The sequence below is a fragment of the Tursiops truncatus genome, chromosome 13 (assembly GCF_011762595.2).
Source record: "Tursiops truncatus isolate mTurTru1 chromosome 13, mTurTru1.mat.Y, whole genome shotgun sequence".
NCBI classification, from domain to species: domain Eukaryota; kingdom Metazoa; phylum Chordata; class Mammalia; order Artiodactyla; family Delphinidae; genus Tursiops; species Tursiops truncatus.
Window position 1 is genome coordinate 16,479,432 of NC_047046.1, and position 130,139 is coordinate 16,609,570.

Sequence of the window (130,139 nt, forward strand, 5' to 3'; positions counted from 1 at the left end):
CCGGTTTGATCCCTGTCAGGGAACTAGATCCTACATGCATGACTCAACTGAGTTCAAATGCCACAACTAAGGAGCCCATCTGCTGCAACTAAAGACCTAGTGCAACCAAATAAATAAATAAATAAATATTTTAAAAAAATCCAGCTTTGACTGAGAAACTGAGTTCTTAACCATTTTGTTATGACTGCTCTGTGCCAGGCTGTATGGGAATTCAGAGGAATCTTAGAAAAGGGTGAGGGAGCTCTCCTGGAGCTCAGAGTGGAAATGAGGAGAAGGAATAGTTTTCAAACACAATGTAGTGAACTTAAACCTTATTGGGGTCCCAGAGGCCAGGGGCACGGTGTAACCAAGAAAGGCTGCCTGTAGGAGGTGAGAACTGAGCGGGGTGCGTGCAGACAGAGATGCACAACAGGGTGGGAAGGGCATTTCCAGACAGGAGAGGCCAGCCTGTACAAAGTCTCAGGTGCAAAGCTGATCACCTCTCTCCTAGCTTAAAAGCAAGTCTTCTTAGTACCCTTTGGATAAAATCCTAACTCATCATAGCCTGTAGGACTGTAGGGCTCTAAGTTCTTTTTCTATTTTTATTTTTTAACATCTTTATTGGAGTATAATTGTTTTACAATGGTGTGTTAGTCTCTGCTGTGTAACAAAGTGAATCAGCTATACACATACATATATCCCCATATCTCTTCCCTCTTACGTCTTCCTCCCACCCTCCCTTTCCCACCCCTCTAGGTGGTCACAAAGCACTGAGCTGATCTCCCTGTGCTACGCGGCTGCTTCCCACTAGCTATCTATTTTACACCTGGTAGTATATATAAGTCCATGCCACTCTCTCACTTCGTCCCAGCTTACCCTTTCCCCTCCCCATGTCCTCAAGTCCATTCTCTATGTCTGCAGGACTCTAAGTTCTTGCTCCTTCTCTCCCTCCACACCTCCAACGTTAAGGCACCATTTGGAATTCTGGATACAGTACCCGTATCTTTTCTCTGTGGTGATGTCTGCCTGGAAAACTCTCCCATCTCCCTTCCAACCAAAACTTGTCCTTGACTCACTCATATTTATTTGGGGGGATGGTGGCATGACTTAGATGTCACGTCCTACAAGAAGCCTTCCCTGACTGCCCTTCCCTAGTCCAGGACAAATGCCCTTCTGCTCTGCTTCCATAGACCTTGTTCCCCCTCCCCTAATCATGGCAATAATAATAGTTAACAAAAAATTATTGAGCACTCACTTTGTGCCAGGCACCGTGCTAAAGTCACTTGAGTTTATTTTCTTTTTTGAATTTTATTCAATTTATCTTTTTATACAGCAGGTTCTTATTAGTTATCTATTTTATACACATCAGTGTATACATGTCAATCCCAATCTCCCAATTCATCCCCCCACTCCCACCACTTTCCCCCCTTGGTGTCCATATGTTTGTTCTCTACATCTGTGTCTCTATTTCTGCCCTGCAAACCGCTTCACCTGTACCATTTTTCTAGGTTCCATATATATGCATTAACATACGATATTTGTTTTTCTGACTTACTTCACTCTGTATGACAGTCTCTAGATCCAACCACGTCTCTACAAATGACCCAATTTCTTTCCTTTTTATGGCTGAGTAATATTCCATTGTATATATGTACCACATCTTCTTTATCCAGTCGTCTGTCGATGGGCATTTAGGTTGCTTCCATGACCTGGCTATTGTAAGGGGTGCTGCAATGAACATTGGGGTGCAAGTGTCTTTTTTTTTGAATTTTATTTTATTTTTTTATATAGCAGGTTCTTATTAGTTATCCATTTTATACATATTAGTGTATATATGTCAATCCCAATCTCCCGCACGTGTCTTTTTTTTTTTTTTTTTTTTTGCGGTACACAGGCCTCTCACTGTTGTGGCCTCTCCAGCATTTGTTGTTTGTAGATTTTCTGATGATGCCCATTCTAACTGGTGTGAGGTGATACCTCATTGTAGTTTTGATTTGCATTTCTCTAATAATTAGTGATGTTGAGCAGCTTTTCATGTGCCCCTTGGCCATCTGTATGTCCTCTTTGGAGAAATGTCTATTTAGGTCTTCTGCCCTTTTTTGATTGGGTTGTTTCTTTTTTAATATTGAGCTGCATGAGCTGTTTATATATTTTGGAGATTAATCCTTTGTCCGTTGATTCATTTGCAAATATTTCCTCCCATTCTGAGGGTTGTCTTTTCGTCTTGTTTGTAATTTCCTTTGCTTGGTCACTTGAGTTATTGAAGCAGTATCACAGAGTGATTAAACGTGCAAACTTTGAGGCCAGACTTCTTGGATTTGAATCCCAGCTCAATCACTTAGAGGGTGTGAAACTTAGGCAAATGACTTCACCTCTCTTCGTGCCTCAGTTTCCTCATCTGTGAAACGGGGATAAGAATAGTAGCTGTCCCATAGGAGTGCTGTAATGACTACACTAATGCATGTGAAGGGCCCAGTACATGGTAAATGCTTAATAAATATTAGCTAATAACTATTATCCTGTTAAGTCCTTGTAATAACTCCAATTCACAAGCGAGACTCTAAGAGGTCACTTGACTTGCCCATGATTATGTAGCTAAGTAGCTGACCTGAGACTTGAACCTGATACCAAGGTTCATGCTGTACTGCCCCTCATTGTAGAACTCATCACACTGGTTGTAGTAACTGTTTACTTGTCAGTCTCTCCCTCTAGACTGGGTGTTCCATGAGGTCGCTGCTGTTGCCCCAGTCCAAGGACACAGTTGAGACCCTAATTAAATGAATTGATGATGCTAAGCATCTCAGATGATGGAAGTGGTGGTCATAGCACCCCTCTAGCGTGCTTGGAAAACAGCTTCAGTGCCTTCTGCATAGTGCAGGCCACATACCCCTCTGCTCTGCTTCCATAGAACCTGTACCCCTCCCCTGATCATGGCAAAAATAATAACGAACGATAATTGAGTACTTAATTGAGACTTGGGATTAGTCTCTTGGCAGACAAATATTTATTGGTCCAGGAACTGGATGAACTCTTAGCTGGGAGAAACCACAGTAGAAGTAGCAGGCAGAATGCCCCAGATAAGCTTTCCCCTAAGCAAGCCCTGTCCTTGGCTAGGCAGCCTCCCCCAGTCTCCCTCCAATCCCCGCATCAGCAGCTGGCCCCAATATTGAGGTGCCTGCCTGCCAGCTCCCTGTTTCAAGGAAACAGAGCACCAGAGACCTTAGTGGCTTCAACATGAGTGTAAACATCACCAGCTGCCAGAGAAGATGACGTCAAATCCAGGCCTGGCTGGCCATGGCCTTGGGGAGACTCCCTGCACAGAGAAGCCAGATGCCCTGGGGTTCACTGTGAGAGGACGCACAAGCTGGGAACTGCCAGCTCAGCACCTTGAAAACACATTTGATGGTTCCATCCATTCTCAAGGGCCCCATGACTGGAAATATTTTTCTTTCCAAACCTACTGAAGTCAGAAATTATTAGCTCTTTTTTTTTTTCTTGCTAATCTTGCTAATGCGTATTCAGAGCATCAGATTAGCATGAGCTTGACAGGGTGACCTCTCGGAGTTGGTGTCATTCCACCTAAAGCAAAGTCTGTATGGCTTTGAGGTTAAAAGAACTGGCTTGAGTCCCACACTGCCTGAGTCCACAACTTGCCTAAAGCTTTGTGATCTTGGGCAATTTCCTTCACAACTTTGAGTCTCAGTTTCCTTATCTGAAAAATGGGGAGAATAGTATCTAGCTCACAGGATCATGGTTGGGATTAATGTATATTCAGTGAGGTCCTATCATGTGCCAAGTGGTCACACCAGTGAACAAAATATAGTCCCTGCCCCCATGGTATGTGGTGAGGAAAGGCAGACAATAAACCAATAAATATTTAATACAGCAGATGGTGGCAAGTGCCACAAAGATAGATAAGGCACAGTAAGGAGGATAGAGTGTCAGGGCGGGGAGGAGCTATTTCACTTCAGGGTGGTCTGGGAAGGCCTTTCTGATAAGAGATGGCTTCTAAGCAGAATCCTGAGTGAAATAAGGAAGCAATTCATGCGGCTACTGGGTGGGTGGGGGGGAACTCTTCTAGGCAGAGATATGAGCATGTGCAAAGGTCCTGAGGCAGGGGCATGCCTGGCATGTTCAAGGAAAGGCAAGAAGGCCAATGTAGCTGGAGTGAAGTGGGCAAGGGAGCAGGTAGACTACATGATGTCAGAGAGGTGGCTGGGGGCAAGGTGTGTAGGACCTGGCAGCCCACTGTCAGGACTTTGGCATTTACTCTGAGATGGGAACCACTGAGGATTTTGAGCAGAGGAAGAAGATGATCTGACAGGTTTTCCCCTGGCTGCCACGTAAGAATAGGCTGTAGAAGGGCCAGGTAGCAGGGAGACCAGTTAGGAAGCTGTTGCAATTGCCCAGGTGAGAGATAACACCTTTGATTAAATTGGTAGCAGTAGGTGGTAAGTAGCTGTCAGATTCTGGATAGAAAATGTGTGTGTGTGAGAGAGAGAGAAAGAGAGAGAGAGAGAGAGAGAGAGAGATATCAAAGGTGATTCCAAGGTGTTAAACTTGAGGAATGGAGTGCCCATTTACTGAGGTGGAGAAGACAATTTATGTAAAGTGTTTAGCATAGATGAGGGCATGAAATAAGTGCTTAGTAAATATCAACTATTTGTTGTATTGATGATTTTGGTTTCCTGGGCTGTCTAAACTCAGTCACCCAAAGCTTTGCAAATGCTGAGCATACCTGGCAATAACATCATAGGCATCATGCCTGAGAATGTACTGTGGGCCAAGCATACGACAGACAGAATCTTTACCTAGCACTACCACCCTGCAAGATGTATGAAAGTCCTATGAGAAAATAAACATTTGTTGAATTTTTAACATATCCCAGGCATTGGGCATTTTTCACTTAATCCTGTCTCTAACACTGAATTGTAAATTGTATGAGAGAGATCTTATAGCTCTTGCATACTATTGTGTACACCTGGCACATAGTAGTCACCGTAGTTAATATTTATTAAATGAACAATCATTATTATGGATAGAGGGTGAGTAACTTCCCCAGGTGGGGCTGTGTCTTAAATTATTGTTTGTCAGATAAAGGGATGAATAAGTGCACATTACATTCCCATTTTAGAGAAGAGGAACAGTTGGGGGAAGACCAGATTTGAACCCAGGATTTCCTGATCCTTGAGCTTGGACCCTTTCCATGGCTACACTGTGGGGCTTCACAGCCCCTCTGGCTGTGTTTGAGGATGCCTAGGGATTTGACAATCCTAATTTCACCATAACATGCAAAAACCCAGGCTACTCAGAGAAAGAAAGATCAGATTGTGAAGCTCTAGTAATATGATCCTAAATTTTTGTTTTCATGAAACTGCAGGACCTGAAAGCATTCGTTTTATCTAACTTGCTCAAGGTCATACAGGCTGTGAGGGATGGAAACAAAATGTGAATCCAGTCTTACCATGCCAGAGTCCCTGTTTATTCCTCTAAGTAGAGGTTCTTAACCTGGGGCACAGGACTCTTAGGGGGTGTCCGGATGTACTTTATAGTACCTTCTTCCCCCAACATTGTGGGCTAAACTGTGTGTGCTTAGGAGCAGCTGCATTTTTTGTGAGGGAAGGATTCATAGCTTTCATTATATCCTTAAAGGAACCTATAGTCAAAAAGTTTACTTTCATTTTATCTTATGTATCTATTTTTTAACTTTTATTTTTAAAACTGTTTTTAGATGAGTAGAAGGAAGAAAAATGACAGGAGGGGTGGGAAAGAATTGTAGAGATAAAATATAACAGATGTCAATTGTTTCCCGTTGCTATTCATTCATTCAACAAATTTGTGTAGAGCACCTGTTACTTGCCAGGTACGATTCCAGAGTCTGGGGATGCTGCAGTGGCAAAATCTTTTGACTCCCCTGATAGAACATAAACTCTGTGATGCCGACAAAATATTGTAATAATGATGATGAAAATTATTATTATGTCCTGGTGCCATGAAAGAAATAGCGCAGAGTCAAAGGATAGGGAGGAGGGGAAATGGCATTTTAGATAGAGTGGTTTGTGCTCGGAACCTCCTGTTGCTGTGTACGGACTTCAACGAAGGGAGCGACCCCGGATGCCAGGGTGTCCTCCACAAACCTTTCTTTTGCGCTTAACCTCACCAGGGTGCTGACCTTAGGGAGCAGGGAGTGCACGCAGGAGTGCGGAGCGCATGCTCCCTCTAGCTCTGCGGCTCCGAGCTTTCAGGCTAGGATTCTGCGGGCCGGGAGGACAGTGCGCAGGCTCCTCGGGTTAAAAGGCACCGCCCAATAGGAACTTCCTTTTGAGGTTCTGGCCCCGCCCCCACAGCCAACTTTTCTGTTTCCGCTTCCGGCGCTGCGGCCATTCTGGTCGAAGATGGCGGTGGCAGCTGTACCCAGGGTTTCTGGGCTGCTGGGTCGTTCCCGGCTGCTGAGCCGGCCTATGTCGAGTGGCGCTCACGGCGAGGAGGGCTCAGGTACTGGGACTGGGTGCGCAGGGCGGGCCTCGGCCCCACTGGAGAGAAGAGCGGCGGGACTGTGACCTTGGCTTGAGGCCTTGGGGGAGGGAGAGGAGACCCGGGCGTATTACCGCCAGGCCTGAGCGTCTTGCCCCCTCTGCAGCTCGCATGTGGAAGTCTCTCACCTACTTAGTGGCGCTCCCCGGGGTGGGAGTGAGCATGCTGAACGTGTTCCTGAAGTCGCGCCACGGAGAGGAGGAGAGACCCGAGTTCGTCGCCTACCCCCATCTCCGCATCAGGTCCAAGGTACCCCTTGTAGTCTGTTCGAGTGTCTCTTCGCTTTTCATTCCAAATGCCAAGTTCTTCATTCTCTAAAAGCGTGGGTGCCGTGCGTGTAGTTTCTCATTTAATTTTCTCATTTTATTTTCTCCGGTCATATCTCACTTTCTTCTTCAAGGTCGTACAATAAGTGCCCTTCAGTTTTCCTTTCTCCGAGTCATCCCACCTTTTGCCTTCTGATACTGTTCTGAAACAGTTGTCGGTGGTACAAAACCTGGAGATTTGGGAAACTCCCTTAGACTGGCAAAGTCGGAAGGCGGTTCACCTTTCTAAAACTTGGGCATCTGGAAGCTACTAGCTGCATAATGAAGAGATTGACAGCTTCTGTTCACCTCTGTGCTAGTTATCATCCCAACTATGTCATCCTTTGGCTATTGATGCAGATATATTATAAAGTTATTACCTCACTTAGCCCAGGTAGGACTGGAAAATTAAGCAGGATCCTTAGATCCAGAAAGAATTTTTGAGTCTGAGCGCCACTCCCACCCTTGTACAATAGAATTAGAAGCCGTGCAGTAAGGTTTCTTAACCTCAGTACTATTGACATTTGGGGCTGGATAATTCTCTTTGGGGTGAGGAGGGGCTGTCCTGTGAGTTATAGGATGTTTAGCAGCATCTTTGACCTCTAACCACTAGGTGCTAGTAGTATACGCTTCTTTCCCCAAGATGTCTCCATATACTGGCTTATGTCCCCACAGGGGCAGAATCATCCTGGGCTGGAAATCACTGCCCTAGAGCAATGCTTTTCAAAAGTAGCATGCAAAATAACTGAGGGTATGTTGCAGTTTCCAATCCAGAGATTTGTTCCAGGTCCAGAAATCTGCATTTAAGTAACATTCTCTGCCCCCATACCCACCTCTACCACTTTGATACAGGTGGTGGGAGGATTGCACTTTCAGAAACACAGCACTGATGTACAGTTACCAGCGAGAGGCTTTTGAGTAACGAACTTGAGCTTGCTTTTCATACTGTCTACTTTACGGGCTCCCCTGGAATTTATAAGAGCTCCCTTAAATTATGGGAGGGCTGAAATATGCCAGTAGTTAAAGGACTAATTTCCATTTTGTTTTTATGTATTAACTGTTACTCACCCTACTTTAGGCAGTTCGTGGTAGTGTTGTTTCTGAACTATTTTCTGGAATTGCTTAATTGACATCTTCACTCCACAGCCCTTTCCCTGGGGAGATGGTAACCATACCCTATTCCATAACTCTCACGTGAATCCGCTTCCAACTGGCTATGAAGACGAATAAAGAGAACCTGGGCCATTACCCAGTGGGGACCACAGCACTGGTTTGGACCATTACTCTGCACACATGGACCAGAAAAGTGTTCGAGACCTTAAGCTCACCTTCTTGTATCCAGTGATGACCATTATACTTGATGACCATTATACTGATCTTCCGTCCCTTTGCTTATGGCAGGAGATGGCTTAAATAAATAATTTAGTCATGAGCTGAGATTTGCATTCTTTGGTGGTGTTTTTCCCTCAGAAATTAACATTGATGTTATTTCTATTTCTGCAGTGAAGGTCTGCGGCTGCTGTTTACGGTGTTTCAGGTCCAATTCAGGCCTCCAAATAACAATGTTTGTAACAGGCCTGGCACTGGTTTCTTGTGCCTGGGGTGGGTAAAGCAGATACCACAAGTCAAGCTAATTAAGGGTCAAAACTGGGTCCTGGCAGACTTCAGATGGCAAAGACACCAGCATTTGCTGAAGAATTCTCCCTATAGTCAGATAATTTTCTCCAAAGATGTCAAGTTCTCATCTTGGGTCATCTCTCATCTCCCTTAAGGCTGGAAGGCTGGAAGGGTCAGAAACTTTTGGAGAAATAAAGGCAGTGTGACACATTTCTGCATATAGAACTGGCTTTATTTGTTTCTGGAATTAAAACCTTCCTGTAGCCATAGGAATTAGGAGAGATCACCATTAAAGAGCAATTAAGATTTCCTCTTCAAAATTTAAAACCTTTTAAGTAGTTGAGATAGTGGGAGCCATTTTATGGGCAGGATAAAGTCAAAATAGCATGAGGAACAATCAGAAAAAAATTATTCCCTCAGTAGCAATTATAATAACATTTGTTTTATTCTCAAGGCTCAACCAGACAGTTTTGTGGTAAGATTCAAGAGCCTATAAGGTTTTACTGGCTTGTGGGCAGGCTTATTTCAGGACAGTTATACTTAACTCTAGCTTGCTGCCTGGACTCCCTCAACTGGGTTCCAGATATCTTTTGTATAATGGACCTTAACCTGTCAAAATATAAATGCAGAATGTATTGCAATGACATGAAGGACTGGTCAAATTAAATATGAAGTTATTAATTGGTAAAGTGGAGAAGAGATAATAGGATCTAGGACTTCTGTAAATCAAGTTTCATACTATATGGGTACATAAAAAAAACTGAACCACATTACTCAAGATATGCAATTGTGGAGACTACATGATATTCTAAAGTGTGTAAGTGCTCACCTGATCCTGACATTTTTTGGGGTGCCATTATATAAACATTTTAAGATATCTGTGTAGCTTACTGTGGAAATTTTAGAAATCAGTGGTTTCCATTTGCTATACGATACTACCTAGCTTAGATAAATCTTCATTTTAAAATGATAAAAAAAAACTCCCCCCAGTGTATATATGGGATGTGTGGGGTTACAGGGTGGTAGTTCCATAAAGTGCACTGAATTTCAGGGGCAAATAATGATAGAAACTAAATGTTACAGTTTGTTCCATCTTCATGATTACAGGCATTACAGGGCAGGGTGGGTAAAGGAGGCAAATAAAGTGAACTCTTTTCTCTCCCCATTTAACCAGATGCAGCATTTTGGCACTTTTATGATACACAGATTGACTTAATTCATTTACTTAAGTTGAAAGCTGGCAACAGCAAATCTTTGCAATTTAGGATCCTCCTGCATAGCCACTCCAAGGATCTTAATTGCTGAACTACACCATGAACTCTGAGATGGTGTTCACAGTGTTCTTGAAGCTTTCACCTCTTAATATGAGATCTGACACCTCTTCTTAAGGTAGGCAACTGTTAAAAGCTGTCTTCCTCTTGGCTAACCCAGTCCATCAGCAATCTTAACAGTTAAGTTACTATATAAAAATAAAACTGCTCCCAAGCATTGATCGAAACTGTTGTGCTGGGAACCCTTTCCAAAGCATTATCTCCGTGAGAGAAAAGAGAGATCCTAACCAGTTGCTTCCATGAACAGTAACCCCAGTACAGTGTACAAGTAATGCCCTTCGAAGCATAACTCAGGCAACCTTGGTCATTATCAGCATTTACATACAAGATATATTTAAAACCGATCCCAGACCAAGTATTGCAACCATAATCCCATTATTTAGCAGATTGAGTTCCTGCTGATGCCAAAGCCAGAAATTTCAAAGCAAAGAGTGATTTTTTTCATCATCTTTTACAAATGAGAGAAAAATATCAAGGAGGACAGGAAACTCCTCTCCTAGATTCATCAAATCGATGCTATCTTCACAGCTTTAACTGACACGATCCAGAGTCCTCAATTTCCTGATTTGAGGAGTCCATTTTCAAGGTGACTGTCAAGGTCAAGAAGAGCTTTCAGGCTTTTCTTTGCCGTGGCCCATGAACTCCAGTCCTTCAATAGGAATCTCCTTCTCCTTTATTGCTTTCTGATGGAAGAAAACACATGATAAAGGTCCACATGGAGCCTGAGGACCAAACTTTATAAATATGATGGTACAAAAGTAAATCCGACTGGACCATAAGGACTACCAAACATGATTCAAACCCCATGCTTTTTAACATAAGTAAGATTACAAAGAAATTAACTGTAAAACCAGAGAGATTGGAAAGAGTTAACATCAAAATTCAGAAGTGGAATTTAAACAGTATCACCACTCTATTGTGACAGACACAAGTTCAAATCAGTCCCAGGACTAACTGGCTATGTAACTTTGATCAAGCCTAACTTTCCTATCTATATTGGGTAAAGACAGCAGCTCCACCTGGAATTACTGAGGATGTTTTGTAAGTTAACTAATTGGGAGTGCCTTGCCCAGGGCTGTTATTACGATTCAGATCAGTTTCACATTCACTGGGCTGGAATGAAGATGCTCTGGCTAGTCAAGAGAGAATAAAATAGGTCAATGAAGGGAATATAACAAAAGGAGATCCTCCATAATGTCTAATAGGCCAGAGAGGCTAACACCCCTCCTTATCCCTCAGCAATATTGGAAAAGTGCACCACCGCAAAATCCAAGGAAACTTGATTCTAGTGAACTTCGACTAATCACTTCCTTTTTCTGGGCGTGAGTGTTCCATGCATAAAATACGAATAACTATACCCACTTTGCAAGTTCAAGTTGAGCACCAAATGAACCAAAGAATGTTACTGGGCTCCGTAAAAAGTAAAGTGCTGCAAAAATATTTAACTTTGCCATTCAGAAAGATACCAGGCAGCCTTGGTGACGGTAGGGGAGAGAACTACCGTCACTGGTCTCATCGAGGCTTTTCTTTACCCTGCCAGTCCCAACGCCCTCAAGATACGATGCGTGAGGCCAGGGACACCGTAGAGAGAAGCCGGTGCCTGGGGTAGAGGCGAGAGGACCCGGGCCTCAGCTCACCTGAACACACTGCTGGTAGCGCTTGAAGAGGTCGGTGCACGGGTCCCCGGAGCAGTCCCCCTTGAGGAATTTCTCGGCAAACCAGCGATTGAAGCACTGGTCGTACTCACGCTTCATGTCGGTGCAAGCCTCCCCTACACTGTTCATGGCGTCGGCGGTGGCGGCGCTCTCGGATGTCATCACTTTTAAGCGCGTCGCTAGGCTTTACGAGAGGACGCACTACGGGGGCCGAGAAGGAGAGAAATGTGGACGCGGGCAGTGTGGCTGGGCCTTCGAGCGTCGGCGGGCGGGCGCCGGGGCTTCCCCTCCAAGGCCGATCCTCAGGTAGAGGCCGGGGCGTCTAGGCGGGTGCCGAAGCGGGGCGGGAGGCGGAGCAGGCCCCACCGGTGACCCAAGCCCTCCGCCTCATCCTCCCCCAGGGAAGCCGCCGGGTCACGGCCGAGCTGATCGAGCACCTGGAGCGGCTAGCGCTTGTGGACTTCGGCAGCCAAGAGGCCGTGGCACGGCTGGAGAAAGCCATCGCCTTCGCCGACCGGCTTCGCGCCGTGGACACGGACGGGGTGGAGCCCATGGAGTCAGTTCTGGAGGACAGGTAAGCTCGCGACTACGGCCCTCCAAGCCTTGCCTGCGGCGCCTTCGCTCCCAGTTAAGATGAAGATTAGTGTCTCATTTCACAGAAGCGAGATGCGAGAACTTGCCCACGGTCACCCCGCGGGTGCTTTCACTCTTTCCCTTGTTCATTATGGATCCTGTCCCTCCCTTGTAGAATCCTCGATGGCTCCCAGTGTAACTAGGAACAAAATCCGAACTGCTAAGCTTCACTTTCGAGGCCCAACTTCCTAGAGTCCCTCCCTACCGCACCGAAGTACTGCTTTTATCATTCCAACCACATTGGCTTCTTTACCGTTTCTCCAACACGCCAGATTCGTTGCTCCTCTAGGATCTTTGCATTAACTCCTTATCCTGTCTGGTTTTCTTTTTTTGGCCGTGCGACATGCGGGATCGTAGTTCCCGGACCAGGGATCGAACCCGCGATCCCTTCAGTGGAAGCGCGGAGTCTTAACCACTGGACTACCAGGGAAGTCCCAGGGTTTTCTTCTAATATTTTTCTTGATAATCTTATTTTTGTTGATTTGTAATGTTTCTTGTTAATAGAATGTGAGCTCATGTCTGATTTCCTTGCTGCTGAATTCCTGTCTCAAAAATTTTAAATGTACATATTTTCTGACCTCGTGGTTCCCTATGGAAATATCTGTGAAAGTGCATCAAGATGTGTTCACAAGCGCCCAGGGTATGCAAATCTGTTTATAATACAAAACAACAGAAAAGAAACAGACCCCAGAAACATTCTAAGTGTCCTTCATGACTAAATACATCATCATAGTACACTGGAATATTTGGCAGTTAAAAATAATGAAATAACTATATGCTGATATGGAAAGGTCTCCAAGATATACTTAATAAAAAAGGCAAAAAAAAAAAGGCAAAGTTCATGACATCGTGTATGGTATTATCGATCCTTTATGTGTAATCTATTTTATATACTCTGGTGTATGCATTAAGTTTTGTTTTGTTCCCTGAAAGGGCATGCAAGAAACTATTAACGATGGTTAGTGTTAAAGAAGATGGGAATGCAGAGGGAAGTTTTCTTGTTTGTTTGTTTTTTGGCTGTGTTGGGTCTTCGTTGCTGCGTGCCGGCTTTCTCTAGTTGTGGCAAGCAGGGGCTACTCTTTGTTGCTCTGCGTGGCTTATTGTCGTGGCTTCTCTTGTTGCGGAGCACGGGCTGTACGCGTGGGCTTCAGTAGTTGTGGCACGCGGGCTCAGTAGTTGTGGCACATGGGCTTAGTTGCTCCGTGGCATGTGAGACCTTCCTGGGCCAGGGCTCAAACCTGTGTCCCCTGCATTGGCAGGCGGATTCTTAACCACTGCGCCACCAGGGAAACCTAGAGGGAAGTTTTAACTTTTCATTTTACACCTAGGGCCCAAAACACAAATGCCTAAGGGGGCAGAGTAATAACCCAAGTAGTGAAGTAGTGTAATGAAACAGGGAGGGGTGGGTCTTTGACAAAGCAGCTTATGAATACTAAAAGGGTGCAGCCTCTACCCACCTCTACCAATTTTTGCCAAATCTTAATACATTTTAAAAGAAAATGATCTTTTTTGAAAAGCAAACTTGTTTGCTGTTTGGGACTGCAGCTTCTTAGAGAGGATGGGTATGTAGCCTATAAAGATATGGGCAGTCTACAACTCTGTCCTAGCCTTTTTCTGATGGAATTTTTAAAAATAAACTCCTGGTACAGGTGGGAGGAAGAAAGCTGCCATTAGTCAATGCTGGTAGGGAGAGCCACACTTATCTGTAACAATAACCTTCATGTAAAGTGCTTGCTAGCCTCGTGGTCTCACTCCAGTCTTTTTTTTTTTTTTTTTTTTGGGATACGCGGGCCTCTCACCGTTGTGGCCTCTCCCGTTGCGGAGCACAGGCTCCTGACACACAGGCTCAGCAGCCATGGCTCACGGGCCCAGCCGCACCGCAGCATGTGGGATCTTCCCAGACTGGGGCACGAACCCGTGTCCCCTGCATCGGCAGGCGGACTCTCAACCACTGCGCCACCAGGGAAGCCCTCACTCCAGTCTTTGATTCCTTCAAATCCTCTATTTTGTAATCTTGATGCTTAGGTCTAGGGAGGTTAACCAATTTGCCCAAAGTTACAGTGTTTCAAAACAGAAATCTGATGTCATTCTCCTACCCAAGCCCTTCAGGTGGGTTCCTAGTGCTCTTTAGGATAAAAAGGAAAGCTTCACCATAGCCTGTGGGGCATCATTTAACCAAGCTTCTGCCCACTTCTTCAAGACATCGCTTTCCCAGAGCTCTCCATTCTTTCCCCTTGTTAGAATTCTGGGCTCTTGCCTTTACCCCCATCTCAGCCCATGCATTCCTTTTTTTTTTTTTTTTTTTTTTTTGGCCTCACTGTGCGGCATGCAGGATCTTAGTTTCCTGACTAGGGATCAAACCCGTATTCCCTGCAGTGGAAGCATGGGATCTTAACCACTGGACTGCCAGGGAAGTCCCCACATTTTTTTTTTTTTTTTTTTTTTTTTGCCTACTTAATTTCCTTTCTTCAGATTTCAACTGCCACTTCCTCAAGGAAGTTTTCATTCTTCTGTATTGAGTCAGGTTCTCTTTCAGGACCTGTGGCTCTCATGGTATTCAAAAGAGCTGTAATTTTACATGTATTTATACATGTATTTAATTGATATTTGATTCTCTGCCCCTCTCCTACTGCTCGTCCACCTCACAGGAAGCATGTCTGTTATTGCTCATCTTCATCTAGCACTGAGCAGACACTCAGTAAATGTTTGTTGAATGTTCTTTATTATCTATGGGAAAGGTGGGAATAGAGTGCAAAGAGCAGTCAGAATTTCCCAAGGCATCTAGAGGGTAACTATAAAGAAATGCAACTATTATTCAGGGAAGAGTTTGTGGAAAAGATGAAGAGGGATTTGGTTCTGGTAACTGGAATAGTGACTTAGTATTCAGTGATTTGCAATCTTGCCATAAATTAGGAAACCAGTTTGGGGTAATGATTCTATTTTAGATGTGACATTTGTAGGATTTTCATGTTTTGAATGTACTGCCTTCACTGACATTTGAAATGGAACCCAGTTAAGTGAAGACAAGTGTTAAATGGTTTTAGGTGATAGCCACACTAGCTGTAAAGGTCCTGACTGGCTAACAGAAATCTCTTGGCCCATTAATAACCTATCATTTGTTTTGAGCTGAAAAGCATTAGCATGCTTATGTACCGGGCACTAAGATTTTATATGCGTTATATCTCAGTAATCACATATAATCCCGAAAGGCAAATACTAGTATCTCTTTCATAGATGAAGAAACCAAGCCTCAGAAAGGTTATGTAACCTGCGCCAAAGTTTCACAGGTATTATGAGGAGAATCCAGGACTTGGAACTCAGAGCTTCTCTCAAATACTGCTCTAGATATGCCCTCTAAAGTCAGCCCCAGGAATTCCCTGGCAGTCCAGTGGTTAGGACTCGGTGCTTTCACTGCTGGGGCCCGGGTTCAATCCCTGGTCGGGGAACTAAGATCCCACCAGCCTCGTGGCGCAGCCAAAAATATCAATCAATCAATCAATAATAAAGTCAGCCCCTAGAAACTTTATCCTTTTTCATCTCAGATCCAGAGACTGATTCAGGTGACATCTCTGACTGCAGCCAAATAACTTCAATGCTTAGGACGTCCCTCAGAGCCTTATTTGCCAAATCGATTAGCTCTCATTTCAGTCCGCATGAAACTAGAAATAAATTAAAAGGCTTGTAGATGGAAGTAGAGTGGTGCCCAGAGAAACAACTCCTGGCAGCCTGATAGCAGGGAAGAGGCAGAAAGAAACTAATACAACAGCAGAACTGTTCCATTGGTCAGCCCAAGGGCCAACAGAGGCACTTCTTCTGCCACGCTGCCATAGTGCTTTCCATGAAATTAAATGCATTTCCCTCAATTACTGGTTTAAGTGCCTTGTCTGTGAGCTTTAGAGGGCAGGGTTTCTAATTCACAGTCAAAAGTTTTCTCAACCGGGGTCTTTCATCTGATTGAGGACACAGAAAGATCAATGGACTCTTTTTTCAAGTCTCCCAAGGATGGTACATAGCTAACAAGTAGCCCAGATGCATAGAAGTTGTCCTACGTATCTGGACTAAATGCTCTTATAATAGAACCCTGACTGAGAAAGACGAGGTGAGGTAGACATTCAGTCAGTTATAATTGATAGGCAATTAAAGAGCTCATCTGGTCTTGTTTGGTGTTTTATGCATGATTCCAAGGTCAAGAAAAGTTAAGCGACTTGCCAAGTGAGGGGTCTGCTTGGTGTGCCACCCTCAGAGACCCTGTGTTCAGTAGCCTGTGTTTAAGAAAATAGGGAGGTGTGGATTTATTCTGCAAACAACTCCATCTTAAATAGTAATTAGGTGGAAATGTGTGATATTTAAAGAGGTGAATTTTGTCTTTCTGGAAATGTCACTTAATAGGAAACCCAATTACCAAATGAGTGAACAAATCAATTGCTACCTACTGTTGGGAAGCAGTAGCTTTTAACCACCTCTTGGCAGTAGTATAGTCTTTTTTGTCAAAATCTCCAAACGCCCAGGAACAATTAGCAGCCTCCAGTCCCTATGGACTGGGAGGGTTGTGAGTGATTATAGCAGGTTAAGTGCATAGGTATTCTCTGAATGAGTAGTGGCGACTGAGGTGTACCCGGGGTGTACAAACTCTTTTTGAAAAAAGAGCAGGTGCTATTCAGCGCCCACCTTCTGTTGCCCTAAGAATGTAAGCCCAGCATTACCAGACCTTCTTTTTAAACATCATTTCATTTAATTGTCCCAGCAATTCTCTGAAGCATTTTACAAACAAGGAAACTGATACATGGAAAGGATAAGTAACTTGCATACAGGCCATGTGCAGCTCTGGGGTTTGAATTCTGCAGTGATTCAGGAGCCCAGTCTCTTAGCCATTTTGTTATATTGCCCAACAGAAATATAAACCCCAGAAAGTCCAATGGTCACCTTTGCAGATTACTTTTATTTTTGTTCTCCAAGTTTCCTTGAATGAGTATGAGTGCATAATCCTTGTATGGTAAAAAAAAAAAAAAAAAATCTAGTGCGACCTTCACTTTTTTTGGCAAGTAGCTTAAGGTCTTAGAAAGATCATACTTGTTCAAGGTGACGCATTAAGACGGTGCCAGTCCTGGAATAGAGTCCAGCTTTCCACTCTTTGCACCATGAATAAGTGTTTATCGTGTCTTGCCCAGGGCTGGGTGCCCCAAAGAAATAGAAGAACCAATCCTTTCCTAAAAGAATCTTACCATTACAACTTGGCCTTCTATGCAGCCTTTACCCAGATGTTCATGTCACACCCTTGCGCCATTGTCCCATTAGGTTTAGCCTGCAGTCTATGTCTGGCTCAGAGCAGAAAGAGCTTGGCTGCTACCCTCTTAGTGATTGAGCAGACTGCTTATTTTTCAGCCCAGGTATCTGGAAGCCAACTCAAACCTCTTGTCATGCACTTTTAAACCTTAAAACAGTAGTGAAGCCCCACAGATGTGTTCAACTCCTGTTTGGTTTCACTAGTTTGCCATCTGGATAGTTTAATGAAACCACTAAGCCCCGAAAACAGTGTGAGATTCTTGAGCTATGTTCGTGGTACATCTTGCAAGGGCAGGTACTTTTACATCCACAAAGGTGGTTGCGATGAAAAAAGCACTCATCTTAGGGGTACCAGAACCGGGCTCGGATCCCAGTCCTGTCACTTAGCAGCTTAGGTTATTTATAACCAATCTTGAGCAAGTTTCTGCACCTTGCTTATTTCCCATCACTCCCCCCAATCCAGCTGTTTCTTTTTTTTTAAGTGTATACATATATTTTTAAAAATTATTATTTATTTTTGGCTGTGTTGGGTCTTCGTTTCTGTGCGAGGGCTTTCTCTATTGCGGCAAGCGGGGGCCACTCTTCATCACAGTGCACGGGCCTCTCACTATCGCGGCCTCTCTTGTTGCAGAGCACAGGCTCCAGACGCACAGGCTCAGTAGTTGTGGCTCACGGGCCTAGTTGCTCCGCGGCATGTGGGATCTTCCCAGACCGGGGCTCGAACCTGTGTCCCCTGCATTGGCAGGCAGATTCCCAACCACTGCGCCAGCAGGGAAGCCCTAAAGTGTATACATATTTTTAAAATATTTATTTATTTGGCTATGCCGGGTCTTACATGGGATCTTCATTGCTGTGTGCAGGATCTTTAGTTGTGGCATGGGGGCTCTTCTTTTTTTTTAATTAACTTATTTATTTTTTCTGTGTTGGTCTTTGTTGCTGCGCGTGGGCTTTCTCTAGTTGCACTGAGGAGCTACTCTTCATTGTGGTGCGTGAGCTTCTCATTGCAGTGGCTTGTCTTGTTGCGGAGCACAGGCTCAGTATTATGGCACACAGCTTAGTTGCTGTGCGGCATGTGGGATGTTCCCCGACCAGGGCTCGAACCCGTGTCCCCTGCATTGGGGGGCGGATTCTTAACCACTGTGCCACCAGGGAAGCCCGGCATGTAGGCTCTAAGTTGTGGCATGTGGGAGCTAGTTCCCTGACCAGGGATTGAACCTGGGCCCCCTGCATTGGCAGCGCAGAGCCTTAACCACTGGACCGGCGGGGAAGTCCTAACCCAGCTGTTCCTTGATCATGGTTAAGGAGTGACATCACCTGTTCTGAGGACCTGTCTCTCACCCGGGCTGGGTTAGGTCCCCCTATCTAGTCCCTTGGCGAGCATTGCTTACCTCTGTTAGATTTAATATATTATACTGTAATTGCCTTCTTACCTATCTCCGCCAAAAGCAACTTACCCATAGTAATCATAAAAAATATTAAACATATCAATCCTGAGGAATAATTACCACTTACCTCACAGGGTTCTTGGGAGAATCTATAAATGGTAGGCTGTTATTTGGTCTGCTGTTGAGTACAACTCCTCCATCTTTGAGCAGTGACTATAACTCAAGAATATGCTGCTCCCTTGTTCTCCCGTACTTGACCCTCTCCACCCATGCCCTAGAAGCCACGTTCTGAGAAGGTAACCTTAAACTTCTGGTTTTGTAGATGTCTGTACTTGAGATCCGACAATGTGGTAGAAGGCAACTGTGCTGAAGAACTACTACAAAACTCCCATCGCGTTGTGGAGGAGTATTTTGTGGCTCCCCCAGGTATGTGTTGCCCAAAAATGGCTTAACAGACTGTCCCACACTAAACTAAGAATGCAGTAAGAACTGTGAGGCCCAGATTTGCTATGTGAAAGCACTTTGACAAGTATAAAGTGGCAAAAGGGTGAAGGAAGTCAAAAGGTAAAAACTTCCAGTTATAAGTTAAATAAGTCCTAGGGATATAATGTACAGCATGGTGACTCTAGGATGTTAACTAATCATATCATGGTAATCATTTTGCAATATACACATGTATCAAATCATTGTGTTACACACCTTAAACTTATACAATGTATGTCAATTATCTCAATAAAACTGGAAATTAAAAAAACACATGGAGATTACTCCTTTCTGCTTGTGGACGCCGCCGAGTAAGCATCGTTGACGTCTCCCCCACCACCCTCCACTGCCGTCACGTCTAAGTCAGAGTCACCCAAAGAGCCCGAACAGCTGCAGAAGCTCTTCATCGGAGGTTTGAGCTTTGAAACAACCGATGAGAGTCTGAGGAGCCATTTTGAGCAGTGGGGAACGCTCACAGATTGTGTGGTAATGAGGGATCCAAACTCCACACGCTCCAGAGGCTTCAGGTTTGTCACATATGCCACTGTGGAGGAGGTGGATGTGGCCATGAATGCAAGGCCACACAAGGTGGATGGAACCAAAGAGGGCCGTCTCAAGAGAAGATTCTCAAAGACCTGGTGCCCACTTAACTGTGAAAAAGATTTTTGTTGGTGGCATTAAAGAAGACACTGAAGAACATCATCTAAGAGATTATTTTGAACAGTATGGGAAAATTGAAGTGATTGAAATCATGACTGATTGAGGCAGTGGCAAGAGAAGCTTTGCTTTCGTAACCTTTGATGATCATGACTCTGTAGACAAGATTGCCATTCAGAAATACCACACTGTGAATGGCCAAAACTGTGAAGTAAGGAAAGCCCTATCTAAGCAAGAGATGGCTAGTGCCTCATTCAGCCAAAGAGGTCGAAGTGGTTCTGGAAACTTTGGTGGTGGTCATGGAGGTGGTTTTGGTGGGAATGACAACTTTGGTCGTGGAGGAAACTTCAGTGGTCAAGGTGGCTTTGGTGGCAGCCGCGGTGGTGGTGGATATGGTGGCAGTGGGGATGGCTATGATGGATTTGGTAATGATGGAAGCAATTTTGGAGGTGGTGGAAGCTACAATGATTTTGGCAGTTACAACAATCAATCTTCAAATTTTGGACCCATGAAAGGAGGAAACTTTGGAGGCAGAAGTTCTGGCCCCTGTGGTGGTGGAGGCCAATACTTTGCCAAACCCCAAAACCAAGGTGGCTATGGCGGTTCCAGCAGCAGCAGTAGCTATGGCAGTGGCAGAAGGTTTTGATTACTGCCAGGAAACAAAGCTTAGCAGGAGAGGAGAGCCAGAGAAGTGACAGGGAAGCTACAGGTTACAACAGATTTGTGAGCTCAGCCAAGCACAGTGGTGGCAGGGCCTAGCTGCTACAAAGAAGACATGTTTTAGACAATACTCACATGTATGGGCAAAAAAAACTCGAGGACTGTATTTGTGACTAATTGTATGACAGGTTATTTTAGTTTCTGTTCTGTGGAAAGTGTAAAGCATTCCAACAAAGGGTTTTAATGTAGTTTTTTTTTTGTTTTGCACCCATGCTGTTGATTGCTAAATGTAATAGTCTGATCATGATGCTGAATAAATGTGTTTTTTTTAAATGTGCTGTATAAAGTTAGTCTACCCTGAAGCCATTTTGGTAAACTACCCCAACAGTGTGAAGTTAGTATTCCTTCAGGGTGATGCCAGGTTCCATTCAAAATTTATTTACAACCTGCTTTGGTGGAGAAGCTACTGTCTTCTGAAACCTTGGTGTAGTTGAACTGACAGTTACTGTGTTGTGACCTGCAGTTCACCATGAAAAGGGTCACCCAAGCCAAGTCATGGAGTTTTTTTATTATTAATATATGATTGTTGGCACATCCTATGCAATATATCTAAATTGGATTATGGTACCAGATATAGATGGGAGTGAAGCTTGTGTATCATCCATTATCATGTGTAATAAACAATTTAATACCCTCTTGAAAAAAAAATAATACATGTATTAATAACAACAAAAAACAAAGTATATACAGGTGGTGACACTAAGGTGGCAGTAGATTCCAGGGTCACATTCACCTCTAGGGGCCAGGTGTTAACAGGAATGAGCAAAACAAAAACAGGACCGAGGCAGGGAGAGATGTGTAGAGTGGCAAATCTGGAGCTCAAGCTATGCCTAAAGGGGCAGCTGGCATGCGCTGCTTCTCATTCAGTGCCAGGCAGGAATGGGAGCCCATTTTCCCAGAGAACCTGGACATCTGGCATTTTGTGTGCTATTTCCCAAATTTTAAGTGTTAATTCAAGATTTAAAAAAATACCATGAAAATAAAACATACCTGCTGCAAGCCAGGTGCATCCTGTGATCAATCTGCAACCCCTAGTGTGGAGATTTGCATCTTTAAACCTCACTGTAACTATTTTAAAACTCTGGGCCAATAATAAAACCCAGAACCTTGGGTAGCTGAACTGCAGATAGGTGAGCCCTCAGAGCTGCTGCACCCCTCTGGACATTGGGGAATGGGACTAGCCTAAGCACTCCAGGTAGATGGCTTTCCAAGTGCCAGCTTCAAGTTCAGAAGATGTCCCTCAGTGGAGAACCATCGTGAGCAGCCTCCAGAGACAAACATCAGTCCTCTGGCTCAGGGAATACCTCTTTGATCAAGACCAACCAATTAAAGAAAAGCTCTGGTTGAATCAAGGATGGGAAGGAAAGCTAAAAAAATTTTGAGCTCGGACTTCCCTGGTGGTGCAGTGGTTGAGAGTCCGCCCGCCGATGCAGAGGACACGGGTTCATGCCCCGGTCCGGGAAGATCCCACATGCCGCGGAGCGGCTGGGCCCGTGAGCCATGGTCGCTGAGCCTGCGCGTCCGGAGCCTGTGCTCCGCAGCGGGAGAGGCCGCAACAGTGAGAGGCCCGCGTACCGCAAAAAAAAATTTTGAGCTCATGCCTCTGATTAACTGAACCACCTCAGTTAACTGTGGAGAGAAATAAGATTTTATAATCTCTCAATCTCAGTGTCTGATAGTTGTTGCTGTTTCAGCAGACACATCCATTGATCACATGTGCTGTTTCTCAAATAGAACCTTGTGTCAGACTTTGCTTCTTGGGAAAAACTGAGTTCACAGTCATAGTCTCTCCGTTCTCTCCCATATGCATATAAATGTCCAATTAACCTGTCTCTGTTACTTACTGAAAAGTGTGCATTGATTACGCTTCACTTATAACTGGTTCTTTCAGATCATAATTAGAAAAACAGTGTAATAGCTACACTTATTTCCACTGCTTATTTTTCATAACAAACCAGTTAGCTCAGTGTAGAGCCAGTTGGAAAGCAGGCTCAACTGTAACATTCCTTTTTGTTATTGTTTTCAAACAGGTAATATCTCTTGGCCAAAGCTGGATGAAAAAGAGCCCTTCTCACACTGCTGAGTAGCTATTCTGGGAAGGGGTGCCCTCTAAAAACGTGGAAGTGCAATGACTATTTTGTTACGAACACTAATGTTCCCACTTCCTTCAGTCACCTGAAAAAAGTGATGGTTAAGTATCTCTTAGTAACTAACTCTTTTGAAGACAGAACTGGGAAAGATCTAGCCAAAATAAGGCAAATAGTCCCTGATGCCAACGGAAGTAGAAGGTATTGCCAGTTTCCAAGGAAATGGATCAAGTGTACTCACAGGCTGTTTTGTATGGAAGATTTTATCCCCTCCCCAAAAGACTGTCTACCAAACTGCATTTAAGTGAATTTTTCTATTATGTAACTGTTAGACATTGCATCTGATCACTATGTGACAACCTGAGTTGTCCTTTTCAGTTGCTGCTTCCATTGACTTGAGCAGCCTTTTATCTTTACTGAACACACTTAAATTTGTTCTTGGGTACCCACTTTGCTCCAAGCAGAGGGCTGACTTCCTGCTAAGGTTAGGAGGCAGCTTTGGGAGGTGATGGATATGTTTATGGCCTTCATGGTTGTGATTTCATGTGTGTATACTTAACCCCAAACTCACTGAGTTGTATACATTAAATGTACAGCTTTTTACAGGTCAACTGTATTTCAATAAAGTGGTCTAAAAAAAAAAAACTAGTCCTGGGCCTGTGACAAGGTAGGCCCCCTGCCCCATGATTACTGAACTGAACAGAATCCCAAGACAGTGGGGTTTTTTGTTTGGGGGTTTGTTTTGTTTTTTAAAGCTCAGATACCAGGGACAAATGAGACAAATTTAGGAGTGAAAGTGATAGAACCAAAACTTTTTTGGTTTTTTTTTTTCCCTAACCAACTGCCAAAGTTGGTTTTGGCTAAGAATTTCCCAATGATCTTTATGCTGGTGCCCACTTTTAAAAGTCTGTTTTTAGCCTTCCCATTCCCTTCCCCTATCTGCAATGCGCCCTCTTTTCTTTAAAGCAGCTTAATTTACACAGTTGGCCTTGAATTATAAGAGAACCCTGAACCTGCCCTTGGGATTGAAGTTCTCAGACCACCATCAGAGCAACATCTTTATCCCCAAATAAAGTAATCCACTCCTGCTCCTTACCAGCTGGGTACAAGCTGCCACTACAACTCAATGATTTTTTTTTTTTTTTTTTTTTTTTTTTTACTATATCAGTGTGCCTGTTTGGTGAAATCTATGAACGTAATTAAGGACAATCACACATGTCAATTACTAAACGTTTAAAATATATTTCTAAACAGAATGGGCCGACTTAAGTCACAGTAACAGCTGATCTCCGTAGAAGAGCAACCCACAAAGATACAGCACTGTTTTTTTTCCCATCATCAGGGGTGAAAAATATACAACTTGTTTCTGAACCAAAACCATAATTTCCGCAGTTAAAAATGTTTCACTGCTAATATGGCCCTGGTAGAAATTATGTAGTTTTATTTCCTTAAAAAAAAAAAAATTAAAAAAATGTCCTAAGACACTAAATCATCAATCTGGAATGTAGATTCTGAGCACAAAGCAGCTCAGTTCACCTAAAAAATAAAGAAAAAATTCCCATCACCTGTCTCAGTAGGGTCTGAAAGGAGAGAAGTAGTGTGGGGAACCCCTGCTTTGGTATGGAGAGTCACGGCCCCTTGACCCAGACCGAGACCGTGAGTAGCCATAGCTGGTGCTTCTCTCTGGATAAACGCGTATGTAGGAAGTTTCACCCTGAAATTCAAACAAAAGGTAAAGGAAAAAATAAGACCCAGAAGAATAAAGCACACCAACACCTAACATGGCTGCCTAACAATAATAGTTAAGTATTGAGCATTTACTGTTTGCTTGGCACAATGCTATCTCATTAAACCCTCGCAATAGTGCAGGAGGTAGGTATTCTTGTCCAAGGTGACACAAATAAATGGCAACTCGATTACGTGGTAAATAACTCAGCTACTAGCTACTACTGTTAACATATCTGAATTCCTGCCACTAACCCCCAGAATCTGACCTGGGCTAGATGCTTAGTTATCTTCATAATTTAGCTTCCTGGCAACTTTTTTTTTTTTTTTTTTTTTTTGCAGTACGCGGGCCTCTCACTGTTGTGGCCTCTCCCGTTGCGGAGCACAGGCTCCGGACGCGCAGGCTCGGCGGCCATGGCTCACGGGCCCAGCCGCTCCGCGACATGTGGGATCTTCCCAGACCGGGGCACGAACCCGGGTCCCCTGCATCGGCAGGCAGACTCTCAACCACTGCACCACGAGGGAAGCCCCTAGCAAGTCTTTTAAGATAATGCTATTATTGTGACTATTTTGTATATAGAGGAACCAGGGTTCGGAGTACGTCGGCTAAGATTTTAATAAGCAGCAGAGAAGTCATGTCCAGGCAGGCCTACCTCCAGGCCCTTTGCCCTCAGCCAGCATTCTCAGATCTAAAGACCCTAAGATGAAAGAAGCCAGATGCTTTTTCCCTCAGTGAAGTCAGTAATTTGATTACCCTTACTGAGACCCTGCTTTGTAGTGTAACTGACGACCAGGTGCTGTTTTGTTTCTGCTGCAAATTCAAGTCTTAGAGGACAGTCTGAGCAAAAGCACTGTCAACCCAGGCAGCCTCCAAGCCATAAAGTTAGGGAATTATATGAATCCTTAGAAAAAGAAATGGGCCGAGAAATTCATGTCCCCAGACATCCCTAAACCCCATAGCAAGTCAGGACAGGATAACCAGAAAAAATGTCCAATTGGTGGTCTGGTATCTGGTCTCAGTGGTATCAGAGGAATAGTCACCATTTGAATCAGACTGAGATCCAAAGCAGCAGCCACCTACTTGAAAGGAAGTACATGAAGAACTAAGTCCCCAGGGTGAGGTGATGAACAACAAGAAAATGCCAAGGGCTCAGGTTTCAAAGAGGCTCCTGCATCACTTTGGGAAAGACACAGTGAAGTGACAACTCAGCCCCAGTAGCAGTACCTAGAAGGGCTGAGATGATGAGGTTGGCTTGCAGAGCCCAGACTAGACCCAAAGGAGGGAGAGCCATAATAATTAGGTTCATGGAGGGACACTGCAGATTAAGCCAGTTGTGAAAGGGTGTTATCATGGAATAGCTCACCACATTATGACAGACTGCACCAGTATTCTTTCCAGGTTAAAAATACTATGACTGCAGACTTCTCTCTGTTATGACCCTGCAGGGCTTAGGCATGATGAATTCCTTGGCTTTGTCCACGTAAGATAGATCTTTAATGGTATTGTGAGGTCCTCAAATGGCAAACGCATGGCCTGTTGCTACTTCTGCTAGGTCAGCTTCAGGTGGAGTGGTCTAGGTACAAGCTCCTCAACAGAAGGTGGGGACCCACCTCATGAGAGCGGAATTTGGTGTCATCCAGTTTACGCAGGGCATATTCCATGTCTTCTTTTCTGAGATATTCAACCATCCCCATTCCATCTTTCTGCACATCTGCGTAACAGACATCCCCAGCTTCTCGCATATGATCTTTCAGGTCCTGCCAGCTGCCTGATGGAGGAAGTCCTAGGCACAGAGAACATAAGAAAAGAGGCCATATCCTTCATCTATGTTAAGAGCCATCAAGACCTAGGGTCCCTTCTCCATCAATCACTACTTTTAAATCCTGAGGGTCCCCAAATCACAAATTTTAATAAGGGACACAAAACCAGAGAAGAACACTAAAGTATGTGTGGTAAACCACCATAAGAAGCTGGTCCTAGGATAATCTTCCAGAGACCAAGCCTTTCCGACAGACCAAGAAGTTCATCCCGTTATAGGTTTAGTACCTCTAAGAATTCAGAGCCTCTCTTTCTTTGTCCTTCATAATTAATAACAAACTCCCAAGACTTTGAGTTCTAATTTTTTCCATTATGAAATTTATCGGTACCAATTATTTCTTGCCTGACTGGGTTCCCAGGACATGGGAATTTTGAAACCATCCAATAAAATAACCAAAGTGTAGCTGAAGTAACACAACAAAAATCTAAAGTTTGTTTTCTTGTAGGTGTGAATGACTGACAAACTATACAAAGTACCTCTTAAAAGATCACCAACACTCTTCAATACAGTAGGGGAAAAGGTAAGACTCAGACGCTAAAACTAGTCGGGAGTCATACAACCCTACCTGATGTCATGAAAGGGAAATGTGCTCCTGCTCTCAAAGGCTGTGTTTACCGCTCACAGCTCAGGACTGCAGCCATTTCCTAATAGTTTTCTAAGCAGGATTTCAGAGCAGCATGGAGAGAAAAAAAGATATGTATGACATCCTGAAGGAGGGAATAGAGTTCTGGGGTTAAAAAATTACAAAGGGACACAGATAGGCAGATACTGACAGTATCACTCTCAAGCACCATGGGAGTCTGATGTGACTGTGTGACATTCACATCTAAGACAGTGCCAGGCTCAATACACTTCACTCCACCAGGGCCCTAAAACACCCCTGCAGTGTGCAAAAGGCCCCAGGTTTTTACCAGTGTGTTAATATTTCAAAAAGATGCATAAACCTCTGAGCTTAGCATTTCATCACTTGTCAACACTAGACATTTCGTTCTATACTTTGCAATACAATCACTAAGACTCCCAAGTTGTAGTTTTGGTTTCTTTTTTACATAATTCCAAAACCACCACAAAATATGGCCTATTTTAGGATCCAAGGCTAGGTAATTTGTTCAAATCTGGCTTCTGCAATGTCTTTCTAGCAAGTCCGACACCAGGGTACATTCCAAAAGAAAATGTCTTTAGAATTCCAGCTCAAGGGGTTTTGCCATCTTCCCTTTCAACACTAGAAAACTCCATTATAAGAAGAAAGTTTATGTTCTATCAAGGCTGCACTATCAGTGCAATTTCATTGGCAAGGTACCTGCCTCACTGGCAGGGCTTCAGACTGTCACTGTGCATGGGCTGTTGAAAAGAAAACCCCACACATCCCACGCACTGAAGAATAACAGCTAACATTTCTTGGAGGCCAGACTCTGTGCTAAGTATTTTACATGCATCATCTTATTTAGTTTGAAAGGAACATACCTGAAACAAGAACTCGGAAATCAGATCTTCTTGTAGGAGGCCCATTCCTCCCACCACGGGGCCACCCACCCCGACCTCCGTAAGTCCTGGGGAACTCCACACGAAGCCGGCACTGGCCATAATCATAACCATTCCGTCCATAAATTGCATCCTCAGCATCTCTGCAAAGAAAAGTTTGGAGTTAGTGCTACTCAGGAGGGCCGACTGACTTCCCAGTGAGGAACATGAGTAACAAGAATAAAAAGAAAACCTCAAGTGAGAAAACAAACAAAAGAACAAAAACCCGGAACTTGATGCACTACTGCTTTGGTTTGAAGACCTTTCATGATATTGGAATTAAACTTTACAGCTGTCACACACAGGGTTCTCTAGGTATGAAATGATAATGAATAGATAAACAGATAAGAGAACTAATTCAGAAAAAAATAAACTGTCGACAGATGACTGATTTTGCCAATAAAAGTGTTTCTCTAACCTTGGTGAGCTGTTTCTCAAAACGCACACCACACACTAGTTCTTTAATATTCTTCCTCAAGGCCTAGTACATTCAGGTCTATAGAAAGAAAAACCCATTTAAAAAGAGGTAAGGCTCAAAAGACAAATGCAAATTAGTGTTTTGTGAGGAATATGGAATTCCTTCAAGTGTACCTTTTCAGCATGGTTTGGAGGACTAAGTTGTCAAAACCACTCTGGGTACAATTTCATCAAAAGAGGTAAATACCCAATAAAGTAATACTTTAAAGTCTTTCCTAGGGCTCTAGGAGAGTTAGGAACTCCAAGCTGGTTCTCCAATATTGATAGGAGAGAGAATGCCCTCAGAGGGTGAGAGGACAAACAGCTGAAGACATACTAATGAAGGCAGCATTCAGTTGTCACAGGCACATAAACACTAATCAAGATTCCAGTCCCAGGATTAAGAGCAAGGAGGACCACATCCAGTTCAACCCTAGCTATATTCATAATACAGTGAGAGAGAGGCAGAACTGCCAGGGTTTAAGACTGAATAAAAACTGTCCTCAGTTCAAATCATCCTCCTGCTACTTACTAGTAGTTGTCTCTGGGTAAGTATGTGATCAAGATTTTACATGTGAATGTAATATGCCTGTCTCACAGGGTTTTTGTAAGGATTAAATAAGATACTACGTGTGCAGTGCTTTGCTTGAAACTTGGCATCTAGTGATAGCAAAAGATAGCTTTTCATTATGAAAGGAATGAGGGAAAAGACGACATACCATACAGTAAGTTTGTATTCGGCAGGGCAGTAGATTCAAATCCTACCTTCCCTAGTACCCTTCCCTTTCATCAACTCTAAATCCTGTTACCTCATCTGAAAATGTGATTAGTAGCACCTAGTTTATAGACTGTTGAAAATGCTAAATAATACATAGTATGGCACATGACACATAGCAACTTAAGAAACACGGGAACTGTTACTAATTAATAGAACAACCTTTTCCAGTTTAGGTGTGTGAAAATGCCTAGTTCCATTTTTTAAGGCAAATGGCAAGACACTAGGAATGAGCTCCGTCAGAGTCTTCAGCCATCAAAGCCTCAGGGTACATCCAGCCTCCTCATCCTCAGACGCTGCCCCTTGCCTCGTATCACCCAAGATGGGCAGGACACCCCACGAGCAGTCCTCCTAGTGAAGCCCGCAGGGCGCAGACTAGGCAAAGCGCTCCCTCTGCCAGTGCTGGAAACCAGCGAGCGGGCTCCGATTTACCCCGAGTGTAGTAACCAACACAGTGCGAACCAACAAGCGCAGTGTTGAAAGTTACCAGGCCTTTTCTGGGGCAAGGGCCGACACTCTTTGCAAAGTCACAAAGACCCCCTTCGAGCCGGTTTCGGGATCTAGAGCTTCCACATCCTCGGGGCCCTTAGCATCTAGCGGTGCCTCCCTTATTAGAGAAGGAATAGTGAAATCAGAGACCCCCATCAGACTGTTTTACAAGTTTTCCCAAATCCCTGACGCTTTTATCAGAACGAGGCCCTGGCCGTGTGGGGCGGGGCGCGCGTGGATGGAGATCCGTTCCATCAAGGAGCCCCCCTATACGCCCTCCAAAGGCATCCACACCCCGGCACTGTGCGCCCCACAACGGCGAGTCCCAGCTGCGGGGAGGAGTGGGCAGGGAGGGCGACCCTTCCCTCCTCACCCAGTCCTCTCCGGGCCGGCTCAGGGGCCAAGCTTCCCAAGCCCTGGGCCGCTTTCTCCGAAGGGTGCCTGTCCTGACGCGAGGGAGAGAACGGGCATCTGTACCATCCCTGAGGTCGGTCTGGGTGGGCTTGGGCCCTCCCAAGACCCGGCTTTTGTGTTTCTAAGTAAAAAAAAATTATAGAGGAAGTGACGGAGCAAAGAGCAAAGGACTGCCCGGAGCCCCGCGGCGAGAGGAGGCCTCAGCCTCCACCCGGGGGCGCCGTGAGGGGTCTGCGGCGAGGGGGGAGGGGAAGCCCTGGAAAGGAGCGGGGAGAGGAGAGAAGGCGGGGGCCCGGGGCGTCGGGCCGGCCGGCGGGCTGGCGGGCGGCGCGGGGCCCTCACCGCGGGTCCTCGAAGCGCACGAAGGCGAAGGGCACGAGGCCGTGCCGGTTCTTTAGCTCGATGTCGCGGATGCGGCCGTACTTGTAGAAGAGGTCCTCCAAGTCTTTCTCGCGCACGTCGGTCGGAAGGTTCCCCACGTAGATGCGTCCGTCGCCCTCGCCGCCGCGCTCGTCCGCCCAGCCCGACATCCGCACCGCGCGACGCCGCGGGCCTGCCGCAGCCCACGTCCCCGCCGCAGCCTCAGCCGGGGTCCCCCCGCAGCGTCCCCGCGGGCTCGGAGGCGCTCAGCCGCACAGCATTGTGGGAACAGGAACGGAAGCGAAAGGGTCGGAGGAGGCAAAAGGAATCCTCTTAAAGGGGACGCGGCTGCGACGACTGCGCGTGCGCTTGCGCCCCCTGTAGGTGCAAAGGGGGTCGGGGGGCGACAACAGGGAGAGAGCTTGGAGTCAGGCGATTTGGAGTCAGTTCCCCAAGGCAAGTCACTCGCCAGCTGCGTCGACTTGGGCAAGTGAGTCAGGCTCCCTGGGCCTCAGTTTTCTCCCTCTGTAGCGCTGCCTACCTCACAGGTTTTTGTGAACATTTGCTGAGGTGAAACGGGTGTAGCGCTCAGGGTGGGCCCCGCGGGCCGTCACTCCGCGCGCAGGGCTCCGCAGGGAGTCGGCCAGGGCCTCAGGCTGACGCCGCAGCGGACTGAAGGAGTCCTCGACTGCCTCAGGTCTGTAGCCCTCTGGGCCACCCTGTCCCTGTTTTGCAGTTGCTTAGAACTGAGGGTGTTAGGTGGATTAAAATGGATGTAAGAGACCTGAGATGGGCTCCATAGCTGGACTTGAAATTTATCGGAGACAAGGAGGGAGTAAAAGAATCATTACTGGGAATTCCCTGGCGCGCGCTTCCACTGTAGGGGCACGGGTTCTATCCCTGGTCGGGGAACTAAGATCCTGCAAGCCGCGCGGCGTGGCCAAAAAAAAAAAAAAAAAAAGGATCATAACTGTAGCGACTGTCACTATAGAGTGCTTCCCGCGAACTGTGCTTTTAATCCTCACGCAGTATGGAGAGATTCCAATATTACAGGTGAGAAAACGGAGGTATCATAATTGGGTCAGAATTAGAACCCAGAGCCATGCTTCCAGCCTATGCACTGGGTCCTTCAGAAGCTCCGGAGCTCAGGTAGACTCCCACCTTGGAACGTTTCCACATTTACATTCCATTGAATGCATTTACATTCAGGGCAGAGCATTGAACCTGGGGACGTTACAAGAATGAGGTCTTGCATCTAGAGTCTTGATCTAAAAAGATTTTTCATGTTAAACATGAAACCCCTGGGGCTTCCCTGGTGGCGCAGTGGTTAAGAATCCGCCTGCCAGTGCAGGGGACATGGGTTCGAGCCCTGTTCCGGGAAGATCCCACATGCCATGGAGCAACTAAGCCCGTGCGCCTGCGCTCTAGAGCCCGCGAGCACATCTACTGAAGCCCGCGTGCACATCAACGAAGAGTAGCCCCCGCTCTCCGCAACTAGAGAAAGCCCACACGCGCAGCAATGAAGACCCAACGCAGCCAAAAATAAATAAATAAAATTAATAAATTTATTTAAAAAAAAAGAAACCTCTGTGGATTGATGGATGGGTAGATGCATGAGAAAGCAAATACAGTAGAACGTTAACTAGATGGTGGGTTAACTAGTAGAACTAGTAGAATCTAGATGGTGGGTGTATTCAGTGTGTTCACTGTACCATTCTTTCAACCTTTCTGTATATTTGAAAACTTTTATAATAAAATGTTGGGGGGAGTTATGAAACAAAAACAAACTCTGTTAGTGCTAGCAATAGCAAGAGAATAAAACCAAATATTTAATTTGTAAATTTATTTATTTATTTATTGGCTGCGTTAGGTCTTCGTTGCTGCTTGCCGGCTTTCTCTAGTGGCGAGCAGGGGCAACTCTTCATTGCAGTGCGCCGGCTTCACATCGTGGTGACTTCTCTTGTTTCAGAGCGCGGGCTTCACTAGTTGTGGCACACAAGGCTCAGTATTTGTGGCTCAGGTGCTCTGGAGCGCAGTCTCAGTAGTTTTGCACGGGCTTAGTTGCTCCGCGGCATGTGGGATCTTCCCAGACCAGGGATCCAACCTGTGTCCCCTGCATTGGCAGGCAGATTCCTAAACACTGCGCCACCAGGGAAGTTCCCTGATTTCTATATTTTTATTTGTGCTTTTCTGTGTTTATGAAATTCTCTGTAATTAGCATGTACTACTTTCATAATTGGAATAAAAAATAAATTATTTCTAAAATAAAACAATCAGAACCATCTGTTGTATTCTGGATTATGTAAAACTTCTAGTTGTTCTTTCCTGGCCTTCAGAAAGCAAGCAGGAAAGAGCCCTGGCCAGAGTATATAGGAGCTTATGTATCCTAAAGGCATCCTAAAGTCCAGATGCCTCCTCATTTGGGGGGGTGCTTAGGTGTACTAACACCACCCTCTGAGTCCTGCCACTCCTACCTGATTGTTGCCTGGAATATGCAGATGGAGGCAGTTGGGTAGTCTCCTAGGGAGAGAGAGGTGGAGTCAGCTAAGTGACCTAACAGAACTCTAGGTGTAAATAGTAATGATTCAACTCGTCTGGTGCAAAGTCTTGCAGCTTGTGATCACCAAAGAAGTTCATATGTAGCCTAGAAAATGTGCCCAGATCTGGGGATGTGACAAGTACAGCCTTTCTGGATTAGGAGGAAGGCAGCTAAATTGCTAGGAGGCATCATCCAGGGAACCCCAAAGGTGGATTTTGTTTCTGTGAGCCCAGGTACTAACCTTTGCAAGTTAGAACCCAGATGAAGCCCAAATTAGGACGTAATGCTAAAGAGGCCCATGCACTCCATTCTCTACTAAGGCCACAGATGCTAAGGAGGGTCACCCTTTTGAGCTTTTGCCCATCTGGTTATTCAACATCATCAAGTGCATGCTATAATTTAGGCCCTGGTTGCATGCAGTAATACCATTCTGTCCTCAAGGTGTTATATTCAAGTTGTTATTCAAACAGTCAATTTAGAGCACAGTTGTGATAAGGGTAAACTGCTGTGAGGCCACCTAATGCAGTTTTAGAGATTATAAGGGAGGCTTCCAGGAGGAGATATTTAGGTTGAGCCCTGAGGGACCAGTAGGAGTTAACCGTAGGGAAGGAGAAGGCTTTTCAGACAAAAAGGACAGCATGAGCAATTGCTCAGATCATGAGATTATGGTAGACCAGGGGCGAACCCCACCTCCCTACAATATGGCTGGGGCAAAGAGTTCAAGTAGGAAAATGGAGGGCAAAGGAGCTGGGGCCGGGGCCGCCAAGGCCTAGTAGACTGTATTATGGAGTTTGGACTCTACTGAGGGCAGTGAGTAGCCATTGAAGGGTTTTAAGGAGTTATGTTGGGATGAGACCTTCTCAGAAGGAAGTGGCAGCTGACTGGACGGGAGATAACGAGTAGGGGAGGAGACTGAGAGCTAATTTGAATGGAGGGTAGCTGCAGGATAGTAGGGAAAGGAAAGGGAGTCAGGGAAAGATGTGGCAGCAGCTGCCATTATAGGGAAACTTGGGGAAAGAGGAGAGATAATTAAAGGGTCAGTGTAGGACGTATTGCTGTGTAATCGCAGTGTAAGCCCCCTCCTGTGACTTCATTAAAAAATCTGCATTATCGGGCTTCCCTGGTGGCGCAGTAGTTGAGAGTCCGCCTGCCGATGCAGGGGACGCGGGTTCATGCCCCGGTCTGGGAAGATCCCGCATGCCGCGGAGCGGCTGGGCCCGTGAGCCGTGGCCGCTGAGCCTGCGTGTCCGGAGCCTGTGCTCCGCAACAGGAGAGGCCACAACAGTGAGAGGCCCGCGTACCGCAAAAAAAAAAAAAAAAAAAAAAAAATCTGCATTATACATTAATGATTTTAGAGTTGGATTCATATTGTTCCGGGAAGATATGACAGTGTGCTCAGATTAGCCCAGAGGTGAGTATAGGTAAGAACAGGGATAGCCTTGGGTGGCCTATTGACTAGCAGGTTACATGGGGATGTAACATGGGATTGGGTCCAGGGAGACACCAATGGGGAGACCACTGCCGTCATCCAAGCAAGAGATGCCAGTGGTCTGATGTAAGGTGATAGAGATAGATGCTAAGGAGATGAGATATTCCAAGGACAAAAATCATAGGACTTGGAGATAGATTGGTCGTGGGAGCTGAGGAAGGAGGAGGAGTCCAGGTTGACTGCCAGGTTTCTGGCTTGGGGTACTGGCTAGGCAGTGGTATCATTCTGAGACAGGGAATAAAGCAGAAGGAACTGATCTGCAAGAGGATGAACAACGATGAGTTCAGATACGTGTGAAGGAGGTAAGAAGGAAGGATAAGAAGTGTGATGACTCTAGGCTCTACGTGCCCTCTCCGAGAACAGAATTCCAGGTGCATGACCAGGTGATGGTGGATGGACATTGGAGTCCTCTGATACATGGGATAGGCCTGCCCTTCCCACAGGGCGGGGCTTTCACTTAAGCTGTATGGGAGCTCAATAAAGTTCATCATTCCTAATATGATGATAAGAATGGCACCAGTGGGATTGTCTTCACATTGAAAAGAAACCTTTGGCCTTGGCAGACTGTGAAGAGTTAATGCATTTCCCACAGCAAGCCGTTTACTCCCTACTAGGGAGTAGGGCAGTGCCCAGTAAAAAATAATAATAAAGCAACACTGGGGATAAAACATTCTACAAACCTGCCCATCTGGTTTCCTCCCTTTCTCTATGACATCAGTCCCCTCTGGCATCCAAGCAAAATGTTTTCTTCTCTGCCAGCCTCAGTCATGAGCTTCTCCCAGACCTTGGCCCTTGGGAGCAGTGGGCAGAAGAGGAAGTGATGGGGGAGTAAACCATCGGTGGGAAAATGAGTCATCTCAGAGAAACTGGTCCAGGCTGGCAGAGAAGGCTTGGGCTGGGTCGCTGTGGAATGTGTTTCTGGCCACTGTACCCTAGGAGCTTTCTGTCATTCTTTGCCACTTTATTTGTGCTATAGAGTAAAATGAAACATTCTGGAGAGCTACATAATTAAGAACTGAGCTGTGCAGGAGAGGAAGGGGACAAGCAGCAGCAGAACTAGGAGATCTGGAGAGAGTATGGAAGGGGGTGCAGAGAGCTTTAGGGAAGCAAGTGCCATGTGTAGGTGGATGAGAAGAGGAGAAAGATGGGAAAGATAATTCAAGAAGAGTTGCAGTACATTGTGACTATTTGGTGTTTTCTTAAGAGACTGCAGAAAATCGGTAACATTTTCAATTATTTTGGGGTAATGAACTGATGTTTCTTTGGGTTTTTTGGTTTTTTTTTTTGCAGTACGTGGGCCTCTCACTGTTGTGGCCTCTCCCGTTGCGGAGCACAGGCTCCAGACGTGCAGGCTCAGCGGCCATGACTCACGGGCCCAGCCGCTCTGCGGCATGTGGAATCTTCCCGGACCAGGGCACAAACCTGCGTCCCCTGCATCGGCAGGCGGACTCTCAACCACTGCGCCACCAGGGAAGCCCTGATGTTTCTTTGAATGTGGCCAGACAAGTAGGAACACGAGGGTCTGGTTTCATATGAGGTACATCTAAAGCAGTAAGCGTGCTGAATCTGTAGCAGCCTCATTGCTTCATTTTTGCCAACTTGCTGTATTCTGAGATGGAGGCCTCAAATAGCTTGTCAATGTCAGGGCTGCTTTTTCTCGGATCCATGGGCTGCAGGGGTCAGTGAAGCACTGCCTCCCCTTCCAACCCCCCCACGACCCCGCCCAGTTGTGAAAGTTGTAAAGTTGGATGCAAAATATTGCACGTGAGCAGGATAGTCTTGATTCTGGAAGAATATTCACGCAGTGCTATCCAATAGAATTTGCATGATGATAGAAACGTTCTCTATCTGAGTGCAATATGGTAACCCCATGTGGCTACATGTAGCTCTTAAGCACTTGAAACGTGGCTGCTACAGCTGAGAAACCGAACTTTTAATTGTATTTAACTTTAATTAATTTTGATTTTAATAGCCAAATGTGGCTAGTGGCTACCATACAGGACAGTGCAGTTCATCATTTTCAAAGGTCTGTAAAACTATACCCCCCCAAAAAAACTACCCCCCAGAAAAGTTAAGAACCAGTAGGGCCAATCCCTTTATAGCCCTGTTGTGTTGGCACATAGTAAGTGTTTAATAAACACCTGTTAATTTTTTAACTAGTACTTAAAGAAGAGTTGCCCTAGCTCCAGAAAAAGGGAGCTGAAGTACAAAATGACAAATGGTCTTCTCAGTTTCACCAAGTTTTATTTTCTAAGCCCTAAGTTCCTTACCCTCTACCCAAAACTTTTCCCTAAACATCTTCCACTCTGTCACATACCTTGGAAACTTATTTTATGGCACAGCGAACCAGAAGCACAAGCAAGGGTGGAAGGGTGTGAAAAGATTAACAACAGTGCTGATAACGTTTTTTGATGCAGCAAGATGAGGCACTGATTTAATAGAATCCTAAAGCTTTGTACTCAATCTTGTACTAAGCAGATTTTTAATGAACTGCATCGATATAATTAGGTAACAGCACCTCAAAAGTAAACATATTCATTAAAGGTAAAAACAAATGTGGAAAGTACCTGCAGATTTTATAAAAGTAAAAAACAAAACAAAAACAAAAAAAAACCCCAACCTTCCAAGCTGTACCTCCCCCTGTGCTAACATGTGCACAGTAGCTAAATTTCCTTCTGTCTGGCTGAGGCTGGCTCTCCCCCTCAGCCAGCACATGTGCAGGGCTTCTGTGAATGTCACATTGACAAACGTTCCCTGGAGCTAGGCAGCTGGGGACCAGTTTCTTTTGTTATTCCCTCCTTCTCGTGGGCTGCCAGTTTTTCTTGTCATGACACACTCCTTGACAGTGCCTGCAGGAGACTAGGGTTTTTTCCCTCATGGAACACTCTGACCCCAGCTCTAAAAGCCCAGGCTTGTGTATGTGGCATCTGGGACTTTGGTGGTTTTCCCCACTCCTTGCCCACTTGACATTTGTTCATTCATTCCACCGGGTATTTACTGAGCCGCAGAATAGCCTGGCTCTGTGCTGGGCGCCAGGGACACAAGAGTTATCAAGACCCCCACTGTTAAAAAAAAAAAAGACCACTGTTCACAGACAAAGGGACAATGGCAATGGGTGCTCCTGCAGCTCTTAACCCAGAGCTGAATGGGGTGTTCAGGGAAGACTTCCTGGAGGGAGTGGCTTCTGAGCTGAGTGAGACCTGATGTACCAGCTGGTGTTAACCAGGTACCTGAGGAGAGAAGAAAAGCATTCCAGGCAGAAGGAAAAGCATGTGCGAAGAAAGCTGGGCCGACTTCTGTCGCTTTGGGGAAGCTCAGCACAGTTAGGTGGGGCTGAGGAGTGTTCTTTCTTTCTCACTCTACAGCCGCCAGTGATTTAGGGTGAGAAGCCCTAATGTAAATCAGAGCCTGGCTGGGTTAGATTATACATGTAAATCCTAAGTATTTCAGCTGCTCATACAAATGTTTATTGTATATCCCTGACTAGGATGATTGTAAAGGGGATGAGATAGGCTGGAGGGAGGGGAGAGCCTGAGGGGAATATAGTCTCACAGTCTCCTAGGGGAGCTGTGCAAAGCGAAAGGGTACTTGTTTGGAAGCCAGAGGGAAAGCAGAAGAGAACCAAGCAGAAATCCAGCGATCCCTCCTGGGCCTGAGTAAGAAGGGCCGCAGGGGGTGCTGTATTCAAAATGCTAGGATGTTTATTAATAACTATAATTCCCTAAGGAATTGGAAGCACCCTCAAGGTCCACCCAGAGGGGACTTGCTACATGGGAAACTGCAGTTCTGAATACCATGCAGATGTGAAAAAGAGCAAGTCCCTATACGTAGTTATGAAAAGATGTGCAAGTTATTTATGGAATGCCTACTGTTGGCACTGTGCTAGATGCTAGGGTGCCAGAGGTGGAGGGGACAGTGTCTGCCTCCCAGAGAGAACCCCATCTGCACCCCTTTATCTTGGCCTTTGTGATTTGCCTCCACCAGTCTCTCCCTCATCTCCCATTACTCCCAGATTGCCAACTTCTCCAGGATCTGCTGTGTCTGAAAGCCTGTACCAAGTGTTGCAGGGGCTAGTTCTTCTCCTTGGAACATTGATTTCTCCACCTCTGCCTCCCCAGTCTTTAGCCTGACCAAACCCTCCTTGGCCTTCATGTCCGTGACTTAGTAAGTTGGTGTTCAGTGATGCCAAGACCTGTGTGACCCCAGCCTAGAGCTTTCCTCCCACTTTGTACCTTGGAAAGGCCTAGGTGTCCCCTACTGCTCCTTTCATTCCCTCAGTATTTTTGCCAGTTGAGTTGTCTAAGCACATTCTAGAATCTTTTTATCAAGTTCTATATGGCATCTTCTAGTTTTTTTCATTGGAATGGTGTTATATCTATAAATTTACATGGGGAAAATTTTTCCATTCTTGCTGTATTTGGCCCTCCCACCCAGAAGTTTGGTATCACTTTCTATTTATTCACATCTTTTTTCTTCTTTTCTCCTATTTGTGGCTTATAATTTTTATATTTCTTGAAATCTAAGTCTGTAGCACTGTGCTGATACCCGGGGAATACCTGCAGTGTCTTTTTTTGACACCACCTCTGACACCAAATGTGTCGTTTTTCCACACCAGTTCTCCAATTTTCCAACGCCAGCTCTGTGTCCAACAATTCACAACTACCCAGAGTTAGTGCAGACCCCCACAGGTTAAGGGCTTAGTCCCATAAGACTTAGCCTCAGTTCAGATGCCAGCTGAAAATGGGGTTACCAGTCTACCCACACTTCTTCCAGGCTGACTATAAATTTGGGGTTCCTATAGACTGTTTGTCCCCCAAAATTCATATGTTGGAACCTAACCACCAATGTGATCGTATTAAGAGGTGAGGCTTTGGGGAGATAATTAGGTCATGAATAGGATTAGGGTCCTTATAGAAGAGGCCTCAGAGAGCTCCCTCACCCCCTCTACCATGTGAGGACACAGAGAGAAGGTGGCCATCTATGAACCAGGAAGTGGGCCCTCACCTGAACCTGCCCATGCTGGCACTCTGATCTTGGACTTCCAGTCTCCAGAACTGTGAGAACTAAATGTCTATTGTTTATAAGCCACCCAGTCTATATAATATTCTGTAACAGCGTCCTGAACAGACTAAGACAGGAGTCATGAGCATGGAGGTGTTATTCAAAGCCTTGAAAATGGAAACTATGAGAAGTGGTCCAAAGACTGAGGCCCGGAACACTTCGTCCTGTAGAGGCCAGGGAGAAGAGGTGGAGCAAGTAGATGAAGCTGAGGAGGAGCAGCCAGTGAGCCGGGAGAAGAGGGAGAGTCCTGGGGATACTGGAAGCCAAGCGAAGAATGAGCTTCAGAGAGGAGGAGAGCAACTGTGACAAGTACATCAATGAAGGATGCTGAGAACTGGCCACTGGATTTAGCAGCGTGGTGGTCACTGGTAACCTTGATAAGCTGTTTTGGTGGAATGGACTGGAGAGTGAATGGGAAGTGTCTTAGTCTGTTCAGGCTCCTACAACAAAATACCATGTGCATCTCATTCAGTGTCCACTTCCTCTACACACAAAATGTAAACTCCATGAGGACAGGAGCCAGGTCTGAGTTTCTCCCTTTCATGTCCCTAGTGCCTAGATGGGGGCCTTGTACCAAGTAGGTGCTCAATAAGTATCTCTTGAAATAATGAACAAGTGACTAAGACACAGGGCAGGAACTCTCAGTGTTTATCCTCTAATTGGCCAAAGCACTTAGGCAAGAAAAAATTAAATAAGTAATGGAGCTTCTCTTGGCAGGTGCTGAGGGAGGTACATCTCTGTACCCAGCACCTAGCTCGGGGCCTGGCGCACAGTGAAAGCTCAGAGAATGCTGCTAGCTGAATAAGCATTACCTCTTATATCTGCACGTACTCCTCGCATTGGTGGTGATCTCATCAAGCCCCATGGCTTTAAGTGTCATCTGTAATCTGATGACTCCCCAAATTATAGGTCTAACCTGGACCTCTTCCCAGAACTCATATATCCAACTGCATATTTGACATTTCCACTTGGAATGTCTAATAGGCATCTCAAACTAACATAGCCAAAACAACTTTTTGTTTCTCTTTTGGCCAGCCTTCCCTATCTCAATCCATTCTTCTCATTGTTCAGGCCACAATTCTTGGAGTCATACTTAACTCCTCTCTTTCCCCCACACCCCGCATTCAATTAATCAGCAAATCTGTCAGCTCCACCTCCAGAATATATCCAGAATCCAACCGCCTCTCATCCTACCTTTGCTGTTACTGTCCTGGTCCAAGCCACCATCACCTCTCACCTGGACTGTTGCAGTAGCCTCTTCCTGGCCTCTCTGCTCCCACTGGCTTCCCCACACTCTATCCTCCACCCAATAGCCAGGTCATCAAGTCTTGGCTCAAATGGCACCTTCTCAGAGAGACCTGCCTGGAAACCTCTATTTAAGACAAGATCTCTCACTCTGTCCCCTTTGGTTCCCTTAGTCTATTTTTATCCATCGAACTTAGCAGGGTCAGACATATTTTTGCTTACTTATTATCTTTATTCTCTTGTTAGAGTGTAAGTCCCATGAAGAAGGGATTTTGCCAGTTTTGTTCTCTTGTGGATCCCTAATAGGGTTCTGATCACCAATCACAATGGAGTTTCCCTCACACCAACAAGCAATTCTCTGGACACCAGCTGGGTATCCTACAATTCAACTCAGTTCTGATACCATCTACCTGGAGATGACATCAGATTCCACTGTCAAGGGTTCAGTCCTACAAGACTGCCCCCTCCCCCAACTTCAGAAGCCAGTTCCAAGCCCAGGTTGTTACCTGTACTTTTGACCAACTGACTATAAGTCAGAGGTGCCCACGACCCCCTCCTTGAGTTCAATTAATTTGCTAGAGCAGCTCACAGAACTCAGAGAAACATTTTACTTACTAAATCACTGTTTGTTTGTTTGCTTGTTTGTTTTAAACATCTTTATTGGAGTATAATTGCTTTAAATCACTGGTTTATTATGAAAGGCTGTAACTCAGGAATAGCCAGATGGTAGAGACACAACGTATGGGGAAAGGGTGGGGGGCTTCCATGTCTTCTGCCGCGCACCACCCTTCCTGAACCTCCATGTGTTTACCAACCTGGAAGCTCTCTGAACACCGTCCTTTTGGGTTTTTATGGAGGCTTTATTACATAGGCATGGTTGATTAAATCATTGGTCATTGGTAATTGAACTCACTCTCCAGCCCCTCTTCCCACCTCAGGGGCCAGGGGTGGGACTGAAAGTTCTAAGCCTTTAATCTCATGGTTGGCTCCACTGACAACCAGCCCCACCTTAGGTGCTTTCCAAAAGTCAGCTCATCAGCAGAAACCCAGTTGTGGTGGGAAGGGGCTTGTTATGAATAACAAAACACTCATTTCACCTTTATAGCTCTGAAGTGATTTCAGGAACTGAGGACAAGAGACCGAATGTTATAACAAAAGATGATCCCATTGCTCGTGTTATATTTATATATAACAAGATATATATATATATATATATATATATATATATATGTTTATAATATATATTTCTTATCATAAATTGTAATGTCACAATCCCCAGCACGCAGAACAGTGACTGACATCTGGTTCTCTCTCAGCAATCATGAATGAAGGTCTGAATGAACTCTTGAGTTCTGGAGAGTCAGGTTTTCTTCCAGTCAGTGCGTAAGAGTGGAGATGCCGGGAATCAGATACCAACTGCTTGTTCCTTTGTCTGGGGCCCTAGAATAATTGAGATTTAACTTGGGGCCACTTTGCATATAATTAAAGAGTGACAGCAAGGTCACCTAGTGAGTCAGAGGGGGCTCCTAGAGCAGACTCCAGTCCTGCCTCCTAGTCTATGCAGGAGGGAACTTGTTCTGTAATTGTTGGACATCCCATCCCTTTGTCTGTAAGTAAGCCTGCCTGCCCTGTGGTCCTTACACAGGGCTGTGAGTCTGGGATCTGTGGCATTCAGACTCATCCTAGATTATTATTATTTTTTTTTTTGGCCACACCGCTTGGTTTGTAGGATCTTAATCCCTCGACTAGGGATTGAACCCGCGTCCTCAGCAGTGAGACCGCTGAGTCCTAACCAATGGACTGCCAGGGAAGTCCCATCCTAGATTTATTTAGGGCACTGGTTCTCAACTAGGGGGCAATTTCACCCTCCAGTGGACATTTGACACTGTCTGCAGACTCTTATTTATTTATTTATCTTTGGCTGTGGGCTCTAAGTTCCCTGACCAGTGATTGAGCCCGGGCCCTCTGCAGTGAAAGTACAGAGTCCTAACCACTGGACTGCTAGGGAATTCCCTGTCTGGAGACATTTTTGGTTAATAACTGGGTGTGCGGTGCAATTGGCATCCAGTGGGTAGAGGCTAGGGATGCTGTTAAACATCGTTCAATGCACAGAACAGTCCCCCAGCAGAAAACTTTCTGGTCCAAAATGTTGGTTCTGAGGTTGAAGAATCCTGGTTTAGGGTACCATTAATGATAATTGGTAGCCAGCATCATTGACCTTTGCCATGTGCCAAGTCCTATACCACCTACTTTATATGCACCATCTCAATCTCCAAATTGTCCTTGAGAAACAAGGACTATTACAATCCCCATTCTACAGGTGAGGAAACTGAGGCTCAGAGAGGTAGAGTCACTTACCTAAGTTCAGACACCTTAGTAGGGGCAGGGTAAGGCTGCACACCCAGGTCCGCCTGGCTTCAAAGTCTGTGCTTTTAGCCTCTTCTCTGGGTTTTCTGCTTACTGATTGGGAGCTGAGGGGGGCCCACTAGGCCTCTCTGGACGTGCCTGAATTTATCTGCTGCACCCCGGACAGGGGGCTGAACAATCAGGCTTTGGAGGTATCTGTCCATTCAGGCGAAGCTTGGCTATGGGCCAGAGGGAAGCTTTTTCTTCCCTGAGTTGTCCCAGTCTGTCTGGCCTCACTCTCCCTGCACTGCAGTACAGTTCTTGGCTCCACAACTCAGTTCCCCTGCCAGCCCCAGGCTAGTGCCAGCCCTTCTCCATGGGAAGAAAGCTTCTAGATTCAGACCTAGGCCTTGCACACTCTCCCACTGAGCCTCTCCTTTCTGTACAGGAGTTCTTGAATCAACCCTGGGGACTGCAAGGTCACATTCCTCACACTTCCTTTCAGGTAAGGGAGGGCTGGAGCTGCTAGGTTGGTGACAGAACTCATGGTCCAAGAAAGTGCTTGAGGTCCCAGAAAATCTTGGAAAGTGATTGCTGGACAGGGCTGGGAACAGTGCAGTCCTGGGCCAGTGGCAGGGTGCAGGCTGTGGCTTTTTCTGTCTTGTTTTGGGACCTCCAGTCCCTGCAAGAAATCCCTCAGTGTGCTTGTGAACAAATCCAAAGGGCTTTCTGAGGGCCCTGGGAAAGTATGATGGCTAAAGTGCAAAGAATTTGTTCAGGGAAGATCAAGACAGTCAAGGACAAATCTGGGGTCAAATTTGAGAGAAAACAACTCTGAATTAGTTTGAAAAATCCATTCTTTCTTCAGTCCATCTATCCATCCATTCATCTATCCATCCATCCAACATATATTTAGGGAGCTCCCACCAGGAGCCACGGATGCTGAGAGTCTCCGGGGACACACATCATCTCCCTTTGTCTGGGGAGGTGAGGCAGCTCAGAGGTTTCATCGACCACGTAAGTCTGTACAGTCAGACAGAGCAGGGTTCAAATTCCAGCCTTGTCATTCCTAGCATTGTGACTTTAGGCAAGGGACCTCACCTCTCCGCACCTAATTTTTCCTCATCTATGTAATGGAGAGATCAACAGCTCTTAACATCCACCTTATAGAGTTGTGAGAAGTCAAGGAGATAATGTGTCCCAAATGCTTAGCACATAGTAAGTTCTCAGTACATAACAGCAGTAGCTACCATCTTTTGGACCTTGGCTAGGTCTTTTTTTTTTTTTTTTTTGGGCTGCACCACGCGGCATGCAGGATCTTAGTTCCCCGACCAGGGATCGAACCTGTACCCCCTGCAGTGGAAGCATGGAGTCTTAACCACTGGACCACCAGGGAAGTCCCTGGCTAGGTCTTTAGATGCATTATTTAATATAAACCTTGCCACCACCCTACAATGAAGGTATTATCTCCATTTAAAAATCAGGAACCTATACCTCTGAGAGGCTAACTCGTAGGAGGGCACACAACTTAGGTTTTTCCCAAGTCTGTCTCATTCTAAAGCCTATGATTTCAGAAGCTTTGCCTCCCTCTCATGATGATTTCCAGTAATAAGAATAGAAAATGCATGTTTTCAGGCTCAGAAGGGTTCTCAAGAAAACTTAGCAGCTAGGAGTGGAATATAGTGAGTTGCCCAGACATGTGATGCTACAGAACCCAATTGATGGGCCAATTCAGTGGGACCTGGTGAGGGAATCTTGCATTCATTCCAAGAGTATAGGTTATTCTAGAGCAATTGTTCTTTATCCTCCTTGGGTTCTGAATCCCTCTGTGCCTCTGATGAAAGGTATAGATCCTCTCCCTGGAAAAATGCCTGTGAGCACAACACACATCTTGTGCATAATTCCTGGGGACTTGTAAAACCTTCGCAATCCATCCACCGGACCCCCTTTAAGAGCCCTCCGCTAGGGCAGCGTTTCCCAAGTGTGGGACACATATCTCTGGCAGGGTCCCAGATCAGTTTAGCAATATGAGGGCAAAACGTTTTATATTATAATATTTGTTTATATTTTATGGGTACCTTCTATTTATGATAAATGAGACTAGTTTTCTGTTTATGGTAATAATATAAATTTGCCTTTAAAAAATGCTTATTAAAAATAGGGAGTTTAATTGAAGAAAAATATTGAAGAAATAATAGTAGAGGTAGGGTGCAGGTATGGCAAAAACCATGAGGACGATTTGGGAAATGTCTCTGGGGTTTCTCCTTGGTGGAGTCATGGTGGGTTTACTTTAGCGTCATCTGAATTTCCAGAGGACCCTGGAAATGACCTATTTTGGGGCTCTCTACGTTGATGGCATGGTTCTGACCAACCAAAAATGCTGTTGAGTCTCCACTTTCTTACCTTCCCATGGAATTCCCCTAGTGCCTATGATGAGCTGAACCCTCCCTGCTGCCAATCAAAACTACACCAGATACTGTCCTCATGCAGATCTAAGTGCAAGCATTTTGGTGCCATACCCATTCATTTATTCAGCAAACACCATGTGCCAAGTAGCAAGCATAGGCCATGATCCATTCACGCCCAGAAAGTGTGAAATCCCCAGCACCCAAGGGTAAAGCCAACTTGTCTGAGGTGATGGAAACAGCACTAGATTTGGAGTCAAACAGACCAGGATCTTAGAAATCTGGTTCCATAGCCGCACGGCTTGCAGAATCTTAGTTCCCCAACTAGGGATTGAACCCATGCCCTCGGCAGTGAGAGCTCGGAATCCTAACCACTAGACCACCAGTGAATTCCATGACATCACTTCTGATACTGTGTTTGTTTGTTTGTTTTTCTAACACCAAATACTTATTTTTCCACATCCATTCTCCAACATCCACTGGGTGTCCAACAATTCAGTTCTGACGCTGACTCCCAGAGTCAGCACAGACCCACAGGCTAAAGGCACAGACCCACAAGACTGCAAATGGGGTGCCCACGTTACCCTCACCATGCCCAACTGACCATAAATTTGGGTTCCCACAACCACTTCCTCAGGCTTGATAATTCTCTAGAATGACTCACAGAACTTAGAAAAGTACTCTACTTACTATTACAGATTTATTATAAAGGATGCAACTCAGGAACAGCCAAATAGAGGAGATGCATAAGGCAAAAGGTATTGGGGGGTGGGGGGATGCAGAGTTTCAGTGTCCTCTCAGGGTGCACCACCTGCACAGCACTTTATAGTTTTGGAGTTGTTATGGAGAATTTGTTACATGGGCATGGCCACTGGGGATTGAACTCAATCCCTTCCCCTCCCCTCCCAGGAGGTCAGGAGATGGGGAAGGTAGGGGAAGGGGACATGGGTAGGAATAGGGGGCTGAAAGTTTCAACCCTCTAATCATATGGTTGTTTCCTCTGATGACCAGCTATCTAGATATCTGAAACTATCTGTATATCTGAAGGCATCTTGCCTCCCTCCCCGCAAAGAGTCACCTCGTTACCTAAACTCCAGTGTAGTTGATAGAGACTCATTATGATAACAAAAGATTCTCTTATAACTCAAATAATTTCAAGGGTTTAAGAGCTCTGTGCCTGGATCTTTGGACAAAGACCAAATACATACATATATATATATATATATATATATATATATATATATATATATATATTCTATTATACTTCTTTGAGTCTGTCTTCTGGTTACAAAAAGAGAGTATTCAGCTGAATAAAAGGTTGCCAACTGGAGGCCCATAGGCCATATCTAGACTGCACTGTGTTTTAAGAAATGAATTTGTGACCAACATTAAAATGATGATATTTCCCATAAAAATAATTCAGATTTCTGGTCTCTCTTGAAAATCAGATGATTTTAGCAACACTGGGTCAACAATCCCAAATGGCAACATCTGCCTGGGCACCTTTTAAAGGGCTTTTCTAGGGACTTCCCTGGTGGTGCAGTGGTTAAGAATCCACCTGCCAATGCACGGGACACGGGTTCAAGCCCTGGTCCAGGAAGATCCCACATGCCATGGAGCAACTAAGCCTGTGCGACACAACTACTGAGCCTGCACTCTAGAGCCCGTGAGCCACAACTACTGAGCCCACATTGCCACAACTACTGACGCCCGCGCCTATAGCCTGTGCTCTGCAACAGAGAAGCCACCGCAATGAGAAGCCCGCACACCGCAACGAAGAGTAGCCCCGGCTCGCCACAACTAGAGGAAGGCTGCGTGCAGCAACGAAGACCCAACGCAGCCCAAAATAAATAAATACTTCTTTTTAAAAAAGGGCTTTTCTATTTGCCACAGTCCCCTCCACTCCCTATTGTGCCACCTACCTCACCTCACTCATTAATGTTACCTGCTGGGCTCCTGTACTTCTAAAGCCCTTTCAAACCCCCAAACCCATGATATTGGAAAGATTAGGTTACTGTTGACTAGAAACTCCTTGAGGATGGGGCTGTAACTGACTCTGGGTATATATTTCAAGCATCCAAATCCTGAACAGACATTTCATTTACAACTAGCGGATATTTATTACCTGCCTCACTGTGCGATAAGCAGATAGGAAGTGAGAAATGATTCTGCAAAAATAAGTGGTAACAGAATGAAAAAGGCCGTTGGTTCCTAGAAATAATATCCCCAAAATGTCTCTTGGGGTTAAACACAGGCCAGAAAATCATGAGTTTCTTTTTTTTTTTTTAATATTTATTATTTATTTGGCTGCGTCAGGTCTTAGTTGCCGCGTGCAGGATCTTTGTTGGGGCATGCGTGATCTTTAGTTGCAGCACACGGGATCTTTTAGTTGCGGCATGTGGGCTCTCGTTCCCCGACCAGGGATCGAACCCAGGGCCCCTGCACTAGGAACACGAAGTCTTTATTATTTTAATTAATTAATTAATTAATTTATGGCTGTGTTAGGTCTTCGTTGCTGCACGCGGGCTTTCTTTAGTTGCGGCGAGCAAGGGCTGCTCTTTGTTGTGGTGCACGGGCTTCTCATTGCAGTGGCTTCTCTTGTCGCAGAGCATGGGCTCTAGGCATGTGGGCTTCAGTAGTTGTGGCACGTGGGCTCAGTACTTATGGTTCACAGGCTCTAGAGCGCAGGCTCAGTAGTTGTGTCGCACGGGCTTAGTTGCTCTGCGGCATGTGGGATCTTCCTGGACCAGGGCTCGAACCTGTGTTCCCTGCATTGGCAGGTGGATTCTTAACCACTGCGCCACCGGGGAAGCCTGGGAACACGAAGTCTTAACCACTGGACCACTAGGGAAGTCCCAGCATGAGTTTTTGATAGTGCTCTTACTTCACTTTTTAAATATTTATTTATTTATTTATGGCTGCGTTGTGTCTTCGTTGCTGCGCGCAGGCTTTCTCTAGTTGCGACTAGTGGGGGCTACCCTTCGCTGCGGTGTGTGGGCTTCTCATTGCAGTGGCTTCTCTTTGTTGCGGAGCATGGGCTCTAGGCTCGCGGGCTCAGTAGTTGTGGCGCAGGGGCTTAGTTGTTCCATGGCATGTGGGATCTTCCCAGACCAGGGCTCGAACCCATGTCCCCTGCATTGGTAGATGGATTCTTAACCACTGCGCCACCAGGGAAGTCCCACTTTTTAAAAAAAAAAATTATTTATTTATTTATTTATGCTGTGCCCGGTCTTAGTTTCTGTGTGTGGGATCTTCGTTGTGGCATGTGGACTTCTTAGTTGCCGCATGCATGCGGGACCTAGTTCCCCGATCAGGTATAAAACCTAGGCCCCCTGCATTGGGAGCGTGGAGTCTTACCCACTGGACCACCAGGGAAGTCCCTCTTCCTTCACTTTTAAAGAAAATAATTAGGGTCAAGAGCTGGTTGAGATGAGCAGCAAACACAGAAGATGCTCAGGAAGGCAGGTGCTACAAATGGAGAAAAACCTACAGGCATTTATCGAGCAAAATCCTCTTATTTGTTAGAAAACCTTAACATCATCCCGTCCCAAACTCCTTTTCTTCAAAGTTATTAATAAGAAGAAGGCACACTGTCTCCTCAGCTAAATGTATTAAAGTAATATTGAAGTTAAGAGAATGGACTTTAGGGTCATCCAGACCTGGAATTTTTTCCTTTATTAACAGCTTGACCTTGTGAAAGTCAATTTCCTAATCTGTAAGCTGGGGATATAAGACCTGGAATTCTTAATTCAATGCATATGTAAGTCAGTGCATGCTATGTGGCAGATGCTGAATTCGATGATGAAGATGCAGCAGTGATGAAGACAGGCAGGGACAAATAGACAATAACTGAGCAAATAAATACATGAGATAATTCATGTGAATTTATTCTGAAGGAATAAATGAGGCAAGTACAATGGAGGAAATAAAAAAGTTACTTCAGTAGAGAGTAACTGAAGTGTGGTGGTAGGGGGTAAGTAGAGATGATTCTTTAGGGAAGGAGGCATCTGAGCTCAAATCTAAATGAGCAGAAGTTATGCCAGGAGGGAGATGGGAGGAAAGGGGTCCCAGGCACAGCTGTTGTGAGGAGCAACTGAGTAAATGCCAAGCACTTGGTGATAGGCAACCACTCAATACACAGCTGCTGTTCTTATGACCTCATCCCCTTTAACGACTCTCAGCTCCTTCTGTTCAAACAAGGAGAAGCTGGCCAAGCCATAGATCAGAGGGTTTAAAACTATATACACTACCAAATGTAAGGTAGATAGCTAGTGGGAAGAAGCCGCATAGCACAGGGATATCAGCTCGGTGCTTTGTGACCGCCTGGAGGGGTGGGATAGGGAGGGTGGGAGAGAGGGAGATGCAAGAGGGAAGAGATATGGGAACATATGTATATGTATAACTGATTTACTTGGTTATAAAGCAGAAACTAACACACCATTGTAAAGCAATTATACCCCAATAAAGATGTTAAAAAAAAACAACAACTATATACATGAAAAGTAAAGGCCCCCAAGAGAGATTCAGGTTCTAGCATCATCGTTAGATTCCATAGTTCTGAATCATGCATCCAAGTCAGCAAGTCAGGTAGAAGCACTAACCCAGACTCACTCCTGTTGCCAATACAACTTCTTCCCCAACAGCGACTCTGTGTAGAACTACTTTAACTCCTCCAACCCATAATCCCACCACTGGAAACCTGAAACTGGGAAAAGTCTCTTAATTTGATTTAATTGATATGCATATGTTGTACCGGAGTTTCTCATTATTCCCAGCTGGTTTCTCTTTGGCATTGTGTGCCTCTGATCAAATTGTCTAAGGGGCTCTGGATTAATGAGAGTGGGTGGTCAAGTAGAAACAGGCAGAAATGTAAACAGAAAGCTTCTGGTTACATGATTAAACTGATAACTTGTTTATGCAAGTTCAAAAACACATTTTAGGTATTTAAGGGTTGGTTGTTCAAAACCTTGCCATGACTCTTGGGACAGTTCCATAAATTGACAGCCATCGGTAAGATTCTTCCAACCCTTACTATGTGCCACAAGTTGTGCTGAGAACTTCAAATGCACTAGTTTATTTAATACTCCCAGCATGCCTATGAAGTGGTTTCCTTTTATATTTAATCCCTTTACAGATTAGAAAACTGAGGTTCAAACAGCTAGTAAAATGACAGGGCTAGGATTTAAATATTTAAATCCAGATCTGATCCTGCTCCCCAACCCCACCCCAAGTCCTTGGTTTTTTATCCACTTAGTGGTTAGTCTCCCTAAACCAGAGGAAATACCTCTAAGGGATGCCATTCTATTCATTAGGGCACCTCCGCCCTAGAGGTAAATCCCCACCAAGAAACTCCTACACAGGAAAGACTGCCTCATCTGAGCAAGAAGCCCCACCCTGGACACACACCACCGGAATCGGCACTCCCAAATCCACCCGGAGGGCTCCCCACCCCCTTAAATGAGGTCTGCATTGCCCAGCAGGGAGACCCCACTCTTGGGGATAATCTCTTAATTCATAAGGAAACCCTCTCCCATTTCTGAGGACCTCTGACACCCGCACTCCCATATTTCAGAGGAGGTCCGGCTGCATAATTTGCATGGCCCAATGCAATATGAAAATGTGGCGTCCCTTGTATTAAAAAAAAATACGAATTTCAACAATGAGACAGCAGAGCATTAAACCAAATCCTGGGGCTCCTCTTCTGCGACTGCACGGATCACTTGCCCACGAAGCCAGCCCTGCTTAAGAGATACCCTTCTAGTGAAGCGATTGGCTACCTCAGTCAGAAAGGGTAAATCCTTCCGACCTGGGATGGAAGGGACGTGGGATACCCAACTTCCAAAGACAATACTTATTCTAGAACACACTCTGGGACAACCTCCGTAAATTTGGAATCACTTCTCTTGACCTGGGCGGAAGCTTCCTTCGCACCTCTCTAGCCGCTGGGCGGTCCTCGCGACCCCACCCCAGCACCGCCTTCGGGGTGTTTGGCCTCATCTCGTGCGGCCCATTGCCGGGGCAACCGACGCCGAGAGCGGTGCATTGTGGTCTGCAACAAAATGCAGGAGAAAGATCCTGAGGGAACCATTGAGTCCATGGGCCAATGGGAGAGTTCTGGGGCTGTGTCAAGCCAATAGGGACGTTCGGTGGGGGGCGGGGCCGGCGGGAGCAGGGCGGGGCTTAGGTACTAGGCGGCGGCGGGTGGCGTGGGGCTCCATAGATGCGCCACGGCTTTAGTAGGGACCGTTCGTCTCGACCGGTCTGAGCCTCGCCAGCCCCTCCCCCAGGAGACCGTTGCAGTCGGCCAGCCCCTGCTCTTTGGTGAGAGACTCGGGGGGGTTCCACTATCTGGCTTCGTCCCCTGCCGGACTTATCCCGCCGTTCGGTCCGCGCGGCCCGCGCTTCCTGAGAAGTGGGGTTGGGGGTCGTCCCGGGGTGGCGTGGGGCGGGCGGAGCGGGCCCGGGAAGCTGGCGCCTCGCAGGCGCAGCCCGTAACCCAACTCCTCACCCTTTGCCCGGGCCTCGCCCCCCCAGGTAACCATGTGTGACCGAAAGGCCGTGATCAAAAATGCCGATATGTCGGAGGAGATGCAACAGGACTCGGTGGAGTGTGCTACTCAGGCATTGGAGAAGTATAATATAGAGAAGGACATTGCGGCCCATATCAAGAAGGTGAGGACAGGGCGCGGGCGTGGGGTTTCGGGCAGTTTGCGCTCAGCTGGGGCGAGTCACAACTTAGTTCCTTCTCCTCGATCCTGCGTCCCCCGAGCAATGGCAGAGATACTTGGGGGGCACGCTAAGTAGCGCGGGTGTAGAGGTTTCCAGAAAAGGACGCAAATGAATTTTGCGCTTCTCTTGAAGATCGGCCCCTCAGCGTTCGAAGTTTTTTTTTTTTTTTTAATTACCCAGCTCCACGGGGAAAGCGCCACCTAGTAACGGTTTCTAGGATCAGGCAGCAGCGGTTCCCCCCCTTCTGCATGATTGCTGCGCCCAGGATCCATCTGGGTGCTCGAGAGGGGGGTAGCTGCGTGGGTGTTTCCAGCAGGGCCGAAGGGAGATCTTGCCAGCCTTCAGTGGGGAGTCAGTCGGCAGTTGAGGGAAAGTGGGTGGTAGTGAGGGCTGGGTACTAGGTTGGGGGATTGGTAAATGGCAGTCTGTAGAAAGCTGGCAGGCCTGCCAACTTCTCGAGCTATGTTTTCTAGAAGGGAAGGAAGCTGGCAGCCTAAGCCGTGGGAGGGTTCTAGTCGAGAATGAGAAGATGAAAGACTTCGGATGGAGCAGAAATAAATACCTTTTTGACAGAGGCAGCAGCAGTGCGTTGGTCTAGTTTGTAAGAATTTTATTCCCCTTAGTCTAAAAGACGTTCTTGCTGTGTACAATACAATAGTAGCCAAATTTTGCCTAACTCACCAGAGACTTGTAGTACTTTCATAGAGAAGGACTAGCTTTGGCCCCTGCCTAGAGCTACCCAGTGAAACCTAGAGCCTCTGGGGGTGGGGAAAATAGGGAAAAGTTGTTACTGCAGTTTGCTCTCCTTGAGGACCAGGTGGTAGATTAGCACTGTTAGGATAGATGTGGGAAGAAGGGCTATTGACAGAAAGATAAAATTTGCCCAGGTAGCTGTCAGGTTCTGCTTCCAGCATTCTTTTTATAGGGACAGTGGAGTGCCAAGTGTCTTGTCCGTTTAAATTTTGATCCACAGTGGTTTAGAAGCTCATTGAGGCTTTGTTCTTTTGGAAGTCTTTTGTTTCAATAATACTGAAATGAGTTATAGTGGGGGTATTTTGGGCTAAATATTTACTATTTTCTTGGCTTTTGTAGGTGCATGTCGTACAATAGGAGGATAGTTTAGTTCTGTTTAAAAACTAGAGGATAAACTAGAACTGATGTCACCTGCTGTTAATGAATAAGAATATTCTAGAAGTTATGAAGGTGTAATTGCCATGATAACAAAGCGCTCTGTCTCTGACGTTGCCCTTTCTGACTTTTACCTCCCCAGCCCCCATTCCCAGCTTAGCTCAGATTGCAAGTATGTTTGCATTAATGCACCATGTAGGCGATTTGGAGCTGAGGAACATTCTTTCATTCTAAGAATTTGCAGATGCTGACGTTCCTTCTTTCTGCTCTGCTTATCTAGGAGGCAAACTCTGACCTCTGGTTTAGCACTAAAATTCTGTGTTCTTTTTCTCCTCCCCTTCCCCCAGGAGTTTGACAAGAAATACAACCCCACCTGGCACTGCATCGTGGGGAGGAACTTCGGTAGTTATGTGACACATGAAACCAAACACTTCATCTACTTCTACCTGGGCCAAGTGGCCATTCTCCTGTTCAAATCTGGTTAAAAGCATGGACTGTGCCACACCCAGTGATCCATCCAAAAACAAGGACTGCAGCCTAAATTCCAAACACCAGAGACTGAAATCTTCAGCCTTGCCTAAGGGAACACCTCGATCTTTATTGTGTTGTTTTGTACAGGGCATTCTCTGTACTAGGTTGTTGTGGTTATAAAGCAATTAGCAAAACAGCTTACATTTGTATTTATTTTCTATTCCATACCTCTCTGTCCCATGTTTTTTCTCTTCAAAATCCATTCCTTAAAAGAAATAAATGTGTTGGAGAAGTGTGCGTTAATAACGATTTGTTCAAATAATCTAGGGTTGAAGATGGCCTATTGTTTGATCTTGGGTAGTTTGGTGGGGGTGATTCCTTGAAGTTTCTGTGGGATATAACAGACTAGCCTATTCAACGCTCTTGAGTTTCATTCTTGCCCATCCTGCTACTGTTATGCATGGAAGAATACTACTCAGAAGTGCATGTTAAGAAATGCATGGCAGAGAAACTACTGAATTAACTCTTATTCCTAATCTGATGCTTTCCTTAAGTGCTCATTTTGTTAAAAGATACTGCTATAGAGTGTTCTGGGCCTTAGGCCTCAAGTGGTGATGAATGTATAGTAGTTCCATGGTTGTAAAATGGAAATAAGCTAATAAGAAAGTTGGGCTCTAGACTAATTTCCCCTCCCCTGCCTTGGCCAAAGTATATTCTAAAGATTAAAGGTGGTCTTAAAAGGGAAATCTTTTGAGGCAGCCCTCCATGTGATTCTAATAAAGTCTGCAGGAATTTAAACTTATAAGCCTGCTGTGCTGTGCTTTAACTAGCTGTGTTCACATGTGAATTGAAGCTTTCACTAAAAGACCCAATTAAAACTGGATAAGTAAACTTCATTAAAGGTTTCCTGCTATCAATTTTAGGAAGACAAATCTTTTCTATGAATAAAAGCGAATATGGCAGACTTGGCTTTTGTAGATAGGAAATATTCCAGAGGCTGAGACAACCCACGCCCATCCTGGGAAGCTGCAAGGAAGGTCCTGGCTTTTAAATTCCCCTTTGTTTTCAGTGTTCACATGAGGTAAGCCTTTTTGTTTTAGACCTTGGATCTGTGAGATACAATTAGGGTGTCTGAGCAGCCAGGCTAATGCTACACAGAGCGGGTGATAGATCTGAATTGACTGATGATTCCATCTTGAGAGCAATATTAGGTCTGTAACATCTTTGGGAGGTTGTTTTTCTTTACCAGAACTTGGGGTCTTAAAAGTTCTAGTGAAGTTGATCAATGTTAGGACTGAGAAAGTTTCAGGGTAGAGGGGCAAACAATTGTTTTACTATTATGGCAATTCAAGTGGGAGAAGTTTTTCCCCTGCTTTCTGCAGGAGAGGAGCAGGAGGTACTGTGGAATGGGACTGAAATTGCAGTCGTTTAGGTTTGTATTTATATGAACAGACTGAGAATGTTCCTGTAATACATCTTTTTTCTACCTCCTTTTCCTCTTTTGTGACCTGGCTATATTTGAAGCCCAACAGGTGTTCGGCTTTCAAAGCTGCATCAATCTTGTCGATTTTAGCTCTACTTCCAGTCTCCAGCTGCCTTCAGGCCACAAACGGCTGGACAATGGGAGTTCTAATTTCATCAGGCCCATATCTATTGCCAGGAAGTGACAGCTTTTAACTTTTCTTTCTTGATTCAGATATGAGAATCACATTGCCACTGAGCGAGGACTGGGTTGATGACCTATGAAGGTTTTTTTACTGCCTGCTCCTTGTTAATTTCAGAGGCGCCAGCTGGCTGAAAACAAAACTTAAAAGTTTTTCTAAGGTTTAGCATTTTATCAATCGTTCTAAGGTGCTGTTCTTTGAGACAGGTGTATATAGAGTGCTGTATCTGGAAGCTTTTCAGTGACAAGGGCACAATCTTGTGAGTGAAGGTCGTGACTCACGTGAAGGGGTAAATGACCCCTTCTGTGCTGGGGCGAGAGGCAACATATCTGAAGACTTTTCAAATAGCCTTGAACTAAGGTCTCTGCAATTCAACTGCCAGCCAACTCACAGGTTGATTTCTGCAATTTCTTACCAACCCTCCCCCACCCCCCAAAAAAACCCTTAAGTTTCATCTGCACTGAAAATATTTATGGTCTCATTTTTTTTTTTATGGTCTCATTTTAACATCAAAGAGTGGACTGTATTAAGGAGACAAGAGCTCTGTCCAGCTCTTCTGAGTACTGGAGGGGGTTTGGCTAGACAAATAGTTATCAAACTTTTTTTTTTGGCTATAAGATCCTGACTTCAAACGTATCCTGACAAAGAAGCTCTCTTTGTAAGACGTGAAATCAGGTACATTTATTCCTTCAACAAGGATTTGTCAAGTTTCCTTCATGACAGGCACTGAGGACACAATAGTGGCTTTTGGTAGAAGAGGACTGAATGAATAATGATGAAAGTGTATTTCTTTCACCTCCCTCAAGAAAAAAATGACAAAACCCATGAAAATTGTAAACTCTTTTAGTGTTTCAGGGCACAATTCTAGTTGTGATCCTTAGCCCTCTAATTTGGGCCTTGGCTTTTGGCCCCAGACTTAGTCCTAGGCTGAAAGATGGACTTGGGTACAGCTAGGAAGTTTTCTGGTTCAAATCATCATTGGGTTCTAATGATTCATTATCCCTCTGGAAGGCAGCACTGGCAGAGAAGCCACAGATACACTTCAAAACTGAGTTTCAGTGCTGGTTTTCCTTAACCACATACTACAGAGCCAAGAAAAATTAGTAGGAGTTAAGCAAAAAGTACAGACTAAATACCTCTGGGAGAAGGCCTGAAGCAGCCCCAAAGGAAAGCTGCAATAAAGTGACAGAAGCTTGTTTCTTTCACTCTGAGACTGGTCATATCAGAACATGAGTCCAAGGCGCATAGCCTTAGGAGGAGATGTTGTGCTGGTCTCACTAACCACATTATCCTTCGGCTCCAGCCTTTTGACAGGATGTGACTGGTTCACACTCCAGGATCTTAAAGGAGTTACAGTTTGAAGCCAGAATGAATGGCTACAATGCCTGATGTTAGATTTTCATAAGTCACCTTCTGAAAACCTGCATCTTCTATCATCTCCTTGAACTCCTCCTAAAACACAAAGAAGGATACAGCAAAAATCGCCTGGATTTCAACTGTAGGGCCTTTGTTGTAAGCTATAGAAGTTTTTTACCTGAGATGGGAACTGTCGGATACTTTCTACAAGGTATTGATAGGACTTCCAATCTCCTGCAATGACCTCTCCCAGGACAGGAATGACCTGGAAGCTATATACATCATAGAGCCTAAACAAAAAGGCAAAAGATTAAGATTAGAACGTGACCATTAATAAGCAAGAAGGTCTAAGCCTGGGATTATAAACTCAAATGCCTATAAGGGTCAAGCAAGTACCTGAAATAAGTGAAGTGGGCCAGGTGCAGAAGCCTAGGGAGTAGTGAGGGTGTGGTGACAGGCACAGTTAGGAAGTACCAGAAAAGTGGAGAAAGGGCAGTTACTACTCAGCCCTGACTATTGCCATGTGGGAATATGGGCTTAACCAGGATTGCCATATACCTGATTTCTCAAGTGAAGCTGGAAATCTAGATTTTTATGTAAAATTTCCTGATTTTAAAATATGGACATCTAAGTCAATTTTTAAAATACCATGAGTCAAACAAAATACATACGTGGGCCCACTTGAGTCTCTGGTTACTGGTTTGAGACCCTTCTGGCCTAGGTGTTGTCATTCAGACCTCAGAGGTGGCACTGTCCCTCAGGGACTCTGGGACACTGAACTATGAGGTTGATGCTTGTAGCTTACTGGCTATTTTCTTTCCACTTTGGGATGGGAAACCCTTGGCTAGATGATGAAAATCAAGCCCTGTTAACAATACCAACCTGGATACGAGCGGATTGTTTACTTGGCTGAACTCCAGACAGAGAAACCGTCCTCCTGGCTTCAGGACCCGATGGGCTTCCTGGAGCGCCTGAGCAAGACAGGAACAACAGAACACACTCGTCAGCAGCCCTCATTCAGCTCTGGGAGGCTGAGGCGGCGTCAGCTTCTATGGGCATTATAAAAGTGATTTCCCACAGATCCCGTGTTCACTCTCAGCTGGGAAGCTGTAACAGCAGAAATAGGCATTCTGCTGCCCGTGACTAGAGAAGGTTACTTGGAGTAATCTAAACTGACTCAGATTGGTACAACGCCCCACAGGCGGCAATTTTTGAATTACTTCTCAAAATCACAATGGATATTCCTTTTTGATCCAGCAATTTTACTTCAAATAATCTATCTTACAGAAATGTTTCTATTGTGGAAACGACATGGGTTATTCATTATGGCACGATTTGAACAGCACCAAGATTAGAAGCATCTTAACCATTAATGAGAGACTGGCTAAATTACGGAATATATACACAAAGGGAATCTATGCAGCTATTAAAAAAAGGAAGAGCCAGTGTTCTTTATGTGCTGACATGCAAAAGTCTGCAGGTATATAGATATATAGATATATAGATTTTTTTTTTTGCGGTACGCGGATCTCTCACTGCTGTGGCCTCTCCCCCCGCGGAGCACAGGCTCCGGACGCGCAGGCTCAGTGGCCATGGCTCACGGGCCCAGCCACTCCGCGGCATGTGGGATCCTCCCGGACCGGAGCGCGAACCCGTGTCCCCTGCATCGGCAGGCGGACTCTCAACCACTGTGCCACCAGGGAAGCCCTGCAGGTATATTTTTAAGGGAAAAAAAAGCAATGGGCAAAATGTTTCATATGCTAATATTTGTATAAAAAAAGAAAGAAAATAAATACACTTAATATGCACAAGACATCTTTGCAAAGCTACATTAAGAAATTGGTGACTGCAGGGGGAAGAGGCACTGAATGGCTGGGACACAAGGTGAAGACTTTTACTGATATATCCGTTTGTGCCTTTTGAACTTTGAATCTACTAAAATTTATTATTTTTTTTAATTTAAAAGGAATAATAAACTGGCTACAGACATAGGACAGGTCATAAAAATGAAGCTAAAGTACACCATAAAGGATGTCCCACCCAAAGCAGGCAACTAGGCAACTGGAGTCCACATTACAGAAATGAAATGGGGTGCCTTGCTTACCATCTTCAAATGTTTGGACAGAATGTTCAAGCAGAAATAAAGAAGAGCTGCATCAGATTAAGAGCTGAACATTTCCCTTCTTCCTACAGAGGAACCATGAATCTAGCTACCTTCTGCCAAAATAGGGTTTGAGTGCCTTTTTCTCTGTCAGCCTTGGAAATCCCTCTGATCTGCAGTGTCAGAGTCAGGTGGCTTCACAAGCAAGAGGAAGCAGATGAAATGAGAGAGCAAGACTGACAGTCTCAAAAATGTAAATACTGGGATTTCTCTGGTGGTCCAGTGGTTAAGAATCCGCCTTCCAATGCAGGGGACGCGGGTTTGATCCCTGGTTGGGGAACTAAGATCCCACATGCCACAGGGCAACTAAGACCACGCACTCTAGAGCCCGCATGCCACAACTAGAGAGAAGCCCGCCGCCGCAACTAAGACCTGATGCGGCCAAATAAATAATTTTTTTTTTTAAGGATGTAAATACCAACCCAAGCAACAAAGGCTTCTGTGGGGATCTGCTCTGTGGTTTTTTTTTCAATTTTGTGGGCAGGAAAATGGGCAATTTAAAGGATTAAGACCTCTAAGCCTGAAACATTCAACTCAGGAGCTGAGCCCAGAGAAGACTCTCTCCCTTTCCTCATTCACCGTGGAGCCACTCCAGGAGAACTAATATCCTGAGTCACGCAAGCGGATGCAGCCATTCATTACCTGATCAATGTGTGTGACATTCCGGATCCCAAAGGCAATGGTGTAAACATCAAATTTGTCATCATCAAAGGGCAGTTCTTCAGCGTCTCCCACTACCCAAGCAAGTCCTGAAAGAGAAAAGCAGTTCTGGCCTCAGTCTGGACAACTGTCTCCTCTGCACCCAGTGAACTGTCAAACCTGAGGAGGGGGTCATGGGAAACCCTGAATTTTCAGTAGGCCAGACAGAACTGTGGGTACCGTGGACACCCTGTTTGCGGCTGGCTTGTGAAGTGGGGACAGTCCTGTGGCAATTAGCCCTTAAACCTGTGGAATCTGAGCTAACTCTGGGTAATTAGTGTCAGAACTGAACTAAATTGTTGGACAGCTGGTTGACATTGGAGAACTGGAGAGCTGCTTGGTGCTGGGCAAACATCACACATGTGGTATCTGAAGTGGTGTCAGAAAATACACACCTGCCTTCTCCAGTGGATTCCTGGCCACCGTCTTCACGGTGTCCTCCAGTCCTGAGAATGTGAAGCTGGCGCCCTTGAAGTTTAGCAGGAAGTCCCCCCAAGGTTCTCAGAGTAGACACTGGTTACTTAGTTATGCCTTACCCTTAAGCAATTTTTATCCAACTAGGTGTTTTGTGTAAAGCACTGTGGTTAAGAGCCCAGGTCCTGGGGTTGCCTGTGTTCTAATTCCAGCTTCCCCATTTATTAGCCATATAATCTTTAATAAACTACTTTGTTTCCTCATCTGTAAAATGGAGTCAATAATAGTACCTACTTCAGACAGTCATTGGAAGTATTCTAAGTATGTAATTTAGTATAATTATATTGGTTCTACTGGAGTCATAGAGAAGCAAAGTGTCTTGACTGCAAATCTGGTCATGAATTCAGAAAACACCCAAGGGAGCTCCCCATCAGGGTAGCTATGTCCTCTGAGGATCCTGATTTGGCTTTAATATTATTCAACTTGCAGTGAATCAGACATAAAGTATGATATAGGGACTTCCCTGGTGGTGTAGTGGTTAAGAATCCGCCTGCCAATGCAGGGGACAAGGTTCGAGCCCTGGTCTGGGAAGATCCCACATGCCACGGAGCCATTAAGCCTGTGAACCACAACTACTGAGCCTGTGCTCTAGAGCCCGTGAACCACAACTACTGAAGCCTGCGTGCCACAACTACTGAAGCCCGTGCGCCTAGAGCCCGTGTTCCACAACAAGAGAAACAACCGCAATGAGAAGCCCGTGCACTGCAATGAAGAGTAGCCGACGCTCACTGCAACTAGAGAAAGCCCGCGCGCAGCAACAAAGACCCAATGCAGCCATAAATAAATAAATACATTTAAAATAAAATAAAACACTTGGCTTCCTTAAATAAATTAAATAAAAGCACTGTCACGTTCGGTGTCTCAATGGAACTTAAAAAAAAAAAGTATGATATAGAAGGAAGGCACTATAGGGGTAGGTAAATGGAAATAACCCTCCTGGAAAGCATGCCAGCAGTATTTAACAAGAGCCTTAGTAATAAGTATATCCTTTGACCCAGCTATTTGAATTTTAGGAGGAGGACATTAATGACATCATCATCAAAGCTACTGCTTACTAAGCCCATGATGGCAGGGTCTGTGTTATCACTTTACATACATTATCTTCTCACATCCTCATACCGACTCTGAGACAGCCGTACTATCATCTTCATGTTTCAGGTGAACAAAATTGAGTATCAGAAAGATTGAAGTACCTTGCCTAAGGTCACACAGATGGATTAGAACTCAGTAAGTTTTATTCCAGAGCCTGTGTTTTTAACAGTTATGGGATAGTACCTCCTACTGTGAGAAGGGTTATTATTTTCTACATTTTATAGATAAGGTAATTGAGATCTAGAGAGCCTGAACACTTGTCCAAATATATTGTCAGTAAAAAGAAAATAATGATGCATGCAAAAATTTACAAATAAGGATGTCACAACATTGTGCTACGTGCAAAAACATCAGAAAAAAATGAAAGATCAACTAGTTACATAAATTGGTTATGCAAATCATAAAACATCCATATGAGAGAATATCATAAAAAATGATTTTAAGGAAATTTTTTTTTTTTTTGGCCGCACCATGCAGCTTGTGGGATATTAGTTCCTTGACCATGGATCGAACCTGAGCCCTCAGCAGTTAGAGTGTGGAGTCCTAATCACTGGACCGCCAGGGAATTCCCAGGAGTTTTTAATAACATGGGAAAATCTCATGATACAATGCTGAATTAAATAAAGCAGGATACTAAATTATATACATAAGATGTTCTCAATTTTATAAAAAGAACATGATTAGGAAAAAGCTAGGAAGGAAATATATTGAGGGTCATCTCTGGATGCTGAAACTCTGGTTAATATTTACTTCTTAATACCTTTTCAAAGTTTTGATTTCTAATATCCAAAATTTTCCCAAATATATCACTTTTATAAACCATCAAATAATCTTTTTAAGGTTCCTGCCCTCCAAGCTTCCATTTTGGGAGGAAGTGCTACATGTAAGGAAAACACATAATAGTACTACACACAAAAATGCCTTTACACATTAATTTTTTAAACTATTAAATCATTTCTAGGATCTTCCTACTTAGTTTCAAATTTTTTTGCATGATATTTTTTGCAAAGGCATTATTATTGGAGATTGATAAAGCAAGGAGGAAAGATAAAACCATACTATGCAGCATGTAATGATTCTATGCAGGTGGATTTCTTGGCTGTTAGGAGAGCCTGAAGGGCAAGCTGTGCTATGGAAGAGATGATTCAAGAGGTGGAACATTACCCATCATTTCCATCTTTGTTCTCCAGTCTTCGTGGCTAAGCACCAGAGAGAAGGGAAACACGTTTCTCAGTAGGAGTAAGAACACGGTGCCTTTGTCTAGAAACACTAGTGATTGTCAGCCTTCTGATCAGTGTTGATGGTTAACAAAAGAGCCCTTCATTTGGGGGGCCAAGTGGGCTGCAGTTCGTCTAGGCAGCTCATTCTGCGGGTGGGAGGAGGAGGAGGAAGCAGAATTGAGCTAAAATAACCATAGACTCTCATGGTGGGGGTGGGGGAGGGGAGAAGTGCTGACATGGACCCAAGGGACTTGGCTTCCTTTGCTGTGCACGGCTGCCTCTCACGGGGGCTGCCTGCAGTGCTCGGCCAGCGTGGAAGAGGGCAGTGCAGCAGCTCTGAAGAGCTGGGTAAACATGCTGCAGCTGCCAGATCAGTACTACTACTGGGGCATAAAACTGGGGGCAAAAGTATTTCAAAATACGAAAACAAACAGAAAGCCAAATGCAAAATGTATATCTTTAAGCTAGAGCAGAAACTGTCTATTTGGAGGCTGCAACAGGTTCCTGGAGATACCCAGGCATTCTCCCATTGGCTGTTGAGAGTACCGTGCTAGGGAAATTTGAGGAGTACCATTTACGGGTGATTCTTCAACTGCATCAGTTGGGCCCTCTGAGAAACCCACGATGAAATAGAGGTAGGAGGGCAAAAGGGTTTTTTTCTTTTTTGGGGGCAGGGGGTGAGAGGAGACACCTGGAAAAAATAAAAAGGAGAGGAAGCAAGGCTGTGTGGGAAAAGCCATTAGACCTACAATGGAATATTACTCAGCCATAAAAAGAAACGAAATTGAGTTATTTGCAGTGAGGTGGATGGACCTAGAGTCTGTCACACAGAGTGAAGTAAGTCAGAAAGAGAAAAACAAATGCCGTATGCTAACGCATGTATTTGGAATCAAAAAAAAAAAAAGGTACTGATGAACCTAGTGGCAGGACAGGAATAAAGACGCAGACGTAGAGAATGGACTTGAGGACACAGCGGGTGAGGGGCGAAGTGAGAGTAGCATTGACATACATATACACAACCAAATGTAAGAGAGATAGCTAGTGGGAAGCAGCAGCATAGCACAGGGAGGTCAGCTCGGTGCTTTGCGATGACCTAGAGGGGTGGGATAGGGAGGGTGGGAGGGAGCCTCAAGAGGGAATATGGGGATGTATGTGTGTATATGGCTGATTCACTTTGTTGTACAATAGAAATTAACACAGTATTGTGAAGCAATTATATTCCAATAAAGATGTATTAAAAAAAAAATAAATAAATCACAACCCCGCCCCCCCCCCCCCGCTCCCCCAAAAAACAAAGCCATTAGACCTGGATGAAGATCTGAGAAAGTCTCAGCCCACCCAGTGGCAGGGGTGGGGTGGAGGTGCTCTGGAGCAAAGACTGCCTGTGAAAAGAGCCCCACGTGGGAAATGTCCAGGCCCCAGGAGCCCCCTGGTTTGAAAGCTGAAGCAGAGCTTAGTTTTGGGAGGGGGATGAAATGGCTCAAGAACAGGGCATGGGGGTCACTGGGGAGCTGCTGGGAATTAAAAGCCAAACTTGTCTCAGTGTCCAAGAGCTGAGATCCAAAGAGTCAGCCCCCATTCCGGATCTGCCATTTAAGTTGTGTTAGCTGAAGCAGATACTTAACCTCTTTGGGTTTGGGTTATCTCCCCTGTCACATGTGGCTGATAATCTAACTCCCTGGGTTGCTGAAATAATGTACATAACAGCACACATGCTGGACGCAGCCACACAAATTATCTTCCACTCCTACCTACCTGTAAGTTTTTGAAACCTGGAAAGAAAGCATTTCAGCATTGTACATATTCCATCTTATTTTATAAACATATAAACATCTCCTCTGGGTCCATTTTCTGCAGGACTTACCAGCTTTGTATCCTCGAGCACGGGCTTTCTGTTTTCCAATCTTTAGCATCTCCTTGTTGATGTCACAGACCATGACATGAGAACCGTCCAAAGAATCCTCCTCATTCTGGTACTTTTTGGCAATTTCTTCCCAGGATAAATTTTGTTGGGCCCTTAATTGCCTCTTCTCCTTTCTCTGATGCTGTGCCTGAACATAATTAAGGAACCGGAATGCAATGTCACCTGTGGGAAGCCAACAGGAGGAAAGATCAAACACAAACAAAAACAAAAACCCAGCATTTCTTAAACCCCAAAGGAGCAACAGAGGTACAGGGGTTGAGGAGTGTATGAAAATTGAATTTTGTACTCATCTCAACAGTAACTATTTTTTTAATTTTAATTTTTATTTATTTATTTTATTTATTTTTGGCTGCGTTGGGTCTTCCTGGCTGTGCGCCGGCTTTCTCTAGTTGCGGTGAACGGGGGCTACTCTTCACTGTGGTGCACAGGCTTCTCATTGCGGTGGCTTCTCTTGTTGCGGAGCACGGGCTCTAGGTGTTCAGGCTTCAGTAGTTGTGGCTAGTGGGCTCTAGAGCGCAGGCTCAGTAGCTGTGGTGCATGGGCTTAGTTGTTCCACGGCACGTGGGACCTTCGGGGACCAGGGCTTGAACCCGTGTCCCCTGCATTGGCAGGCGGATTCTTAACCACTGTGCCACCAGGGAAGCCCAGTAACTTTTTATTTTAACAGTAAATTTCTAACGTCTAAGATTCTTTAAAAAACCTGGACTTCCCTGATGGCTCAGTGGTTAAGAATCCACCTGCCAATGCAGGGGACACGGGTTCAAGCCCTGCTCCAGGATGACTCCACATGCCGCGGAGCAACTAAGCCCGTGCGCCACAGCTACTGAGGCCACGTGGCAGAACTACTGAAGCCCATGCTCCACAACAAGAGAAGCCACCGCAGTGAGAAGCCCGTGCAACACAACGAAGAGTAGCCCCCACTTGCCACAACTAGAGAAAGCCTGTGCACAGCAATGAAGACCCAAAAATAAATAAATAAATTTATTTTATTAATTAATTTATATTAATTTAATTTAAAATAAATTAATTTATTTTATTTATTAATTTATTTATAAATTAATTAATTAATTATTTTTTAAAAACCTCAGGCTTCCCTGGTGGCGCAGTGGTTGGGGGTCCGCCTACTGATGCAGGGGACACGGGTTTGTGCCCCGGTCCAGGAAGATCCCACATGCTGTGGAGCGGCTGGGCCCGTGAGCCATGGCCACTGAGCCTGCGCATCCGGAGCCTGTGCTCCACAACAGGAGAGGCCACAGCAGTGAGAGGCCTGCATACCTCAAAAAAAAAAAAAAACCTTTAAAAAATTGCATATGTAATGCATGGACACATTCTTACTATAAGACTCAATACCTAAACATGTAGAATAAAACATGAAAGTTGCATTCTCTGTCCACACTCTCCAGACATAACAAGTGTTAAGAGCTCAGTGTGCATCCTTCTAGCCTTTTTCTAATAATTTTTATGACAGTAACATAAAGGTACAGTCACAAGCAACAGTTCCCTGCCACACCACTTCCTACTCCCAGTTCAGTTCCCCACAGACCATCCTTCCCAACTCCTTTAGCTGTTTATTCTGTTGGTTACAGCTACTTCTTTACTCACCCCCATCTCTGCTTGCTTTTATCCTCCCAATATATTTTATCACTTTTCATAATTCCTCACAGATACCTTTGTAACCTAAAGTAATAAACTAATCAATATATTTTTTCAATTTTAATTTATTGAAGTATAGTTGATTTACAATGTTTCAGGTGTACAGCAAAGTGGTTCAGTTTTACATATATATACATTTTTTTCTTTTTCATATTCTTTTCCATTATAGGTTATTACAAGATATTGAATACAGTTCCCTGTGCTATACAGTAGGTCCTTGTTGTTTATTTTATATATAGTAGTATACATCTGTTAATCCCAATTCCAAATTTATCCCTCCACCCCAGTATTTTATTTCTTATTCCACCAACTACAGACAGTATCTCTTTTGACTCCCTTCAGCGTTCCATCATATATATATTTTTATTCTGTCAAGCCTGATAACATTTTATTTGTTCTATAGCTATGTCTTCTGTGCTTTGTTGATGGTTTGAGTCTAAAAGCTGAAAATCAAGTGTGTACATTATTGTGACCAGGTAAATATTGTTTGGGCAAAGCCAGTGCTTTCCGGGATCACATTTCCCTTTTTACAATGCGGTTTCCTTGTCTTTGTTTTGTTTTTTTCTTACACTGTAAGAAATATATCCTTAAGTTTTTCCATTTTCTCCATCCAATTCGGTATTCTCTAGTCACTTTCCTATATATTTAAATATAATTATATGTACTCATATAAAACAACTTAAAAACATAAATGGGGATCATATTATATGCATTGTATACAACTTTTCTTTTTCTTCCCACTTAATATGTCCTTGAGGCCATTCCATTGGTATTTCTAGGCTTTCCTCATTCTTTTAAATAGCTACCTAATATTTTATAGTATTGATGTATCTTAATTTAAAGCCATTTCTTTTTTAAAAAAATATATTTATTTATTTTTTGACTGTGTTGGGTCTTCGTTGCTGTGTGTGGGCTTTTCTCTTTAGTTGTGGCGAACGGGGTCTACTCTTCATTGCGGTGCACAGGCTTCTCATTGCGGTGGCTTCTCTTGTTGCGGAGCATGGGCTCTAGGCTCGTGGGCTTCACTAGTTGTGGCACGTAGGCTCAGCAGTTGTGGCTTGCAGGTTCTAGAGCGCAGGCTTAGTAGTTGTGGCGCACAGGCTTAGTTGCTCTGCGGCACGTGGGATCTTCCCAGACCAGGGATCGAACCCGTGCCCCCTGCATTGGCAGGCAGATTCTTAACCACTGCACCACCAGGGAAGTCCCTAAAGCCATTTCTTTATTGAGGTAGAAATAGGTTATTTCCAATTTTTCACTATGACTAAAAATTATGCAGTGAGCATATTTGTAGCTCTACTTTTTCAATGTCTTTTTAAATATATGGGATTACTTTTCAATTGCATTTTCTAAATGGGCAGTTGCCAGCATGTGGTAATGTTACTGGCTGGGGTACATTGGAGATGGAAGCAGCTCTAACTGACCCCCTTCTGTAGCTATCTCTCTGTGCAAGTTTTTGTTTTTGTTTTTGTTTTCAGACTAGATGTCTGGAATTGGAACTGTGGGATCCTAGACTGTAAGCATTTTAGATTTTGATAGATTCTGCTAAACTGTCCTCCACCGTACTGCCCTCTGTGCTTCCTTTTGGGTAGAGGGCCACACCAACAAAGCCACACATAAACATGTTTCAAACATGGACATTATTCTACTGTAATTTATTATTATACATTATCCTATTAGTATAGATTATTACATTATTACATTATATTACACATTGTGACATTTTTCTCTCCAAATGCCTAGTGTGTACCAAATAACAAAGGACCATGCACAAATAAATGAGCTTTTGATATCTGGTATCATAGTAGATTAGGCAGAAAAGTCTGCCTAGAAAGCTTACATAACATGATAAAAGCTCTCCCCCTTTCCCACACCAAAGAAAGAGGGAAAGTGGGATAAAGGTTAAATAGAAGGTAAAACGGTTGTTTAGATGGGGAAATGCCACTAGAGTTAAAAATTGGTCGTTTTACTTTGTAATCCTCTGAATTTTAGAAAAGTGACAGGCACAAAGCTGATATTCTGTGCTTTTGACTGACATTCAGTTAAAAAAGGAAAGAATAAATCTTTCTGAGAAGTGTACTGATTTTCAATTACTATTTTCAGGCTAATGGTAGGTGAGCTAGCTCATTCCAACAAGAGACACTAATTTTTTTAAACTATTTTATTTTTATTTTTTACTTATTTATTTATTTTGGCCACACTGCGAGGCTGCGGGGTCTCAGTTCCCCGACCAGGGATCTAACCTGTGCCCCCTGCAGCGGAAGTGCAGAGTCTTAACCACTGGACCGCCAGGGAAGTCCCAAGAGACACTAATTTTTATAGAAGGAGCTTAGTGGTACCCCAGGATACAGAACTGTATGTTACCTGTGCCTCCAGCAACATCCAGCAGCTGGGTCCCCGGAAACGGGCGCATCTTCCAGAGCAGCAAATCCTTCCAAATACGGTGGATACCAAGACTCATCATATCATTCATCACATCATACTTCTTGGCCACACTTTCAAACACCTGATAGACTTGAGAGAAATACAACATGATTGGACTATTCATAAGATTAACCTGGAAAAGTCCTAAATGAAAGAGGAGAAAGCTTCCCCCCCATGAAATTAACTGTCTGCAAGGTGGAGCCAAGTCATAATGCTTGATGCCCAAATCTTCACCTTAACATTACCCCTTCTAAAAAAGGCTTAAATTACATCATGTAAGAAAGAAGTCAACCTCTTTTATGTTATCTTAGTTAGCTTTACCTAGGGCCATTACCTTGTAATAATGTCATGCACATATTTAAGTACTAAATAGGTTTCTGTTTTTCTTTTTCTTTTTTTTTTTTTGCCACACGTCTTGGCTTGCAGGATCTTAGTTCCCTGACCAGAGATAGAACCTGCGCCCTCAGCAGTGAAAGCGCTGTGTCCTAACCACTGGACCGTCAGGGAATTCCCCAGTTTCTGTTTCTTAGAGGAAGGGGCAGGGAGGGGGTTGGAATGTTTCTAATATTATTATAATAAAAGACAACAAAATCCTTTAGGAAGACACGACAAATGGATGGGAAGACCTCAGCTCATCTCTGCCAGCATCACTGAGAAAAACCTCATGTACAATTTGGTGGGCAGATGGATGGCAGGATGTGAATCAGGGCCAGGTCACACTGTAGAGGGTCCTCATGACCCAACATAGGATTAAGGCAGAATGTGGAATCTGGGCTAGCTGAAGAGTTAAGGAATTTATTATCCAATACACTTTAAAGTACAGGCTACATTTAACTTCTTTGCATCTCAATTTCTGCCCATGAGATGAGAATATCAGCGCCAGCCCCCTACCTGCCTGCCGTAAGGCTGAATTAGGTAATGAAGGGGAGACACGTTGAGTTCCTCAGATAAAATGTGCTGCTTAGACCCAAAATATTACTGTCCTCTGCTGAATCAGCAGACTATAGAGCCCCCTCCTTTAACTCAATCTTGAATGTCTATTCTCAACCTTGGGATCCTATAAGCTTGCTCTTTGCTTTTGAACATCTTTTGGGGTACTTAGAGGGACACTAAGGCTCAACCCACTAAGTATAAGCCCTTCTTGCTTTATATGGTTCTAATATACAAGAATTTCAGTTACTGTGGTTTAGTTCAATAATGCCAGTCCTCTAGCAACATCATTCAAATCCAGTGGTATATTAACTGTGACTAATTACATAAAGTACACATTTTGCTAGTAGTTCTTCAGTCCACAAATCATACATAAATAACAGATATGCATCATGATCAGAAGCCAACAATGTCACTTCTCTTACAGTTTGTAGCTGGTTGGTCACTATACATCAGTTATTCAGTTCACATGCAGACAGCAAAGCATGTAGTTGTGTTATCTTCTCATCTCAGCTGTAAATCTCTGGGGCATTTTACAAAACTAGATAACTGAAAGAGGAAACTGGCCAATGGAAATGAAAGTGCAACAAAATAATGAAAAGTGATAAACCCTGGAAGTGAAATTTGAATACATCAGTGGAGTTACAGGAGAAACATGACCATGGGAATGTTGATACTGCTGCCCCTCTAGAGGTTTTAGATATGCAGCCAGAGGAACTTTGGGAAAATGAACTTATGGATGTAAATGAGAATGTGGTTGTGATGAAAAGGTTGAAGATGTCCCAGAGGAAATGATGCCAGCAAAAAATTTCACATTAAAGGAATTCTTGGAGATATTTCATGACATTGAAAGTGAAAGGATAAAATGTTAGAAGCTGACTGAACCTTAGAAACACGTCTGACCGTTTGCTGAGGCATGGAGAAGGTGCTCACTCCCTACTGTAAATTATATGACAAAAAGGATGCAAACACTGTTTAAACTACTCGTGGTAAATTTTTTACAAAGGACTAAAACAACTTAATTCTCAATCTTTCTAATTTTTTGTTAGATTTTAATTTAATTTTAAACAATTAAAAATTCTAATTGTATTAATTAAATCTAATTTTAAATGACAGTGTGCTAAATAAATATCAACTTTACTATTTTTTCATTTCCTTATATATTTATAACTGACATTAAGAGAGTTTTTTATGTTTGATAATTTTTAAAGGTTCTGGAACAATCGCAATTTTCCCCATTGATCTTTAAGATCATTGTCATGATTTCAGCTTGCATGGACATTTTTACTGTCCTGCATCATTGTGCAAAGATTGCCTGTACTTCAATCTCGGGTCCCAATCTGGAAGTCATATTTAGCTTAGTGGGTAACTCTTCCCCCCGTCATTGTGTGAAATGTTGTTTATACATTGTAAAGCACAATACAGAGGTTAAGCATTATTATTATTTTGGAAGCAACCCATGTGTATTCAAATTCCAGCTATGCCACTTATCAGCAGTTTATTCATCTATACAAACAGGATAAGAGTTCCTACCTCATACGCTTGTATTTATAAGAATTAATGTAAAATATTTTTAAAAGGTTTCAGGGCCTCAATAAAAGTTTGCTATCGTTTTACTTGGCTCCATTTATTTCACTCCACAATCAGTTATCAAGCTCCCAATGTGCATCAGGTGCTGAGGATACAGACGTGAATGAGCCACCATCCTAGCTTTCTGGGGATTCACAGTGAAATAAATGTTAATTTAAATTCAGTATTCAAAGAGTTACAAGGGCTTCCCTGGTGGCGCAGTGGTTGAGAGTCTGCCTGCCAATGCAGGGGACACGGGTTCGTGCCCCGGTCCAGGAAGATCCCACATACCGCGGAGCGGCTGGGCCCGTGGGCCATGGCCGCTGAGCTTGCGCGTCCAGAGCCTGTGCTCCGCAACGGGAGAGGCCACAACAGTGAGAGGCCCGCGTAGCGCAAAAAACAAAATAAAACAATCAGAGTTACAGTAGAGCTATGTATAATATTTAGTTAAGATTCAGGTGAGAGGTAATACAACGTGCTAGTCTATAAGAGGATGGAAATTCAGTTGTAGGCTCTTTCTCTTATTTCCTGGGTGAACATAGGCCAAGTTAAGGAACCTCTCAGAGTCTCACCTTATCCATCTGTAATATGGGCATAATACCTTCCCCATTACAAATGGTACAGTTGGAGTTTTAAAAAAGTTCTTTTCCTTTCCCATGCTTATGGTGAACACAAAAAACTGCTCAAAAATATCTAACATTTACTGAGCAATTATGAAGTGCCTGGCATTATTCAAAATTCTTCAGTGTATGAAGTAATCTAATCTTCACAAGAACTCTATGAAAAAAGTTACTATTATTCCTATCGGGCAAATTTGGAAGCTGAGGCACACAGAAAATAGTTTCCTTCTTTCTTTGTATAAAAGATGGCCTATCCCTTTAGCAAGAGATTAAGAACTTGGGCTCTGTAGTTGGGCCAAACTGGGTTGGAATACTAGTTCCACCACTCACTAGCTGTATTAAACTGGGCAAGTTTTTGCTTAAGCTTTAAGCCTCAATTTCCTCTTACGTAACATGGAATAGCAATATTCATCATCGGGAAGTTGAAATGAGATTGTAAACAAGGTCTGCACACTGCCTGGCACATCATAAACGCTCAACTGATGGGGTTTTGTGATAATTACTTAAAAAGAGGTAGCGTCTCAGTTTGGCAGCGTTAGGCTGGGGCTACTTCTTGGAGGTCAGGACTGCAGAAGATAAAGAAGATAATGCATCAGAGCCGACAGGACGTTAAATCAACCCTTAATATGGGCGGAAGAAATTAGATCGCAGACGGTCAGATTTCCCCCCCTCCACCCTCTCACCCTTTTCACCTTTGCCCCCCTTCTCCTCTTCCGACACAGTCTCAAACCCGAAGTGCGTTTCGGTTGCCCGCTTCTCTTGGGACAAGGGCCGCGCACCCAGCGGGCCCCTGGGCCAGGAGCTACGAAGCCCGGGAAGCCTGCAGCCCAGCAACACCCGCGACGACCCACGGCAGCAGAAGCTCCATAAAACCCAGCTCCTGGGGGCCGCCATCTTGACAGTCGCGTGACCGCCGCCAGGCAGGATGTCGCGTTGCCTCACTAGATGGCTGACGGCGGCCGGCCAGAGACATTATTAGCTGAAGGCGTCCTGAAACCTGATATTAAGGAGTTCTGCAGGATCCCTGGGATTCTGAGGCTATTTAGTCTTTGAATACCCGAAATCCCTTTCTCTTTCTCTCTCCAAATTGAATATAGAATTCACCAGGAATGAGCGGACCCTAGGGAGAACCCCCAATCACTTCTCAGAGGGCACGTCTCTGCATCTTGCCAACCTGTACTACTAACTTCCAAGATATTGAGTAACTCTTGTTTTCTGGTGCAGAAGAGGGCAAACGGAGGTACAGTGTGGTAAAAGGCTAATATTACGGGTAAAATTCTCGCAATCCTTGGCGTGCATAAAGAATCACTTGGCATGATCTTAAAGTGCACATTTCCGGGCCCCAAATACCAGAGATTTTGGATCAGTAAATCTGATATGGATACTGAGAATCTATTTGACCAAACTTCTCTGGTGATTTCTATGAGAGGGATTGGCAGACCAGTCTTGAGAAACATATGCTAGACTACTCTGAATAATAAACATTGGAAAGATTGTTCGTTGGTCTTTCCATTTTATGGACCTAGGAAGTTCATAGATGGGAAGGAAAGCTCTGGCATCTATTTAGTAAGTCGCCAGAAAACACCACTCAGCCTCCCTCTCCTGCTATCACAAAGCTACATTTCTAGCTCCAACTGGTATAGAATGAGTGCTTTCCTTCAACCCCAGATTTTCCCATTCTTTTCTATGGTAAGTGTAACATAGAGCATCTTGCGCAAAAGAGGATGGAGGTGGTGAGTTTTATTTGGATTTCTGTATGTTTCTGCTTTAATTTTCTTTAAAGTATGTTTCCTGTAAATGTTTCACAAGGAGAAAGTGCCAAGGACCCTAAGAAACTACTTTGAAAAGGAAAAATCTCTTCTTGGCTTAATGTAGCCTGACAGATGGACACCTACTGCTTTATTTTGGAAGAACTACACTGGGATTTCTCTCTTTCCCTCTCTTTTAAGAGAGATAGAAGAAAGGAATGATTCACCCATGTAATCAGAGTTCTCACATCTTTGTTAAAGGAAATAAAAAATCATCCAGGAATCTTAGTGTATCTTCCACGTCTATTCATATTTAAGAATGGACTTAAGGATTTTCTAGACTTAATTTGATGCATGATGTAGCCATTCTCTCATTTCAATATGATTTGTGGTGGGAAAAAAGCTGGAAAAGGGAAAACAAGATAAGGACTGGTGGAGGGCATTTAAGGAAATTTAAAAAATGAGATTAGGGCTTCCCTGTGGCGCAGTGGTTGAGTCCGCCTGCCAATGCAGGGGACGTGGGTTCGAGCCCTGGTCCCGGAAGATCCCACGTGCCACGGAGCAACTCAGCCCGTGTGCCACAACTACTGAGCCTGCACTCTAGAGCCCGCAAGCCACAACTACTGAAGCCTGCATGCCTAGAGCCCAAGCTCTGCAACAAGAGAAGCCACCACAATGAGAAGCCTGCGCACTGCAATGAAGAGTAGCCCCCCACTCGCCGCAACTAGAGAAAGCCTGCGTGCAGCAACGAAGACCCAACACAGCCAATAAATAAATAAATAATAAATAAATAAATGAAAAAATGAGATTAGTATCTAATTTCCTTTATCCCAGTTAAAACTGTTAACTGCAAGATGGATTGACTTGTATATACTTATTAATGTTTTGTATAACGTGATGATTAATAAGGAACCCAAAAGGGCCTAATTAGGGGAAGTCTAGGATTTTGTCTATTTGTTTATTTGTTCATCTATGACTGCTGATATTCTGCTCATCCTTCTATGCTCAGCTCAAGTAACACCACCTCTGGGGAAGCCCTCCTCTACCCCTCCTAAATTTTTGTATGTCTCTCCTTGAGGCCTCTGCTCTGGTCTGCATTTTGTGTCAACTTTATTATAGTCCTTATCACATTCTTGCATTAATGTATTTTGGAATTCTTTGGGCTGAGCACAGTGCCTGGCATATAATAGGTTTCTAACTAGATAAGGTTAGCTTTATTTATTGTTATATTTATAATAATTATTTATCTTTTTCACAGTGTTTTTCTGTGATCCTTCAAATCTTGAACTGCTACGGTTGGAACGAATCATTTATAATTTTCCAAAGTACAGATGGGTGTCATATGATTTCTAAAATACATATGTGATTTTCTAAGTCTCAGTGTCCATATCTGTAAAATGGAGAGCTGCTTATCTTACAGGTAGTTGAGAATGTCACTTATTAGCTTTGTGATCATGGCAAATGATCTAAGCTTTTTGAGCCCGTTTCCTTGTCTTTAAATTTGAATTATTGTGAGGATAGATGTGATACTCCATAAAAACTGCACAGAGCAGTGTCTGCTAATGATAAGCACTCAATGATAACTATTATTATTAACACTGACATGAAATATTAACAATGATTTATATTAATAAATGACAATGAAATGAAGTAATTGCATGAGGAAGTGCTGTAGAGTGACACTAAATGTAAAGTATTGTCATTATTATCATTATTAGGAGATTGAGTAAGAGCCATAAATAAATTGATATTAATACTAGAATAAGAACTATAACTTACAATGAGTCAATAAAGGAATTCCACAGGTATTCCAACGTTTGGATGCATTATGAGTGGTATATATTATTATTAGTGTACTAAGACCAAAACCTGTACTGCAAGTCCCATCATCCTGTAAGATCTGTCACACATTGAGGAGGAAAACAAAGGAAAAAAAACAAAAAACAAACAAACAAAAACCCATTGGACCCGGATGTAGGCATAAAACTACATTTCCCAGCGTGCTTCACACTCACATCTCCACTATATATAGTTCATCCGGGTTCTTCGAGATGCTGTTTGGCGACTCGTCGCCATTCCCGGAGCAGCTCGGCCTCGGCCCAGAGGCGAGTGTCGGTCTCTGTGTCGGAGACACTTGTCCCCGACACCAAGACAGCAAGCCCTCTCCCTTGCCCCGCGGCGGGAGAGCGTGTCCGGCCGGCCGGCGGGGCTCGCGCACCCTCCCTCGCCTCCCCTTTCCCTGCAGCCTCCGCCCCGCCAGGCCCGGCCCGGACCTCCGAGCCCCGGCCTCCTCCTCCTTCTCGGTCACCGCCGCCGCCGCCGGGCTCAAGAGCCCCGCCCGCCGCTTCTCCTTCCAGTTTGAGAAGCCGAGGAAGGAAACAGGGAAAAATGTCGCCATGAAGGCCGAGAACCGCTGCCGCCGCCGACCCCCGCCGGCCCCGAACGCCATGAGCCTGGGTCTCCGCCGCGCCCGCTCCGCTCCGACTGCCGCCGCCGCCGCCAAGGCCCCCTTTGATGCCGCAGAGCTCCCCCAGCGCCGCCGCCACCGCCTCCGACATGGACAAGAACAGCGGCTCCAGCAGCTCCTCCGCCTCTTCGGGCAGCAGCAAAGGGCAACAGCCCACCCGCTCCGCCTCTGCAGGGCCGGCCGGCGAGTCTAAACCCAAGAGCGGTAAGGGCGGGCTCCTGTGGCGGGGGGCGACTGCTCCTAATGCTGGGGAGGATCCTCGCTCGTGTGCCAGCTGGGTCACCCAGGGACAAGCTTCGCTTTCTACTATTCATATCTTTCTCTTTCCCATGGCTCCCATTACTTCTAGTTAACACTTAATGAGAACTGTACTGCGTGGTTTTAGTACATCCTTGCATTAAAGCTCGAAATAGCTCGGTGAAGTAGATGCTATTCTTATCCCCATTTTGCGGATGAGGAAATTGAGGCTCAGAAAAGGTGAGGTCACCAGCTAGTATGTGTAGTAGGCCTGAAGACCTGGTTTGTCTGACGCACCAGCGTACGCTCCTAAAACCACTAAGTTCATTTACTCTTAATGTTGAATTAGAATTGGGTAGTGTTCAAGTTTAAACGGGAGGGTGGGGCCCAGAGATTTGTTAAACTCAAATCTCATGTTGAATGACCTGGTCCCAGATCTCCCCAGATGAAGAGGACTCATCTTTGAATGGCTTTGTTTAGTGTGGAGTAGTGGTTAAGAGACCAGCCTCTGGATTCAGTCTTTTTAGGTTTGCCAGACCTTGAGTGAGTGTCTCAGTTTCCTTACCTGTAAAGGTGGAGAAAATAAATTAACTGAGGAAACAAATGAACTAATGCTTAGGAGAGTACCTGACACCTGTTATGCACCAAATGCACAACATGTCTATTTCCTTGTTAGACTAGGATGGTGTCATCTTATGGGGAAGATTTTGTCATTTCTGTAGTCATGCCTCTCAACATTAAATATGACCATCATGATGATAATAGCTACTATTTATTGAGGGCTTACCATGTGCCAGGTACTGGGCTAGGCTTTTACCTCTTTTTTCAATACTCCAGTCACCTGTCCGGCAGGGTGGAATTGTTCACATCTAAAGAAGGAAAAAGGTGAGAAGCCAGGAGATCTGGAGTTGAATGTCTTCATCTTACTTCAGAGCTCTGCTCTTGTATTTTGATTAAATTAGCAGTAATAGGAAATGTTTTCAGTGGGAATAGTGGGGATGTGTGGCAGAGAGGGGAACATTTGGAGTCCCCAGATGTGGAGCTCCAGTTGTTTAAAACTTCCAAGATTAAGAAAACTGCAAGGCTGACTTAAAAACCAGAAAAACAACTGTAAGGCTGAGTTGAGTTCAGAGTTTTTCTGCTCTATATAGCAAACTTGTTTACCTGGTACGTCAAGGTCTTCTAGAGCTTGCTTTTGGAACTCAGGTGGAGACCAGTTGTCTTGATAAGAATGAATGCTTTAAACATCTAAGCAGGGATAAGTGTAGACTCTCAGGCCATGTCAGGCAGTATTATGTAGACTAATTTTGGGGTTTTGCACATGTGTAGGTTTATCGGAGATCTCCCCTAGAGATAGAGGTTTGCCAGTCCTCTTGGCCAGAGTTGGAACTAGTTTAGAACAGTCTTCATATTTTTCAGTACAGCTGGTAAATAACTTTTGCATTCTATTCCTAGATGTTAAAGATTCTGGTTCTCCAGCTATCTTAATTCTCAACTAATTTTTCTGGGGCTCCTGTTTAAGCCACTAACTTACAGTCATGAATCAGTTGCAGTAAATGCCTTAAGTTGATTTATTATTTAGTGAAGCAGTAGGTGAAAGTTTGCCCCAACTCAAACAAAATAATACAGCAACAAATCTGAGGTATGTAAGGCATTTAACTTGTATTGTCCTGACTTTGAATATGTTGATTAGTGGAACTAACTCTCATTACCCGACAGGATGATGCAGAATTCTATTGTGGTTTGACCAAAGTAAATATTTGTCAGTGTTAACATTTCAGTCAGACTTGTATAGAGTAAGTATTAATTGCTGGGTTCATTCTGACTTAAGTGAATTTTTTTTTTTTTAAACAGCTACATAAAGGGACTTCCCTGATGGTCCAGTGGTTAAGACTCCACGCTTCCACTGCAGGGGGCACGGGTTCCATCCCTGGTAGGGGAACTAAGATCCCGCATGCCATGCGGCATGGCAAAAAAAAAAAAAAAAAAAAAACCCATAAAATACTCTTTTTTTTTGGCCGCTGCTGCCATGGGGCATGTGGGTTCCTTAGTTCCCCAACCAGGGATGGAACCCGTGCCCTCTGCAGTGGAAGCATGGAGTCTTAACCACTGGGCTGCCACGGACGTTCCCCTTCCCCCCCAAACAAAAACCCCATGAAAGACTTCTAAAACACTATTCACCTTATCAATTGAAAGCTTCTGAGGAAGGAAGTAAAAATTCACGGAAAGGACTTTTTTGCTGGGCTTTATGAAATACACAGGTGTGCCCTCTGGTAGCATTAGTTTTTGTTTAATGTGTTTGTAGGAGAGCTTGAATATGTTTGCTATTGCTATTGCCTACTTTTCTGGCTGATGCTATGTATATTCCCTTAGCAAAAAGGAAGGATAGGCCTGTAGCTAAATAGAGTTCATCATCAACCATAATCACCTGTTTGCATTTAGGAACAAATTCAGAGACAGTAAATAGAGATTAAAAATGGCTTAGGAAACTAGATATTGGCTAAGGTTGAGCTGAAAGGTAGCATATACTGCCTTAAGAACATTACAACTAAGACTAATGCTACCATAGCAGATATTGTTCAGGATCTCTTACACAGTGACTTCTACTTCTAGATGGCTGCTCTAACAAAAGAGTAGGTTGAAATTTTGCATAATTCCATAAAAAGATTTCTGTAGGATTTCAGAAGCTGACTCAACACTTGATGTACTTGATTCAGCTGGAAATTGTTGAAGGGACCTCTTGAGTTTCATGGTACTGAGTTGAAGGAAGAACAGGAAAGGTGAGGTGAAAAGACATGACTTACAACTTGTCTGTCTTTTGTTAAAGTAACAAGAACAAGAGTTTTTCAGTTTTTAAATATTTAATTCCCTTTTCCACTCTTCTTTTCCTACCTCACATGAGAAAAAAATCTTTGGTTTCTAATTCTGTAAACCATGTGTGTAATAAATGGTCATTTGCTTCCTAGTTACATGATAAATATACTTAAGTCTTTGTTCCTGCGACTGGCTTAGGTTTGCCCTTCATGCACACAGGAAATAAGTACATTTGGCTAACAGGATTTACTTGATCTTTCTGGCCAGATTGGCATACCACAGTTTCTTTGCCTTGGCTAATTGCTTCAAACATTTGCATAATACTCCTTTTCTTGGATCTATTCCTACAGTTTTGTTCCAGTAGTGCTAAGATGTAGTTCTAAGAACGTTCAACAGTAAATATCCCAGGAATGTAGCCCAGAGGAGAGAGGTGGTTTAGAGTTCGGGGAAAGTTGTTTCGAAAGAGCAAAGAGGGACTTCCGTGGTGGCACAGTGGTTAAGAATCCGCCTGCCAGTGCAGGGGACACAGGTTCCATCCCTGGTCCGGGAAGATCCCACATGCCGCGGAGCAGCTAAGCCCGTGTGCCACAGCTCCTGAGCCTGCGTTCTAGAGCCTGTGAGCTACAACTGCTGAGCCCACATGCTGCAACTGCTGAAGCCTATGCGCCTAGAGCCCATGCTCCACAACAAGAGAAGCCACTGCAACTAGAGAAAGCCTGCGCACAGCAACAAAGACCCAACACAGCCAATAAATAAATACAAATAAATATTTAAAAAAACAAACAGTAAACTGATTTAAAAAAAAAAAGAGCAAGGAAAGTAAAAAGAGGCAAGAGAGAGACCTGGCTGTTTTGGGGCAAACAATGGACCCTGGCCCGGAACCAGTCTCTTGCCCCATCCTTCTGGGTGGGGGATGGTACTGCCATGGAGGTTAAAGGAAGGTCAGGTATTATGAAGCAGTTATTTTGAGGTTGGTGGTATGAAGCACTGTCCTGACACTCTTCCTCTTATATTCCGGTACCAGAAGCCAGGTTACTAGGGGTAATCTGCTCTGAAGAAAGCCTCTGAGCTGTAAATGGACCTGGAGGTTTTGATGGCTTTGAAAATTGAGGTGACTTAAAGCCTTCAATAAACACCATTTAGGGAAGTTAAAAGAATTTCCAGGCTGGTTGGCTTGAGTCCTTGGTTTCTATGGCTTTTTGAAAGTCTAATAGGTGCTCTTGATAGGAATTTTAGATTTATTAATAATAGGCTTTCAAATAACAGCAACTATGTGCCAGCCACCGGGGTAGGCATTTTACAGAAGTTTTCTCTTAGTCCTCATGACTCTATGAGGAGGGAGGGGAGAGGATTAGCCCTATTTTACTGACAAGAAAACCAGGAGTTAGAGTAATTGTCCAAGTAAATTCCTAAGAAGTCCCAGGCAATATTACTAAGTACACTTTATATAAATTCACTTAACAAGCAAGTAACTTATTGGCACATGTGTCATTCCTGATACCCCATCTCTCTTCCTTTCATTCAGAATTAATAATTTCAGCTGGACTCAGTTATCAGTTGATTCTGTAGTAAGGCCATATGTTGCCCCTCCAGAGGTGCTTGTCAACCGCTTTGGATGATGGGTAAGCAACTTGCTTGTGACATGGCATGAATCAGCAGCAGAAACTTTCTGGCTGGTATTCTGATCTGTAGACTGTCCCACCTGTTACAACTACAGCTAGAAATGTTGATGTTGCCAAATTTTTTAACTGAAAAATTTATGGCCTGTTATTTGGTAATTGGGGGAAGAGACTGAAATATGCTTACTGTTACTTGGTGGAGACCTTTCTCTTAGGGAAATGTGGGACAGCTGAGACACAGTGGATTAAGTTTTCAAGTCTCCTGTGTTCTGGATTTGAGCCATTTAACTAATGGTCCATTTTGGAATGTGTCTTGATAGTTTTTGGCAGTTCTCAGCTCTGGGTGTGCATTAGAATCTCTTAAGGACCTTTTTTTTTTTTTTTTTCTTAATAAGGATGTGTGGGGCTCTTCCCTAGCAATTCTTTCTGATTCTTTAGGTCTGGTTTGGGCCCTGACATCCATAGTTTTAAAAGTCTCTGCAAATGATTCTCTTGTGCAGCCAGGATTGTGAACAACCACTTTGAAATTTAAAACTTTCAACAGAGAATATGTGTGTCCTAGGAACTTAGTTTGACTTTTTTGTCTGTTTTCCAGAATCTAAAGCAGATCACCTCATTGCTATCTCCTATTAGAGAAAGGAGGACAGATTCATCCCCCAACTTATTCACATGTATATTCTGGCAAGTTGCCTCAGAAATAGCACTCCTGAGTTTTATCTCTGGGTCCCAGGCCTAACTACCTTCAATCTTTAGCTGCCTGGGTCTAGAGATAAGAGCCAGCCTCTCACTTTAGATGTCTGACTTCACGCCTGTAGGTAAGTGAAAGACAAGATGAGGGAGTGGATTTTAGCAACTAAAATCTTGAATCCTTATGTGGTCAGTTGTCGTAATGTTTTAGAAGTGAGCAGTTCACTGTCAGCAGTTCTGTAAGCATTATGAAACCATTTCCTTGCCAGTGTGGTAATAAGTGAAGAAATGAAAACAGCCCTCCTTCTGAGTGCCAGGTTACCTTTTTGAGCCCTTGAAGTGTAGAATCTGGCTTTACCTAAATCTGTGCAGTCTAAATCTATTAGGTCTTGAAAACAACAGGGTCAAATGCAGGATCATCTGAAATAGTCTTGGATAATAAGGTTTGGGGAACATATGTTTTCTGCATATGCCTATCCTCTTCATAAAACCTCATTTCTTTTCATGGTAAAGTTAGCTGGGGTTCTGTATCCCTCTGAATTTTCCGTTAATTTGAAATCTTACTGATTTCATGGGTTCAGAGCAAGGCAGAATTTGAGATCTGAAGTTTCATTTTCTAATTGTTACCACTGATGCCATGTTTGACTGTAACTGTTGCGAACTGAAGTAGTAGGTAAAAGTCTAGTTCTTAAATTCTAACTTTTAAGCTCTGGTCACTTTCCCTAACTGGGATTGAAAGGTGACTGGTAGGAGTGAACCCTAGCCTGGCAGTGTTTCTTTGACCATCTGTTCTGTTGACAGTGCTGCCATCTCACATGACTGGTCAGGTTTGGAGAGGATGACATACCTCTCATTTATCCCATGTTGCTGGCAAACTGAGTGTGAAGTGGTTGCTTCGAAAATCTGGACTCTGGTTTATCAGCTGATGTTTCCTTTTCCCTGAGGATATGCTTCACCTTGGATTTATTTTTGTCTGCTGTAAAAGAAGCTGGTCACCTTGTCTAGAAATAATTTCTTGTAGGTACTTACAGTTTTTTAATTATCCAAATTATTAGTATACAGAACAGTAATTCTGTTTACTTAGGTCAGAATTTTAGAGGGTGAGGTCTGAGCACAAGAATCCCTTAAAAGCTCATCTGGGTGATTCCTACAAACTGTAGGATTGAGAACCACTGTTTTAGGCCAACGTGAATAGCTTCATTTCCCAAAGGTAAATGTCATTAACAGCCTGCTCTGTTGCCTTTCCAGACACGTTTCTATTAATTATATATTTTTAACATAAATAGGATTAAGCTATATTTTGGCAGGTGGGGGGGGTTGTAGTTTCTGAGGCTCATGCTGGAGTCTTCTTTTTTTTCCTGCGGTACGCGGGCCTCTCATGATTGGGGCCTCTCCCATTGCAGAGCGCAGGCTCCGGACGCGCAGGCTCACAGGCCATGGCTCATGGGCCCAGCCGCTCTGCGGACTGGGGCACGAACCCGTGTCCCCTGCATCGGCAGGCGGACTCCCAACCACTGCGCCACCAGGGAAGCCCTGGAGTCTTCTCGACTTTATAAACTACCACCCCTTTAAAGTTTGAGAGTAAGCCTAATGGATTTCTTCATTAAAAGTCCCCCAACTTCTGTTTTCTCTGTTCTTGCTTTTAAAGCCATTAAAGTGTAGGGTACAGACTTGATTTGGTCAGATTTCTCTGTTGAAATAAGGCAAGATGAAGTGAGTGAAGGGACAAGAAAGATGAGTCTTTTTTTGTCTGAAGACTAACTTGGGGACCTTTCACCGTTATTTACTTGGTATGGGTCTCAGGTTCTCAGATAGGTTTTATTTTGCCTCCTCTCCCCTGCTTTTTTTTTAAAGCTGGTAAACTTTTGCACATGTTAAATGTGTCTGGGGGCTTCCCTGGTGGCACAGTGGTTGAGAGTCTGCCTGCTGATGCAGGGGACATGGGCTCGTGCCCCGGTCTGGGAAGATCCCACATGCCACGGAGTGGCTGGGCCCGTGAGCCATGGCCGCTGAGCCTGCGCGTCTGGAGCCTGTGCTCCGCAATGGGAGAGGCCACAGCAGTGAGAGGCCCACATACCGCAAAAAAAAAAAAAAAAAAGTGTCTGGTCAGGGTTCTTTGTTCAATTTGGACAAAATAATCTATGCAGTTCAGCTCTGCAGTAGAAAAAGTGGGGCAAAGAATACAAACGAGCTCTTTACACAAAATACAAATGGTTAACAGACTGAAAAAATGTTTGTTGCTAGTCATCAGAGAAATTCAAATTTGAAACAAATTATTTTGACCCTTCAGTTTAACAAAGTTTATTCAACTCAGTATTATAAAGAATGTAGTAAACTAGATGTTCTCTCTTATACTGTTGTTAGAATATAAATAAATTGGTATGGTTCTGGAAAGCAACTTGAGGATGTGTAAAAGGCTTTATGATCATACTTAATCTGCTAATTCTACTTTGAGAACTTGACATAATTATACACACAGGCCTCTGTATAAAGAGGCTCCCAATACTATTATATTAAATAAACAAAAAGTCAGAAACCACCTAAATGTACAACAAATTGGTTATGTTACGCCATAGCATATGGTAGACAACAGTGTGGCCATTAATCATGTTTTTGAAGCCTAGGGGTGCATGCAAATGCTCAAGGAGTAATAGGTGGAAGACAATATATCTTATATGCCTGTCATTCTGTGGAAGATGTGTGATGAGTGTATAAAATGGAGAATAAAAGGAAATTAAACACTTCATAGGTTGGTATTCCATGGGCACTGGCGAATTTATTCTTCTGGTTTCCAAAATTGAACTTATGTTCTTGTAATTGGAGAAAAAAAGCAAGAAACAATTTTTAAAAGGGTATAACTTCACGCTGATATACTCTTAGAGTCCAACTTCTTTTGTTTTGTCAATTTAATAGCTTCTCAGTTTGACCTCTAAAACGTATGTAAATATTGTTTTGCTTTTGTGCCTTCTGTATATCTGCTAAGACCTAGGCCACACCATTGCGGTATAGGGTCTAGCTGTGTTGTAGTAATTTAAGAAGAATGCCTTCTGTCCTGCCTCCAGATAAAGTACTTTTCCTTAATATAGATAGGCTGTTCTTTTTCTGTCACTCTGAATGGATTTGTATCAATACAAGAGCAGTGATTAAGCTCCGTTATAAAGAAAGACATTGTGAACTGAGAGTCTGTGTGGTTTGATCTATATTGTGTCCCTCCTGAGGGAGGGACCCTTTAGGCTTCATTCCAAAAAAAAATTTTTTTTTTTCACCTTACTGTGTAATGTCTTGCCGAAAGCACTGATGCTCTGGCCCAACCCAGATAGCTTGGAGGTCATGGAAGGGCCCACTTACCTTTGTTTAAACACAATTTTGTTGGGAGGTGGAGAGCAATTCGTCAAGTATATGTATCATTTCTTAACTAATTTTTTCACATTTCTTGCTTTCAGATGGAAAGAACTCAAGTGGATCCAAGCGTTATAATCGCAAACGTGAACCTTCCTACCCCAAAAATGAAAATTTTATCAACCAGTCCCGTCGCTCCAATTCACAGAAAAGCAAAACTTTTAATAAGATGCCTCCTCAAAGGGGCGGCGGCAGCAGCAACAAACTCTTTAGCTCTTCTTTCAATGGTGGAAGACGAGATGAGGTACGGAATTTTAGAATGTCCTTTCTAGAACATAAGAAGCATGAGGTCTGATCCCCCCATCCCCAGTTTATTAGTGGTTGGGAAGGGGTGGGAGCAAGAGTTCCCCCCCTTTCTGAATTACTTGAGTAGTTGAGGATTAACTAGGTTTGGAACTTCTCCTCCTTTCTTCCCTTGAAGGTTATGAACATTTTCTTGGAAGACATTGTAATTATGGATTGTGAGAAATTATAGCAAATTTCGGGTACTGTAATTTGTATCATGCTTTAAAAAAATTTTGTGTCATCCTTTTATTATCACTCTTGATTTATAGGTACACTTTGGAATATTTAGGTAATAAAATGGCATTAATTAATGACATTAATTTGCCCAGTAGTATCTAGAAAAATGTAAAATGCTATATATTCTTAGTCCCAGGTACTCTGATTTTAGGAGTTTCTTAGATATCTTTCTGTAAGTGCATAAAGACTCATGTACAAGGGAGGTCATTGCAACATTGTTTGTAGTTGCACAATTTAGGAAACAAACTAAATGCTATCAGAGTTAAATACATTGTTGGTTAAATATATTATCCTGCTGTTTGAATGTTGCCTACTATGTAACCAGTATACAACAAGATTTAATGGATGCACTAATGGAAGAATTCATTCACTCACCAGAAATTTATTCCTCATCTACTATGCACTAAATATCATTTAGAGTTTGGAATACAGCATTGGGTAGAGCTTATAATCTAGTTTGGGGAGACAATAAACAAATCGTTATGTAATAAATACAATTATTAAATTAAAAAAAAAGTAGACTGAGAGCGGTAAAGGGATAGAGAGTAACAAAGAGTAGTTTTAGGAGGTGGCTAAGGAAAGCTTCTCTGAGGACTCTCTGAGTCCTGAATGAAGCAAGGGAGCACACAGTAGAATTTGAGGAAGGGTGTGTTAGCAAGAGCGAATTTACAAGTACAAGGGACCAGAGATGGTAATGTTTTTCGTGTGTTTGAGGTAAAGCAAATAGGCTACCATGGGTGGAGAAGCAGGAAATGAAGCCAAAGAGTAAGACAGAGGAATCAGATCACATAGGCCCTTGAAGGACTTTGGCTTTTGTTCAGAGAGATGGGAAGCTATTGGGGGGCTTAAGAAGAGAAGTAAGGTAATCTGACTTGGAATTGTAAAGGGGAGAGTGGAAGCAGGGAGACTAGTTAGGAGCTTATTAAGGTATTCCTGGTGAGAGTGATTGAAACAGAGTGATAGTGATGAGAGGGGATCATATTTGGGGAGATAGTTGCAGGTAGAGCCAGCAGGATTTTTAAATAGATTAGATATGGGGTTTGAGCAGAGAAATAAATGACTAGTGTTTTTGGTAGGGGCCCAATTCAGGTACCGTTTGCTGAAATGGGGGCAAGTTCAAGAGGAGTACAGGGTTTTGGGATGGGGAGGGAAGGGGGATGTTTAGATTAGATAAAGAATGTCATTTGGAAGTGTTATATTTGCATTGAGATGCCTGTTGGATCTCTGAGTATAGATAGGCTGTTAACTGAGTCGAGTTCAAGGAGGAGACCCTGGCTAGAGAGCTGTCCATGTACACTTGGTGTTTGCAACTATGGAACTAAGTGGGATCATTAAGGAGTGAGTGTTGCGAAAAGGGAATAGATTCAAGGACTGAGCCTGGAGTCAGGATGATAAGGAACCAGCAAAAAGGGAGGAAGAGAACTGAAAGCCATTTGGAGAAATGGCTTGTTTTGTCCTGTGCTGCTGTTAGGCTGGGTAAGAAGATTCGGATGGAAAGTTGACCTTTAGATTTGGAAATGGTAAGGTAGTTTAGGTTTTTGGCCTTGCGCTGCTTTGGTGGAGTGGTGAGGACAAAAACCTGATTGGCATAGCTTTAGAGAGGATATGAAGAAGAAACAGCAAGTTTAGATAGTTACTTTCTAGTGGTTTTGCTCTTACAGGGGACCAGAGAGGTGAGGCAGTAGCTTGAGGGGAATGTGAGGTCAAGAGAGATTTTAAGGTTAGAGAAATGCAGCATACTTCTGCTAATGGGATTGTTCTGGTAAGAGGGAAAACGTGATGCAGAGGAGAGAGAGAATTACTAGAAGTGTCCTTGAGTTCCTGAGGAGTTGGGGTCTAGCGCACAGGTGGAGGAGTTGGCTTAGGAGCTTCGCCAGTTCATCCACAGTAACAAGAGGAAGGCAGACTAGGAGCACGTTGGAGTTCTTTTCTGATTGTTCTTACTGTCTCAGTGAAGTGTAAAAGGTGAGCCAAGAGAGGAGGTTTGGAAACCAGAGGACTGGAGGATTTGTCTGGGTGTCTGGGGGAATCCGTGGAGCACAGAAGCGTAATAGGATTGCAGTATGACCGCTGGGCCGCAGAAAGGTCTACTTTAGTGAGGCTGGTTGGTATGGTGTGGTTGTGTTCTTTAGCCATGTTTACTTGCTCTGATGCTGTGGGTTAATTGGGAAAGTTTTGCCCGGTGAGTACAGCTGACAAAGAGAAGAGGGCAATGGAATAGGATCAGAGCCAAATAAGGAAAGAAGATTTGGGGGGAGGGTGTTGGATCACTGGTTTGGAGATCCCAATGGAGGTGAAAAGTTGTTAGAATCAGAACTAACGGAAACAAGCTGAGAAAGGAGTGAGTTGCTGGTAGGGTGCTCAAAATTAAGATGGTGGAAGAGGTGCAGTTATTACCACTGTGGTCTAGACTCTAGAGCAGTGCCATCCAGTAGAAATGCTAAGATAGAAATGGCAAGCCAAATATGTAACTTAAAGTTTTCTAGTTGTCACAGTAAACAAGTAAAAACGATGAAATTAATGTTAATATATTTAATCCAATATAGCTAAAATGCTATTTCATGATGTGGTACTGGCCACATTTCAAGTGCTCAGTAGCCATCATATCTGGATAGTAGTGGCTGCTTTGTTATGACAGCACAGCTCTAGATGGTATGCCCATGGCAGTGGGTGGCAGAGGTAGAGTGGAGGGCAAGCTGATTGGAGGAGAGGAAGTCAAGGAACTGAGAGGTGAACATGTTGGAAGTGTAATCAGGAATTATGATGGGCAGTATTAGAGACAGTGGGCCGTTAGTGGTAAAAAGATGAAGGTAGAAGGTTGAGAATGTGGTAGATTTTGTTGAGTGAACATGAGCTCTTATCTGAGTTTGGGGCATTAGAGTGGAAGACTGATTAGGGGAGGCAGAGCCTATGGAGATGAGAGTCTAGGGGTGAGAGATAAGGGATGACCTGGAAGTCTTGGGCTTCCTCTGGTGAGTTACATAAACAGTGAGGGGGAGGTGTTGTCTCCCAAGATCTGTTAAGATAAAAGGAGATTGCCTAACTGTGTGATATGCCACTGTATTTAATCATAAAGATCATATACTCTGATTCCGTATTCATAGAATATCTCAGAGGATATATTGGTTGCCTCTGGAATAGAAGGTATCTTTGGCTTTATCCCTTTTTGTACTCTTTTTGCCCTCACCGCGAGGCATGCGGGATCCCAGTTCCCCGATTGACCAGGGATTGAACCCGCGCCCCCTGCAGTGGAAGCGCTGAGCCTCAACCACATGACCGCCAGGGAAGTCCGCTTTTTTGTACTCTTTAGATTTCTTTATCGTGTATATACAAGTGTTGCTCATTAAACTCTAAATTTGACTTTACTAACAAGCAGCAAAAGCCTTAAATTTGCATTTCCTTTGACTCAGTAATTCCTACTCTACATTCAAAAGAAATAATTGTAGGTGCTCAAATGTTTGTGCACAAAGGTCTGTCAACTGTGTTTATCATAGCATTATTTTGTTAATGCTGGAAAAGCCATGAACAATCTGTCCTACACTAAGGCATTATAGTATACCTATCGTAATATAATGGTATATAGCTATTTAAAGTGACTCTTCAGGGACTTCCCTGGTGGTCCAGTGGTTAAAGACTTCGCCTTCCAATGCAGGAGGCGCGGTTCGATCCCTGGTTGGGGAGCTAAGATCCCACATGCCTCACAGCCAAAGAACCGAAACATAAAAAAGAAGGAGTATTGTAATAAATTCAATAAAGACTTAAAAAAAAAAAGGTCCACATCAAAAAAAATCTTAAAAAAAAATAAACGTAAAACAGGCTTACCAAAAAAAAAGTGACTCTTTACTAGTATTTAGTGACAGGGCCAAGTGCCTATGACGTTAATTGGGAAAGTGGGATTAGAAAATGGACTAGCTGACTTATAGCAGGTACCTGTACCATTTCAATTTGGGAATGTTAGGAGGACCACAAAAGCTCCAACACAATAAATCTTCCATCTCTGTGCAATGGTATTTCTCACACGTGGTTTCTTGTCACTTTCTAAGCTGTTTCTGAATGTGCTGATTGGATTTATTTCTGGACACAGAGCTAGTCTGCCTACATGTTCTAATTCTGTCAGTTTTAATTAACAATGAATAGCAGTGTGTGTCTTAGACAGGAGGTCTCTGGCAGGATCCTGAAGCCTATGGCAGTTAGTAGCTGCCTGCAGGCCGCCTCCAGAGTATAGTTCCACAGATTCATTTTGACCAGAAACAAACCAGAGAGCAAGTAGCTAACAAGAGTGAAGGTGTAGGAGTCTTACGGGACTGTGGAAAGATTAATCCGGTAAGTAAATCTTTGTGCTTCAAGATAGCTAGAGAAGTTCATGCTGGGTTTTGTCATTTAATGGTTAATTGCCACTTAGGGCAGACTAAATAGTTTATAAGTAATTGTATGTTAGAGGCTCTTTTTCTCTTTTTCCACTCCCATCTAGATCTTAGGTAGACTTTTGCATTACCCCGTCCTAGGAAAATTGTTTACTAAATATAAGCCTGTGTTTTATTTAGTTAATATTTTAAGCCGTGTAGAAGGAGGGGTTGTGCAGGTTTCTGCTGTCATTTAGCAAGTGTCATCCTAGTCTAAAATCCTCTGATTTATTCTCATTCTCTCTAGGTAGCAGAGGCTCAGCGGGCAGAGTTTAGCCCTGCCCAGTTCTCTGGTCCGAAGAAGATCAACCTGAATCACTTGTTGAATTTCACTTTTGAACCCCGTGGCCAGGCAGGTCATTTTGAAGGCAGTGGACATGGCAGCTGGGGAAAAAGGAACAAGTGGGGACATAAGCCTTTTAACAAGGAATTGTTTTTACAAGCCAAGTGAGTATGGCTACTCTTAAGAGGGAAGTGAAGTTGAGCCTTTGGGCATTTGTGGTGCAAAGAGGCTTCTTTTAAACTACTGTGGGAGAGAGGCAGAAACAGAGTTGATTCTCTCTCTGTGTCTCTCTCTCTGTCTCTCTCTCTGTCTCTCTCTCTCTGTCTCTCTCTCTGTCTCTCTCTCTCTCTCTCTCTGTCTCTCTGTCTCTCTCTGTCTCTCACTCACCTCACTTTGAAAACACAGATGTGTTTCAAGTGGATGTTCTTGGTGCTCAAAAGAAGATAATAAATTTATTTATTTAGCTTAAATAAATAAATGCTAAAATTAAATAATGCTTTAGTATCATGATGAGGTAGTAAAAGTGTTTGCTTTGGAATTGAATCCAGATTTGAATCTTGTTTTGGCCTTCGACCTTGGGTAACTTACCTAACCACTTTGAGATTCAGCTTTTCCTCTGTAAAGGAGGAGAAATTACTTAAGGGAGAATTGAGTGCCAAGTTGGAGTGCTTGGCATACATTTGCTCAAATACTGATTCTCTTTTGTTTCCTTTTGTGTGGCATTAGTTATAATGTAAGGTTTGACCTTAGATCTAGACTGAAGTAACCATTTAGTACTTTATATAAACTGGTGGGAGTTCCCTGGTGGCCTAGTGGTTAGGATTCCAGGCTTTCACTGCTGTGGCCTGGGTTCGATCCCTGGTCAGGGAACTGAGAATCCCCTAAGCCGTGTGGTGTGGCCAAAATAACCAAAAAGCTAGTACTCAAAAGATTGAGTGGGGACAGTTTTTTCTACTGCCTTGAAGACTAGTGGTTTCTGGGGGTGAGGGAGGAGATCTGGCTTCCCTTCTGGTTGATGGAGCCACAGTCTGGCTTAATTTTAGTTCAGAGGAGGGCCTGCAGGCAGCTTGGCTGGGCCTGGAAGCAGAAGAAACAGAGTTCATGGTAGACTCCTACCCGCTGAGTCTTTGGATTCCTTCCAGAGCCAGGACTTGGAACTGAGGCTGAAGTCCTAGTTTAGTGCTTCACAAAGCATGGCTGCTAATGGCCTGCATTTGATTTCTAAGTAAAGAGATGATGAATTTCTGCTGAAGGCTTGTTGGTAGATTCTGACAGTGCCTTTTACTTGTCTCTCCCTATTTTTTAGCTGCCAGTTTGTGGTGTCTGAAGACCAAGACTACACAGTTCATTTTGCTGATCCTGATACCTTAGTCAACTGGGACTTTGTGGAGCAAGTGGTGAGTAGCTCAGCTAAGCTTATAACCTGTTAGTGGGAGAGAGAACTAAAGAAAGGGACCGTGGTGACAGCAGCTTTTGGCTGGGTTTACTGCTGATCCCACTTTCTGCCTGGCCTTAGTGTAGATGTTTTCCAGAGATCAGTCCTGGTTTCTTCTGGAGTTCATTTTGTGCTAATTGGCTCTGGCCTGCAGGACTGGGTGTTGGAGGGCTCTGATCTGTAGGACAAAAGCAGTCCTGTCTACTACCTCTTCTCTTCTGGGAAGAAGTAATCAGAGGAATATGAGAACTCTGGTTACCCTCCTGACCCAGGATGGACTCATTACATGGACACTGCTTCATTGGTAGCCATTTGTAGTAATCAGTATCAGATTAGGCCTTGGCCTTGTGACAGGTGAAATGAGCTACACAGCTGTACTTCTGTCCAAGCTACTGCTGTGTTTGTTTTCTCTTCTCTGTTATGGGCTCTGGGTATCCCCTTGTCACTCCTAGGTTATATGATGTAGTTTCAAAATGATGGACCCAAAGCCTGGACTCCCATTACTGTGAAAATTCATAGAATCATCTGAAAATGACATAGAAGGTCTATGAAACTTAGGTTTTATATGCATTGGTTTAAAAAAAAAAGTAGAGACGTACAGTATAAAGTGGAAGTCTCATTGACTCCTCTTTTGGAAATTACCGGTACATTACTTCTAGAACCTTTTTGTGCCTTTATGTATGCGTACATATAAATCTTTTTTTGTAAATGGGATCATATATTGATTTCTGTCATTTTTTCCCTTTGATGTAGAACCCCCAAAATACCTGTTGTACAGTTGTTTTAGTATATTGAACTATTATTACTGTTTCCTTTATGATTTGCTTGAAGCGCTATTGTACATATACCTGCACTGTTGAACAGTTTTGTGAAGATGTGTTGTTAGAGCTGTATAGGGATGGGGATGGAAGAGGAGAGGCTTTAACTTTGGTAATCCGTAGTCATTTCTGAAAGTAGTTTAACTTGTGGCATTTTGTTTCAGCGCATTTGTAGCCATGAAGTGCCATCTTGCCCAATATGCCTATATCCACCTACTGCAGCCAAGATAACCCGTTGTGGACACATCTTCTGCTGGGCATGCATCCTGCACTATCTTTCATTGAGCGAGAAGACCTGGAGTAAATGTCCCATCTGTTACAGTTCTGTGCATAAGAAGGATCTCAAGAGGTAAGACGGAGATATTTACTAGATTAGATCCCAGTCTGCTAACTCCTTGCCCTGCTACATATAAATGTCCATGTTACAGTGTTGTTGCCACAGAATCACATCAGTATGTTGTTGGTGATACCATTACAATGCAGCTGATGAAGAGGCAGAAAGGGGTGTTGGTGGCCTTGCCCAAATCCAAATGGATGAATGTAGAACATCCTATTCATCTTGGAGGTAAGTTCGGTTAATTTGGGGGCAGATAATGTTGGGTGTATACCCTTTAAGGTTCCTTGAATATATCTTTTTACTGTCAGAGATTTAGCCTTTCAGCAAGCCATTTCTGGCATTTCCAAATTAGTCATAGTGTTCCAGTAGGTTGGGGTGGAGTTTGCAGAAAGTGGTTTCATTCTTGGTTTCAATTTGGTTCAGTTGTAAAATGAAAAATTAAAGTACATATAAAGCTTTGTTGAATAGTGTCTGGCTCTGTGCCCAGGTTTTGGGGATTCCCCAGTCAGCCAGTCTTGGCACCTGTCATCAAGGAACTCGGTGTCTAATAGAAGAGACAGACTGGTGGCCAGGCAGTTCGGATCTAGAGTGTGGGCAGTGCTTACAGTGGGGGAAGTGCAAGAGGTTGTATTCTCTGTATTCCACATGGAAATGAGCATTGAATTAAAGTGGCATTTCAGTTTCTGGGCAAAAGAGATTTTTCAATAAACAGTATTGAAACAGTTGACTCTTATGGAAAAAATAAAATGAAATTAGATCTCTATCTCATACCATTCATAAATATCAATTTCTGATGGATTGAAGAATTAAATGTAACGAAATCCAAAACTTTTAAAAGAAAATACAGGAAAATATCTTTATAAATCCTCAGGTTTTTTACCTGGATGGAATTTTGAACCAGGCTGAAACCATAGATGCTATAAAAGAAAAAGATTGATGAATTTGATTTTATAAGAATAAAATCCAGCAAGACTCCTCGGAGTCAACAGGTGATAAATAAACTTAGGGGAAGGTTTACACATTTAAAATACAGATTAATGTCCAGAACATACAGGTGTTCTATAAATTAGATGAACAGTCTAGTAGAATAGGCTAAGCATCTGGCAAAGCATTTCCAGGAAAAAGATATCTGAATAACTCCAAGTATCCACAGAGGTTTAACTTTGCCTAGAGTTATGCAAATCAAAATGCCTGTCATAGTCACTCTCACGCACGCACACGATGAGGCAAATACAGGCATACCTCGTTTTGTGCTCCACAGATACTGAGTTGTTTTTTTTAACAGATTGGAGGTTTGTGGCAACCCTGCTGTTGTCAGATGATGGTTAGCATTTTTTAGCAATGAAGTATTTTTTAAATTAAGATATCTACATCGTTTAGACATAGTGCTATTGCACACTTAATAGACTACAGAATAGTGTAAACAAAACTTTTATATGCACTGGAAAACCAAAAAATTTGTGATCCACTTGATTGTGATGCTCACTTTATTGCAGTGGAACCAAACAGGCATATCTCTGAGGCATGCCCGTACTGGGTTTTGGCAGGGGTGGGGAATTAGGTACTCTTGTTCTTCATAGGAGTTTAAATCGATACAGCCTTTTGTGTGTGGGCGGGGTGGATTTGGTAGTATTTAAAATATGCACAACCTTTGATTCAGCATTTATACTTAAATATCATAAAGAAGTCATTTGTACCAAGGAGCATGTATAAGGATATTTTTGTTACAGTGTAATAGAAATTGGCAATAACCTAAATGTTCCACAAGAAACTTTCATTAGAGTATATCATGCTGTCGAACATGATACAGAAGGTAAAAATGAGATAGATCTGTGTATTACATTTTAAAGTCCACAAAATCTGGGGGAGGGAAATAAAGGAAATAAATCATCCATGATCCTTTTATCCAGAGGTACCCCCCAAATGTTAATTGTACAGTTTTCTTCTATGCGTGTATGTTTTTGTGAGATTGGGATTGTTTTCTTCTTTGGCATCTTTTCTTTCCCCATGTAATGTGGCTATTTCTCTGTGTCACTAAATTCCTCCTTCTTAGAAAAGCATTTTTAATGTCTGCAGAATTCTCTTTAATGAATATACCATCATATCATTAACTTCCTTTATTGGACTTACTAGTTGGTTGCAGCTTTTCTAATACTAAAGATAATGCTATAATTAATGAACATTGTTTTTTCAGTTTTTTGGTTTCTTTTTGGCTGCAACTCACTGCTTGTGGGATCTTAGTTCCCCAGTCAGGGATTGAACTCAGACCCTCAGCAGTGAAAGTGTGGAGTCCTAACCACTGGACCGCCAGGGAGTTCTGAGCATTAATTTTTTGACTACATCTTTGGTTTTCTTAGGATAGCTTTCTTGTGTTATGGGGTCAGAGTTACAAACCTTATATTAAGGTCATTGCTAAAATTTTTTAAGGAAAACATGCTAAATCAGTCCGTTTTCACTTTAGGAAAAAAGCTGTGTATGAAAGTTCCTATTTAGTCACACAGCCGTGAGCTTTTTTTTGGCTGCGTTGGGTCTTTGTTGCTGCGTGCGGGCTTTCTCTAGTTGCAGCGAGTGGGGGCTACTCTTCGTTGCGGTGCGCGGGCTTCTCATTGCGGTGGCTTCTCATTGCAGAGCACGGGCTCTAGGCTCGCGGGCTTCAGTAGTTGCAGCACTCGAGCTCAGTAGTTGTGTCACAGGGGCCCTAGAGTGTACAGGCTTCAATAGTTGTGGTGCAAGGGCTTAGTTGCTCCGTGGCATGTGGGATCTTCCTGGAGCAGGGATAGAACCCGTGTCCCCTGCATTGGCAGGTGGATTCTTAACCACTGCGCCACCAGGGAAGTCCCGCATTTCTGTCATCTTGTTGGCTTTCTTGTAGATGAACAGCACAGCCAGTACTCCAAATTGCTGCTGGCCTCGAAGGAGCAGGTGCTGCACCGGGTGGTTCAGGAAGAGAAAGCAGCACTAGAGCAGCAGCTGGCAGAGGAGAAGCACACTCCCGAGTCCTGCTTTATTGAGGCAGCTATCCAGGAGCTCAAGGTGAGATGATGCACTGGAAATGGGATGGGGTGGTGGGGATTAGTTACTTCAGCCCCACATTTAAGATTACAAGCGGGGAATGGCTAAAAAAGTAGGTTTGCTTTGGGCTTTGGTGATAGGAGGGGAAGGGGTTGACCTAGGGATTTTTAAACTGCTCTCTGGAGCTGAAAGGAACAAGTCAAGGTGATCTTATAACTGAGACCCTTGAGTTTCTAGATTAGCTGTGTTCTTAATTAAGCAAGGTAGGTTTTTTTGTTCTTTAGGAAAACATTTGGATTTATTTTTGGAGATGTTTTATTTGAGGGACATTGTGGAGAAATTACTATGGCCTCTCCAGCGGGCTCTAGCAATGCCTGCTGAGGATTTTGGAGCAGCAAGAATTATCCAAATATAGAATCCCTTATGTCCTGTATCGTCTACAATAGAGATTCTTAAACTTGAACAAGCATCAGAATCACTGGTTGTTGTGTTCCACCCTGAGAGACTGATTCAGTAGGTCTAGGCTCAGTAAGCTTAATAATTTGCATTATCACAAATTCCAGGGTGGTTCTGATGCTGCTCATCCCCAGATCACATTTTGAGAATCATTGATCTATATTAGAACAATGAAAGCCCCCATGAAAGGGGCTGTGTTATTTTTTTCTCACTTAACCTCCATAACCTGGTGTGATAGAACAAGTATCCCCTTTCATGGATGAGGAGATGGAATCATGGGTTAGATAATTTACGTGAGGACATATAACTAATAAGAGGTGAAGCTGGTATTTGAATTTCTCTCTCTCTAACTCATAAGTCCTCTTTGGGCAGCGTTCTGTGTATTCATTGGGTTGGCCAAAAAGTTCATTTGGGTTTTTGTAATGGCTTACGAAAAACCCGAACGAACTTTTTGGCCAACCCAATACTTCTAAATTTCTTTCTGTAGTGCGGAGCATTTGTTCAAATGCATTTCAGGGAGAAGAAAAGCTGCCTAGAAGTAGAGCTATCCGGGTTGAGGTGGGGGTTGCCCAGACTCTTTGTCTCCTGCACTGGGGCTCTCTCAAAGCTTCGCTCGTAAAAACTAGAAGACTAGTCCTGTGTCCTGGGATTTCTGTTCAGGAAGCTTTTTTGTAGTGTTGTCGTTATCTTTGTCAGAGATGCTAAGCAGAGTACCATCCCATTTGAGTACTAGGTGTTTTTGCTTCCTGCTTCCCTTAAAGATTGAGAATTCTAAGTACTTAGACTCTTCCTTTTTGCCTGTTAACTTTTGCTCCTGTTGAGAAAGGCCATTGTAAGATTTGGCCCTTCACACTAAGTATGTTTCTGGTTTTCTCTCTGGTGCTCTAGACTCGGGAAGAGGCTCTGTCAGGATTGGCTGAAAGCAGCGGGGAGGTCGCTGGTGTCGTGGCTGCTCTGGAACAACTGGTGCTGATGGCTCCCTTGGCGAAGGAGTCCGTTTTTCAACCCAGGAAGGTTAGTGTCCCAGTTACAGACTAAATGGCTGCCATTCCTCAGGTGCTGCTCTTCAGCTGTTAGGCCCTGTTGTGAGGTTTGAACTTTTTTGGGGTAAGAGGGAACTATGAGTATTTCCTATGTGCTTTTAAATTAATTAATTAATTAATTTATTTATTTTAAAATTTTTCCAATGTGCTTTTTCTATGTGTGTTCTTTCCCCAGTGATGTTAAATCAGTGAATGTGACAGCTAAGGTAAACCTCAAGAGAGCTTGGTTCCTGTGCCTGCCTTTGCCACATGTTCTTTCTGTGACCTGCAGTTTGTCCCAACAGGGCATGCTGGAGTATCTGTCTGCTTTTGATGAAGAGACCACAGAAGTTTGTTCTCTTGGCTCTCCTCCTCGTCCTCTTGCTCTCCCTCTGGTAGAGGAAGAGGAAGCAGTTTCTGAACCAGAGCCTGAGGGGTTGTCAGAGGCCTGTGAGGACTTGGAGTTAGCAGAAGACAATCTTGGAGAGGGGACCATTTGTACCGAGTCCAGCCAGCAGGAACCCGTCACCAAGCCAAGCATCACACACCTGAGCAGCTCTCCTTGTTACTACTTTTACCAAGGTGAGTGTCCCTGAGGAGGAGGGCTGGGTTGCTGCTTAATGATTCAGAGACGTGATCTGGCTCTCTGAGCAGAGGGAGGTATTGCCGCTAGCTCCTGGGCAGATGGGGTCTGTTGTGCCTTTCAGCTTGGGGAGGGAGAGTTGGGCCTGGGATAAGGAGGGCCTGACTTGAGGACTGGCCAAGAGTATTGTGTGATAGAGCCACTTGTCTTCAGCGGAGGATGGGCAGCACATGTTCCTGCACCCCGTGAATGTGCGCTGCCTCGTGCGGGAGTATGGCAGCCTGGAACAGAGCCCTGAGAAGATCTCAGCCACGGTGGTGGAGATCGCTGGGTATTCCATGTCTGAGGTAAGGGCCTGCCTTGCGAGGTGGAGGGGCAGGAAGCGGCATTAACCTAGTCTCTTTGTGGTGGGCCTAGCTGAACCAAGTTCACAAACTTTCAAGGCCTTTAGTCTTGAAAGGTTTTAAGTCTTTTTGTTAGTGATGGTGCCTGTGAATTTTTAAAAAGTTAAATGACCCTCCCCCACTGTGCCGGGGTTCTGTTAGGTCACTCACCACTGCTCCCTGTATCACAGGTTCATTTATTGTGGTTTGGGAATAGAGATGTCTCCTACTTTCAGAGATGAGTTTGTTTTTGTTTCTCCTTATTGCTTGGGAGAAAATGGCAAGAAAACAAAGTCCTTGGAGGCTTTAAGGTAGCTTACACAAGCTCGTTATGAATTTTTGGTTTAGCAGCTACCTGTGAATTAGTGTCTGATAATTTACATATGTGAATATTTGCTCTTTGAGAGTTACAGTTGTATTGATCACAAATTTGTTAAAAGCCTTAAATTTAGAGATTTTTTAAGTACTGTGAACTTTCCATCAAACATGCAGAAAAAGAATTAAAAGAAAATTAAATTAATGACCTTCATTTTTTATTATTTTAGGCCAAGCTTTGCTCAGTAGGGAAACCTGCTTTATCTGCCTTCTCAGTTATCATTAATTCAGTCAGTGGTTCCCAGATTTTTTTCCCAGTAAATAACTCTTACCTTCCTTATTCTCCCGTTTGTTGTGGACCCCCAGAAAAGCTGAAACAGCTGATCAGCTTTAGATCATTCATTACCAGCCTCAATTCATTCATTTGCAGCACAAACCAAAAAACTGCTTTTGGTTGCTTATTCTACCTTACGGTAGGTTAATTGACAATTTCTGTTCAGCTTTTCAAAAGCTGATAACTTGAGCACTAACTCTTTGAGCCCCATTGCCATCTGAGAGGGTGTGGTGTACTGCCTGATACCTGGGGTGGGAACCTCTGCTCTTAGAGTTAGGCCTGGTCTTAGTTGAGCATCGGTCCCTTTTCCCTTGTAGGATGTGCGACAGCGTCATAGATACCTCTCTCACTTGCCGCTCACCTGCGAGTTCAGCATCTGTGAACTGGCTCTGCAGCCTCCTCTGGTCTCTAAGGAAACCCTAGAGATATTCTCAGGTGAGAATGCCCCCTACTTTGCTTCCCTTTTTAGTGGAGTTTAGGGATTCTTGTGACTAGAAACCCACAAGAGGAAGTAAGGAGCTTTTGTCATGAGTCTCAGAACCTCCTGATACGCTCCATCCGTTCATCCAATCCAGCTGGGCCCACTCGTGTGCCCTTAGCTACTAGCCAAGTGGGAGGAGTTAATGGCCAGGTTGTCCTGCATTTGTCTCCTCACAACCTCACCAACCCGCAGATGATATTGAGAAGAGGAAGCGGCAGCGCCAGAAGAAGGCCCGGGAGGAACGTCGCCGAGAGCGCCGGATTGAGATGGAGGAGAACAAGAAGCAGGGCAAGTGTAAGTTCAAGAACTCTCATCTCAGTGATGAGCACAACTGTGCATCACTGTACAGAGATCCCGTGCCTGGGCCCAGGGGCCAGACTGTTTAGGTCGTATGTCAGGTCTGCCACTTGCTTTCTTCAGCTCTTAAATGTGAGTTGTGAGAGTACCTCCTTACTTGTAGGCTTACATGAGAATTAACGAGTTGATGTTGGTCAAAGTGCATAGCACATAGTAAGTTCATCCTTGGCATAGTGGGTGAAAAAACCCTGGGTGGGTGGGGGAAGGGAATTGGAGATCTGCTGCATGTTGGGGATAACTGGCCCTGTGCTCTCTGGATACATTGTTGGCCTCACCTTTGACTCTGGAGACATCTATACATAGCAAGTCTACCAGGAGAGTTTGAAATAGTAGAGACCTATTGACAAACTAGGAAATACATGCAGGAAGTTAGATTTGAGCTCCTTAATACCAGTAAGTAGAATCTTTTGATCTGGTTCTTAAACATAAGCTTCACTGAACCAAGGACTGTGTGACATGAGGGTCTAGTTAACCTCCTGAAAACAAGGAATTGAGTCCTTGGCTAGGGAAAGGACTTAACTATTTTGACTCCATGTGGTATGGTAAACATAAATTTTACTTCTTCAACTGGGATAAGTGTATAGCTGGCATACCAGTGTTGTGTAGCTGTTTAAAGCACAAGTCCTGAATAGTTGAGAAAAGTGATGTTTCAGGAACAAAGGCTTTTTTGTTTTAATTTTTTATTATGGAAATATTCAAACACAAGTATACAGAATATTATAATTAACCCCCAGGTTTATCACCTAGCTTCAACCAAGAAGAGTTAGAGCAAGGCTTTTATACTAAAACAAAGGCATATTATAAAGTGACAGTTACTATAAATTTGGGTTTTAAAGCTCTGTCTCCATCATTCAGATCCCTGGGGGATTCATATTGACTGTCCACAACTGTTGGAAAAGATTTGAGGGATTCTGTACATGGGCCTACCATTCTCGTCTTTGCTTTGCAGACCCAGAAGTCCACATTCCCTTAGAGAATCTACAGCAGTTTCCTGCCTTCAATTCCTATACCTGCTCCTCTGATTCTGCTTTGGGTCCTACCAGCACCGAGGGCCATGGGGCTCTCTCCCTTTCTTCTCTTAGCAGAAGTCCAGGTTCCCAAGCAGGTAAATAGAGTTGGGATTTAAAGAATCAAGTTGACCACCAGCCACAGACCTTAAGCAAAGCCCTAGTGTCTGAATTTACAACTGTGATCTCGGCATGGTGGGGGTCTTTACGGGACTAACCTTACTTGGGTAGTTAATAGATTCCTGAGATCCATCAAATTGCTACTATTTGATTCACTTTTCCATTGGCTGTACCGACTTAGCTTCTAAAAACCTCAGGCAGCTCATATAGCAGGATGGTTAAACCTAGATTCTTCTCCACAACCCAGCTGTTTTATTTCTAGTTTCTACCTTAAAGATACTCCCCCTGTTTCTGTGAACATCTTTATTTATGTTGTCTTATTTATGATAGGGAGAGAAAACAGCCTAAAGTATACTGGTAGGGAAATGGCTAAATTACAGCATTTTTACTATGAAATTCTTTACACCTACTGAAAAAGGAAATAGCTCTCTTCCTGAACTAATGGATAGACCTTTAAGATAAAAGGAAGTTGTAGAACAAGACAAAACATGACACCATTTTTGGGTTAAAAAAGCCACACAAAACAAAGCATTTCAGTATGGGTTTATATGTCTAATGTATAGAAAAATACTGGGATGATTGTGTTCCAGACCGGTAACAGTGTTCCACTCTAAGGAGTGAGGGCAGGATTGAGAGGCCTTCAGCCTTTTTTTTTAGCATCTTTATTTGCGTATAATTGCTTTACAATGTTGTGTTAGTCTCTGCTATATAACAAAGTGAATCAGCTATATGCATACATATATCCCCATATCCCCTCCCTCTTGCATCTCCCTCCTACCCTCCCTATCTCACCCCTCTAGTTGGTCACAAAGCACCGAGCTGATCTCCTGTGCTATGCAGCTGCTTCCCACTAGCTGTTTTTTTTTGTTTGTTTTTTTAAATTAATTAATTAATTATTTTTGGCTGTGTTGGGTCTTCGTTTCTGTGCAAGGGCTTTCTCTAGTTGCGGCGAGCGGGGGCCACTCTTCATTGCGGTGCAGGGGCCTCTCACTATCGCGGCCTCTCTTGTTGTGGAGCACAGGCTCCAGACGCGCAGGCTCAGTAGTTGTGGCTCACGGGCCTAGTTGCTCTGCGGCATGTGGGATCTTCCCAGACCAGGGTTCGAACCCGTGTCCCCTGCATTGGCAGGCAGATTCTCAACCACTGCGCCACCAGGGAAGCCCCCCCACTAGCTGTTTTACATTTGGTAGTGTATATGTGTCCATGCCACTCTCTCACTTTGTCCCAGCTTACCCTTCCCCCTCCCCGTGTCCTCAAGTCCATTCTCTACATCTGCGTCTTTATTTCTCTCCTGCCCCTAGGTTCATCAGAACCATTTTATTATTTAGATTCCATATGTATGTGTTAGCATACGGTATTTGTTTTTCTGACTGACTTCACTCTGTATGACAGACTCTAGGTCCATCCACCTCACTACAAATAACTCAATTTCGTTTCTTTTTATGGCTGAGTAATATTGCATTGTATATATGTGCCACATCTTTATCATTCATCTGTCGATGGACACTTAGGTTGCTTCCATGTCCTGGCTACTGTAAATAGTGCTGCAGTGAACATTGTAGTACATGACTCTCTTTGAATTATGGTTTTCTCAGGGTATAGGCCTTCAGCCTTTTAAAAATGTTTTTCCTTATATATAGAATGTGTTAATGTGTCATGAAATTAAACAGTTAAAAGGAGTTACTATAATTTCAGAGAGCTGTCTTTTCTGATCTTCATCCTCCTGGCAGATAGTTTCTGATACTTAAAATTTATTTTTGTCAGGCATTTTCAATGAAAAGTCCAAGATCAGAATATTTAAAACTCTTGGTGACCCTTGTGATCATATGCCCATCACTTGGCAGATTTAGGAACCTGAGACCAAGGCAGGGACTTGGTTAGTGGCAGGGACTGGGACTAGAATCTGGGTCTTGAGGGCTGCACAACACTTATGCTTTTCATAATGAGAAGAGAGCTACTAAAGGAACTACTAAAGCTACTAAAGGAACATGGCAAAACACTGACTACATCATCTGTGATAAAAAGATTGCGTTTTCACATACTAGCTTTTCTGAAGTTATTTGGGCTTTAATGTATTCAGGCAAGAGCAGTTGGATGGTCCTAGGAATAAAAGTACCACAGAGCCCTGGCTGACTGTGGCAGGGCCTGCTGCTGGGAGAGTGAATAGGCCTCTCCCTCCCAGCAGTGATCAGGGCAGTGGGTAGACTGATCTGTGGGAAATGTTCAACCCTAGGTCAGAAAGGATGGAAAAGACTAATTTCCCTAGGGAGTATCAGGGAAAAGCTTGCATCTTGCTGGATTTTGCTGCTGTATGTGTTTTGGATTCTAACTGAATATTCCCAGGTCATAGACTTCTTTTGGCGGGAACATAAAGGCTGACATGATTACATTTTATATCTTTTCTTGGAGCTTTTTCATCCATATAAAACCATTCTCTGACAGTCCGATACCTAGGCCTTGAGAACCGGCTGATGTGGAGAGGATTTTTCTTACCGTGGGAATAGATTTTGCTATGCCTTCTAGTGTTATTGTAACCATTAAACTTTTCTCTCTCTATGGTGATCACTCCTGTGAACAATAGGCCATGTTCTTGGTTTTATAAGCATATGGCAGAGTTGAAAGTGGATCACAGTTAGCTTTCTGAGGCAGGGTTGGTAATTATCCAGACCCGATTCTGGGTTTGTTTCTTCTTTCTTATTAACAGGACACTAACTTTTTGGAACTTGACTTGTATAATCAGGTCTCTGGTTCCGTTTCAGACTTCCTGCTGACCCCTCTGTCACCCACGGCCAGTCAGGGCAGTTCTTCATTCTGCGTTGGGAGTCTGGAAGAAGACTCTCCCTTCCCTTCCTTTGCCCAGGTAAACCTGTTGCTTGTGAAGCAGCCCAAGGGTATTTAACATGAACTCTGATGCTTGTTCTTTCTGGAAATCCCTCTGTTGGAGATGGGGAGACTTACAGGCTAATGTTGCACTGACTCTAATAACCATGGAAGGCTTTTTAAAGATGGAAGGTCATGGAGTTAGTCTCAGATATTACCATAGACTTACCAAGGAAAGTGGCTAAGAGTAGTTGAGGAAGAATCAGGGGTTTTAATTATTTAACACATCAATAGATACTTTTATACTGAGCACTGTTCTAGGGGCTGGGGATATGTTAGTCAATTTTAACTGGTCCCTGGTTCTAGGACCTCTGATTCAGTGGTATCTGTTACATACAATAAACCATTCTTCTTCACTTTGGGAAAGGGAAAGTTGTCTTGATTATCCTGTAAGTAGCCAAATCAGCTTTCTTGAGGAGTTGGGTTGGAGGCAACACTAGGCTAGTGAGATTTGATGTCAGATCAGTATTAATCTTTAAAACAAGCAAAACACTCAGCATTCCTGTATTCAGATAACTGAGGAAGATGGACAGACAGCTTGACAAGCAGCCTTGTAGGAGGTTAGTGTTCACTTCTTTGGGGCTAGTTTGGAATCGTTAGCTTAACAGTTCTTTAGAGCAGTTAGTTGATCTGGGTATTTCTCACGTACAAACGGCAGTTTGTGCTGAGGAATAAGCAGGAATTGAACTTTGGTGAGGAGAGTCTTTGAAGTCAAGGAGGATGAAATAATTGAGAGCAATCCTGAGAATGAACTACTAGGTTTCAGAGGTTATAAGCAAGTGGCTCCTAGGAGTTAGGTCAATGCCTAAGTTGTTTTTTTAGCTAGGTTTTACTGCCATTGCTTTTTTCAACTTTATAGTTTGAAAAACTTCAAACTTAAAGAGTTGAAAGAATAGTATAATGAACATTCATACCTTTCACCCAGATTTACCAGTTGTTACTATTTTGCTATATTTGCTTGCTTTTCTCTCTCTTTTTTTTTGCTATGTTGAAAGTAAGTTACAGACCTCATGAATGACACTTGACAACTAAATACTTGGGAGATACATGCCCCCAAAATGACATTCTCCTGTATAACTACAATTACCATTATCACATCAAAGACAGCTGATTTAATACTATCTAAGATGCCACATATTTTTATTTTCCCATTTGTTTCAGTGTCCTATATTGTTTTCAGTCAGATTTAATCAAAGACTATTCATTGCATTTAGGTTTTCAAGTCTCTTTAGTGTCCTTTGATCCATAACGGTTCCTCTGGCTTCTGTTTTTTTGTTTTTTACCTGTGACATGGATATTTTTGAAGCATCCAGACCAGTTGTTCTATAGATTATCCTATAGTTGAGATTTTTCTGATTGTTTCTTTATGAGTGGACTCAGGTTAAACATTTAAACATTTTTGTCAAGATTAAAATGTAGGTGATATATTTTAATGACCTTGGAAGAGTAAGATGATTCAGATGTCGTACTATTGGACCTCAGACTCCCAGGGACCAAGGGAGCAGATCATCAAAGTGTGGCCTTGTATCAGTGAAATCAGCATCTGCCAGTTGAACTCATCTTGCACAACATGCAAGCCCCACTTTGGTAAACATTTAGGACAGGCATTCCTACTTGTATCTTCTTGGGGTTGTCTTTTGGTAAAATTCACCCTGCTTTGAGTGGCATGGTATGTGTGGCAGCTGGGATGCATAGTGGCCCTCAGCACTTACAAAGCTGGTCTTGGCCAAGTGGGATGAAAAATTTCCTCACTCAGGGGCAAGAGGAATTGTTGTTCTGATTTTACTGTACTTGCAGGAATATGGTTTATGGCTGGATCTAAAAGTTAATAGTTAAGGAACTATTGGAAAAGCAAAGACCACAAGGTAACGAGGGCTGTGGGAGCAGTTTCGAGATAAAGTTAAATTGATTTTTGTGGCCTTAAGTAACTGAGGTTTGATAGCCAGGTGGTTTGTTTTAAAATTGGAAGGTCCTGTACACTCCTTATTCTAAGAGGTTGATGTTTTTAGGAGTCTCCAGAAGAGTAGGAAAATTTGTCAGAAGCAGGCAATGACACAGTCAGGATTCCCAGCTTCAGAATCTGAGTATGAATCTCTTGTGCCTTCTTTGCAATATGCTTTACCTGTTTGCTAAGGAACAACTGGTTTCCCACCTTGTGAGTTTCATTGCCAGTTCCATTGGTCAGGATATAGAGGACATGACCAAAACAGTGTTAAGGAGAGAAGTATCTAGAAAATCTTTTTCCCAGAGGGGTAGTTGGTTCTTTGTCTCCCGTACCAGTCGGTGTCAAGGTAGGAGTCTGGAGAAGAAATGGCGTCAGTTACTTAAATTCTTTCCTCCCCTTTCCCACTTTGGCAGATGCTGAGAATTGGAAAAGCAAAAGCAGATGTGTGGCCCAAAACTGCTCCAAAGAAAGGTGAGAACAGCCCTCTGGTAAAGGGGAAATTTGGCCCCTTTCAGAAGGTAAAAGGCTCTAGTGTTGTTTCTACAATTTTAACACTGGTGTTTTTTAGGTGAAAACAGCTTAGGTCCTCCTGCCCCTGTGGACAGCGATGGGGAGAGTGATAACTCAGACCGTGTTCCTGTGCCCAGTTTCCAGAATTCCTTCAGCCAAGCTATTGAAGCAGCCTTCATGAAACTGGACACGCCAGCTACTTCAGATCCCCTCTCTGGTAAAGGCACAGAAGTGGGGTGCTCAGCTCAGGGCTGTCATTCTCTCCTGGATCCAGTGGCAGACATCACTAATCAGTTGCATTTTTCTCTCTGAGCCTCAGGGCTCACGTTCTAGTGTCAACTAACATTCCATTTGGTACGTTAGCACCTTTTTGCACCCCAGATTAGTTCTTTTGAGGCCTTGGTGTGAAATTCTGAGGACCTTTTTTTTTTTTTTAACCTTCTAAGACACAGTGGTGGAGGGTGGCTAATAGATGAAGAAGGTCAGGCTTGAAGCACACCCCCGCTCTGTGGTGTTCATGAACTAGATAAGAACAACACTGGCATTTATGCGTGCTTCCTGTGTGCCTGGCGTTGTGCTAATTTTATTCTCCCAATACCATATTAAATGGGTATAATTCACATTACAGACGAGGAGCTGGGCTGGGGACGTAAGTGATGTACCTGAAGACAAACACCAGAGTGTGCAAGGACTGGTATTTGAATCCAGGTCTAATTCCAGACCCTGCACTCCTAGCTGCCTGCGACTATCATTAATGAAAACTGGCCAGGGGCAAGGCGATGGCATTCTAAGCTAAGCTGTTTCTGTTTTCTGTTTAGAAGAGAAAGGAGGAAAGAAAAGAAAAAAACAGAAACAGAAGCTCCTGTTCAGCACCTCAGTCGTCCACACCAAGTGACACTACTGGCCTGGCTACCTTCTCCATCTGGTTTTCTTTTTTCTGCGCTTTTGTTTTGCTGCTGTAATTTTTAAGTATTTGAGTTTGAACAGATTAGCTCTGGGGGGAGGGGGTTTCCACAATGTGAGGGGGAACCAAGAAAATTTTAAATACAGTGTATTTTCCAGCTTCCTGTCTTCACACCAAAATAAAGTATTGACACTCACAAGAGATCTCTTCCTGCCACGGTTTTTAGTTTGTTGCCAGGTTAGTCTTTTTGACCCGTGTGTAGTTAGTTTTTCTCAACCTGAACTAAGTTTGAGTCCCTTGGAGCAGCCCACATCAGTGTTAGTGTTACAGCATTGCTCTGCTGTGACATCTTGTGTCAGGGCACCATGCTTTCAGCACACCTAATAGTTGAATCTTTTCTATCTGTTCAGTTCTCCTCTTGTTATCTTTAAGAAACAGAGGGATGGGAATAATATGGATTTAGGACACCCAGCTTAAATTGCAGTTTTTCTTCTGACAAATAACCACGCTGTGGTGTCAGACCCAGGTTGCACTGGCATGTGTGATGGAGGGTTTTGCCTCTTGAACGTGGCTTCTGTTTGGCAAGGAAAGCTGTAACTGTCATTGACGAAGGAAGCTTGGGGACTTGGCAACCTTTGGATCAAGCTTGTTTCAAGTGACAGTGGCCTGAGTTACAGGAACAGAGGAGCCTGGCACACCCGGAGGAAGAGCAGGACAGGTTTAAAAGCGGTGGGCTTGCCCACTGCCTCCCTGTTGCCTAGAGCAGTCTTATGCCTTGGTTTCAGCTGAAGTTGGCTGATGTGAACTATTTTGCTGCTTAATAAAGTAACCTCTAGGTGTAATAGACGATGAAGGCCAATAGTTGGAATAAATCACCTCCACAAGCATTGTGAGCATTCTGGTTTCTTTAAGATGATTTCAGGGCAGCTTTTTTTATTTTTTTTTTTAGTATTTATCTGTTTGGTTGCACTGGGTCTTAGTTGTGGCTGGCGGGCTCCTTAGTTGTGGCATGTGAACTCCTAGTTGCAACATGCATGTGGGATCTAGTTCCCTGACCAGGGATCAAACCTGGGCCCCCTGTATTGGGAGCACTGAGGCTTACCCCTTGCACCACCAGGGAAGTCGCTAGACATATACTTTTTTTTTTTTTTTGTGGTACGTGGGCCTCTCACTGTTGTGGCCTCTCCAGTTGTGGAGCACAGGCTCCGGACGCGCAGGCTCAGCGGCCATGGCCCACGGGCCCAGCCGCTCCACGGCATGTGGGATCTTCCTGGACCGGGGCACGAACCCGTGTCCCCTGCATCGGCAGGCGGACTCTCAACCACTGTGCCACCAGGGAAGACCTATACTTCTTAATAGATTAATAGCTACTATGAGCTTGAGCAATTCGAGTAATGCCTTTAGGTCAGGCCTAAAGGGTTCTTGAGCTGGGTTTATCTCTAACCTCCCATTCTTAAAAGGAAGAGATCCTGGGTCAGGAACTCTTCTGGGTGGATGAAGGGGCATGTGAAGCAAAAAATCACAAATCTTTGTTAAATATTTAAGGGACTTTGAGTGATGTCCATTTCATTAAGGAGAAGATAGGTCCTAGAAATGTCTTTCATAGGTAGCAGATCAAAACTGATCATAGTCTCTTCTCCCTCCTAATTCCTGTGAGTGCACTGTCTCACCTGCCTTCAGGTACCAGGCAGGTAAAAGGCAATGGGGAAGGGTGGAACTGCGGAAAACTACCAGAAGTTGGCAGCTGCTGCTTGACTTCGTAATAATGAGGTCAGGTGAGACCAGGTTTTTTCCCCACTCAAAACTGCAAGAACTGTATTTTTTGTCAGGTTACCTGGTTAAGTATTGGCAAGGAATCTGGAATTCTTAAGGTCCTGTGGGTCAGTACTGAGACCAGCTATAGATCTGTGCCAGTTTAGTTGCTGTGTCTCACTAAAACTGCTACTCTGAATGACCTGGATTACTTAGGGCCCATCCTAGGGGCAGGGGTACAAGGTTTCAAGTGGGAGGCTGTGCATCTAGTACCACATGGGGAGCCAGTTTTCCAGCCGAGGGTGGAGGGGTGAAAGAGACTAGGCCAAGCATGAACTTCACATGCGCACTAAATACTACAGAAGCCAAATACATTTATTAAACCTGCTCTCAGCCAGGCAGTTAGATACAAAGATGTCTATAACTCCAGGGGCTTCACAACCTCCAGAACCACTTAACCAGGCAATGCTGGGTAAAGGTGACTTCGATTAGTTTTAAGCAAATAAGTCCATTTTGAGCTGGTCACTTGGCCTCTGGTCAGCAGTCATCCTGTTTGAGAAGTACAGAAGATGCTGCTGCCTCCCAGAATGTCCTGTCCCAACAAGTGGGCCCTGAGGCTGGGGCACAGGGCAGTCTGTAGAGGTTCACTCCATTGCCTCAGCAGCCTCCTCACCACCACTGTCTGAAAGCTCCTCCCCAGCCGACGACTCCTCTAGTAAACAGCTTCTTGTGACAGACTTCTGGATAGCCTCTCGTTCTCCTGAAGAAAGTACAGTACGGGTGATTAAAGATGTCTTTGGGAGTGGCCTTTCATTCAGCTGGAGGAGGAGGCCAGTCACTTGCTTAGTGGGCACAGGGCTAGCGTGCCTTACCTTCATCAGTGCAGTTCTGCAACAGGATCAACAGCTGTCTCCTGTTGTACTGAATCAGGAACTTCTGACATGTTCTGATTGTACCTGGCACATGAAAGAGCTTTGTGGTCAACAGCTTGTGAAAAGTGTTTGCCTCAAGAGTCTTGCAGAGCTAGGAAAAAGTATCTTGCTCTTGGCAGGAGAGCAGGAAGACCCACCCACCACTGAAGACTGAACACTGAACTTGTTACCTATTGGAAATGAGACATATCACATGCACCCATACCTCCCACGTGTAAGGTGTTGAGAAAACACGGGTAATGGTGTCCTTTGTTCTCCAAGTATGTGATAAAGGGAAGAGCTGACCACACAAGCCGGTAGAATTCCTTCCTGCATCGAAGTAGCACTATTCCAGTATAGGCATTGAGGTATCGCACTACAGCAGGAAAAAAAAAATCATTTGGGGAAACTGGATTCTCGGGAATGGGTTAAACATCTTGGGGTAATTCAGAGCCTATGCGCTAGAGATCCTTCAAGGCAGTGGCAGCTGGGATGCATCAGTAAGCAAGAACTGATTTCTGAAGAAAAAAAAATTAGGACAGACCTTCATTTACAGAAGGGAGAGAAACAACATCCAGTGCCTCGCACACCACTCAGAATTGGTGAATTCAGAATTTAAAACGGTCTTCTAATCGACTGACTAGTTAATGAATGGGTGGGGAGCGTATAGATCCATCTTCCTCAGAAAACCCTTGGCTGAAAAGCAAGTTGCTCTGCAACTGGTCTATGCAGGTTCTTGTAGCAGCCAACTGGGTCTCACCTGATGTAGGAGAGTTGTGCCTACGTGCGCATTCCTTATACTGGATTCAATTTTGAGTAGATGGTAAGAGAATGAGTTTACATAGAGTGCCTGTTGAAAGGGCCTTCTACATTTACCTACACACATTCTGTACTTCACAGGCCCTTTCCAGGGTTAATTTTGACAATGTTTTTTCCATGTGATGTCAACGTAACCAGTCAAGTAACTTAGAACCATACACCGCTTCCCTCATTTAATTTTCACCATCCTGTTAAACAATACATATGTCAAATAGGTTCAGGGGGTTCTTGCCCAAAGTCGCACTGCTTACTGCTCTTAGCTCTCCGCCTAACTCTGGACTCACGCAGACTTTGGGCTCGAATCCGAGAGTCCTAAAAAGGACGATATCTTTTTAAAATTTATTTTGCCCCACCCCCACCCCCCTCATGTGGGATCTTAGTTCCCCCTCCTGGGATCGAACTCGTGCCCCCTGCATTGGAAGCGAGGAGGCTTAACCATCAGGCCTCCAGCAAAGTCCTAAAGGATTATATCTTACATAGGACTGTGCACAGGGCTTGGCAGTTGCTGGGGTCGCTTGTGCCCCTTCTTTCTCCCTCCTCTGGCCACTGCCCCCTCCACGTCCCGCCAGCCCCCGGTTCCCCAGCACCCTCGCACCCGCGAAGCCGATGGAGCAGGCGGCTGCGCCGAAAGTCCCGTGCACGCGGGCAATCGTGTCCCGTACCAGGCCGCCCAGCACTCGGTCCTCCAGACTCAGGCGGCAGCGGGGGTCGTCAGACACCACTTCACAGAGCAGGTACCTAAGGCGGGCGAGAGGGCGGTGAGCGCGGGGCCAGGCCGCCGGGGACCGGGCAAGGGTCTGCTTACCTGTGCTTGAACCGCACCATTGCGGCCTCCGCCTCCAGCAGGCGGATCCGCAAACCGGATGTCTGCTTTCTGGTCGGCGGCCAATGGGAAGTTGTCCTGGCAGCCACTCAGAGGGAGAGGCGGAGCTAGAATGTAGGCGGAGCCCCGTGTCGGTCTCCTTCGAGCTCCTCCTCCCTCTGAGGAGCGCAGGCGGCCTGCTCAGATATTCGCTGATTTGAGTTGTTTGGGAGCTGGATTCCAAGATAAAACACCTTGTGCTGTGATGGGTGGTTACGCCCCACGCTGGAGTTTCCACCGCTGTGTAGGACGCAGCCGCGGCATTCGGAACCTCCAGGACGTTTACCTTCTATTAGCTTGCAACACAGTCGTGTGTGCACTTATATTTTCTCCCCAAGATGGACGGTGGAACTTTTGAAGGCAACACTTTGCACTCACAGGCCAGGGATTGACAAAGGGGAAATCAGACCCTTATTTTCAGATTAGAGCTCGGTTTAATTTCCCCATACAGCCAAATATGTTATTACTGCTTAGGCCTTTCAACAACCTTATGGAGTCGGGTGTATTGTCTTGTTTTTTGTTTGCAAAAACCATCCGTGGTCTTTATATTTTCTGTGTGGAACAGAAATGCACAAAGAAGCAAATAAAAATAAATTATAATCTCAGCACCGAGAGAGAATAATTTATAATGTAGTGGGTTTTCTTCCTTCATTTTCCCCCTGTGCCAGCAGTTCTCCAGTGAGGTCCAGGAAGCACTGGGTTTTCTGAGACTCTTTCAGGAAGTTCCCAAGATCAAATTACTTTCATAATAATACTAAGATGTTATTTGTTTCACTGTCTCAGAGTGGACAGTGAAGTTTTCCAGAGGCCACATAACAGTGCTGACATTATTGCTCTGATGGCTAAGAGAATTGTGTATTGTGTTTTAAACACTTCTCAGTTTTAACAGACATGGTAAATATCAATATATCCCACAAAACAAAAGCTCTTTGGGATCCTCAATAATTTAATGAGTGAAAAGGGGTCCTGAGATAAAAAAAAAGTATGAGATGAGAACTTCTGCCGTATGTTAAATTATATTTTTCCTTTTATTTTCTTTTTAAGAATAGGATCATACTGGACTTCCCTGGTGGCGTAGTGGTTAAGAATCCGCCTGCCAATGCAGGGTACACGGGTTCGAGCCCTGGTCCGGGAAGATCCCACATGCCGTGGAGCAACTAAGCCCGTGTGCCACAACTACTGAGACTGTGTGCCACAAGTACTGAGTCTGCGTGCCAAAACTACTGAAGCCGGCGTGCCTAGAGTCCGTGCTCCACAACAAGAGAAGCCACCACAATGAGAAGCCTGTGCACCGCAAGGAAGAGTAGACCCCCGCTCGCCGCAACTAGAGAAAGCCCACGCGCAGCAACAAGACCCAAAGCAGACAAAAAAAAAATATATATAGGATCATACTGTTTAGTACTCTTCTTTTTTTCCCCTTGAATATCTTTTTTAAAAATTGTCTTAGTGTGGCATAACATACATAAAGCGCATATTAAGTGTACAACTCATTGAATTTTTACATACGTATAGACTTTTGCAACCATTGCCCACATTAAGAGAGCATTTCCAGCACCCAGGAAGGTTCCTGTGCCCTATCCCAGCCATAAACCTTCCCAGAAATGGCTTCTATTCTGACCTCTATCACGATAGATTAGCTTTGCCTGTCCTTGAACTTTATATAAATATAAATCTCCAACAGCATGTTTGTGTGTGCGCGTCTGGCTCCTTTCTCTCAACATATTGTCTGTACGATTCATTCTTGTCATTTGACTATATTTTTTTTTTTTTTTTTTTTTCAACGTACTTCCCACTTTTACTGGGCAGACCAGATACATATTTTCAAAATGGGCTTTACAATGTATAGTTTTATCACCTGGCTTACAACTAAATATATTGTGAACATTTTCTCTTTTACCACTGTTAAAATAATTGCATAGTATGGAGAAATCATAATGTATTAAGCACTCTTAATAATACATTGAGGGAATTTAGATATAATTTTTTTTCAAGGACTTTATTCTCTTTCCAAATCCTTGAGAAAACAGGTGTCCTCGTCTTATACAGCTTCCTACTGATGATAGAAACTTGCCCTTCAATTTAAGCTTTTTAATCTGCTTCTCTGTACCATCTGATCAATCAAGTAATGCATTTTATTTTCTCAAATTTCTCATTTGCTCCCACTTTTCTACCTAGTCTCCCAGGGATACACACACATTTCCATTACTCCAGCATCCTGTCTCTCACCTCTGATGTCTGCCCCCTCCCTTCTCCTTTGCTCCCCTTACAAATGCTTCCTTTCCTTTCATTTTCAAGATACTTTTTAAAAAATTAATTTATTTTATTTTATTTTTGGCTGCATTGGGTCTTTGTTGCGGTGCGCAGGCCTCTCGTTGCGGTGGCTTCTCTTGTTGCGGAGCCCGGGTACTAGGCGTGCGGGCTTCAGTACTTGTGGCACCTGGGCTCAGTAGTTGTGGCGCACAGGCTTAGTTGCTCTGCGGCACGTGGGATCTTCCAGGACCAGGGCTTGAACCCGTGTCGCCTGCATTGGCAGGTGGATTCTTAACCACTGCGCCACCAGGGAAACCCTTAAGATACTATCTTAATTGATTCTGATCACAACTCTATTCAATGCTTTATGCTCAGTTCCACATTGGGAGTAACCTTTAATAATCTGTAGATAGAATTCAATTGTTTAAAAGAAACTATTAATAAGCCCTTGGTAGAGTTACATGTATCAAGAAACACAGGACTTGGGAACAAGATATGGCATTTTTTTTTTTTAAGTAGTTTTTTGGAGAGGGCAGGGAAAAGGAAAGTAGTTGGTACTTTAAGGAAATGTTAGGGACCATAGGGAAATCTATTCACCATTTCAAGACTACTAACAAATGATCATCTCTCAGTTGGGACATTGGAGAGACAGCCTTTAAAGGTCATGAAAGCTGCATGGCAAATGCTGCACACAAATGTGGGTTAATAATAACTTTGTATAGCAAGGCAGATGCCAGGTAGCATAAAAGCACATGCAGACAGCGCTAATTCTGGAGTCCCGGAAGCTGTGAGGTGCTCATCCATCACATGGCCATCACAACCAGGTAGGAAAGGCTGAGGAAAGCAGCGGAACTGGCCGTGCCAGCATTTACACATGGAACACTTTCTGGGCAGCCAGGTGTCATGGGGCACAGATCCACAGTTCTCTTTGCGCATGTCATGCTCACAGTTCCGTCCATAGAAAGAGGGGGGGCAGGCACAAAAGGACCCCAGCATGCAGGTTCCCCCATTCAGACAGCAGGTTCTGTTTAGCTCCTTACTGTTCTGGATTCCCATGGATGGTACAAACTGGGAAGGCCGATGACGAATTGCAGGCTCCTCCCGGGACTGAAGGCCATCGTCTCTGAAGGCCAGGTCTCCCTGTGATGGGCGGGCAAGTTCACAGTGGCCCAATCCAGTGACTAATCCCAGTTCAAATGCTCTGGAAAAGGCCAGGATCAAAATCATACTGGAAGAAAAGCGCTCCATCTTTCTTTGGTCCATGGCTCCTAACAATTTAGAAAGAAAAAGATATTAGGCTGGCTTTAATTCACAGTCATTGCCAAAACACCCAAAGGAAAACGTTGATTTCTTGAAGTGAAAAATGGGCATTTAAGGAGAAAAATATCCCAGATGAGAAATATGGTCTCCGCAGAAGGTCTCAGAAGCAGGAGCCAGGATGCCGGAAGAAACTGGGGGGTTCCTCAGACAGGTCGGTCCTAATAAACGCTTTGAATAAAACCTTCCATTTGACTATATTTTAATGTCAACTGTTCTTCAAGGTTATTTTTCAGCTGCTAAACTGGTCAATATTCCCACGATGGACGTTTAAATTAGTTCCAGATTTTCTTGTTATACGCAGCACTTTGATGCCCAGCCTTGTAACAAGCTCTTTATATCCATCCCTGATTATTTGTAGACCTGTCATGGACTTGGTGGGCTCTGTGAGGTCCCTGAAGGGAGTCGGGTTTCACAACCGATTGTTTGCAAGATCTGGAATGAGTTCTCAATTTTTCCATCTCTCACTCTAAATCACCTTAAAAGAGGGATGCTAAGGAAGTAAGGGGAAGAGGGAGAGCTGTGGTCCTGCTGAGGGACCAGGGCTCTTTGCCCCTCACCCAAGAACCACCTCTTTATCCAAAAACTGTTCCCGCCAGCGTCCTCCTTTGGTCAGCAGGGGGCGTCAGAGGCTCGTAGTGCGTGGATAAAGTCTCAGCCTCTGAGCTTCCCCCCTCCCCTCCCGTCCCTAAAGTAACTCCCCTAACACTTCCCAGCCTTCAACTCACTTAATCCAAACACCGCGCCAATTTCATAGATGCCGTTGGGGCTTTCAGCAAAGTCACACATCCAATAAGGAGCAGGATCAGAATTCGAACTCCAGGCCATCCGACTCCGTGGTCCTTGCTCCGGTCCACACCGCTGATGTCCTCCGGTGCACGGTTTCGCTGTCCACTTCGTATACACTGGAGAGACTACAGACGTAAATTAGAATCTCCTCTCCGTCGTTTACCAGCCACGTGCTGTGAGGCGGTTGATTCGCGTCTCCAAGATCTCAGTTTCCTCATCTGTGCAACAGGATAATAATGGTTCCTCCCTCATGGGTGCATATGAAATTTAAACCAGATATCGTGGGCAAACGCCTGGCACAGTGAGTGCACAGTAAACGCAGATTTGAGCGAATGATTTACCGCTACCCGCAGGCATAGCCCCAGGGGAAGCACAGCGGAGCGGTCCTGGGCCTCCGCTCCTCCGACCAGGCCGGGCGGCCTGCCTGGAGGCCACACGAGGGTCCCGGGCTGCCGGGAGGGGCGGCGCCGGCGGCTCAGCCCGCTCCCCGCGGTAATTAGCCTGTGTCTGCTCCGGCTGCGCCAGCCGCTAATTACACGTCTCCTAATGAGGCCGGTGGCTGTTTGCAATCACCCGGGTCCCCGGCGCGCGGCGCGGGAGGCCGCGGGGGAATCTGCCCGCTGGGGTGTGGACAGCGGCTGCCTCCCCGGCCAGAAGATCCGCTTGGCGGCGGCGGGTGTGCGCCCCGGCAGTGCCTGACCCCAGAATGCGCGTCCGTCAGTCTTTGGAACCATTATCATCCCGCTTTTACAGGTGAGGAAGGGGCCTGTGGCTCGGAGAAGTGAACTCACAGGCGCGAAAACTCACGCTGGAATGGTCTAATCCTTACCTCCCTGACCCCAAGCCTGTGCTCTTAACCGGCTACTGCCTAGATCAATGGGGTACTTGCTGTTGTGACTCGTGGGACTACTCAGAAGAGTGGGTCTCAGATCAGATAAAAGGAGGAATGGGTGTGTGGGGGGGAACTTCCTTTGAGCTCTTCCCCTCCTTCCCATCTGAAGGTTCTCACTGTCAATTTGCCCTTTTGGATCAGATACAAAGCCGAGTATCAGCTCCAGTAAGTCCCTTAAACCTTACTTGGAAACGTAAATCACACAACCCATTTCTCGGACTGGGAAACCTGGCGCATTCCCTAGGAGGTAGTTGAGGCAACTGCTAAAATGCTCCCATACCATGAAGGTGGGAAGCTGTAACTATGTACCTTGTTCTCAGGGCCTTCTGCGGTGGGATCCAGAGTAGCCGGCTTTATTCTTCATCCTTACGTTCTGGGCTACCAATTTTTTTAAAACAAATTTTATTGGAATATAGTTGATTTAAAATGTGGTGTTTAGTTTCTGCTGTACAGCAAAGTGAAGCAGTTATACATACACATATATCCACTCTTTTAAAAATTCTTTCCCCATATAGGTTATCACAGAGTATTGAGAATTGTCCCTTGTGCTATATTAGTTATCTATTTTATATGTAGTAGTGTGTATATGTCAATCCCAATCTCCCAATTTATCCCTCCCCCTCACCCCATCGCCAGCTACCATTTATTAGGCTCTCTGTTCCAGACACTGTACTGAGCACCTCATGCGCTTGACTTCCTTTAGTCCTCATGACAACCCCATGAATGTAGGCCCCATTATTCTCTGAGGCTCAGGGAGGGGAGTGACTTGTCCAAGGTCTCACAGTAATTTCAGCAGACAGAGACCTTTTGTCTTACCCCCAAACCTGTGCTCTTGACCCCTTGCTCTCTACCTCTTCTGGGATGTCTGGGACCTAGAGGAATGTTCAAGGAAGGCATATACATTCTGAAGTGTCTTTGGCAGCCAGGGGGTCCCGATCAGAGCCTGGATGCTGCCGTGGTGGATGGTGGCAAAGGAACATTGTTCAGCTTCAGCATTTTGTTAATCAGCCGCTGCTCATTAGGGGCTCCTGCTCCTCTAATCCAATCAGCCAATTCCCTATAAAACCTTTATGGGGACAATCTGGATAAAAGTAAACCCTCCATCTGCCTGGCCAGGGGCCTGGGGAGCTGCTGTATCCACTGGGTTGCAGGGGCAGGCACGGCCCTCCCTGGACCTCAGAGACAGAACCATCCTGCTTCTTCCCTCATCCTCCCTGCTTTGTGGACCTCTTTTCCTCTGCCCTGCCTGCTGTGAGGATTCACTCATCCCCAACTTAGTTGAAATTACAAGGACACTACTGTTTGACCCAGCAATTTCTCCACCAGGAATTTATCCCACAGAGATTCTTGCACTTGTGCCCAATGACAGGTAGACTAGGACATGTCTTACAGCATTGTTTGTGATAGCAAAAGGCTACTTCAATGTCTGCCAGAAAGGATCCACTGTATGTGTATATTTATTAGATGACCATGTGCCAGAGAATTTGTTAAATGCTTTACATAGATTGACTCATTTAATCCTCACAACTACCCTATAAAACAGGGACTTAGTTTTATTAACCCCATATGACATGTAACTTGCTGAAGCTTCACACAGCTGGTAAGCAGCAGGGCCAGGGTTTGGACCAGGCAGTTCTTGTCCTTAACCACTATCCTATTCAGCTTCTCTTTCTTTATGTGCATGGAAACTTTCCAGAAGGTGACACAAAAGCTTTGATGGTGGTTAACTGTGGGGAGAAGAATTACAGGTGTGACGTAGGAGGGGGACCTCACTTTTTACTGTGTCCCCTTTTATACCATATTATTTTACCATGTGCATATGTTAGTTTCATAATTTAGAGGAGTTACTGAGCCCCAGTCACTACAGTATGTTATTACTAATCCTTACCTCAACCCTGGCCGTGGGTTCTATCATGACCCCCATTTTGCAGGTAAGGAAGCTGAGCTCACCGAGGTGGTCTTGCTGGGTGACATGCCTGGGAATGGCAAAGGGGTACTGACCCTCAACCCAGTGCTCACTCCCCTAATTTATATTAGCCTCCTGGGCTTGGAAGGCCCAGAGGGGAGAAAAGCAGTTAAAAGCATGGACTCCAGAGCCAGCTTACCTGGGTTCAAGTCCTGACTCAGCCACTCACCAGCTGTGTGACTTTGGGCCAGTCACTTCCCCTCTCTGAACCTCAGTTTCCTCTCTGTGAGAATTAAATGACTTACCTCCATGTCAAGTGCTTAGAACATTACCTCCATGTCAAGTGCTTAGAACAGGGCCTGTCTCATTGTGAACGCTCAAGAAATGTTGAGTATTTTTATACATTGTCCTGAATGCTGTCTTCCCCAATTTCAAGCTCAGAGCAGTTCCATCTCCCAGCTGGTGGGTTCAGCTGTGGCTGCTCCCGTCCCCTCCCTGAAGGGAAAGGCCCAGCCTGCCCTGTGCTCCAGCCTCCAGCAGAAGTCCTTTGGGATCTGTTCTCCTGGGTTATCCCACTGTGGTTGCTGTGATCAGAATTGATCACATCACCAGAGCTGGAAAAAGGGGCAGAGCCGCAGGGCTGGTGTGGCCCAGATCCAGGGTGAGGCTGCGACGGGCGGCCTCCCAGTTCGGGATGTTCCCAGCGCCTTCCCACCGCTCATGTTTGGAGGGAGAAGGGTCTCAAAATAGCTGTTGCTTCCCCAGCACGGCACTAGGCCAGGGACAGGAATAGACATCTGGGGGTGGCCGCCTCAGCTTCCCTCAGGAGCCCTGGGGGACCGGGAATAGGCAGAGGCCAGACTCCCCCCAGTGTGGGGCGGGTGGATCGCGCAGCTGTCGGTATGCAGTGACCCGCCTGTGACAATCCAGCCCATGCCAAGTGTTGCCCCACCTGGGCTGGGGGGTCAGCAGGTCACCAGCACTGGCTAGATCCTGGCCAGGACCTGGACTCTTAGACCAATAGGAAGTGCCCTTCAACACTGGCCCCCACAATCCTCTCTTGGCAGGTGGGGAAACTGAGGCCCGGGGAGAGGTTCACATGCTCGAGATCACAAAGCTGGTTAGAAGCCAAGCTGACGGGAGAGGCAGGCTCTGGGGCTTCTAGAGGCTTTATAGGGTGGTGGTTAAAGGGTTAAAGGACTCAGAATATAGGGGTTCAAATCCAGCCACTACTACTTACATGATCTGTATACATACTCGTGGGCCTCAATTCCATTACCTATAAAATGGGCACAATAATAGTTCCCAGCTTCTTTAGTGGTTGTGAAGATTGAACGAGTTAATACTTGTGGCTATTATGATTGTTAGTGTTTTCTTATCAGATTCCTCACTCGTTCATCCTTAAGGCATTGGCTGAATACCTCCCGTGTGCCAGGCACAGTGCTAGGCCTAGATGGGTGCAGCTCACGCAGTGGCAAGAAGAGATTAGTTGATATTTCAGGGAATCTGCCATGTGCCAGCTACTATGCAAAGCATTTTTACCTACAGCATCCCATTTATTCCTCATGACAACCTATGAGGAGACATAATCTTGCTCTGTTTTAGGCCTGAAGGGAGTGAGGCTCAGAGAGGTGAAGTCACTCCTCCAAGGTCACACCGCCAGGAGGTTGCAGAGCCAGAATTTGAAACCTAGGCTGCCTGCCTGTAGAGCTCATGCAAACCGCTGCATGACACTGTCTCTTTACCGGGGAGACGGACAAAGTCGTTCAGTTGGTGCAGTCCGGAGGTTGGGTAGGAGGTTTTTTTTTTTGGCCGTTCCTCATGGCATGCACTGGACCGCCAGGGAAGTCCCAGGTAGGAGGAGTTGAGTGCATGGAGGAGGGCTGTACTCTACCTCCTTGATTTCTTTCTTCTCCAGGCCCCTCCTAGTAGCCAGGACCTTTTCAGTGCAGGGGCAGGGCAAGTCCACAGCTGAGTCTCACTCACACAGCAGTCCCATGTCAGATGTGAACTGGTCCTCAGCCCCCACTACCGAATTCCCACCTCTGTTCCCCTGGGTTTCTCTGAGTACCCAGTATATGCCAGGCCTGTGCTAGGCTCTGAAAACACAAGGAAGACTTTGTCTCTTCCCTGAAATTGCTCAGGGTGTGGTGAGAGAAAGAGGTTGCCCAAATAACAAGAGCAATACAGGGCAGCTGCTGTGATGAGGGTGTAAGAACAGGAGCAAGTGGCTGCCAGGAGGAGGTACCTAACTCAGGCTGGAAGTCAGGGAAGGCTTCCTGGAGGCGGTGATGTCTGAACTGAGGCCCAAAAGGAGAAAAATGGTTAGCCAGGAGAAGAAAGAGATGTAGGAAAGAGAGTTCTAGATAGAGGGACGGCTTGTGCTAGGAGAGGAAGTGCTGAATTCTGGGAACTCTGAGGAGCTGGGGCTAGAGGTATGGGTGAGGGACACTGGGGCTGTAGAGGTGGATGGGGACAGTCATTCAGGGACTTGCTGTCCACACTAAGGGGCTTGGATACCATCTGGAGGGCTGAGAGAATGAGATCGGGGGCTAGAAGTTTCCCTCTGGTTTCAAGGGAGGACGGACCTCAGGAGGTTGGACTGAAGGTGGGAAGTTTGATGAAGAGGGTGCTTCCTGGGGGGGGGAAGAGAGCCTTGGACTAGGGTGCTGGAGTGGGGGGGGATGGAGAGAAATGAGTGGCTTTGTGAAGGTTTTAGAGGTAGAATTGGTTACCTATTGCTGCGTAATAAATCACCCCCAAACTTTTCGGCTTAAAACAACAACTTATTAGTTTTCATGATTCTGTCAGGTGACAGGGCAGTTCTGCTTCATGTGGCTTGGGGCACTGGGATGGCTGGAAGGTTCTGAAGTGGCCTCACCCACAGAAGGCTGGTAGTAGGTATTGGCTGCCGTCAATTGGGGCTATCGTCTAGGGGGCCTCAGTTCGCTTCCATGTAGCCTGTCCATGGGGCTTGGGCTTCTTACAGCATAGCAGCTGGCTTCCAAGAAGCGGAAGCTGCCACGTTCCTTAAGGCCTGGCTCAGAAGTCCCAGAACGTCACTTCGGCTGCATCGTAATGATCAAAGCCAGTCCTAAGACCAGCCTCGTTCAAGGCGAGGGGAAATACGCACTACCTCTTTTATCAAATTTGTACAGTTTAGCGACATTTAATGCATTCACAATGTTGTGCAACCAACACTTCTCCCTGATTTCAGCTTCTTTTTATCAGCTCATAAGAACACCCTGTACCCATTATGCCATTGCTCTCCATTCCCCCTCTCCCCAGACCCTGGCAATCACTGGTCTGCTTTCTGTCTCTATGGATTTGCCAATTCTAGATATTTCATATAAAAGGAATCAGAAAATATGTGAACTCTGTGTCTGGTTTCTTTAGCACAATGTTTTTGAAGTTCATCTATGTGGTAGCATGTATCAGTGCTTCGTTCCATTTTGTGGCTGAATTATTGATATATTCTACTGTATGGATATACCACAGTTTGCTAATCCATTCATCTGATGGACGTTTGGGTTGTTTCCATCTTTTGGTGATTGTGAATAGTGCTATGATCATTTGTGTATAAGTTTTTGTTTGAACACCTGTTTTCAATTCTTTGGGGTATGTACTTAGGAGCTGGGTCATGTGGTGTGGTTTAACTTTTTGAGGACCCACCAAACTATTTTCCACAGCAGCTGTACCATTTTACACTCGCATCAGCAATGTATGAGGGTTCCTGTTCCTCCATATCCTTGCCAACTTTTTTTTTTTTAATTAAAGCAATGCTAGGGGGTGTGAGGTGATATGTCACTGTGGTCCTGATTTGCATTTACTTAATGACCAATGATGTTGAACATCTCTTCATGTGCTTTTTTACCATTTGTATATCTTCTTTGGAGAAATGTACTTTGCTGAGTTTTCAGTTGGGTTGTTTGGTCTTTTTGTTGTTGAGTTGTAAGTGTTCTTTGCATATTCTAGATACTAGATCCTTATCAGATATATGATTTACAAATATTTCCTCCCATCTTATAGGTTGTCTTTTCACTTTCTTGATAATGTCCTTTGATGCACAAAAGTTTTTACTTTTCATGAAGTCTCATTTATCTATTTTTTCTCTTGTTGCTCATGCTTTCGGTGTCAAATCTAAGAATTCATTGCCAAATTAGAGGTCATGAAGATTCACTCCTATATTTTCTTCTAATTGTTTTATAGTTTTAGCTTTTTAGGTCATTGATCCAGTTTGTGTTAATTTTGAGGAAACAGGCACAGAGAGGTAAAGTAACTTACCCAATGCCACCCAGATAATAAGCAGCAGAGCTGAGATTCAAACCCAGGCCATCTGGCTTCATTGTGGTGACTGGTGGGGAGAGCATTAAATAGGGCAATTTGTTCAGGGAAGAAACACTCTAAAGACATGACATTTGAGTGGAGACACATAAGATGCCAGCCATGGGAAGTCCAGGAGGCTGTGTATAGGGAATGAGGTAGGGGTCTAACTTCATTCTTTTGCATGTGGTTTAGCTCTACCTCTTGACGGGACGTCAGCATGCCCTTACGGGGGGGAGGGGGGATGGTTGGAGGCCATCTTTGGAGACAGTTCAACACAGCAGGTCTTGGTGATGAGTTGTCCATGAGGGAATGGGGAGGGAAGGGGGTGGAGAAGGCAAGCAGGGTGACATCCACCTTTCTGGATTGAGTCAGTGTCACTGGGCAGATGGGGAAGCCTGGGGGAGGAGCAAGACTTAGGTGAAGGGAATAAGAACTCAGTCCTGGACATGCTGAGTTTGAGCTTTCTCAGGCATCCAGGCACCAAATAAATGATCAAGGAAACATGGAAGGATGCTAAGATTCCATTCATTGAATGAATAGCTATAGGACTCCTAATACTAATACCAGGTAACATTTATGTGGTGCCAGCCATGGGCCAGTCACTTTGCACTTTTTTTTTTTTTTAACATTTACTATGTGCTCATTACTTGGTGTTTTACAAACGTTAATCTAAAATTCTTACAAAACTTCAGAGTGATGGGTATTTCTAGTTCCATTTTTCATATTCGAAAACTGAAGCTTAGTTTCGTTCCTCAACCTGTCTGAAGTTGCACAGCAGGTTAGCAGCACAGCCAGAATTTAACCGCAGACCCTCTCTCTTCAAGATCTGGGCTTTTTCGCTTTTCAAAAAATTGAGCTACAATGTACCTACAGTAAACCAAACAAATCTCAAATTTGTTCATTAAATTTTATATATACCACCTCCTAGGTACAGATGTAGAACATTTCCAGCCCCCTGAAAACTCCCTTTCAGGGATATTTAATTCTCACAGTGACCCTAAGGGGTAGGTATTATTATCGTCCCCATTCTTCAGATGAGGAAACTGAGGCTTAGAGAGGTGAAGCCACTTGCCCAAGACCACACGGCGGTGGAATCTGGATTCTAACTCAAGCCTATAGGACTAGGAGCTTGGAGTCCTTTCCACCTCCCCCCACCCCAAGATTTCTCCCAGAGGCCAGACTCCAGACTCTCAGGCCCTCTGAGACCAGGCTGAGGATCACCTTACCCCTCACTGGGCTGGGACTGGACTCAGGCCTGGAAGGTCCCTGAAGGCAGGAGCTGGCCTCTGCTGAAGGATGGAAGTCCCTCATTTGTGGTTGTGTGGGGAGTGCAGGGCCAGGGAGGATGCAGATTTAGGATAAGGAGAGAGGAATGAAATGAGCTCTTCCTTGCGCCGGTCCCCATCAGTCACGGAGGATGAACAGTGGGCAGGAGCCCAGCTGGGGTCCTTTCCCAGTAATAGGCCCTGGGGGAAAAGCTCAACTCTGCCTGGACCTGATTGGCCCAAAGTGAGGAGAGGAGGGGGCTTTGGACCACTTCCTCAGCATCCCGGGGGCAGCTGGGAGGACCCCAGGAGTGTCCTCTGCACCTCTTCCCACCTCTGTGTGTCTGCCCTGCACCCCTCTGACCTCTTCTCCTGTCCCTCTGCTCCAGCTTAAGCTGGCCTCCTTGCTTTCTTTCCAACCTGTCAAGCTCCTACATGCCTCAGGGCCTTTGTTCTCAATGTTCCCTCCATCTGGATCCTCCTTCCTCCTGGACTTCCTAGGGCTGGTGTCTTATCATGCGTCTCCACTCAAATGTCATGTCTTCAGAGTGCTCTTCCCTACACAAATTGCCCTATTTAATGCCCTTCCCACCAGCGGGCACAAAGGCGCCAGATGGCCTGGGTTTGAATCTCAGCTCTGCTGCTTATTAGCTGGGTGGCATTGGGCAAGTTACTTAACCTTTCTGTGCCAGTTTCCTCAGCTGTAAAGTGGGGCCAATGATAATAGTGCCTACCTCATAGGGTTGTAGTAAGGATGAAACTATTTAACATCTGTTAACAATGTTTGGCCCATTGTAGATGCTTTAAAAAATTTGCTGTTTTTCACGTAACACTCATCCCATTCTGAAATTATCTTAGTTACTGGTTTGTTTACTTGTTACCCCAGTTAGAATGTGAGCCCCATGAAGATGCTGGGTCCGTCTACGTTGTTCACTGCTCTGTGCCCTGTACAGTGCCTGGATTGCGGTAATAAACTTGGGTCGAATAAATCGAATGGACGAATAAGCCAGGCTGCTAGATGATTCTGCTTGCAGCTCTCCAAACATGCCACGCTCCCTCTTATTTCTTGACCTTTGTGCTTGCCGTTTCCTCTGCCTGGAGCCATTCATTCCCCAGAGGAAGGGAGGGGAGCAATGAAGAAAGACTGCCTTAGGACTTCCCTGGTGGTCCAGTGGTTAAGACTCTGCGCTTCTAATGCAGGGGGTGCAGGTTCAATAGCTGGTCGGGGAACTAAGATCCCACATGCTGACTGAGGATCCCCTCAGTCCCCTCACATGCTGAACTAAGATCCCCTCTGACTGAGGCCCTAGGAAAGCCTCGCACCATCTTCGAGGACAAGAGCCCCTCCCTGAAAACCACACCTTTTGTTCATTTCCCTCCCCTCCAATCCCCGCTGGGAGACAGGAGGGCTCTTGCAACCTCTCTCTGATGGATTTTCGGATTATCCCCACCTTGATTAGTTCCAGAGTCTCCTGGCAGAAGCAGGAGTTATTCCGGGGCCTTGATGGCTCCCTCTGGCCTCACTCCCCACCCCCACCCCCACCACCCGGTAGCAAACACCTCTGCTTCCAACTGCACACGTTAGGGTTCGTTAGCTGCCTCCCCACCGCTCACTTTCTGCCCCTGCAGCTCAGACTCGAGCTGACACCTGCTCTCTGCTCCCCGCTCCACAGCCGCTTCTGCCTCCTCACGATCTGGTAGGGTGGGGATATCAACTCTTTCCCAATCCTTGGTCCCCAGACTTTGCCTCAGTTGGAGTGGTGACCCTCCCTCCAATTGCAGGATTTTTCCAGGAAAACCTCACACACCATTTGGATGCAAGTATTTTCTCCCTGTTCCTTTTGGTATCCAGTCCTCAATGTCTTTCAGCCTGGGGTGGGAGTGGCTCAGAAATTTCCAAGGCTAAATTTTATGGTATGTAAATTTTACCACAGTTAAAAAACAATTCCCAAGGGGACTCAGGATGGGGGGCGGCATGGGGGGGAATGGGCAATGTTATGTCACAGAGAGCGGGGCTGACGTCACAGGGACGTGGCATGGGTTCTGCTGTCGCTGTCTGTTCTCTCTGTGCCTGGCTCTCCCTTCCAGTTCTGAGCTCTGCCAGGGCCGCCCGCAGGCCTTGCTTGCTTTTCAAAAATAAATCTGGAGTCTCTCACGGAGGTGGGGAGCTGCTTCCTTGGTGTCCCAGTCTGTGTGTTATTCCTTTCAAGGCAAGACTCCCTGAAGCCGACTCAGGCTGGGCCAGGGGCAGGTCATTGGTTGTCTGTCTGAAGTAGTTCAGATGCTAACATCTGGGTCTAGCATCCATTACCTTCAAGGTAGCAGGGTCCTCCCCGGTGCTCATCAAGTCATTCATTCATTCATTCAGACATTCAACAAGCATCATTAATGCCTGCTATCTGCAGAGCACACCTCTGGGTGGCCTCTATTCTTTTCTCATTTGTTTCTGAGATATCTCCCTGCTTCTCTTTGAATTTCCACTTCCTTCCCTAAAGTAGGGGATCTTAATTAGGGTGGCCAGTCAGTCCCACAAGGAAACAGATGGCATGTTCAAATTGGGCACTTTCAGGAAGGCTGAATAAAGGGACAGTTTAGGTGTGAGCAGGGGGTAAGGAAAGTGCTGTCAGGCCTGGCAACCTGGGCCCAGGGAGCAGTTCTACTACCCAGAAGGAGATGTGTGGAGAGAACCGCCTTCAGAGAAGCTGTGCCCTTCTGCTGAGGGAGCAGCCAGCCTGAGGTGCCCTGCAGGGAGGGAGCAGAGGAATAAACATCCTGACCTATGAATGGATAAAGAAGATGTGGCACATATATACAATGGAATATTACTCAGCCATAAAAAGAAACAAAATTGAGTTATTTGTAGTGAGGTGGATGGACCTAGAGTCTGTCATACAGAGTGAAGTAAGTCAGAAAGAGAAAAACAAATACTGTATGTTAACACATATATGTGGACTCTAAAAAAAAAGGTTCTGATGAACCTAGGGGCAGGACAGGAATAAAGACACAGACTTAGAGACTGGACTTGAGGACACGAGGAGGGGGAAGGGTAAGCTGGGACGAAGTAAGAGAGTGGCATGGACATATATACATTACCAAATGTAAAATAGATAGCTAGTGGGAAGCAGCTGCATAGCACAGGGTGATCAGCTCGGTGCTTTGTGACCACCTAGAGGGGCGGGATAGGGAGGGTGGGAGGAGATGCAAGAGGGAGGGGATATGGGGATATATGTATACATATAGCTGATTCACTTTGTTATACAGCAGAGACTAACACACCATTGTAAAGCAATTATACTCCAATAAAGATGTTAAAAAAAAACCCAAAAACATCCTGACCTGCCTCTTCCTTCCCCTTTCCACCTCCTCCTGGGGCTCCCCATTGGCCAAACCTGATTAGAAGTCTGGGGATGTTGAGTCTGAAGAGGTCAGTCTCCCTGGGCACACAGCAGGGTGGGAAAAGGTGCAGAGTGTTCCTAGATGGACAGATGAAGGATTATTGATTTATCACTATCTGGTTAGTAATAGCAGAAGTAGTAGTAGGTCCCATGAGACATGCTCAATTAAATGTTAGCTACTATTATTAGTGCTTGTATTAGTTATTTACTGCTGTGTAACAAGTTACCCCGGGGACGTCCCTGGTGGTCCATTGGTTAGGACTCTGTGCTTCCACTGCAGCGGGCGCAGGTTCAATACCTGGTTGGGGAAACTAAGATCCCACAAGCCGCGCCGCCAAAAAAAAAAAGTTACCCCAAAACTTAGTGGCTTAAAACAATAAACATGTATTACCTCACACAGTTCCTGTGGGTCAAGAATTGGAAGCAGCTCAGCTGGATTGTCCTGGCTCCGTCTCTCCTGAGGTTACAGCCTAGCTGTTGGCCGCTCATCTCAAGTAGTTCACTCCTGAGGCTGGCAAGCCTGGCGCTGGCTGTTGGCAGGAGGCTTCAAGTTCTTTGCCATCCAGACTTCTCCACAGGGCTGCTTGAGAGTCCTCGTGGTGTGGTGGGTGGCTGGCTTCCCTCAGAAGGAATGATCCAAGAGCAGAATCCTCAAGATGTTTTCTGACCTCGTCTCAAAAACCACAGACCATCATTTCGACAATACCCTGTAGGTTTCACAGGTCAGCCTATTCAATGTCGGGGGTAGGGGCAGATGGGGGCAGGAATGCCAGGAGGCAGGGATCCTTGGAGGCCTTCTTGGAGGTTGGCTACCCCAGTTCCCAGTACATTCACTCATTTAATCCTTTCCAAATCCCTAGGAGGTTATCTAAACAAAACAAAACAAAACAAAACAAAAATCCCTATGAGTATTATTATTATTATTGTCACTTTTCTGTTTAGGAAACAGAGGTACAGAAAAGTGAAATAACTTGCCCAAGATTAAACACCTAAGTGGCAAACCCAGGAATTGAATGCAGATGGAGTATTTTTTTCAATCAATTTTATTGGGCTATAATTTACATACAATAAAAACACTACAGTAGAGATATAGACCATTTTCATCCCCCCCACCCCCCAAAATTTTCCTTCATGCCCTTTGCAGTCAATCCTCCTGGGCCCTGCTCTAGGCAAGCTCTGATCTGCTTTCTGTGACTATAGATTGCTTTGTCTGTTCTAGAACTTCATGTAAATGAAACCATTCAGTATGTTCTCTTTTGTGACTGGCTCCTTTTGTTGAACAAAAATGCTTATGAGGTCCATCTACATTGTTACATGCATTGGTAATTCTTTTTTTTATTGCTGAGTAGTATTCCACTGCATAGATATAGCGTAAGCCTTTTTTTAAATTTTTTTAAAAATAAATTTATTTATTTTATTTATGTATTTTTGGCTGCATTGGGTCTTCGTTGCTGCGCGCAGGCTTTCTCTAGTTGTGGTGAGCGGAGGCTTCTCTTTATTGAGGTGCGCAGCCATTGCGGTGGCTTCTATTGTTGCAGAGCACAGGCTCTAGGAGCGCGGGCTTCAGTAGTTGCGGCGTGGGGCATGGGCTCAGTAGTTGTGGTGTGTGGGCTCTAGGGCACGTGGGCTTCAGTAGTTGTGGCTCACGGGCTCTAGAGCACAGGCTCAGTAGTTGTGGCGCATGGGCTTAGTTGCTCCGCGGCATGTGGGATCTTCCCGGACCAGGGATCAAACCCATGTTCCCCGCACTGGCAGGCAGACTCTCAAACACTGTGCCACCAGGGAAGTCCCCAGTGAATTGTTTTTAATGTTTGTGCTTTTGTGTGTCCTAAGAAATCTTTGCCTACCCCTAGGCCACAAAGGTTTTCTCCTAAAAATTTTATAGTTTTGGTCTTTCCATTTAGGTCTCTGATCCATTTTGAGTTAGTTTTTATGTATGATGTGAGGTAGGGGTCATAGTTCATTTTCTCTTCTGTGTTGATATGTTTCAGTACTAACATCCTTTCTCCACTGAATCATCGTGGAACTTCAGTAAAATAATCAATTGATTGTATTTATGTGGATCTATTTTCTGGACTTTATTCTGTTTCATTGATCTATATGTCTATCCTTATGCTAATATTACATTGTCTTGATTACTACCGATTCATAGTAATTCTCAAAATCAAGTAGCATTCAGTGCTGCAGTTTTGCTCCTGTTTTTCAAAATTGTTTTGGCTACTCTAGTTTGTTGCATTTCCATATGCATTTTAGAGTCTACTTGATAATTTCTACAAAAAAAAAAAAAAAAACCCTGCTGGAATTTTGATCAGGACTGTATTGAATCTAAGATCAATTTGGGGAGAGTGGCATTTTATACGTGAACATGGTATATCTCTCCATTTATTTAGGTCTTCAATTTCTCTCAGTAAGGTTTTGTAGTTTTCAGACTGCAAATCATGCACATGTTTTGTTAAATGTATCCCTAAATATTTTATGTTTTTTGATGCTACTGGAAATATTTTTATACATTTAACTTCTCGATTGTTCATTGCTAGTACAGTCCACCCTCCTGTATCCAGGGGTTCTGCAACTGCAGATATGGAAGGCTGACTGTATCATCCCATTTCATATAAGGGACTTGAACATCTGTGGATTTTGGTATCCATGGGCAGGGTGGTGGATCCTGGAGCCAATCCCCTGTGGATACCAAGGAACAACTATATATAGAAACACATTATATATTCACTTTGTATCCTTTGATCTTGTTAAATAAAATGATTAGTTCTAGTTTTATTTTGTAAATTCCTTAGGTTTTTCTACATGCATAATCATGTCATCTGAAAATAAAGACCATTTAACTTTGTCGTTTTTCCATGTTTTTTTTTTTCTCACCTTATTGTCCTGGCTAGGACCTCCCAATGTTGTATGAAGTGGTGAGAGCAGATATTTTTGCCTTGTTCCCAGTTTCAGGGGGGAAAGTGTGTAGATTTTCAGCATTATATATGTGAGGTATTTTGAAGCCTTGCCTTTTAATGGATTAAGGAAATTCTCTTCTATTCTGACTTGTTTGTTTTTGTTTTTAAATCATGATTAGGTGTTAATTTTATCAAATGTTTTTTCATATCAATTAACATGACCATGAAGTCAACCCAGATATGTATATATATTTA

At 44.5% G+C, this 130,139-nt stretch overlaps 9 protein-coding genes and 1 pseudogene across 13 annotated transcripts; 5 read left to right on the plus strand and 5 right to left on the minus strand.

Moving 5' to 3' along the window:
* Positions 1-6,343: 6,343 nt before the first annotated feature.
* Positions 6,344-8,255, plus strand: COX6A1 (cytochrome c oxidase subunit 6A1). Its single transcript, XM_004321263.4, has 3 exons — positions 6,344-6,474; positions 6,620-6,762; positions 7,965-8,255. Exons 1-3 carry the CDS (start codon positions 6,375-6,377, stop codon positions 8,046-8,048), a joined length of 327 nt encoding a protein of 108 aa, XP_004321311.2. The 5' UTR covers positions 6,344-6,374; the 3' UTR covers positions 8,049-8,255.
* Positions 8,256-9,512: 1,257 nt separating this feature from the next.
* Positions 9,513-11,583, minus strand: TRIAP1 (TP53 regulated inhibitor of apoptosis 1). The gene is made up of 2 exons (XM_004321265.4): positions 11,404-11,583; positions 9,513-10,449 (listed from the first exon to the last, which is right to left on the minus strand). Exons 1-2 carry the CDS (start codon positions 11,581-11,583, stop codon positions 10,366-10,368), a joined length of 264 nt encoding a protein of 87 aa, XP_004321313.2. The 3' UTR covers positions 9,513-10,365.
* A 10-nt stretch (positions 11,584-11,593) lies between these two features.
* GATC (glutamyl-tRNA amidotransferase subunit C) lies at positions 11,594-23,314 on the plus strand. The gene is made up of 4 exons (XM_004321264.4): positions 11,594-11,727; positions 11,823-11,995; positions 19,045-19,148; positions 22,613-23,314. The coding sequence occupies exons 1-4, from the start codon at positions 11,647-11,649 to the stop codon at positions 22,663-22,665; spliced, it is 411 nt and encodes a 136-aa protein (XP_004321312.1). The 5' UTR covers positions 11,594-11,646; the 3' UTR covers positions 22,666-23,314.
* LOC117307624 (heterogeneous nuclear ribonucleoprotein A1-like) lies at positions 19,339-20,855 on the plus strand (annotated as a pseudogene).
* Positions 23,315-23,887: 573 nt separating the features above from the next.
* SRSF9 (serine and arginine rich splicing factor 9) lies at positions 23,888-30,522 on the minus strand. The gene is made up of 4 exons (XM_019950298.3): positions 30,212-30,522; positions 27,679-27,839; positions 26,006-26,178; positions 23,888-24,383 (listed from the first exon to the last, which is right to left on the minus strand). The coding sequence occupies exons 1-4, from the start codon at positions 30,397-30,399 to the stop codon at positions 24,240-24,242; spliced, it is 666 nt and encodes a 221-aa protein (XP_019805857.1). The 5' UTR covers positions 30,400-30,522; the 3' UTR covers positions 23,888-24,239.
* A 20,958-nt stretch (positions 30,523-51,480) lies between these two features.
* On the plus strand, positions 51,481-53,838 carry DYNLL1 (dynein light chain LC8-type 1). The gene is made up of 3 exons (XM_019950471.3): positions 51,481-51,635; positions 51,849-51,986; positions 53,519-53,838. Exons 2-3 carry the CDS (start codon positions 51,855-51,857, stop codon positions 53,654-53,656), a joined length of 270 nt encoding a protein of 89 aa, XP_019806030.1. The 5' UTR covers positions 51,481-51,635; positions 51,849-51,854; the 3' UTR covers positions 53,657-53,838.
* Positions 53,839-53,845: 7 nt separating this feature from the next.
* COQ5 (coenzyme Q5, methyltransferase) lies at positions 53,846-72,339 on the minus strand. Of its 4 annotated transcripts, XM_073790191.1 has the most exons (9): positions 72,118-72,339; positions 68,247-68,396; positions 64,173-64,394; positions 62,880-62,999; positions 59,466-59,572; positions 58,199-58,369; positions 57,545-57,633; positions 56,841-56,952; positions 53,846-56,758 (listed from the first exon to the last, which is right to left on the minus strand). In XM_073790191.1, exons 1-9 carry the CDS (start codon positions 72,317-72,319, stop codon positions 56,657-56,659), a joined length of 1,275 nt encoding a protein of 424 aa, XP_073646292.1. In that variant the 5' UTR covers positions 72,320-72,339; the 3' UTR covers positions 53,846-56,656. The 4 variants fall into 4 exon arrangements, with proteins under 4 accessions (XP_073646292.1, XP_073646293.1, XP_033692939.1 ...); XM_073790192.1 differs by lacking the exon at positions 62,880-62,999 and having other exon boundaries at positions 72,118-72,337; XM_033837048.2 differs by lacking the exon at positions 58,199-58,369 and having other exon boundaries at positions 72,118-72,337.
* A 3,219-nt stretch (positions 72,340-75,558) lies between these two features.
* RNF10 (ring finger protein 10) lies at positions 75,559-106,706 on the plus strand. Of its 2 annotated transcripts, XM_019950306.3 has the most exons (17): positions 75,560-75,844; positions 84,441-84,640; positions 89,569-89,768; positions 90,911-91,001; positions 92,022-92,206; positions 92,286-92,422; positions 95,067-95,227; positions 96,551-96,676; positions 96,990-97,266; positions 97,481-97,614; positions 98,617-98,734; positions 98,973-99,074; positions 100,087-100,242; positions 103,024-103,124; positions 105,503-105,560; positions 105,658-105,816; positions 106,418-106,706. In XM_019950306.3, the coding sequence occupies exons 1-17, from the start codon at positions 75,688-75,690 to the stop codon at positions 106,492-106,494; spliced, it is 2,439 nt and encodes an 812-aa protein (XP_019805865.1). In that variant the 5' UTR covers positions 75,560-75,687; the 3' UTR covers positions 106,495-106,706. The 2 variants fall into 2 exon arrangements, with proteins under 2 accessions (XP_019805867.1, XP_019805865.1); XM_019950308.3 differs by lacking the exon at positions 100,087-100,242 and having other exon boundaries at positions 75,559-75,844.
* Positions 106,707-108,612: 1,906 nt separating this feature from the next.
* POP5 (POP5 homolog, ribonuclease P/MRP subunit) lies at positions 108,613-110,879 on the minus strand. The gene is made up of 5 exons (XM_004315322.4): positions 110,791-110,879; positions 110,581-110,723; positions 109,393-109,542; positions 109,128-109,211; positions 108,613-109,015 (listed from the first exon to the last, which is right to left on the minus strand). The coding sequence occupies exons 1-5, from the start codon at positions 110,808-110,810 to the stop codon at positions 108,900-108,902; spliced, it is 513 nt and encodes a 170-aa protein (XP_004315370.1). The 5' UTR covers positions 110,811-110,879; the 3' UTR covers positions 108,613-108,899.
* A 2,920-nt stretch (positions 110,880-113,799) lies between these two features.
* LOC117307727 (protein Cripto-like) lies at positions 113,800-114,400 on the minus strand. Its single transcript, XM_033837915.2, has one exon. The coding sequence runs from the start codon at positions 114,358-114,360 to the stop codon at positions 113,800-113,802; it is 561 nt and encodes a 186-aa protein (XP_033693806.1). The 5' UTR covers positions 114,361-114,400.
* Between the last annotated feature and the right edge of the window lie 15,739 nt (positions 114,401-130,139).

Bases quoted from the DNA above. Each gene is read 5' to 3' on its own strand.
- COX6A1 (XM_004321263.4), top strand. From the start codon at position 6,375: ATGGCGGTGGCAGCTGTACCCAGGGTTTCTGGGCTGCTGGGTCGTTCC. The intron at 6,475-6,619 runs GTACTGGGACTG...CCCCCTCTGCAG, and splicing joins TCACGGCGAGGAGGGCTCAG to CTCGCATGTGGAAGTCTCTC. The intron at 6,763-7,964 runs GTACCCCTTGTA...TTCACTCCACAG, and splicing joins ATCTCCGCATCAGGTCCAAG to CCCTTTCCCTGGGGAGATGG.
- TRIAP1 (XM_004321265.4), bottom strand. From the start codon at position 11,583: ATGACATCCGAGAGCGCCGCCACCGCCGACGCCATGAACAGTGTAGGG. The intron at 10,450-11,403 runs GTGAGCTGAGGC...TTCTTCCATCAG, and splicing joins GCTACCAGCAGTGTGTTCAG to AAAGCAATAAAGGAGAAGGA.
- GATC (XM_004321264.4), top strand. From the start codon at position 11,647: ATGTGGACGCGGGCAGTGTGGCTGGGCCTTCGAGCGTCGGCGGGCGGG. The intron at 11,728-11,822 runs GTAGAGGCCGGG...ATCCTCCCCCAG, and splicing joins CCTCCAAGGCCGATCCTCAG to GGAAGCCGCCGGGTCACGGC. The intron at 11,996-19,044 runs GTAAGCTCGCGA...CTGGTTTTGTAG, and splicing joins GAGTCAGTTCTGGAGGACAG to ATGTCTGTACTTGAGATCCG.
- SRSF9 (XM_019950298.3), bottom strand. From the start codon at position 30,399: ATGTCGGGCTGGGCGGACGAGCGCGGCGGCGAGGGCGACGGACGCATC. The intron at 27,840-30,211 runs GTGAGGGCCCCG...TTTTCTTTGCAG, and splicing joins GTGCGCTTCGAGGACCCGCG to AGATGCTGAGGATGCAATTT. The intron at 24,384-26,005 runs GTGGGTCCCCAC...TTTGAATTTCAG, and splicing joins CCAAATTCCGCTCTCATGAG to GGTGAAACTTCCTACATACG.
- DYNLL1 (XM_019950471.3), top strand. From the start codon at position 51,855: ATGTGTGACCGAAAGGCCGTGATCAAAAATGCCGATATGTCGGAGGAG. The intron at 51,987-53,518 runs GTGAGGACAGGG...CCCTTCCCCCAG, and splicing joins TTGCGGCCCATATCAAGAAG to GAGTTTGACAAGAAATACAA.
- COQ5 (XM_073790191.1), bottom strand. From the start codon at position 72,319: ATGGCGGCCCCCAGGAGCTGGGTTTTATGGAGCTTCTGCTGCCGTGGG. The intron at 57,634-58,198 runs GTGAGAGATCCG...TGTCTTGCTCAG, and splicing joins CGGGGGGAGAGGCCACAGCA to GCGCTCCAGGAAGCCCATCG. The intron at 56,953-57,544 runs GTTGGTATTGTT...CTTTTTGTTTAG, and splicing joins AACAATCCGCTCGTATCCAG to GCTCTATGATGTATATAGCT.
- RNF10 (XM_019950306.3), top strand. From the start codon at position 75,688: ATGCCGCAGAGCTCCCCCAGCGCCGCCGCCACCGCCTCCGACATGGAC. The intron at 92,207-92,285 runs GTAAGACGGAGA...TCCATGTTACAG, and splicing joins CATAAGAAGGATCTCAAGAG to TGTTGTTGCCACAGAATCAC. The intron at 103,125-105,502 runs GTAAACCTGTTG...CCACTTTGGCAG, and splicing joins CCTTCCCTTCCTTTGCCCAG to ATGCTGAGAATTGGAAAAGC.
- POP5 (XM_004315322.4), bottom strand. From the start codon at position 110,810: ATGGTGCGGTTCAAGCACAG. The intron at 110,724-110,790 runs GTAAGCAGACCC...CGCCCGCCTTAG, and splicing joins ATGGTGCGGTTCAAGCACAG to GTACCTGCTCTGTGAAGTGG. The intron at 109,543-110,580 runs GTGCGAGGGTGC...TTCCTGCTGTAG, and splicing joins CTGCTCCATCGGCTTCGCGG to TGCGATACCTCAATGCCTAT.
- LOC117307727 (XM_033837915.2), bottom strand. From the start codon at position 114,360: ATGGACCAAAGAAAGATGGAGCGCTTTTCTTCCAGTATGATTTTGATC.